This window comes from Battus philenor, unplaced genomic scaffold, assembly GCF_028537555.1.
Source record: "Battus philenor isolate CCGP_79_NKW_IND1 unplaced genomic scaffold, ilBatPhil1.0.hap1 SCAF_9, whole genome shotgun sequence".
Classification (NCBI taxonomy): Eukaryota; Metazoa; Arthropoda; class Insecta; order Lepidoptera; family Papilionidae; genus Battus; species Battus philenor.
Genome location: NW_027181759.1, coordinates 13,490,479 through 13,634,657, shown reverse-complemented (window position 1 = coordinate 13,634,657; position 144,179 = coordinate 13,490,479). Strand labels below are relative to the sequence as shown.

General features: G+C 33.5%; 7 protein-coding genes across 11 annotated transcripts in view; 3 read left to right on the top strand and 4 right to left on the bottom strand.

The window, feature by feature from the left end:
• The window catches only part of LOC137932154 (galactokinase-like), a 38,500-nt gene extending 20,301 nt beyond the window's left edge, over positions 1–18,199 (bottom strand). The window contains exons 1-2 of the mRNA XM_068775739.1: positions 18,127–18,199; positions 2,687–2,854 (exon numbers count right to left, since the gene is read on the bottom strand). Coding sequence (XP_068631840.1) covers positions 2,687–2,854 — 168 coding nt within the window. The 5' untranslated portion in view covers positions 18,127–18,199. The remainder of the gene's footprint in view (positions 1–2,686; positions 2,855–18,126) is intronic.
• Positions 18,200–33,361: 15,162 nt separating this feature from the next.
• RabGGTb (geranylgeranyl transferase type-2 subunit beta) lies at positions 33,362–38,600 on the top strand. The gene is made up of 6 exons (XM_068775840.1): positions 33,362–33,625; positions 34,616–34,733; positions 35,887–35,980; positions 36,960–37,130; positions 37,606–37,759; positions 38,291–38,600. The coding sequence occupies exons 1-6, from the start codon at positions 33,432–33,434 to the stop codon at positions 38,559–38,561; spliced, it is 1,002 nt and encodes a 333-aa protein (XP_068631941.1). The 5' UTR covers positions 33,362–33,431; the 3' UTR covers positions 38,562–38,600.
• Positions 38,601–39,120: 520 nt separating this feature from the next.
• LOC137932227 (glucose dehydrogenase [FAD, quinone]-like) lies at positions 39,121–43,160 on the top strand. The gene is made up of 3 exons (XM_068775829.1): positions 39,121–39,436; positions 40,923–41,125; positions 41,481–43,160. The coding sequence occupies exons 1-3, from the start codon at positions 39,292–39,294 to the stop codon at positions 42,915–42,917; spliced, it is 1,785 nt and encodes a 594-aa protein (XP_068631930.1). The 5' UTR covers positions 39,121–39,291; the 3' UTR covers positions 42,918–43,160.
• Positions 43,161–48,021: 4,861 nt separating this feature from the next.
• LOC137932460 (defective pharyngeal development protein 4-like) lies at positions 48,022–49,948 on the bottom strand. The gene is made up of 2 exons (XM_068776080.1): positions 49,301–49,948; positions 48,022–48,501 (listed from the first exon to the last, which is right to left on the bottom strand). The coding sequence occupies exons 1-2, from the start codon at positions 49,946–49,948 to the stop codon at positions 48,022–48,024; spliced, it is 1,128 nt and encodes a 375-aa protein (XP_068632181.1).
• Positions 49,949–59,665: 9,717 nt separating this feature from the next.
• Positions 59,666–80,146, bottom strand: LOC137932005 (acylamino-acid-releasing enzyme-like). Of its 5 annotated transcripts, none has more exons than XM_068775544.1 (15): positions 80,004–80,146; positions 79,542–79,613; positions 78,872–79,083; positions 77,741–77,907; positions 76,701–76,849; positions 75,467–75,604; positions 74,392–74,521; positions 73,221–73,354; positions 71,725–71,899; positions 70,206–70,321; positions 69,387–69,531; positions 68,486–68,620; positions 65,314–65,611; positions 60,604–60,813; positions 59,666–59,834 (listed from the first exon to the last, which is right to left on the bottom strand). In XM_068775544.1, exons 2-15 carry the CDS (start codon positions 79,560–79,562, stop codon positions 59,723–59,725), a joined length of 2,142 nt encoding a protein of 713 aa, XP_068631645.1. In that variant the 5' UTR covers positions 79,563–79,613; positions 80,004–80,146; the 3' UTR covers positions 59,666–59,722. The 5 variants fall into 5 exon arrangements, with proteins under 5 accessions (XP_068631645.1, XP_068631647.1, XP_068631643.1 ...); XM_068775546.1 differs by lacking the exons at positions 65,314–65,611; positions 80,004–80,146 and adding exons at positions 61,784–62,078; positions 79,895–79,989; XM_068775542.1 differs by lacking the exon at positions 80,004–80,146 and adding an exon at positions 79,895–79,988.
• A 3,538-nt stretch (positions 80,147–83,684) lies between these two features.
• On the top strand, positions 83,685–86,557 carry LOC137932415 (uncharacterized). Its single transcript, XM_068776026.1, has 4 exons — positions 83,685–83,895; positions 84,141–84,313; positions 84,944–85,082; positions 86,083–86,557. The coding sequence occupies exons 2-4, from the start codon at positions 84,181–84,183 to the stop codon at positions 86,474–86,476; spliced, it is 666 nt and encodes a 221-aa protein (XP_068632127.1). The 5' UTR covers positions 83,685–83,895; positions 84,141–84,180; the 3' UTR covers positions 86,477–86,557.
• Positions 86,558–97,061: 10,504 nt separating this feature from the next.
• On the bottom strand, positions 97,062–136,899 carry LOC137932344 (uncharacterized). The gene is made up of 3 exons (XM_068775947.1): positions 136,715–136,899; positions 108,018–109,779; positions 97,062–99,413 (listed from the first exon to the last, which is right to left on the bottom strand). The coding sequence occupies exons 2-3, from the start codon at positions 109,777–109,779 to the stop codon at positions 97,657–97,659; spliced, it is 3,519 nt and encodes a 1,172-aa protein (XP_068632048.1). The 5' UTR covers positions 136,715–136,899; the 3' UTR covers positions 97,062–97,656.
• Positions 136,900–144,179: the final 7,280 nt, after the last annotated feature.

Here is a 144,179-nt window from a genome sequence, read left to right as displayed (position 1 = left end):
CGCTTTTACACGGTTTTCCAAATAAGTTTTTTTTTTTTGTTTTTATCGCACTCTACTAAACGCTACTGTGATTGAACACGTGTGCTGTGTATACATTTCACGGGGAATCCCGAGCTTATGTGCTGACTTGCTGCACACGCGCACTGCGTCTGTATTTCTTCGCATAAAATTAAAGTTTTATCTACGAAAAATTGTATTTGAGTGAAAGTTTCACAGTTACAGAAATATTTAATTTTCCATATTCGTAAATTACAAGTAATAAATGATAATAAAACGCCTTCGGTTTTATTTTTTGTTCTTCTGTTTAATATGTATTTTAGTTAATTAAAAAAAAATAGTGTTTTCGTAATATATTAAATATTTTAACTTGTCAATGCATTTTATTTTTATTTCTGTGTACACCTAAAAATATTGAAAAAAAATCCCAAATGTTAAATAGCAAAATTATGCATTTTCTGCGAGCTTTTCGATTTACACGGTTTTGACTTGAAAATTTTTAATTTTCAATTTACGCGTTTTTCTCAGGTACGTTTCTACCGTGTAAATCGGGGGATAGGTGTACTACAATTGTTACGCTTAGCAGATGGATTAGCAATCGTAGTTTGGTATTATGGTACCTCTGCGTCGCTACTGCTGAACATCTGGAAGCTTGCTATGTGGGCAGTGTCAATTCTTTATAATTAATACACAAAGTATGAAAATAAAGTACAACATACGATCACAAGCAGCTAGACAACCACTGCTCAATCATATGTATATATACACAATACTTATAAAGATCTTAATTAATCTCCATTACTTTCATTTTGAATTAAAATATTTACAGACAAAATTTATTATAACCCAATTGTAATTAGCAGCGAAATGTAGACAAAGTAAAGTTCCTAAAAGAAAATCATTGTTTTCGTCTTTGTAATTAATCAAAAAGTTATTGTCAGATTCATAATTGTATCTAATTCGGTTTTGGTAAACAAATTGAAATATAATTACGATCGTAGATTTCAATTATCTATATCAATGAAATGGGAGGAAATTTTGGCGAAGAAATATTTATTATCTATGTTTCATTCTCTTTAATGTCCGGTAGATTCGGGCTACTAAATATGCCAACTAAAATTAATAATGTTACAAAGCACGAGTTACAGAATACTCTAAATAATAAACACGGAACCCTAGGATCAAAAAGTGCCATAAACACGCTTGACCTTAAAGTTATTTGCAGATTTTTGTGTACGGTTCTCGGAAATTCTAGCCCAATACTATCGCGAACTTACTAGAACCTTCTCCGTAGTATAAATAGGTGATCTTCCCATGCCGACAGTTCAGTGTTGTGTTTTGAGTTATAAGATTAAGATCTACGATCAGTGATACAAAGTGACTATTTAGTAAGTTATTTGGACAGTGATTTCTCGAGCGATTTGGAAGCGAAGTTTGACCTAAGCGAAAGTATGATCTATGTTAAAGTAAGGTGACCCTCTGAGTTGCGAATAAAGGACTCCTTGTGAACCGGAGGTGTTTCATTCCGAGTCAGAACCCACAGTACGTAACAATAATCTTCAATAAATGATTAAAACAAATTGAATTGATAGATGTAACTCCACAAATGTGGACGAATGTGTGAAAGAGTGTAAAAGATATGAACACTTTTCGAATTCGAATCCTGGGGTATAATAAAATGTGAGACTGGGGTATAATACTCTGTGAGAATTATATCAAATTGTCACTCACGATTATCACAGAAAAGGTCTACAATAAACTTAAGCGGTTTTTTTAGGTGATTACTCACAAACGATCAGCAGATGACCTTGTTTTAGTCATCAGTTGACGCTGGATGCAAGCAGCTAGCTATTGGCTTTATTGGGAATCTAGAGTGGAAGCCTTAGTCCAACAGTGGGAGTCGATGACGATGACGACTTTCACAAAAGACCATAAATATGTTAGAGGAATTCATTTGTGAGATGCATGTCTTTTTATTTACACATCACTGTTTAAAAGATTATAAAATTAAATTTTATACACAACATCGACTTCATAGATATACGCAAATATTACAAGATAATCAATCCTGCCAACCAAACGTACTGAAAAGCTCTGAAATTGTCCAGAAAATATAAATAAAATATTTCATATGTTTATAATTAGACAACGAGGTAGGAGAATTAAAAACATCCTGCACTTACTTACTTTTTTAAAACACTTCCTTACTGTATGTATCAGTTTGCAAAGTTCGCAGTTTATTTACCATTCGAAATAAGTTGTTTATTTAACATAAGATGGGTAACATCTCTAATTGACTACATTTTAACATTATAAATGCTTCAGACATGTGAAGAACAGACGAAAGAAACCCAGGGAGACTGAAGGTGAACAAATCATTCCTAAGTTTCGCTATCTTCTATGACATTATTTGCTTTGTAATAATACTTAACATACACACTTTTCACTTTTATTCGTTAACATTTTATTATAATCCATTAGTAGAGGCTTTCTGAATATTATTTACGAGCTTATTGTAGCTTTTACAATGTCTATAGAAAAGTTTTACAAACTCGATGAATTCGAGTCTTGGGTATACTAACTTTTTTCGCTTCTGGCAATTATTTTGCATTTCGCATCTCTCGAAAATTATTTTAGAGATCTCGGGTGTATCTTTTTGTACATGTTGTTAAACTTTAGTGATACCTACCACTGGGAGAACAAAGCCTTCACAGTAGTCAACGTGTTCGCCAATAAGGTTGACCCGACCAGGTGCGCTCGCTGCTGCTGAGGGTGCCCTCCCGAACCTCTCCACAAACGTCTCCCTCGCTTCACACAACAGCCTCTCCTCACCTTTCGGAGTAGCTTCCTTACTCATCTGCAAAAATAAAACACTCGAGCTGTATTTAACTTAAAAGAGATTTATATTTGCGCAGTCAACACGTATTTATTACTAGCTGCGTAGACTTTGTTCGCGACTTGGAATTCAAGAAATAAATGGTTAAGTGTTAAGTTTATTTTTCTATCGTTAAAGATATTTTCTGAAATAAAAATAGCCTAAGTTACACTTTATTACATCAGCTACTTGCCAGTACTCGTCCCATAAAGGTCCAGCCATTTCATAGCTCAGCCAAAACGAACAAAGAGACAGGTAAAGGTTATTTTAATATTACAAATATACACTACAAATTTATATATTTATAAAGATCTTTTTATGATACGGGACTATATTTTTAACAATAACTTTACCAGTGCTAAAAAGACCTTTGGTTTAAGAAAGTGTTTTTTTTATTTCAATTTCTTCGAAACATTTCGGCGCTTCCGAATTGTCGGCGGCCAATATGTACAAGGGTACGTATCAACCAAAGCTAACGATACGTTACATGGCGCATTTGGTAGCCCTTTTTACCAAATTGCTTTCTCATTCCTGACTATATTATAAGTAAGAAGGGGTCCCAGCCAGCACTGGTTGAGCTGCTTTATTTTATCCTTATTATAGTCTATATATAGAGTGATTGTTATTAGATATAAAAGCTTCAAAGAGGTAAATGTATAACATTTTTTGTGTACCCTATATAAAAATCAATGGTTTTAAAAGTAGTATATTAAAATCAATTATTGTTTAATATTTGCAGACTGTAACTTTCACCCTGTAAACTCTACACTTCCAGAAGTTAAAATATTGTAAGAAAATTTGTCATCTCATGATCTTATATATATTTCAAAAGCATTTTTACTCAAATAGAAAACATAGCGTTGCTATCATACTGTATTTGGGCCACATTTAATTTAATATACACATCTTTAAAACTAGATTCTATAAAGTTAACCATATTTATATTATTTGCTTCCATTTTAGACGTAGAAACGATTACTTCGGAATCATTTTTATATTGATTACACTAGAATAATGCTTTTACGTTGTTTCGATAGATAAAAAGATGAGCGACACGTCAACTATCAGTGGATTACACTAGACTTTCCGTTCAAGTCGCATCAACCATCGCTGGATGACTGAGTATGCAACGTGAGAACTATAAAATTAAGTAAGAAAAGGGCCAATATTTAGCCACTTCTGCACATGCAGTGGTAGACGTGCAATAAAATGCACCGCCCGCCAGCCCGCTGATAAATGCGTATGCGGCCAACAATGCGAATCACACAACCGCCACCGCCAAATTACTCAACACGTGTTTCACCCCTCCACGGGGCATCTTCAGGAGCTATGTTACACCGATTAGTGCCAAACACAGAGTCTGCCTGATTCCATTAACTATAAAATTTTCAGTATCTTATAGAAAATTTATTTAAGATTTAATTAATTTGGTATTGTTACAAGATTAATAGAATTAATTGAAACATAGCAAACATAAAAATGGTTCTCTTTGTTATTACAAAATATTACAACACGCTTGGTCTTTCTCCTTGTGCCATCACTCTACTATCTTTTCTTAAACTTCTATCATAACATAATTTACAGTACTTTCGAAATTCGAAGACTTTTTCCGATGCTGAAATATGTTCTTTTGAATTTTATTGTAATTATTCTCGGTGGAATATTAATCTTATCTAGAAGAAATATTTACCTTGCAGTACCAGAGGACTCGCAAAAAAATCAAAGTGGCGCACAACGTGTAAAGGATTCAAAAGTCCACTCTCCAGTTTTGTCTTTTTTTTCATTGCAACCACTCTCTACACAAGGTTTCTCTGCTCCTAAAAACTTTACTATAGTTCCATCTCAACAATAATATTTATTTGCAAATCTACATTTATCTGCAAATTGTTTGGTATACATCAATAACTACTAAAGGAATTTACGAAATATCCATGATATGTGATAATATTTTTTATATTTACAAACTTGATTGAATGAAGCTTATTTGAGATGAATGGATTGTTCGAAATGAATAGAGACGCCATTGCTATGAATAGATTCTGATTACGAGTGTAACATTGCGCGTGAAATTTGACTACCTTGCATCGTACATTCTTATACAAAAGAACGACAATCTGAAGAGGAAATCCTTATTTGTGCAGCCAATATGCTCAATAATGACAAATTTGAAGTAATATATATATTTTTTTATGAAATCGCAGTGAACTGGGTGACAATGGCAAAAAACGGAACCCAAAAAAAACATACAACTAATAACTTTCTTAAAAAAACTAAACATTACTAACCTTATTTGAATTACGATTCGAAAAATGACTTCAATCGTACATTTATTCAATATTTTGACATGGAATTCTAAATTTAAATTTATATCAAGTTCAAGTCAAAACTATTCTGTTTTTAAATTATTATTTTTTTACTTTTAATTCTGTTCTGCCATCGTTGTTTTTGCAACAAAAACAAAATTATAACGTTGCGTAATATCAGAATTTAGATTCCATCGTGGAAACAGCACTGCAGAATTTGTTTACAAAATTAATGACTGCGGAAGCTGCAAGAAAGATTAGTTTTTAACTGTTATGTTCCGCATATTAAGTTTACTTTATAGTTAAGTTACACTACAATTTATCTCTTGAGTGAAGTAAATACTGAATTAAATATGTCTTTACACTTTTGTTATATATACCAATTTAAACTTTCTATAGGATCTTGTTAAAATCGGTGATAGACGCCGGGTGGAGCATATATTTAGCAGGGTGGATCCTGTAGCTAGAGTGATGAAGATGCTGATGACAATGAAGATTTTAGTTTTTTTATATTATTTCTAGAAAAGCTGTAACACAGTTATCAGATTCAGTTTTAAAAAAAACATAAGCAAATAAAAAATTACTAGTCGTCAAATTAAGTCGTATTCAATAGTGGATTTTTACTTTTATTAGGGCGTTTTTACAGAAATAGGTTATGTATCTTTAATTATATTTATATAAAAGATGTAACATTCCACAAATGACAAATTAATACTTAACATTTATTTGTGATGGGATGATAACTTCGGATAGCACCCATAGATGGCGATAGTAGTTGACAAGCTTGCGTGATCATTTGACGCGGGTAGCCGTATAAATGGCAATTGAAATTATAAAGGAGGTTGGCATATATACCACAGTTGACGTTAATCCCCGATTATATCAAATAAAAGCGAGTTTCTTCCGTTAATTCTTCTCCCGCTGACGCTCTCCGAAGTGACAGTAATTTTTCGATCCGTGTATTCCGATTTGATCTGTGAAGCACCCGTCTAAGCGATGATAGGAATCAGCAACCATCTAATTTGGTATTAAAGTAGAATATATCTGTCCGAATCAAGGCTCGCGGGGAAATCCCCGAACTTCTCTATCTATACCGGAGATTTAAGTTAAGCGACCACCACACCCTGCAACCTTGTACCTGAGAAAACTGCAAATGCCACTCAGGCAGCAATAAAGTCCAGATAAAATAACAACGGCCTCACATTCAGTCACGTGGCATATTTTTCCGGTCGGCGCGATCTGAACATCGTAGAATGGTTTCACATACAAATGCACATTTACACAAAGGCAATTATTACTTTGAACTTATTCGGATACAGTTATAAAGGCGCTAATTAAAATTAACTGACCACTACGAATTCATTATTTACTTTTGCTTAATTAATTGTGATTGTAAATTAATTAAAAATTTTGTTTATTTTCTTTTATTGTTTTAACTATACCAATAATATATAATATAATAGTTCTAGTTATAGTGCTATTAAAATATTGTTTAGTGTAACATATAACACTTTATCGAATTATTGTTAAATAATTATTATTGAAATGGATATATGGCTTTTACATAATGTCAAAAATTATGAAATGGTATAAATTCTGTGGAGCTATGGACTTTCTCTCTCTCTCTCTCTCTCACTCACTCTTTCTTTCTTTCTTTGTTTCTTTCTTTCTCTCTCTTTCTTTCTTTCTTTATCTCTCTCTCTCTTTCTTTCTTTCTTTCTTTCTTTCTTTCGTAGCGAATTTTTTAGTCACATAGTCAAAAGTCGCAGCCCCATACTACAATAGTTAAAACAATGCTCACCTAACATAGTGATGTAATTTTGAAATAAGTAGGCTTTAATTAAGTAGGTTTTGATTTTACTTAAGTCCGTGTGAGAGTATATCGTGACGTAAGCTGAGATCTCTAAGATCGATGAGACTTTTTTTTTTTTTTTTTGTTTCGGTGGGGGAAATCTTCCGGTATTCAAGATGCCCTGCCTCTGGGGGAAGGACAGGGGTATGTGGGATTCCTACCCACTAAAACCCCCCCCCGGTGGTCGCCCTCTGCGCTAAACGGGGGACCGCGGTATCTCCCGGTCAGGGATCGCCACGCGGTCTTCCCTTGCGCCTTGCTATTTTTCGATAGCCCGTCCCGGGGTATGCGTGGATACACTACCCCCGAAACCCTCGTGGTACTATCACGATGGTTCGGGACCACGTCGAACCATCGTCCGCCTCAGAGTCGCCGAAGCTAATGGGAGTTTAGGGCCCCCACCCTAAACTCCCGCGACTCCGAAGGCCCCGTTCATGGTAGGGGAGCACCATTCCTCGGAGGGCCGTCGCGAGGCACGTCTCTGCGCTGACGGCGTCGTCTCCGAGCGGGATCTGTCCTCTGCCGATCCCGTTCGGCTGCCTCATTCTGGACCATGACGGTCTCACAAAAAGAGGCCACGGCCCTCCACGCCGATGACCCACTCAGCATCGCCGACACAATTGCTGGCAAGGAAAGGTCCTGTCCGATCTCGTCCGCCAGAATCCGCCGCTCCGACTGCCACGCCGGGCAGACCGCAAACGTGTGCGAGGCGGAATCCTGGGCGGCTCCTCCGCAGTGGAAGCAGTTCGCCGTCGCTTCGCGACCAATCCTACACAGGTAATCACCAAAGCATCCGTGCCCGGTGATCATCTGCGTAAGCCTGTAGGTGAGCCTTCCGTCTCGTCGCTGCATCCAGGCCTCGAAGACGGGCAGGATCGCTCCAACGACGCGTCTGCGCGCATAGCGCTCTTCCGAGAGCTTAGCGCGCCACGTCGCGAGCGCCCTGCGCCGTTCCTGCCGTCTGACCGCCTCGAGCACACGGTTCGGCTCGCCACCGCCGTCTCGGCGGAGGGTAAGATCGATGAGACTGTATCAACCTTACACTGCTACCAGTCAACTTGTTCAGAATAAAGAAGGTATGTCCTTAAGACACAGTTTAACCAGTGTTTTGAGGCGCGCTGTAATAGTATTAAAAAAGATATAGATAAAATACGTTTATTCAACATTGGAACTTTAAACTGAACTCTTATTCATCGTCAACTTATTATATTTATTTTTTATCTATTTTATTTCATACATTCTGCTTCACAAGGTGTTATAGTTGTGGAGAAGAAGAAAGAAGTAACTCCACACATCTTATAATAAAGTTTAACACAGATTTATACATATACACATTATAGCCTAAATGAAATCGAAATAATTAAGCGACATCACTGCCAAGGATTCTAGTCGTTTAAATATTCGTTTATTGAATAATAAGAATTCTCCGTCAATTTATTCATAGCCTTTTGAATTTTGTTAATGGTAGTCCAATATTTTTTTGCGTTTATAAAAAATGTGATTCACGAATAAGAGATTTTTGCAGTCGAAAATTTAGTACAGTCAGTTTTCCACAATGCCTTATAAATACACTATGGACACCCCCCATTTTCTCGTTTTTTTTTTTAAATTATTGTAAATTTTTACTACAAGAATATTAACCTCTTTTAATCGATTTATCGATTTAAGAAGACAGTAGATTGAATTTGTAAATATAATCTAAGAACTGAGACGACATATCCAATGTGTTATAACCATTCACCTTACAAAGTTTTTACTAAAACGAAGCAGCCTATATAATATATTATAGGACCATGCAAGTTATTAAAATACCAAAAATTAAATTAGGTCTCGGCTTATTAATTATTTACTGTTTTTCATAGTTTTTCCTTTGACAATCTAAACATCGCTGCATCGTGTAAAAGTACGCTTATTGTGAAAAAAGCTGTTATAAATCTCGTTAGCGGTCTTTTCCTCGGAGTTTTCAGAGCCAGCCACCATTTCTTTGGCATCTTGAAACCGCATGCCATAAACTTTACAAGAAAAAAGAAGAAAATTCTCACGTTTAAATCTACGAAACACAAACGTAGTTATTTAATTTCCACGAACTTGCGAGTAAATAACAATGATGTAATATACTTGAAAAGATCAGTGAAGAGTTCTTATTTTAGATTTAAAAAATATATTTATAATGTAATATGATAAATTATAACAGGCCATTTCTAAGATTTTATTGTCACCAACTTTCATGACGATCGGTAAAATTATTTTTAAGTTAAAAGATTTTATATACAAGATTATTGGTAAAAAAAAATGATATAAAGTGGTGAATGTATAAATTATTTTCTATCAATTAATGTATGATACGTCGGGCAGTGGTAGCACAGCGATAAAGGATTGGGATTTGCAATTATATGTCGCAAGTTCAATTCCCGAATTGCACGTCTATATAATTTTCACTTTGTGCATTGATTATATAGAATTGCCACTGCTCACTAACAAATAAGTTTTATAGGATAGGCAACAGTGTCCTCTGCGTACCATAATACCACACTCCGACCGCCAACCTGCCGGCCAAGCGTGGCAATTATGGCAAGATATATTATTATATATCCTGCCCATAGATATTTTTAGGGGAAGGTATGTGCCTGTATATTACAGTGGGCGTGTATGAGTTGAAACGATGAATGTGTGGTACATCCTATATTAAATTCAATATTTTTAGAAATAATAAATAACGCAATAATAACAAAGTAAGAAAAAGCGTTTTCAAAATTCGAATTACTGCATATTAAAATTAATTTTTGTTTACTATCTGTTCTTGCAGGTTTAGTTTTGCCAAGTTACTGGCCTGTTGCATTTGTAAATGCCAAGTTATTGTGGTAGTGTCTTCGGCATCGATTTTTTTTTTAAAAATACAGTCATTATTTGTATGACAATCCATCCAATTTTAAAAGACATACTTCTTCTTTTTCTTTTCAACCATGACCGCCTACTGCAAAGGTATAGGTCACGCCCAAGATCGCCTCGATGACCGATCTTTTGTTCCCTACTTCTAGCTACTTCCCGACGTTACCTATATCGTCAGTCAACCTAGTGTGGTGCCTATCTACGCCGCGTCTACCTGCTCGTGGTCGCCCCTCGAGAAGCTTTCGGCCCCAACGGCCATTGGTTGCATAAGCGTCATCATTGATCTTGATTCTTCTGCGGACCTTCTCCTTTCTAATTCGATCTCGCAGTAAAACTTCGAGCATGACGCCCCTTGTAAATGATCACGTCTAGGATTCATGTCACCGTCAAAGAACTTCATCTTTAAATATTGCGGTATTTTGGACGAGAAAGTAGCTTCCTGAACACTGCTCTCTCGAGTTGGATTCAATGAGTGATCTCTTTATTTAAGGTTGACTTACTAAACTTGACGGATATTTACCAAATAAATATAGTCATCTAAAAATTCGAACGTAGCCCTAAAAATAAAAAAAGTACATACTATTTTCTCCAATACAACATGTATATACAAAAGCACTACATTATCAGATACATCATACACATCAGAGTATATCATATAAAACGAGATCAACAACCCCGTCCCTTCACTTTAGGTACATTGAAACTAATCGGTACGTGTTACCAACATACAATTGTCAATGTTACAATTCTTTGTTTATATTCAATATTACTAGTAAACATTTTCTACATATATTTTCTATTATTGATAGAATTCTTATTTAAACACACTTGAACTGGTGTTTGCCGCGTATATCGTATATCACACTGACACAGTTATTTGATACGTACGTGACAACGAAATGAAAATCGTTCCGGAAAATATTATAGAAAAATATTGAAATAGGGAAAGAAAAGGACCAATATTTAGCCACTTCCGCACATGCAGTGGTAGTCGTGCAACGAATGCACTGCCCCCAGCCCGCTGATAAATGTGTATGAGGCAAACAATGCGAATCACACAACTCACAACTCCACGGGGCATCTTCAGGGGTTATGTTACACCGATTAGTACCAAACACAGAGTTAATCAGGGTATCAGGAAGTGTCTCGTCTGATGTTAAGTTAAGACGAGATTTACGATGCAACATGCTTGCTTAGAATAAACCTATGCACTTGTACTTGAATACTCCCAAGTTATATTTAGCTTGAAATAACGACGCCGTTACGTTGTTCCATACGTTGGCTGTGCGCACTATATAAGTTATAACGAAATGCTTAGTGCGGATGGAACAGATTTCAACCGCATATATAGATATCTTGAATCCGTGCATCTTGTTGTCCGATGGAAGGAAGGAGATTGGAGAATTAATGCACTTTACTCCAACGCATACTCTAAATTAAAAAAAAAAACTTTGATAACGTAAAAAAAAATTATGTACGATTTTTAATCTATGATGTCAAGGTACAGTACAAGGTAAAGTAAGGATTGTGGAGTAAACATACATATTTAAAATTAGATTCCAGCTGTGGACATCCTGCAACTGAAATAATCATATAATATAATACACAGCTTACTTTTCTATAATATATTTCTAACGAATTTCAAATCCTTTTAACATACGTATCAAATAGCGATGTCAATTCGACAATATACATATATTCACTATTCAGTTTGCCACATGGCAAACTCTAGTTAGAGCGTGTTTAAATAATAAATACAAAATCAATCTTTAATAGGAAATAAGCGGAATATTCTATAAAGGAAAATTAAAAGTTTAAATCACTCAATACGAGAGATATCTATAAACGAGCGACTTAAATATAAACAAATTGTAACAGTGATATATGTTGAAGAGTTAAAAAATATTTTGGCCGTCTTATCACATTACGATTGATAACAGACAAAATGGTCAAAGATGAGAATAACATAAAATAAATTTTAATTACCTAGTACATATATAGATACGTTATAAGATGAGCCAGATTGTCTACTTATTTATTTTCTTCTTATATATGTTAGTTAATAGTGGAATGATGGTTTCAATGTGCCTAGTTGTCAATTTAAAAATATAATTAATTCATTCATATAGTTATTTAATTATCTATTAGAGTATTTTTAAACTTATTATAAGCCATGCCCTACAGCCTTACTAAAATTCTTAAGTCCCCCTATATAACATATATATTTGTATGTTAAAGCGAAAGACTTAAACTCGAGTCGAGTCCACTTACCAATATCCCCCCTTAACAATCAAATTGCCTCGCTGTAGGGCGTAGGTCCCACGTTGGGAAACGCTGATCTATATATTAACGCTTACTATTATAAGTTACTATTTTTATTCGTAAATTTTCTGCTTATTAACAACTTTTGGGAAGACACAAGATAAATTAATGAAGTTAAAGAAACACATACCGAGATTCAGAAAAAATATATATTGCATCCACCAAATAACCAGACGATATTTATATACATATAGTATACACATACACTTAATTATGGAATAAATTACATAAGGATAAACAAATTAAAACATGCAAATACCTATTTTAATACGTACATTCTGTATACATACATACGGAATTCCTATATATAAAAAAATAATCCCCAGACCCGGCATAAGTCGAGACAAATTTCATTTAAATATTTTATAACTCTCATACTATATAGAAAGTTTGGGAAAGAATTTAAAAATTTCACAAGAGCTTGAAAAAAATCAGCAAATGTTATGGACCGTACTTTATATTTTTGATAGTTCGAATTGAACTTCGCGCGTTTGACAGTTCGCTTTGAATTTCACGCGTTTCACAAATCGCTTTAAAATTCGTGCTTTTCACTGTTCGCCTTGAACTTCGCGCGTTTGACAGTTCGCTTTGAATTTCACGCGTTTCACAAATCGCTTTAAAATTCGTGCTTTTCACTGTTCGCCTTGAAATTCGCGCGTTTGACAGTTCGCTTTCAATATCGAGGGTTTAAATGTTCCGTCTTCAAATTTCGCGCGTTTGATAGCTCCATTTGAATTTCCTGCGTTTTGCTATTAACGCGCTAAAATTTTATATTATTGATTAATAATATCCAATTAAGTAATTCAATTATTATCATGAATTTCATTGGTTAAATATTGCCCGAAATATTTAAAATCGATTTTGTCTTCGCCAAAATAAATATCTTGTTCATAATTACTAAACTAACAAAGTAATCCAGCCGAGTGTTTGTGTCAGTGTTTCAAAATTATTTCTCCGTCAAAATTAATAACTTTGTGATTACTTATACTATTAAGTTTACCAAGTTAACGGGTTTCGTTGTGGTTAAAATGACTATTAAAAACTAAACAAACAATCAATTAAAACAAAAATCGTATTAGTATGTAATCATACAAAATCAAAACGTACTATAGAGTTATTAAAAACATTATTACCAAGTCTTGCAGAGTAGAAGGAAGAAAACAGATTTGTAATTAGTCGCTATTCAACTGACAACTACCGGACATGTTGTGGTTAAGCCATGGGCTTACGTAAAATCTTATTTAACATCAACATAACTTAACCCTTAATAACCTAGAGTTTCAATTTTGATACCAATCTTTTAAACTGAATGTTTACATTACTATTAGTTTTTTTTATAGGTTGGCTGTACGTATTTTCCTGTTGTATAATATTCTTTCCAACGAAATTTAAAAAAAAATCTATTTTCCCTTCATCTAGACCATCAAGCAAACACAGTAATATTAAAAAAAAAACACTTTCGTAAATCAGGCTACTAAGGGTTAATGATGTTCCAACTAATGATACTTTAACTAATGAATATATAATTTATGATTAGATTCCCTCATTATCATCACCAAAAACACACTTAGATCAGGTTGAATGTACGAAATAATCTCGATACTATCGCGTCTTTGGATAATATCTTCGTTTCAGCACCTAGATGCCCACTGCAAGAGATGGACTTCCACCGCAGACATCTAGGAAAGGATATACCATAATCTCACCTAGTAGTATAATAGTACACAGAGGACGCTGCTGTTCCATTTAAAACTCATTTGTGAGCAGTGCCAATCCTGTATAATTAATGCACAAAGAGTGAATTATATAAGATTGTATCCTGGGAATTAAACCCGCGATCTACAAGCACAAGTCTCAGTCGCAGAGCTATCACTGCTCTGTGTATTTAAATACAACAGGCCAATAATCTTTAACAGTTCAAAGTTTGACATGTGAGCTTTTGCTTTTACTATAATGGCATTCATATTAACCCTGTATGACTTCTACCCAAGTTTCTTAGAAAATAATTCACAAAGCTAACTGCATTAGTGTATAACAAATCCGAGGAGGAAAGGATCACAAAATATTCATAACAAGGTAAGTAGGGGAGATAGGCCTCCCTCTTTCCGCCCTCAACGATCTAAATCGCGGACCAAAGATTATCTTGCGAAAGGTACTGTGTAGCATCATAGATACTAAGGTTAAAGCAACGAGTAAAAACCCTTCAGATAACAGATTATCTAGAGTTCAGAAGATGGGGTATCTTCCCTTATTATTAAAAAAGACATAAATTAAGATGATAGTGACGTAAATGTTTAAAATTATGTATAAAGGATATAAAATTTTAGGTTGGATATAAAGTTTAACCATTAACTTTATATATACATATGTCAAAGTGACAGTTGGCAGAAAAGATTGCGTAGGCATAGAAGCGCAGCAGTGTCTAGGATGTTCGCCCACAAGATTGACATACGCCCTTGTTAACGTTGAAAGACGCTAGATGCAAACCGCTTACAACCTATCTTATAAGAAATCTATTATATATCTACTTTCTATGGCATAAGGAATGGTAATGATGATGATTTACTACGGCTTTACCAAATTTATTAAATTATATTTTAATATTCAAATAGTCCAAATTCAATAACGGTCTACATAAAAGTCGTAGAAAGCATTGACAGATGCCAAAACTTTTGACACATGTCAAAATACTTTAATGAATACGTGTTTAATTCTTTTTAATTTTCATCATAATGTTGTTTTGTTTCTATTTATGATAATTTTTTAATGAGTCTCATATTTTTATTCTGTTTATGTTATTTAATCTAACCGTCAGTTTTCCGATATCTGTTAGTTTACTATCGCTCGAGGGCTTCCTGAGGAGCTTCATCTCCGTTATTTGGTTTATATTACCATATTAATATGATAGAGCAAACTTGCATAAGTTTCATATTAAGCTAGCTTTAACTTATTTGATATAGTAAATTGTCGTTCCCTGCATACAGCGTCTTCCCACGACCTTGACTATGTCATCAGTCCACCAGTGGGGGGCATACCTACGCCACATCTTCTGGCTCATGATCACCATTCGAGAATCTTCCAGCCCCAACGGTCGTAATAATAAGATTTCTTGACGTCGTTTATGTTATGCACTGATAATTTTAAAAACCTCATGTGGTATATACATCCTCCTTACAAATAACGAAAGGGATTACGGCCAATTACATCGTGTAACGTAACTGCTGAGGTACGCGCGGCAATTTTTTTTTGCTTACTCACATGCGGCAATTAGACGTTCCGGCAAAACCTTTCCGCGACACACCCGTGTTCGCTTAGGCCCATTCGCCACGTTTATACAACTTGAAGGCGTGCTTCTTAAATTCGTAATTAATCATTAATACTTGTTGCAGTCGTTAACATTTTAGTGTAACTAAAACCCCATTTGTGTCCAAAGTACAAGCTTGAAGACGTACTTCTTCGTGCCGCTTCGCACCACACGCTCAGTACCATCTTCAGGCTCTACGGCTCCGTGTACCACTTGCCCAGCATTGGACCACGAAAGTACAACGCCAGAGTAGAAATATACAGGCTACATTTCACCCACAACAAACAGAGTCGTCTTGCCCTCTCAATTAAATAACATTTTTGACAACTTTGACTCTCATTTAGACGTCCAACGTCATAATCATCTCCCTTTGACTTACTCGTCAAGGAAGAGTGAAACCTTTTATCTATCTTCATTTACATCGAATTCTCTTCACGTCATATTCTTTTAACCATCGTAACCACAGAGTAAATAAAAGTTTAATTCCATTCGTGTACAGTATTAAGCAACGAAAACAATAATCACATTATTGCTTAGTCTTGCAATATACGAAGTAGAAAACTTATTTTTGTAATTAATCAATGGTATCCCAGCGGTAGAGGACTGAAACTTGCGATCATGGGTTCGATACCCGGGAGACAATCTTATATAATTCACACTTTGTGCGAATTTCCAGAGGATGGGCAGCAGTATCCTCTGCGTACCATAATACCACACTGCGATCGCCAACTCGCTTGCCAAGCGTGGCGAATAAGGTATTTATCCCCATATCTGAGCAGGCCTATGGCTTGCAGAGCGCGTCTAGGGATTGAAACGCATTTGATTTGCATTTGATGTACTAGAAGTGATGCTGCTAGCTGATTTAGGCTATGTGCAGCTTCATAGAAATTGAGCCTATGGAAACAGAGGTCCACGGACTAAAAATATTACGCTGGGGATCGTATCCCAGATACGACGAAGACATCCACACGCGGAGAACTATATCCGTGTAGGTGTATAGTGTAGTGAGTAGGGTGTAGTGTATGTAGCACGAAGCGAGGACTACTCGGCGGTCGGGAGAGACACGGGCCTCTCCGGACCGCCCTCACTTGAACGCGAATTAGGCGGGCGCGGCCGCCGTGTCATGTGTAAATGAGTAGTGCATGACATGTGCATCGAGGCCGCCGTGGCTCGTAAGCGTGTATCCTGACGTTGAGACGGGGGACCGGATATTATTTGAATTCCGCTTTGAGAGCGGTCTGAAACTACTTTCATAAAGTCCTTTTATATATATTGAGAAGCCAATGACATTTGACAGTACGAAGTGTCAAAATAACCAGCATAGATTAAAAAAGAACGACCAGAAATAATGTAGATTAAAAAAATACTTTTACCGTCTTAAGAGAGATCATTATCGTCAACAATTTATCTATGCCCCAACAGATTTATTATAAGAATAGTAGCGGCCATTGCACACATTGCCATTTTAACTAGATTGATTTAATTTTTCTTGAAATAATCTTAGTGTTTTATTATATGACGCAACGCTAAAATAATTCAAACGCTCGCTATCTCACAAGTATATAACATAATAAAGAGATGTAATGAAATGTCGTTTTATAACAATAAAAATGAAGCAATAAAGTTTACAATGTCGATATAATTCGTTCACATTAGTTCTGACGACTCATTCTTTGTTTTATTCGTACCATAATCGTTTCTTATTTAACTTTCTTTATAAAGAATGAACAATGTATGTAATATAACTCATTCAACTTTATAAATAACTGGTTTATAAATCTGAACACATTACTTTTTTATTTTTGTTAAATAATTCTTTCAAGATATTTACCATTTATTTATAAATTACTTTCAATGATATATCGACAAGTAAATTGAGGAATATTGATCAAAATAATTGTAATAATAAAAATATTCACAGAAATTTATATGCATTTTTAAATTGTCAATTATTTTAATAGAATAATTAGTAAGCTACCACCAGATTGTTCATCTGCATGTTGAAATTTTTTAATGAAATTTAACAATGTTTGTTGTGTACATTATAATATCAATCATGTAAATGAGTCAACAAACCAATGTCCACACATTTCGATCAACTAAAAACTCTTGAATTCTATTATAAGATTTATTTAATAATATACTTTTAATTTAACCCTTAATAGCCTAATTTACGAAAGTGATTTTTTTTAATATTACTGTGTTTGCTTGAGGGTCTAGATGAAGGGAAAAATAGATTTATTTTTTATTTCGTTGGAAAGAATATTAAACAACAGTAAAATTCGTACAGCCAGTTTATAAAAAAAACTAATAGTAATGTGAACATTCGGTTTAAAAGATTGGTATTAAAATTGAAACTCTTGGCTATTAAGGATTAAGTTTATAACTATGAAAATGAAGGTATAAATATGTTGTAAAACATTACACTACGTACACTTAAACCCGTAAAGGATTTCTTGAATTAATAATGGACAAGATACATTGTTTTAATCAGCTATTATTTAAAAAAAATACATTGCGTGTTGCATATAGAGTTGTAGAAACGCGGTATAAACAATACCTCTGTTAACAAATATGCACTGACCTTATTACGCGAGCGGATGCGATGTAAAAACAATTGGCGTGGATTGCAGTATAGACGAGAGTTCGCGGCCACACTACCGCCACTGCGAGATGACGGGCAGCGCTCATGTAAATATTAAATGTAAGGATGTGTTCACAATCACCTTTTTTTCCATTCACATTGTACAACTTTTTTTTTATTTTCGTACTAAGTTTTTTTTATTACTTTTAGACGAGACTGGGGCATTATTTTTTAAAATATTTTTTTAATAACAAGCTTTTTTAATTCTTCTCTTTCATGCGTCAATATTTCGTTCATATTTTTTTCATTCTGTTCCTCCTTCCATACATCAACTCACTCTCTACACAATTTCTACAGTATCATAGTTTTACAATTTTTAGTTATTCTAATTTCAAATAATATATATGTATATAACTTTTTACATCACCTTTTTGACATTTTAATTTTTTTTTCCTTATCTTGTATTTCGTTTATTGAACTCATAGTTTTATTATTTAGATTTTTTTAGGTACTGCTGTTCCATAACTATTGATAGATTTTTATGGCGCCCGCTCTTGTACGCCTTTCATTCACTGTATTGTATTTAGGACAGGAATTTTATTTAGCAATATTTTTTATTGCTACTATATTAATTTAATTCTTCTATCTTGTCTGTCATGAGTTTTAATGCTACATTCTCTTCCATCTCTTCTCTTCTGTTGATAGATTAATGAAGAAGCTGAAGCTTCTGGAATGGAGACTACAAGCAAGCGCAGCGTAGAACTTCCGCCTAGAAGTTGAACGAAAACATAAGTAAAAGAGGAATGATAATTATAAAAATACTTTTAATGTACTTTAAAAAATATTATAGGAATATTTCCGTTAATATGATAAATCATAAAAGTAAAATAATACAAAATTAGAAAGTAAATTGTCTATAATAAACTTGTAGTGGGTTGTAAGAGTATAGTACCAGACATTTGATTTGGCACGTCGGTAACAAGACCGAAAGTTTCGGTTCTAGGTTCGGTTTGTATTTTTTTTTTGATTTCAGCAGGAACTTTTGTAGACGTTGAAGATACCATACACTATATATCACTAACTTCATTGGGATTTTTGCTAAAAATTTTACTCTTTTAGTCGATGTGCCAAATCAACCGCCGGGTAACATATTAAATTTATCACTACACTTTAGCAGAGACCAATATATTCCATAATTTGGTCAATAGTCAAGAGTAATTATATAAATGTAACATACACAATCGTATTAAAATATCCCTACATATTATATTACGACCTCCTATTTTAAATATTTCAATTCATTTAATTCTTTCCGCGAAAGAGCTATGAATCTAAGAGAAACATGCTTACATAATTCAGAATATAATTTTTAATTTTGAATATTTTGACCCTACCTGTCTGTTCGTGCCCTTATTGTATATTCAGACCTCATTCGGCACGGACAACGGTTAAACGAGATGTTAAATATGTCCAATCAAAAGCGACGATACGCCATTATTTATTTTAATTAATTAAATGAAAAAATGAGCAACATTTTCGATTATCGTTTTTAACATTCTTTGTACACTTCGATTGCTTTTAAGTCAACAATGTTAATAGTAATACATTTGGACGACTTATAAAATCATTTTAGTGACTATAATGTTTTAGAAACAAAATCCATGTTGTAATAATTTTCATAATAATTATTATTTCAACTATATGACGTCGACCATAACAAGTTTGTCTGTATTTAATGGAATCAGGCGTTACCTTGTGGAAGTCCATCCTAAGTACTTAGAAGTTGTATTAAGTTACTTCCTCCATGTCCATCCAAAGTAACTTAGTACTACTACTAAATACTTAGGATGGACTTCCACAAGGTAACGCCTGATTCCATTAAATATTTAAGATCAGCATTCTATAGATTTACAATACAACAAATTTGAATTAGTCTGCATTCAACGCCGCTCTGACTTATTTTAAGGACACTAATAGCTTTAAGAGTATACGCTATTAGCAGCCGGAAGTGATTTATCACTCAAGTACGTTGGAAAAGAAAATAATAGACAAGATTGATCGAGATGGCATATTCACATATTTACAAAGAGTATTTACAATTTACACGACCCTACCGCAATCGCATCGACCACAACATCACTGCCGGTGTCCGAATTCAAATTGGCGTTCGATTTCGAATTCGAACGCGACGGAATGATTTGACATAGAAGTATTCTGGCTGTAGTGGCCAGCAATATGGAGTGTGAACGCTAGGAGTAAAGATATATCATAAAGAATTAAAATACTGATGTACTAAGAAAACTAAATGGTTGTTCCAGACGGAATACTTATGTAAAGCGTAGAGGTAATTTGATGACTCTGACGGAACGTGAATTGCGGTTTTTTGACATGCCGATGACTCATCGGTTGACTTCATTGAGCTTGATGGGTTGTCGTTGTTTCACTTAGTTGAGTGTAGGTATGTAATTAGACTACGATATAGGTATTATAATTTAAAGGGTAGTAAATACAAACTTAATACGATTTTATTTTTATCGCTTAATCAATGTTTATCGTTTTATATTTAATATAAGTGGTGATAGCTTAGAAACTTGGTCACCTCAAAAGTGGATGAAGTGGTGATCGCAGCCTCATGCGTTCAAGTCCGAACCACGCGCAATTCTACATTAGCCGAAGTAATACACACCGCTGAAAACCGGCACAGATATCATATCACGCCACTAACATTACAAAAAAGTTTAAAGGAATCAGGCGTTACCTTGCGGAAGTCCATCCTAAGTAAGAAAAGGACCAATATTTAGCCACTTCCGCACATGCAGTGGTAGTCGTGATTGATTTAGCGGTGGTAGTTGTGTATTTCGCATTGTTTGCCGCATGCGCATATATCAGCGGGCTGGCGTGCGGTGCACTTTATTGCATGACTACCGTGCATAGTACGAAATAAAAAAGTAAAATATCGTGCATAGTACGAAATAAAAAAGTGGTCACTTTTTACTTTTTTATTAAACTATGATTGGCCAGTAACTTTGGACAATACGAAGTCTTACCATTATTCAAAATAGTATATTCTGGTTCGCGAAACGGCAATCGTAGAATCAAAATTATAAATGATCATAATACTATGACGGTAATTTTTTAATCTACAAAAAAAAATTATTAGTTTATGAACTCTATTGCAGTATGCGCAAACTGGCAAACGAAGCACAGGACGTCCGCAAAGTGAACAGATGAACTTATTCAGAAATTTGTTTCGGAGAAATTAGACGTCACTTGGACGCCCATCAGAAAAGATGATTTTAAAATATTCAGAACTGAATAAAGTTTTGAATATTTTAGAATAAACTCTATGAATTATAATGTAGAAGAAGACGTGAAATTCAAAGCTTTGAATAAAAATAAACTTATTTAACATATCTTAATATAATATATAGCATAAGCTCACAGAGTATATAGGATAATTGGAAATAGATGTAAAAGTTTAAAAGACTGAAATGTGAACCTCTTTGCTGTCGGTCATTGTATGGTACCATTCAAAAATCAATGCTTTCAGAAATTATAACTAAATTATTACATAGTAAGAAAAAGCGTCTTCAAAATTTTGATTACTACATATTAAAATTAATTATTGTTTATTATCTGTGCCCGCAGACTTTGTAGAAATAATCGGCCTGTCACATTCTAATAGAAAAATAAATCAACGCAGTATATATCAAATTGATCACTTTATATACGGTGATCGGAAATAGGAGTAAAATATTCGAAGCTGTTTGTTGACAAATGAGCTATATATTTATAGCTTTTATAGCTTCTTCTCCTATAACCAATCACCCTTTATATTCTCGTTATTTCACTTTTTGTCACTTTCACACACATCGTTGTAAGTACATACAATAATATTACTGTTTATTCAAAACTATCTATTACTAAACACTTTATATTGCGGGAACAATAACTAATGTACGTTTATTACTTATTCCTCTTCAATTTCCATAGAATGATCGTCTGGAAGAAATTTCCTCGTGTGATAAGACTGCTATTGTATTTTTACTTTACTATTATGACACTATGTATATGTATTCTAGCGTGTAGAATAAAACATACTAAATTAAATTATTGTGTTTTAAGAATAAATTTAAAAAATTATAAAAATAGATTTTTTTATCAGTGTGAACACTTCCTTACGGCGCGTTATCGACATTCAACTTCATTGTTTATAGGCCCTTGTTGATATGAGTTATCTGCCGTGAAACTACGGCGCATGTTCTAACTAAATTACATAGCGACTTATAACATATAAATTATGTAAAACTTTAAGTAGCAATCGATAGCACAGAATGTAAACTTGTTAAAATGTTATATTTCCTTTTATAAATATTGACAAATTCTTATACAATTACCCAGACTTTTTTATATCGAGATTCTTTAGAATCTTCAGTGTTAAAATTCCGTCGCCTGTATACGCCCATTGCAACACATAGATCTCCACCAAAGACATCAATGGGGAGATATACCATAATCACCTCACTTAGCAGATGGGTTGGCGATCGCAGTGTGGTATTATGGTAAACAGAGGATGCTGCTGCCCATCCTCTGGAAACTTATTTGTGATCAGCGGCATTCCTTTATATTTCATGAATAAAATGTGCATTATAACTAGATTTGTATCCCGCGAGCTGCGATCGCAAATCTCAATCCTCTACCGCTGGACTACTACTGCTTGTTTAGTTTAAATTTAAAAAAGGAATTTTAAAGCCTTTTTCAGGAGGGTTCTTCGAGTACCTTCCCTACTCGGTTTAAGCTCAAGGAGGAACCGGGCGTGGACTAGACCGTGGTCCACCTTGTAGCCCACTGTCCCGCATTCGAAGGACTTCGGGTCGTCTCTGAATGCCGGTTGGGCGTAAAAATAAATGAGGGAAACATCGCCTCTATGTTAGAAGATGCCTAAAGTAGGGAATCGTTTCTCAGTTTTTGTAAAGTAATAGTTAAACATGATACAACAATAAACAAGGAAAGAGTAAGCATAAAACTGTTAAGAAAAATGTGTGAGCAAAATTGTAAAATAGAGACATAAGAAGACGATGTATTAATGAGAATAAGAACGAAAGAGAAAGATAGAATAAATTGTGGAAAGAAAGAATGGAACGATAGATTATGTGAAGTATGATAGTAGAGAACAAAAATGAAAAGGACAGTGAAAAAAAAGATTATTAAAACAACAAACGACCTTGTCCTACCCAAAGATAGGGGAATGAGAATAAAAAAAATAAAAAAACTCTTTTTCCGGAAAAAATTATTCAAATTTCGAACAATTTGTTTTTTTTTTTTGGTTTTGGTTAATATTATAACTAGCTAACTCGGCTAACGTTTTGCTAAATAATACTTTGATGGATATTGGTGGTAGTTGAATACAAAATAACTAATTTAATGTGTGTACGGATGTCGTATATTAGTTATATGAAGAGATATATTTTAATGCCAAAACACAAATACAAAAGTTAAGTACAGATATTTATTTCTGTAGTAAACGCAATTGTAGCTCTACGTTACTTTTATCTCAAGTCTTTTAAGATTGGCTTGCGATCGTAGGTCGCGGAATAAAAATCTAGTTTAATACACATTTTATTCATGAATTATAAAGGAATATCGCTACTCACAAATAAGTTTATTGAGGATGGGCAGCAGCATCCTCTGCTTACCATAATACCACACTGCGATCGCCAACCCGTCTGCCAAGCGCGGCGATTATGGTATATCTCCCCATTGATGTCTTTGGTGGAGATCTATGTGTTGCAATGGGCGTCTACAGGCGACGGAATTTTAACACTGAAGATTCTAAATAATCTCGATATAGAAAAGTCTGGGTAATTGTATAAAAAATTGTCAATATTTATAAAAGGAAGTATTATATTTTGCTTTAATTATATAGGATTGCTACAAGTTTCCATAGTATGGGCAGAAGCGTACTCTGCGTACCAGAATACCACACTGCGATCGCCAATCTGCCTGCCAGGCATGGCGATTATCACCGCACAGATGTCTTTGGAAAAGGCGTATGCCGTACAGAGATATGGGCTGAAAAGATTTGTTCCTAAAAATAAAAAATGAGAATTCCATCCTTGTCACGTAAGTATAAAAAATATTCTCAGACAAAACGAATTTCAAGCAATTTCATAGAAATCGGCCAAACCGTTTCGAAGTATTAACACTTTTTTTTTATATAGTCTTAAGTATTAATTTTATTTACGGTCAACACGTTTTTGGCAAGAAATAATACGATTTAATAATAAGAATAAATAAATTCTCTTTTTTACATAATTTTTTTTTTTTGTAAAACGAATCTCTGCAATTGTTTTTTTAATTTTGACATTGTAAACTTTACAGTACTCACAGAAACCTATACAGCAATAATTGGGGCTTTAAGAAGTTTCTATATCCGATTTATCTTCAACATCTATTATTTATTTTAGTCCTTAATAAACGTGCGTGTCTTTTTTCAAGATAAATATTTATAAGGTTAATTTTAATTAGTATTTTTATATATTTCTTACTTAAGAATTAAATTTTGACTGCACACTAATTTCAATTTGTTTTTAATAAAAAATCAAATGTTTTCATTTTGTAAAAACATATATAAGTATATAAGACATCACATGGATTACATTATTACTTCTTTTGCTTTGAATATTGGTGTTTAACCTTTTTAAGTCTTACACGATTTTTTATATGATTGCCTCAGGAATTTAAATACCATGTAAAGACAGAGTTGGGTGCATATAAACCATAATTGTATTAAAAAGTGTGCACATAATTCTAATATTATTGTTAACATATATTATAATTCTATTTCTTCTTTCTTATTGATGTTTAATTGGCCTGTAAAAGATTGTTACGTTGCAATGAATACAGTACCTAATATTACACATCGACCTTTGAAAAGAGACAGACTTCGTAGAGCGTTTGTCACACGAAATACAAAGACCGACAAACCGTCACATAGGTAGTGTGGGACAGAGATAGTGCTCTACGAAGCCGAAGAAGAAATTATCCGATTGTCTCTTTCTAAATGTCGATGTGCAATATTTATCGCCGGGTACTTTAAATACCATTATAATTCACTTGTCATCAAAGATTTCAGTAAAACGACGAAAATGTCTAACATAAAACTAACAAAATAATAAAATTACTTAAATTAACAATTGAAATATTGAATAATAATAAATTAAAATAAAAAGAATGTTTAACACCAAGTAGAATAGTTATACGAAAAATAAAGATAATTGATGTTTTTATCAAAGCTATAAAGCATTTAGTGGTCTAATTTTATCTATGATTATTTGTTAACAGCTAATAAAAATAGCTTATAGCTATTTTAATTGTTGATAAATTTAAATGGAAGATAACTATTATGTCTCTTTGTAAAAGCCGACTAGATCAGGGTTGAGCAACCTTTTTATTAACGGGCCAATTTGAATTTAATTTTTTTTTTTGGCGGGACACACAAAGTAACACATGTTCATAATTTACAAAAGCTTACTTTTAATAAACATTAAAATTAAAAAATATAAAATCGAGATTTCCCGTAAAAATTTAAATGCATAATGTTAAAACAGATGTAAAAAGAACAGAAAAACAAAATAAGTTTTTATTTAAATTTGTAATGAGAAGTTTGGCGTTCTTTTTTCAAAACAAACTGATTAATATAAGTCTGTAAGATTTGGTAGCTACATGTACGCAGCTTTCTAGTCGTGCATCGCTCAGTCTTGATCGAATGTCATTTTTGATTAGTTATTTCGGTTTAATATGTACTACCATTTTATCATACTTTATTTTCTAAATATATATTGAAAAGAGATAATGAATAAAAAATTAGCCTTAGAAATGCTTGGTGGACTGCGAGTAGCCCGCGGACTGCATACTCATGCCTGGCCAAGATAGACAGGCTTCCCTCATAGATTTTCAATTCAAAAAGTCCTTGACAACTACATCTGTTCACGTTTTTGGTAGAACCTGTAATACACTTGTCAAAATAACAAAACCAAATAGGAAAACTTGAACCAAAATGAATAATATGCACATGTAAAAGAACTTATTAAATAATAATAGAATGTAAGACAAAACTATAATGTATTAAAAAGTCTAATCTAAACAAACCTGTGATATTAAAAGATAAGGATAGAAAATGTAAGAATAAAAATAAAGATTAGAAATAAAATTGTACCTAGCCACCTAAGAGTAAAAAAGATGAGGAAAGGAAGGCGACGAAAGCAAGAAGGAATGAAAGAACAAAAAAAATGCAACATATTGTGAAGAATAAAAGGAAAGAATAAAAGAAATTGAGAAGAATGAAAGTGAGTGTAGAATAAAGATAAAACCCTGAAAAAAATATTTGTAAATAAAGTCTCTGTCCCATACATATAATAGGGGCACGTAAATTAAAAAAATACACTTGTCAGTCTGTATTATCCACTTTAGAACGCACACTCCATATCTTGGCAACAGACACTACCACTTACCAATCCGTCGAGCTATATTGGTAACTTAAAATAAAGCTAGATGGGTTCCAAACATGTCCTGATTTGAGAAAATCTTAGATCGTTTAAATAATGCTACATGGTATGACCAGGTCCAAAGGTCACTCCAAAGGACCTATTTTTGGTTTGTCATAAATAATATCCATTTAGCATTCCGATTCAAAGGTGCTTATGAGGGCTGAACCTCAACGACGTAGTTGGTATTGCTTTGGCAATATTACTACTACTTAAAACGTTAACACTGGAAGAAAGTAACGGAAAATATTCGAGCAAAATCTAGAACCTTATCATCAGAAACTATGTTTAATCAGTCATGTAGTTAATAAGCTTTCGTATAATTTATCTTATTAATAAATGATGTATATAACATGAATAATAGATTATACAAATAATAACATTAGAGAATTGCCAGACCCCAAAAATTACTTGAAATATAATAACATCACGCGTCTCTTTAATTAAATGTTAACACCTAAAAAAATTCGCACGTAATAAAGAAAATTATACCAACAATTTTATTTCGTGAAATTCATTGTATTTCGTCGAGAGAAACATTTATTAAAATTAAAATATTAGCATAGGCGCGCAATAAAAACTCAAACTTCATGCTGCCACACTCGACTTTAAAAACACAAAACTTCACAAATGATGTACACGCGAATACGTGTATATTGAGACGTCTTTTAAAATGTACACAAAACTGTGATGACCTTTGATAATGTTCACAGCTGGGCTAAGCCGGAATGCAAATCGAATTAATCGAGTCCCACGTCTGTTAATTTTTAAAACACCGGGGAGGCCTTTGACTCTCAGTGGACGTCGTCGACATCATCTTACGACTATATTGATGATGACATATTTCTTAGTCGTTTATTGATGCCTCTGTCTCGCCAGATCTTAAGCGATGACGTCTACAATATTTAAAGAATAAGGCGTTACCTTGCGGAAGTCCATCCTAAGTAAGAAGAAGGTATGTTACACCGATTAGTGCCAAACACAGAGTCAACTCTGAGTTCCAGAATATCAGAGTGACTCTGTGTTTGGCACTAATCGGTGTAACATAACTCCTGAAAATGCCCCGTGGAAAGGTGAAACACGTGTTGAGTAATTTGGCGGTGGCGGTTGTGTGATTCGCATTGTTTGCCGCATACGCATTTATCAGCGGGCTGGTGGGCGGTGCACTTTGTTACACGACTACCACTGCATGTGCGGAAGTGGCTAAATATTGGTCCTTTTCTTACTTAGATCAACAATGGTAAATGCTTGCTCAGAAGAAACCTATTAACTCTCGTCTTGAAGACTCTTGAGTTATAGTTGTCAGGAAACAATGACGCCGTTAGGTTGTTCCACAACTTGGCTGTTCGCACTTTGAAAGTATTAGCAAAACTCCTAGTGCGGGTGGAAGGAATTTCAATCGTGCACAGATGTCATTAATCCGACCTTTTTGTTAGATGGAAGAAGAGAGATGATGGAATTTGATGTAATTCCGCTACAAACTCTTCAAAGCGCAATCTTCAGAATACCGATAAACTGGTAACTTTTCGACGATGGTTCAAGCTTTAAGGCTTTATGTTCACCAGAGCATCGTTACTAATCAGCCTCTTGGTTAGAATGTGTATGTATACAATACTTAACATTCTATTCCAATTTCAAAAAGATGACGAACCGTACTGGATTTATTTTAAAAATTGTACACGGCGTGATTTAAAATACATGTAAAATTTTTATATTAAGTTATTATTCTTTTGTCAGTATAAGCCTTTAAAGCTTTTACAACCATTTCGAATCAACCTGTATATAATGATCACTATGAAGTATTTCACATTGATTTATTTTTTTTATTGGAATGTAATAGTTCAAACACATACGACTGTACAAAGTCAAAAGGGCCGATTTTAAACAGTAATTAATAAAAATTCTTGAATGAAATGAAAAAAAAACATTGATTTTTAGATGAATTGTACGACTACTGCTACATAGCGGAAGTAGCTATATATTAGACATTTTCGTACCATCTTGAATTGACAAATAGATAATATCTATAAGGCATTAAGTCCTTCTTTTCTAATCTGACGAATAAATAAAAAAAATATATCTTGCTCATCGCTAAAACATACCTTGGTAAATACTGGCCAGTAATAACTTTTATGATTTAAAAAAAAACTGCTTGATGAAATATTGACGTGGAAATTAATGAGAGTATTAGTTTTTTCACAGAATTTTTCTACTTAACTATCAAATTCGTTTAATCGTTATGAAAGAAGGTCCGTGTTCTAACGGAAGGAACATTAAAAGATTAATAACCGGGAAGCTATAAGTACACTATAAAACTAACCATAAACTGTGATGTGAACTGAAGAAAAATCACGCCTTCAACGTACATAAGTGCTATGTCTATAAAAAAAAACATTTAATGGTATAGTGCTTCTTAATTTGAAATATTTTTGTACAGTTCAAATATAATAAAAGTTGTCTATGAATTACATGTTGTGCGACATAAAATTTTTGAAACATTTCTGGTACCAGATTTTGGATTTCAAATTCGAGCTGAATCAAATTGAGTCTACCGCTTGTTCGGGTGAATTATAATTGAAATTATTAGGAAGCACCAGCGAAAGAAATATAATTTAATAATAATTGAAATAGCCTGGAAGCAAATATATAAGTTACAAGGCTTATCTTCTATGAAGACATTTGCAAAGTAATGGCACACAAATATTAGTTGACATTTTTTTTAAATCTAACAATGGAAGCTTTCTAATCAATTTGTGTGATCCTGTTATAAATAGAAAGGCAATAGAAAGATATGCTAATTCGATGAATACGGCTTTTAGGTCTAAATAAATAGTTTTTTCTTATTATATTTATATTATGTACGTATTTCTGATAAAATTGGTAAAGTTTTTGTGAAAATACAATACATTTTTATGTACATATCTTATCATATATACATAAGCTACAATCTGTATTTGAATTTTGTTCACTTTTCATCACCACATCAATCTTTTTAAAAATGGGTGACCATATAGTGTAAAAGGTCTAAAATTTTTTGCTAAGCTTTTTTTGTTAAATGAGCTATATACATTCACCCTATTGATATACAGTAATACCCCGCTTTACGCGACCCCGTTATACGCGGTTTCACTATAACGCGAATTGTAAATTTCGTGCTCAAATGCCTCGAATTACGCGAAAGAGTGCGTATAAATATAATGTAGTCATCAACTTCTTTATGGTCGCGGGATCCCCGCTTCCTCTGAATATTCTCTTTGAAGAATCGGGAATTCCCAGTCAACAAGACAAGTGCTTGAAGACATTACTGCAATGATTGAGGGGTCTGGACTTGAAGATGTCGCGGTAAAAGATCTCGTAGAACTTGTAGCAACGCACGACGATCCTCTCAGCAATGAAGATCTGATCGAGTTACAGAGTAATCCTATCTACGATGAGGAAGAACAATTAGAAGAGAAAGTTTTATCTTCAGGGGGAATATAAATTGCACTTTCAAAAATTTATTCAGGTTTGGACATATTGCAGAGTAATGACAATAATGATGACCGTGTCTTGACCATCTGTCAAACAATTAAAAACAGTGTTGGGGTTTATGAACGTATTTTACAAGAACGTAAACAAAACGTTACCCAAAAGACAATGTATTGACAATTTTTCAAATTAAGACAATGTATTTTTCCGTAAAAAATAAGAGAATGTATTGCATAAAGTGTTCCTAGAAATAAAGTGATTGATTAAAATGATTTGTTTTTTTGTGTAATAATTTTGGACTATGTTTAATCATAAACCACGTTATACGCGAATTTCAATTAACGCAATTTTTTTTTGGAACGTATCTCTCGCGTAAAGCGGGGTATTACTGTATACATTCACTGCTTCAGAGAGTTTACACCTATTTCCACCTAATTATATATTGAAAAATATTTTATAGATTATAATTCCGTATAAAGAAGTACACTGGAAGTCAAATAATTATATTAAACCGTCAATCATGATGAATATTTTTATAAATATGTTTATAAAAATTAACATAGTATTTTGACAATGTAAACTACAATTCGAATAAGTTGCCATTTGATTTAGCGCGGATACTCCATGACAGTTACAATTAATTTGTGAGAATGTATTTTTAAAATATTATCTGTCATTCAATTTGTAAAAATATATTTACATTAAAACAAATTAATAAAATAAATGAAATAATTTTATTTAAAATAATATCGAGTATTTTTAAATAAACCATTTGTATTAATTATATTTAAAGTAAGAAAAATATTAATTGTTAAAATAATGTTTGAGTGAAATTAAGTTAATCAACACTATGCTCTATGGGCAAGTTGCTTACGTCTTTTTTTCATCATAATTATTTTAATCCCTGCCAATTACACAGCTTATCTGAATCTGTTATAACCGTTTGTGGACATTAATTACGACACGAACAAAATCCTGCGAACAATCATCATTTACATAAACTCCAGTTAAGCCAAATTTGATTAGAGCTTTGACAACGAATATTTAGATACATCAAAATCGATTTTCGGCTTTATGAAAATTATTTTTAGATATTCTTCAATCAAATTCTCTTTCAATATTTTTCTTACTGTACATAATAAATAAAATATATATTTAAGAAATTTTTACCAATGTACTCATTACGATATCTGTAATACTATATGGCTTAGAGTACTTACTACCATAGAGGCTTTGACAATAACTTTGATAATCTGCAAAAACATATTAATGATGGAAAAATATATAAAAACCTAGAGTTTCGTAGAAAATTTATTAAAAATATGCCCTTGAGGACTGCTTAGATATATAAGAGGAAGCAATAATGAAAAATACCGATTGTGACAACCATTGTGAAAATATTTAGGACAATTACTTTTCCTTATTGAAAGATGAAATTCTTTACAATTAGGATAAAGCATAAATTTTCACTCAAAAAATATTTATTGAATTATATAAGTGAATCATTTTAATATTAATTTGACACATGTTGTTCACATAAGGTATCCGTGAAAGTATTTTAAGTTACGACGTAAACTACACCATCATGGTTAAGCCGATTTCTTCATTTCATTGAAATTTGACTCATGAGCACGTTTCGATACACAAATACATTAAATCATGTTTGAAAATGGTCTCCTATGACAATTATTATGGGCTATGCTCGGGATTTCTCTACGGGATCGAATCAAACATGAAAAGGTATATACATATACGCGATTAGCGGGCGGATGTGAATTCCACCCGAGTAGGTTGTACTTTGGCGAGAAAGATGATAGCCAAAAGTAAACGAAGTTATATTCATATATGTACATAATATTCACAACTTACACTATCCTAACGCAACAGCAGCAACTACATCACAGAAGGCATCCGAATTCAAATTGGCGTTCGAATCGGAATTTGAATTTCGAACGACCAAGAATGATTTAACATAAAAGTATTGTATCCGTAGTGAATGAAACGTGAACGCTACATATACGTAGACGGACAAAAGTAACCGACGTGAGCCAACGGACTGGCAAGTTGAAATATCTGTGAGCAGACCACATAGCGCGCAGAATCCATGGTCGCACATGATTCATAGTTCTGGAGTGGAAATCAAGGTCCGTGGTAAGAACCGCTCGCAAGCACTGCATAGGATGTGCATCCACAATGTAAACAGACCACCATGTTAAGGTTATCTGGATGCATGCACTTCTAACCGGTCCTGTTGAAAATCTATGAAAGAGGCATAGGTCTCCAGCAGTGGAATTCCTACAGCTGTACATAATTAAGAAAATTATGTTAAATCATACGTCTCAAGTCGCTTTTAAAAAAACACCAAAAACAAGTCTTTTAGTTTCAGATAAATAACAGATAAGCGAATAATTAAGGAAAATATATCATTAATATTCCTATTTTTATGTCCCTGAACTGGATCTTACGTAAATCATTCACAATCATACCATTTATTAACAAAAGATGAAAACAAATGAGAAAAGGAAACAATCACATACCATGGATGAACTATACGTGAGAACATATTTTATGGAGATCTATGTTAAAATGAACGAACTCTCAAAAAGCAATATAGTATTCTAAATAGTAATGTATTATGTCACGTTTTATTCCATTTAATACAGAATTTTGAACTCATTTAAGGACGATTGACTGTATACCTAAATTTTTATATTCCATACTTTTAAAATCTTATAACATAATTATCAAGTAATTTCACCGAAATTAAATTACACTACAGATGATTATAATTGTTATTTAGATATTAAATAGTAGAAAACCTTGTTGATGGTGCTTGCTTATAGCTCTCCAATGTATACTGGCAACTTACTTTACTTTAAAACTTTACAGATTTTTTTATAAAATATAAATGTAGGAAAAGAAATATTTAAATCATTTAAATTTAAAGCAGACATATACAAAACTTTAATGCTAACAAAAAACAGTTCTGTCATAAATCATCCATTAAGTAAATTTAATGTTTAAGAAAGAATAAAAAATATGGAAACATATTTAGATTAAAATTATAGTATTTCCATCGAATGAAAGAATTTAAATTCAATTTATTTATTTTGTGTTGAAAATGCGTTTAGTGAAGATGTTACATCTTCCACAGCTATTTAAAAAAATATCTGTCAACTTCAACTAACAGTGACAGATTAGTTTCTAATAAGTAAGGTTTTCATAAAATTTTATGAAAAATTCAGGTTTTATAATATATTTAACTGAATATACCATATTAGGTATTTTAATATGTCGTTCGTTAAAAAAGATGTGACTCTTTCTGATGACCGACCAAAAACATTACTCTTGCAAAAACACTCCGACTACCTAGCTAGTTACGGTCTAAACAAAGATGATTATGAATATTGCATGACTGAATATCTCCGGATGTCTGGTATATATTGGAGCCTCACTGCTATGGAACTGATGAACCAGTCATCAAGGTACTGATATTTAGTTACCAAATAATATTAATACTTTCATACTTTTTGATATTTGTTATTATATGTTTTTTTATTTTAATCTCTGGTTGTGCACCCGGCGTCTTGCAACAACCTTAACCAGGTCATTTGTCTATCTTGTGGACAGGACATCTAATGTTGCACTAGCCATTTAATATTGTTGACTCTAGAACCATGCCAATCTTCATGGCTATTTCCATTGTTTATTAACTTAAGAAGAAATAAAATAAAGAAGTTAAAATAATTATGATACTTATTCTTTCTTAATTTTCAATAGAATTATTTAAATTTGTAAAACTTATTCATATGTCACTGGATCCACTTTATACAAATCAATTTCAATTGATCATTCTTATACAATTTTTTTGTATTATTAAGAATATACTTTAATTACAATAGATTTAGATAAATTAGTAATAACTTTATGCTCTCTTGTTTGAATGGATTAGTGTTATTCTAAATTATTGTATTTTAATTAATAAATATATTTATAAACATCAGTATGTGAAAGGAAACAATGTTTTTTGTTTTAAAAAATTCCAAGCTTCTCCAATAAAATACTAGCACTACTTTATGATTATTTAAGTCATTTGCAGACCTTAATAGATACATCCTTTTTAGAAATCTTAATTTCGGAAATAAAAAATATTGTAATGATAAAATAACAAGAAAAAGTATTTTCAAAATTCTGACTACTGCATATAAAAATTAATTATTGTTTACTTTAGGACCCTTATGCTGTACTGCTAGAAGTTATTAAAAATAGGATTAATTAAAGATAATAGGTCAATGCAGCATTTTGGCTGCAGTGATTATACAGGGTGATTGGAAATAAGTGTAAAAGCTTTAGTTTTTGAATGACATTTAAGTTATACTCCTTGAGAGCTTTTATACTACCTACCACCAATCACCCCACAATATAAGTCACAAATTCATTACTACTTATTAATTATTATATAATCATAATTTCAGGATGCCAAAAGAGGAGATAATTGAGTTCATTGCATCTTGTCAGGATAAGGAAAGTGGTGGGATATCTGCTAGTATTGGGCATGATCCACATATGTTGTACACTTTGAGCGCTATACAGGTAAACAACCATTTATGACTATAATAAAATTAAGAGCTTCATAGGAAACTATATGTGCATATGAAACTGTAATGGATAACATAAAAGTAATGAATATTAATAATATTGGAAAAAAAATTCTAATAGCCTAAGTTAAGGTCCTGTTTTGGGTACCCTTGGGATTAGTCACTGCATAAGCAGTGATGGCCTCTTAATCTAGTGAAACAATAGAATGCAGTGGCCAGAGTCATGGCTCCCCTAAGAGTCTGACCTTTACCGTTACCATAAAAGAGGCTTTAGTTAAGGAGTTCCTCTGTGTCGAAGTTCCATCCTTTTAAAATTCATATTCTTAAAGAACTGGAAAGTGAATTTGTTTACAATTATGTGTCTCTGACAAACAGCAACACTTGAAATATCAAAATGCTATGGGAAACATAGGGTAAAAGTTTGGTGAGCCTTATTTGTTCTTGGGATAATTGGACAGTTTTTTGTTTTCAAAAATACTTGAGGCTAGACAACAAATATCTATAATAAGAATTATTGACGCCTGATTACGGATTTTTTTTTTGCTGAATCTGTTATTTATCATCCTCTTACACACTGTTCCAATAGGATGGTGGTGCATACATAGCCAAGGCTTTGATGAATTTGCGTTAGGTTTCTTTTCCATTCAGTCACTTTGAGGATGTCCCACGACCACCAAGGTCCCGTTAACTTTACTCCAATAACCTTTTTAATGAGGGTACCTCAAAAAGACAATTTACAATAATATTCCCCAAAGAGTTCAGGTCAATTAAATCAAGCTTACTGCAGCATTTGGCACAGAACACAAAACTCCAATTTAAACAGTACATGCAACTCGAAACAGACAACATATGGATGATATAATTTTTAAAAAATGAAATTTGCATTCTATTATTTAGTGCTGTGTCAAAAATTACATTTCTATGTTTGTCAATACAAATTTGCTTTATATTAGCTTAAAACAAGACTCTTATTAAGAGATTAATAGCCACTCAATAGATATTTTAGGTACAGGGATTATTTTAAGTATGGATTTACCTAAGACCAACCTTTTCCAAATATATAAGTAGCTGATTTTTAATTTATTGAATTGCTTATTTTATAACTGATGCATTTATAATAATGACGAAAATAACAATACTATAAACAGGTACTAGCAATGTATGACAGACTGGACACAATAGATGTTGAAGCAGTGGTACAATATGTGGTCTCCTTGCAACAAGAAGATGGGAGCTTTTTTGGTAACTACTATTTTCTTCTCAGCATTCCATAGATTCACTATGGAAGTTCATAGCATTGAACATGGTGTTCTTCAGCCATAGGACATCCTCTTTTAGACGTAAACCTTCCTAGATATGTTTCCAATAAGACCAGTTAGAAGTAAACTGCATCCAGGGTCTTTCGACGACGGCAAGGTCATCTGCCCAACTACAACCATGCACTTTTTGTTTGAGATTTTTTCTATTGATACAAAATTAGTTTTATTTGTATTTTAAAAATTCCTGGTTAAGTGACTAAACTTGGCATCGTTTTCTCATAAATATTTTATAACAAATATCTAAAATAAAAAGTATATAAAACATTTATCATGATCAAACAGTGGTAAATGGACTGAGACTTGCGATCATAGGTAACCAGTTTGATTTTCGGGAAACAATCTTACATGATTTACACTTTGTGCATTATTTATACAGTGCCAACTGTTCACAAACAAGTTTCCAGAGGATGGGCAAGTGTGTCCTTTGCGTACCATAATACCAAACTGTGCTCGATTACTATATATTGCCCCATAGATATCTATGGGGAAGGTCTATGCAGTGAGTGCCTATGGACTGAAACCATCTATCATTGTTTCATTTACTCATTCCTATAACAAGTTGGTACAACTTCTCTCTCTTTATATAGTTTCTCAATTTAAAATAAGAACTTGTTTTAAATATGAATGGGTTAATTTCTTAGTCTGACCTTTAAAATCAATTTTCATTTACTTCGATCATGTGGTGTTGATATTGAACATTTAAGAAATCCCTGAAAGACCATCATCGTACTTAATGTAATTACATGAATAAAATAATAAATATATTATTAGAGAACAAAATTTTTATTAATTAATTTGTTGTGCTTTTATAAAAACGTAAATTTTCACGGACTAGGATAAAAAAGACTTGATATTTGAATCTCTTTAATGTTAGTTTTATTTGTGATTCTCTTTAACTTAAGGTGACAAGTGGGGTGAGGTGGACACAAGGTTCTCCTTCTGTGCAGTAATGTGCCTATCTTTATTACATCGCCTGGATGCAATAAATGTAAACAAGGCTGTAGACTTTGTGCTGAGTTGTATGAATTTTGATGGAGGGTTTGGATCTAAACCTGGTTCAGAGAGTCATGCAGGTAAAATTATAAAACACATATTGGTTAAATATTACTAATATATTATATTACCATTTTTTTATATGGGGCACTAGTTGCCTACCCAGGTTTGTACGTTTAAATGTGATTAATGTGTCCTATTGAAAATGTAATTAAATAAAATCAGAGATCACCTTATTTATTTATTAAAACTAAATATACTCAAAGACTAATAGTAATTTTATTATATTTTAAAGTAATGATTTAGTATATGTCTTTTTAAGATTATGATTTGATGTCAAATGTTTTAAAATACAGATTGGTTCACATAATTATCTATCCTCTCACATAGTTATCTATTATTTATAAAACAATGTTGATTCTACCATTTCTCTCGCAATTCTCTCTATAAAAACTCTTTGTGCAAGAAAATAAGTAATATATAAAAATTGTTGAGTTGTTCTTGAGTTTTGTGATTAGCAATAAATTAGAGATACTTTGAAATTTGTAATTCCAGGACTTATTTACTGCTGTGTGGGAACTTTGTCAATTTGCAAGAGAATGGACGCTTTGCACGCTGATGAGCTTGCCTGGTGGCTCTGTGAGAGACAACTGCCAAGCGGTGGACTTAATGGGAGACCAGAAAAACTGCCTGACCTATGTTACTCCTGGTATGAGAGTAAATTTTACCACAAAAACATCTTTAAACTATTGATTAATAATTGTTTATCATGATTATTTTGCCATTTTTCATTGATTTAAGTAAAAATAAAAAAAAATGTCAACATATTGAATATAGGGTCATGTGTATTTAAAAATGGATACACTTTTAAATAAAACTTTGTTTAGTTACATGTAAACATGCTAGGCAGTTGGCAACAATTTTGATTTAAAGAGTAAAACCACAAGTATACATAGCACTATAACACTTTGTTTATGATTGTTTTTTTTGTTTTCTTTTTATTTTACATAAATATTAATAGCATAGAAAATTTTATTCAGTACTTTTTAATATAAATAAATAAACTTTAGCCATATACCCAAGGCCTGTCAACGGTAAGCGTTACTGTGTTGCCATGTGTTTGCAACTTTCTTAATTGATGGGTAAAAGTATGATACTAAGTATTAAATTAAATACCGATAAGTCATAAATATCCTCTAACTTGTGAGGATGTATATAAATTTAAATCTGTATGTTTTAGGTGGGTGATGGCATCGTTATCAATGTTAAACAGGATACACTGGGTTGACAAAAAGAACTTAGAGCAGTTTATATTAGCATGCCAAGACGCAGAAACAGGAGGTTTCAGTGACAGACCTGGTGATATAACAGATCCTTTCCACACGCTATTTGGCTTAGCCGGTCTCTCACTGTTGGGGAATAGCAACATCAAGCCAGTAAACGCGACATATTGTATGCCGCAAGAAACCATAGATAGATTAAAATTGGAACCACAAATATTACAAATATAAATAAAACGTTTATTTTTACATGTCTAGTTATAAGTATAAATTATAAAGAATATATAATTATTTAAATAAAATATTATGACTACTTAAATGTTTATTTTACATATATAATATTTCCTACCTTTTATTGTGTGTACATCCCAAACGATACGGCGATGAAATGAATAATTGATAAGATATCATCAATTCGAGCGTAAATTTGACAAATAATAATATAGTCGTTTATTTTTCCTTGGTTCGGTTCTCTCATGTGCTGACAGCAATACATTGAGCTACGTCACTCTGTTCCATTTGTCCAGTTACATCACGGAGACCCTTGGCGACCGAAGTGGTTAGTAGAATTCTAATATGATAGATATCAAATCTTAGTAGGCTAAGTGCCTTCAGTGCTTTACCACCTCAATCTCATTGAAGCAGTAAATTCCGACAGTCACTAAAAGATTGCGCTTAAAATTAGTATTAGAAAAAAAAATTGTGGATATTATTGTATTTTAACTGGTAACCCCAGATTGTAAAACTTTGACAAGTAACTTATCAGCCGTTATAGTGATAAGAATGAAGTTTATCAATTATAATAATAATTACGTTTTTTCACGTACAAGTTTAAGAAGTGTGAAAATGTGGAAAAATCTGACGAGGCTTCAATTAAAAACACATGTATTTAGTCAGAACAACTTGTGTAATTTATGAAAGTGTTTTGTTTTGATGGTTTTAACCTAAAAATTTTGTCACTATGTGGTTACCATATTATATGCAGTTTCTCGTTTATTCGGTTGCAGTGAATGTGTTTCTATTTTTCACGATCGTTATTTACTATAAAGACCTGCTATTATCAAGATTCGATAACAAATTATTACCAGAGTATGATTTTATTATCGGTAGGTACTTTTCAAATTATTTTCAGCTTTTCTGAAGAAATACCCATATTTTTGTATACTTAATTGTTTATTTAGGTACACCAGCAGTACACATGGGTTTAAAATACCACACATTGCCGTACAAATAATATTATGTATTCCTTTATAACTGCCACAAATTTTAATATTTGTTTTATGTAACATTGTAAAAAAACATTAATTACGAAGAAAATATTTATTCAAGGTAAGAGAAAACATCTGGCTTATACCGGAAGAGATCTTAATGTTAGGTAAATTTTTCACCGCGCGTAAACTTCAATGCTTAAAAATATCAATATTATATTTATAAATTGTAGTCTGTTTTGGATACAGTCAGTTATTTAATATGGTTTCTGAAAGTAATAAACCAGTTTTTTTGTAAACAAAACCAATCTACCTCTAACATTTTTTTCAATATGGTTTTTAATTGTCATATTGACATAATTTTTATGTCATGACTATTCGCGCTCTTTACCCACAACAATCCAAGTTTTTTTTTTAATTTGAAACAAGGCACCGCAGTCACATAAGTCCAGTATGTTTTTTTCTTACAAGCATGTTTACTTGCCAGCCGTTTTTTTCTTTTCTTTAAAATTTATCATGATTTAACACAACTTGATAATTGACGTGATTAGTGTAAAATTATTAGAAAATGAGGAACAGTTTATTAGAAAAATCGACATATCGTTATAATTGTAGTAGATCGGTTGCTATAAATCAATATATATATATTATAAATAATAGCACATACCAAATAAAATTTGAGTAAACGTATTGAGTAAACATTAAGAATTGTATCAACATCCGATGTCCCCGAAGCTTATATCAAACAATAACCAGTCGTCACCATAAACAAAATACCGGATGTACCAGTTTAACGTAGACTTGTGGACCTCGCAAATAGAGTCCTAAAATCAACACACGATAGCAAACGACGAGAGCTCTCCAAACCAAACTCTTCAATTTTATTCAACATACTATGTATTACATCTTTTGTTGACGTCAAGGGAAGAACAGACAAAAGAAACTTAATGAGTCATCATCTTCATGTAACCCGATACACACCCACTGCAAAGTATAGACCTTCATTATGATTGGTCTTCCCGCGACTTGGACTATGTTGCCAGTCCACTTAATGGCCTGACGATATCGTGGTGGCCTACCAACGCCGCGTCTATCGTCTCATGGTCATCATTCAAAAACCTTTACACTTCAACGACCGCCTGTTGCACGAGCGATGTTCCCAACCTACTGTCACAAGCTAAATATGTTAAATTTAATCTTCTCTTTGTCATCATTACGAATCTTTTGTGCATGATATTAAATGCCTGTACGATGCGTGTTCCTATAACGCGGAACTAATTTTCCGTGTAATGCGAGGTGGGATATTATTACGTCACAGGCAGATTCAAGAGATTACATCTAGTTACAGGTTACAGGATGTTCCTTTTAGTCTCTTTATTTTTAGTCGGAGCCGGAACAGCTGGTTCACTCATCGCGCATAGGATCGCAAGCGAAACCAATTTCACGTTCGTGGTATTAGAAGCTGGTGGTAGAAGTAATCCATTTTACGAAGTACCTGTCTTTGGACCTCTGTTGCAAGGGTCAATGTACGACTGGATGTATGAGACTACGCCTCAAGAACACGCGTGCTTCGCTATGGTGGACAGGGTGAGTGATTAAATACCATCAATGTCATCTTTTTAGCGTTGGATGTATATAACTAGACATAAACATTTCCCATAGATTTCCAAAAGGACTTCGAAGAACTCTACCAAGGTTGTCAGTCCTCGAAAAAAGCTCTCTCTCAAAAAGCGTTACCGATGAAACGAAACATTAAACTTGTTTGACCTTCCATGTAATATAAGAACTTTGTTGTGAGAATTCCTCTCACGCAAAAAAACGCCTCGATAGACGCAATGTTTCATCATTAATACATCGTTGTAAAGATTCTACTGTTCAACTTTTTATTTGAAAAAATAAATCTTTCCAAGCCGACGTGAATAACTTAGTTTTATTTTCTCAGAAATGCAAACTTGCCCAAGGGAAGATAGTCGGCGGATCGTCTAAATTGAACAACATGATACACTTGAAAGGAAACACTTCGCAATACTCGGAATGGTTTCACGGCAAATACGGAATAGAATTTTTCGAAAAACATCTAAACTATATTGAAGAAGAGATTTTTTATGTAAACGAATTAAAGTACGAAAGTGAATTAGCTGATGCCGTGTTAGATGCGGCTAAAGCATTAGGTTACGAAATAATAGGGAACGATTTTAAAATAGGATTCCTTAAGAACATAATTACACAAAAGAACGGAAAAAGATGGACAACATCGGATAAATTAGACGTAAATAAACATGTTATAACAAATGCATTAGTTGAAAAAGTACTAGTGAACGATGGACAAACATACGGTGTAAATGTTTACATATCTAATTCAAGATATACAGTGTTTGCGAGGAAAGGTGTGATACTTGCAGCGGGAACTTTAAATACGCCAAAGATTCTCCAATTATCCGGCATCGGTCCTTCGAAACTTCTAGAATCGCTTGATATACCATTGATACAAGATTTGCCTGTAGGTCTTAATTTACAAGATCATATTGGTACAGGCTTAGATTTGATATTACTGAATAAATCTTTATCTATTTCTACGGAAAACGTTTTAAATCCTTTCAATTTATTTCACTACATTCAAGGTGAAGGACCTTGGACGTATCCGGGTAGTGAGGTATCAGGGTTTATATCAACAAAGAATTTGACGTCACCTGATATTCAGATCATGATCTTGCCTGTTGGGATCGCTTCTGACAAGGGTAGCTTGCTAAGAAAACGCTTGGGTATAACAGACGAAGCATGGAATGGTTATTTTACTAAAATTTTTGATAAACACGCTTCAACATTTTGCACTATAATATTACACCCTAAAAGTAGAGGCAGTGTGTATATTAAAAGTAGAGACGCTAAAATACCGCCATTAATCAATGCGGGCTATTTAAGTGAAAAGGAAGACGTAGACACATTAATATCAGGTTTAAAATTGGCTATAAAACTCTTAAAGACAGATTCTTTAAAATCAATCAAAGCTTATTTAAATACGAATCACTTTCCGGGTTGTGGTGATCATAAATTCTTCTCTGACAAGTACTTAGAATGTTATATCCGATCATTAACGCTATCAAGTTACCATCCTGTTGGTACATGTTCCATGGGGTTGCCAGAATTAAAAAACACAGTCGTCGACACGTCGTTCAGAGTTTTAAACGTCAAAAATCTATATGTCGCCGATGGATCAGTGCTGCCAACGTTGCCAGGTGTCAACATAAACGCGGCAATCGCGATGATGGCGAATATATTTTTTGAAACTAATATAAAAAATTTACCCACCAAAAATAAAGTTAAATACTGTGATAAATACGACAAAATTAATCAATATTTATTTAAAATATGTAATTAAATTTAAGGTAATGTTATACAGATTATAAAAATTTATATATAGGTTATGTAAATAAAGCTAGTTAGTTATAGATGTAAAAGCTTTAAAGGGTTCACCCCCTACATAGTTTATATGCAAAAAGTTTTTACACCTTTTTCAATCATACTGTATAAAGTGATACCTCTGAAATGTGTTACATTAATTTATTTCTTCTTTTATAAGGCAACCAGCTTATTACTGCAGAAAAGGCAAAGAGTGTTTTGTATGCTTTTGTTTTTAAAACGCATTTTATTATTATATTATCATTATTTTTTTTATTGATGGATAGTAGGCAAAGCTTTTTACATCTATAACCAATCACCTAGTTCTCATAAAAGTTAAATATAATTTATTTAAATATACAATATGTTGCAGTTTTACAGGGTAACCCTGGGCAAGTCAAATCTGCACATTTCATCCTGCGAGATTAATTCCTTTATAAACTTTGTTCATATAATTTTTAATTTATGATAATTAATAGTGAACATTTGTTTCAAGAGAATAATAGGAAATAGAACTCAATTTCATAGATAATAGAATAAAAATTAACTGTCACAATAATATTTTTTTTAACTTTAATAACGTATAAGTACTTTAAATTATAAAATTTTGCGTAGTACTGTATTAAGTAAAAAGGGTTGTAAATAAGTTGAACGAATAAAAAACACGAAGAACACTTTATTGTATTTATTTAAGATCACTTCTACAAATTAATATTGCGCACAGTATTATTTGAGCTTCGTTTTATAAACATCACTAGTTTATACTATAGATTTACTGAAATACATTTTGCATTGACTACAAATCGACCACCAGAATAATATATAAAATTAAAAACACGAAATATATACTTTTAAACATAGTACATATCAATTGTTACACTAAACAACTTTAGTGGTTATGTACAGTCACGTGCGTAATACATAAAATCGAATTTTTCATCAGAAATTTCAAAGCGCGCAATATGGTTTTGTTATTTGAAATAATTTTATTGCTAAATCGATTTTATATATGTATATTTTTTAATTACGATCTCATCTTATGAGATGCAAATTTTAAATCGAGTGAAATAAAAAAAAACATGTATTTACAATTTCACAGTGACATAAAAGATTTTGCAGTTGACTGTACTGAATTTTATTTATTGATATAGCAACATTGTTGAGTCATTCCGTGTTAATTTTAATGTAAATATAAACTAAAACATTTTAAACAGTATATTCGCTTTTTTTCATATCTATATCAGACATTTTTTTTAAATCATACATAACTATATTATTTAGATTAATATATAAGACGATATGACTAGAATACAAGACTACAAGTTTTCACCTAAGAACTATAAGTATCTAAATCTAACATAAACAAACATTCAAAACTTTAAAATCATTAGTGCTATCATTAAGAACCATCCACACAAAGCAATTTTATCATCGCAAAATATATAAAAATTTATAAGAAGTACCGATAATTTTTTACTTATATTTGCCGAATAGAAGGCAGGTGTAAAAACTTTAAATGGGTGAATGTAATGATCATTTATCAACAAAAACTTGTAAAGTTTGGAAATAGATATATAAAACATATAACCAATCATCAACATAACATAAAGTGTTACTCTGAAATATTTTACATTAGTTTATTTATCTATTGGAATGGCGACATGGTGTAACGTAGATCGACGACAAATGAGACGAATCATTCACCCTTTTTAAGTTCTCAAAACTAACCAATCGTACTGTATAGCGCTCATTTAATCACAATAGCTAGAAAATAAAAGAGACAGAATACAGTATAACCTTCATCAGTAAGAAAAGGATCAATATATAGCTACTTCTGCACATGCAGTAGTAGTCGTGCAATAAAGTGCACCGCCCGCTAGCCTGCTGATAAATGCGCATGCGGCAAACAATGCGAATTACACAACTACCACCGCTAAATCAATCAACACGTGTTTCACCCCTTCACGGGGCATCCTCAGGAGTAATGTTACACCGATTAGTGCCAAACACAGAGTGATGACTCTGTGTATAACCTTCATCAATTTTACTTAATTCTAAATATGAATTTGCATATGCTTATTTTATGATTTTTCCTCTAAGTAATCATACCGTCAACTCTGGCAACTACTTTCTATGGAATAATTTAAAACCATTTTTTGTTACACGAACTGTATTTTGTGCATTTTGGTAGATTATGGATTAAATTCTGGTAACCCAATAAGTTTTTTAGTCAGGTAACATCGCTATTAGTCCAAATATTGTCATTTTTCTTCGCATCGGTCTTTGCGCGCATCGCATTTGTGTTTGTGCAGCTCCCGAAAACTTTTGAAATTTTTGAGAAAAATCAAACTTAAGGTAAGAGCTTGGTGTTGAATAATAATAGTTATATTGTCATGTTACTGTGTATTTAACGTGTCAAGTTGCCCATAGAAGGTAAAGTTGCCACAGTTGACGGTACCTGTTGTTTTTTCATCGCCATATTGAAATTGAAATTTTGACACCATGTAAACGCATCCGTACATCGTTATGGCTAACCAATGGTATAATCTGTGCAGCTATGTATTAACTCACTCTCGCGAATACAGTGTAAAAGTTTATATTTTAATTTTTAACCAATTTTTTAAATTATATAACCCGTTTCGTTGACAATTAGTAATATTACGAACTTTTTCCTAAATGTCCAGCACATTAATTAGATGTGTACCTTACAGTTCGTTGTTTTTTTTAAGTATTTACTAAAAAGCATATGTAATGTTGTTTCAGGAAATAAACTACAACCTTTTTTGTGCTGTGGATAGAAACAGCATAAAATATCGAAAAAAAAACCTTACGAATATATAATAAAGAAATGTATTTCTAACACAATTAAAAAGTGTTTTGCATGTAGATACAATCTAGGAATAGCTTAAACGCATAATCATTAATGCTGCATAGTCTGACATTATGCAAACTTTGTGCTGAACTGAATCAAAATGGCTTTTCTTATTTAAAGATACTCGCATTCGTTAAGAGTTTTTTTTTCAAGAGTAAAAGAGATGAAGGTATTTTTATATCTTACATATGTCGATTGCTAAATACTGTATACAACATAAACACATTATGTTTCAATATGATTTAAATTTTTATATACCGCACAAAAGAGACCACGCCAAAAGAGGTTTCAGTTCAATTTACCTCGGAATTGGCAAGCTATGTTCCGAACACTATTATTCATATCTAGCAAACACCCATGAAATCAGTCACACATAACATTATTTTTAATACATTGACTACTGACCTAGTCGTTTAAAACGCCAAACGCAAGAATCCTAAGCCTAAAACATCTGACATATATAGTGTTGCACAGATGTAAAATATAAATGTTTCGATATAAAAGATTTTATTTCCGTCTTATTCATTCGTATGTCTTGTATACGATTTATTAGGGGGACCGGAAAGTAAGGCCGTTTCTGTCGATATATTTTACAGAAAAACCGATTGATTTCTACCGCAAATTTTTAATAGACGACTAGAGATTGTTGATAACGAATATGAATATATTGTTGATTAGAAATATAAAATCTTGTTAAAAATATTGTCGTGTGAATATAACACGCTTGCTGTGATACCAGGGTCTTTTTGGCCTGGTAGTCGCCTCTGTGCCTCAGTGCGAGAGCTGTAACTTCTGTTATTCTTGAGGTATAAAAGAGATAGTTTTATATATACACTTGATGACTATGATGGAATGAAGACAGAACTAAAAATGTCAACTTATATATATTTCATGATTTTATTTGATTTTAGTAGAAAAGCGGCACCAGGTCATAACTGCCTGGTTCGCACTAACGAAGTTTGATCTACCAGGTCGAGTCGACCTGGCTTAGCACGGTATGAAAGTGCGCAAAAATCAGTCTAGCAGCGACCGTGTTAACTTAAGAAAGCGACATTACTTTCCGGTCTCCCTAACATATATAAGACAATCACGGACGGAAGATACTAGTTGTGTTATATTAATACATAGTTATATTTTTACATGTCTACTACTACAGTTTTAATCACAACACTCCATTACTATTATTTGTGCGACACTACAGATTATAAATTGTCTTTGAAACCTTTTTTTTTATTGGAAAAAACTATGACAACAATTTGTTTTTAAATCTTAAATTTGAATTTAAATTTCGAATGATAATTTCAAACGGTATAATACTTTTGAACGAAGAATTATAATCTCTGACAGTTAATGAATATAAAAAAGATTAATACAGAATTTCTTTGAAACTCATTATGCAAGTATTCAAATTGTTATGATAAATATTACAATTTCCCTTATTATATAAATGTATACATAAATTTATTATTTCTTGTGCTGAGCAAATTTATTCACAACGCACCTTCTGCGAACAATACTGGACGGATTATCTTGTATTACGAAGGCCATTTATTATAAATATTTATAATTCTTCACAAATATAACTTTCCAAGTGTTTATAGGAATTATTAGTAATTTCTATAGATGTGAATATAATTATATATTTAAACAATTGTAACCTAAAAGTAATCGAATACTAAATTACAATTTTACATATTGTACTTCATAATACTGAGCGGTAAAGGTCATTTGTTATTTTACAACATCGACACACGTTATTTAATATTAAAAACAACATTTTAATTGTTCAAGAACTAAACTTTTTTTATTCTCAATTTTTTTAACATTGTATTCTAAATAAATTAATTGCAATTTTTTTATTTTTTTTCCGTGTTTTAATTTCATAATCATTCTTTTACTGTTGAAAAAGACTGAAATATAACATTTTGAGCTGTTTTTGAGCAATTCTGTGATTTTCCAATTTTAAAAGTTGTCAATTATCTTACGTGTTTCGCGTGCCTAATATAAAACATAACCGTAAAGATTTTTTGCAATAATAACAATTAATGATTATAAATCCTAAACTTGATATCATTACGAATTCACTTCGTAATCTTTCTAACGTAGAAAGTTAAACATTTTGTTAATAAATCTACTTATATCATAAATTTTCGATGAAACGACATTAGTATATTTTTTACAAGAAAAGAAAATTTTCAAAGAACAGATTGACTTACTTGAAACAACAATCAAGGTAGTTGTCGAGCATGTCGAGTTGAAGATCGTCCCAATCTGTTGGGTTCAGGAGTAGGGATGTCAGGTCGTCGGGATCTGGATCTGAAATGAGGGGTGGAGGCGCTACTGGTTCGACAATAACATTTGCACAGATGTTTGTGTCCACCTCCATAGCTGGTGTTGTTTGAAGGTCTAAACTGAATTCCGGCAGATGTAGTGTAACTGGGTGTCCTAAATCTCCTAGGTCTTCATTCACCAACTGAATCTGCGGTATATTAGCGACAGCAATTGTATCTTCGTCAGGCTTAGTGCTGGCAACAGCGAGTTTCTTTTTCTTGTGCGGTCTACTGGAAATCCTTTTTGTTCCTTCCAAATGTGCGAGATCCAATTTCCAAAATCCGCCTTTACCCGGCTCGTGTTTAGACCTGGCCACCTTCACGAAGACTTTGTTCAATGATAGATTATGACGTATTGAATTCTGAAAGGTATACATTAATTTAATTATGTATTTAAATTTTTTTCTTATACAAAAGAACTTAATGCGTAGAAGCATTTTCACTAGTCAACCCTGGGAGATTCAAAACACATGGTCATTTGTAATATAAATGTGGTATAAAATCTTTAACGATGTCAATACATAAACCATTGATCAGTAAAAAGCTTTATAGTTTACCTATTTTTAAAAAAGTTACCAAGTTAGTTTAAAAATTACCCGAATTTTAAAAAAAGGATTTTTTTTTGCTTTATTATCATTACGTTACTATTTATTTCAGGATATACTATATATTAATTGACAGTATATGAGCTATGCATTCACTCTTTTATAACTTTTACACCTATTGTCAATCACCCTGTACATTACTGTAATAAACTTTGATAAGATCTTGCTATTATGCCTGATATTAATGATTATAAATTTATATTCTACTTGAACTACAAATAAATAATGATCAATACTTTATTTTTGAAATATTATTTTTAAAGAAAGAAAAAATTAATAATTCAATGTTGGAATCAAATCGTCATGTAAAAAAAATTTCGCCAATGACTCACAGAATACGCATTTCAAACCAAATGCGCATTTCATACCATCCAGAATAAATATGTGCTATAAACGGGAGGGGACATTTAATTTGCGAATTGATATTGATAATCCTATCTACGAACGCGCTGATATGTTTCGTCGTTATTCAATTAGAAATTATCTAATCGGTATGCAGATTTACCGGTTATTAGAATCAGATCGAAATGGCTACTGCGTTTTAGATAAGCCTTACCTGCCACGTGGGATCAGCGTTCCTGTAATATTTGAAATTATCCTTAATCCATGCGTATATAGCTGATAGCGTCATTTTGTCGTTGTTATACCTCATGGCCATGCAAATCAGCGTGCTGTATGAGTACGGAGGCTTCTTCTCACTGTTCGTCTGATACTCCATCTTGTTCTCCATGAAGTCCTCCTGACACTTCGCTATTGTTTGGTTAAATTTGTTAAGTCTCGTGTTCTGGGGCTGCGGTTTAGTTTGCGGGTTCGGTGATATCGGTAGCATCGGGAATTGCGGAACAGACATAATGTTAGTTATGTTCTGAAGCCAGTTTAGGTTCGTCAAGTCTGTTTCTTGTTCGTTGTCCTCTATTGTCTTCTTGTCTGGTTTGTGTTTGATTGGTTTCTTCCTAGGCACATCCTCTTGTAGAGTAGGCATGGATGGTGTGTCATTGTTGTGGTGGATATTGTCTGCAGTCTGGTAGGATTCCGGTTGTTCGTAGACGTACTCGATCTCAACTGTGTGGGAGGATTCGGGTACTGCACTGTCAACGGTGAAGTAGGTGCCGCCGCATTGGTCGCCAGCGTCACCGTACAGGTTGAGGAGAGTCGTGTCGAGCATTTCGCCCGACGCTGGGGAAAGTCCCGATGTGATATGCATCCTGAACTACATCCCTAGTTAGAGATGAATCATCACACTCGTGGCGTGCGGAGCAAAGTGGTAGCGGACGCCGGACGGTGAGGCGATCGATCGTTGCGGACGGTGTGACGTCGCGACGGTCAGCTCCCCGCGCGGTGGGTGTGGGGGGTGGTAGTGGGAGTGGGGTTTGGCTGCGGCGTGCGCGCGTGCCGGCGTCGCGGCGTGTTGTGAGGGCAGGTGCGACGGCCCCACAGTGCCGAACAGGTGGTGCGGATCGATATCCCACCTCCAAAGAAACTGGCCCGCATCGCCGATAGCTATGGACAATTAGTCACGGTTATCGGACGCCGGGGACTTATCACCTTAGACGCTGCGGGCACTTCCTGACGAACTTCCCAACCAGCCGAGGCCGCTGTCAGAAGGTTATTGTATATACTTCTAAAATTACTTTGTAACATTTCAGTGGCCTATGTATTATATGTTGGACATTCAGGTGTCTTGAATCAAACATGTCACCCCTTCAGAATGATTTATTTAAATCCTATCAAATTCTCTCATTACATATGACATAATTAAAAGTTGCAATCGTTTCAAAATTCATACACGTGTATTTTAACTTATTGGTAAAGGAAATCCATGACATGTAATTATATTACATTGAAGTATAATTATTTATCTTAGTTTACAATACATATTTGTCTTGACATTTCGAAAGTGCTTACCATATTCGTAAGAATAAACATTTGTTACATTTGACATATTCATGTATTGATTTTTTTTCAGACTGCCATTGCTCTGTCAAGTTCAAATCGTTGATATTTAGAAAAATGAGTAAAATCAGATATTGCTATTGATCGTAACATACGTTATAATAGGCATATTAATGCTCTTTATCTTTCAAAGGTAATATTTTACGAGATTAATAATAAATACTTTAAATATATATTAAATTACAATTTCTTATTTATTAATTTTTTGTAGACCCGTTTGCCAGTCGGCAACGACCTCCTTCAACCGCTTCCATTCCATCCTGTCTTAAACCACTATTCTAGGTCTTACTCCCCCCCCCCCCGTGTTGCTGTCATCATCCCACCATTTTAATGGTCTGCCTTCCTTCTTTTTATCTTTCCTGGAGTATCATCAGGGAACTATTTTGCTTCGTTTATCGTTGCCTCCTCATTTTAATGTTTTGCCTCTGATGACAATACTGTTCAATTTGTGTGGTAATATACTTATATAAACCCAATAAAGTTGCTACGTATGTTTATGTAAGAGATATAAGTTAAGTTTGACTTAGGTTAAGTTTACACTGAGTTTATTTATTTAATTTCTTGCATACCATAAACAAAGAATAGACTATAAATGGACACTAAAGGAAGATAATTGAGTTAACTCTGTTGCTCTAACTCTTTAAACGCAAATATGGAAGATTAATGCGATGGTTAATGTTGTCTTTTGGTTTTCGGATTCAAAAATATTAATTGCTAACGTTGTTAATACGTAGTGTGGTTAAAGGTGGAAAAGGTTTATAGGGGTAAATAAATAGGTCATTTGCTGTCAACTAATGTGTGGTACACCCTGTTCAAAAATCAATATTTTCATAAATAATTAATAACGCAATGATAATATACAAAAAGAGTTTGCGAATTTTTAAATTGCTACATTTTAAATTCAATTTTTAACAACTATCTGTCAACACACACTTTGTACTGCCAGAAGTCATAAGTATATTGCGTTCCAATAGAAAAAAAAATGAATGTGACATATGTCATAGCGATCAGACAGATTAAAAAGGTGTAAAAGCTTTAAATCATTATACTGACAAGTTATAAATTCAAACCCTTTAAAGTTCTTACTACAATAACCAATCTATTAAACATGTATTTCTTCTACGAAAAATTATTTAAATACCGCAATAAAATAGAGTACTGTCGCGTGGGAGGCCAGTAAACCGTGAATATAATCGACCTTTCGATTACATTCTTAGAATTCTTGACATGTCTTTATAAATTAAACCATTATAAACATTTAAAGAAAGAGGGAGGAGATGAGTCAGCCATATTGTTTATAAACTAAAAAAAAAACTTTTAATATTTATATTAAGTAATATACACATTTAGTCTGTGACCACGTCTTCATCATTTTCATCATTAGAAAATACGTTGAGAAGTTTAACGAAAACTGGGCACAAAAAGAGCCAAACCTGACTGATCGATTTTGAGTTTTGCGCTTAAAAACACATTTAGAGATAAAGTTTTCATTTTATATTAATAAAAATATATAATATGCTAACAAAAATGCCGGAAATCTACGTAATAGTAATTTATGTGTAAATATAGCATTATAGCTGTTACTTCATGGCTTAATTATGACAGATGACAGTTGACACACTGACAGCTGTCAAAAGTTTTTTCTTTAAATACTGTCAATGAGAATTTTCAAGAAGGCCTTATATAAAAAAGTCGATAGGTATTAGATGCACTAAAGGGCTCGCAAACGATGTTCAAAATTATGTTTGTCCAGCAAACAGCAGCGGCGGTCGCCCCCTGCACAAACAGGCTCTCAATTAAGTCTAGTGCTTGCTTTATTCGAGTGTTTATCGTGCACATGTTATATCAAACAATATTTTGGACTTTAATAATATCACAGATATGAAACTTAATTCCTCTGTCATCAGATAACTATACTCTTTATTTTTTTTAATCTGTGTTATCTCTTTTCACGGAGGCTCTGAAATTAAACACTGTATTTCTATTCTGCGTTTAATTTCCCAATTAAAAAATGGCCAATGGCGCTATGAATTAGTTATAGAATAAGGAAAAATAACCAAGCAAATCTCTTGAAGACCTTTGTTTTCTCTATTTTTATTTCTGGGGCCGAAAAACGGAGTCTGAAATGTAATGACCGTAGACGCGTGGATGCAATCGTTCTCGTTAAAGAAGAATGTTGCAAACCCTGAAAGGCAAAATAAAAGAACTCCTTGAAAGGAACTCAAAGTGAAAACGAAGTTTTTATCTACTTGCATACATAGAGTCCTTGAGTATTTTGGTCATACTGCCGGTAAAGACGGAGTAAACCTCGTAAAACTTAGCGATGCAGACAATATCGAAGGTAACAGACCAAAGCGTTGAACAAAACGAATCCGCATCATTTTTGACCGGTAATTTTCAACCTTTTACCTTAGCCTTTCTCAAACTCTTACGCCTCCCTATGTAATATAAATATAAATCACAAGGGTTTAACTCGTGTCGAGTCCACTTTTGAATTGCCCCCCTTGTTGGGTGTGGGCACCATGTTGGGAAACACTACTTAAGGCAATCATTTTTACAATGCCATACATGTAGCTGATAATCGCAACCGATGGCGCAGAGGAAATGTCCGCTGGACCTTTCACTGATAGCATGATATTATTTGCCTTGTGATGAATTCAATGCATGAATATAAAACTCCTCTTAGAGATTGGAATTAGCGGAACATGCTAACTAACCCTTATTTATTAATATATTCAATTAAACAACCATTTATGCCAACTTTTCAGTCCATAAACGCCCACTACAGGGCATATCCTTTCCCCGAAGATATTTTAGAGATAATATACCATGATCGCCAAGCTTTACAGGCAGGTTGGCGATAACTGCGTGGTATTATGGTATGCAGAAGACGCAGCTGTACATCTTCTGGAAACTTATTTATGAGCAGTGGCAATCCTATATAATTAATGCACAGTGTGAATTATAAAAGATTGTATCACAGGTATCCAACTGACCTGTGGTCGCGAGTCTCGATCCCCTACAACTGAGCTACCACTGCTCATACATTAATAAACAATACTGTTTAAACATTTAAAACTTACATTAACGTTTATCTAAAATTCGTCCAAGAGCGGGAAAATACAAATGTAAAAAATTTATTTCAAGTAAGAAAGGGACTAATATATAGCTACTTCCGCTATGCAGCAGTAGTCGTGCAATGAAGTGCATCGCCCGCCAGCCCGTATATATTAATACCCCTCCACGGGGCATCCTCAGTAGATGTTAAACAGACTAGTGCCAAACACCAGTGTTTGGCACGGGTCGGTTTAGTACACGTGTAGAGTATATTAACGGTACGCCAGGCGGCCGGCGGGCGGTGCACTTTATTGCACGACTACTACTGCATAACGGAAGTAGCTATGTATTAGTCCCTTTCTTAGTTAAGATGGACTTCCGCGAGATAACCCCTGAATCTATTAGATATTTATTTCAAGACCTAAATAAACCATGATCATCAACAGATTTTGGTATCTCATTTTTATCATCATCATTTCAGCTGTAAAACGACAACTGCTGAACAAAGACGTGCTCTATAGGTTTTCAATAAGACTGAATGAAAGCAACATATATCTAGCGACATCCTTTGTAATTATGAAAGAAAGCGCATTGATGCGAACTGGAAATGTTGTACAAGAGAAGTACGTTGAGGATATTTTAAAATTGCCGACTCAACTGTAATGTGAACATTCTCAAAGAACAATTAACAAAAGACTGATTTTAGACTTAAGAATTAAGAAATTTCCGTATTAAAAGCAAATTTAATTTCAAATTTTGTCGGCATTCTTATCATTTGCATCAATGTACTCAATTTGTTTGCACAAATCGCCATTAAAAAAAAAATAGAAAGCAAAACTGTCATCGGAATTTTCCCGCCATTTCACCCCTCACGTACGGCCGCTTGCGGTGGTGACTGAAGCGGAACGCATCGGTGGTGCCAGTCACGAATCCCGTTTTCAAATATTATTAATCCCCTTTAGCAATTCAATCAAATTCTAACTGTGTCCCTCCGAATTTACGCCGAAGGGTTAAATTGCAATCTATTAAAATTTATCGATGATTATTTACCACGTAAACGACCATGGAAATTAAAGTCGAACAAGGTTCGTTGTTAGACACTACAGAATGTCCTAATTTGGCTGCTTTAGTAAATGATTGTTTATAGCTATAAAAGCTTTAAAGCAGTGAATGTAAAGCTCATTTTTCAGCAGAAAACTTCAAAAGTTTTACACCTATTTCCAATCACACTATATAAAATGATCACTAAATGCAAAAGACAGTCATTTTTTTGTTATTGGAATAAATTTTTACAGTCAACGATAATTGATATTTATATAGTGTATAGTTATCCGAATTTTGAAAACACTTTTTCTTACTGTATTATCTAAAACTATTTATTTTTCATTCACCCCTTAAAAGTTTTGCAGTTTAATCGTTGACATTAACAGCTTCACTGAGTTTACGTGCCAAAGATTATTCGCTTAAACTTATTTATAATAATTACGTATATATGTCAAAAAACAGTTACCGCCATTTTTTTTAATATGAAGTCAACAGCGTCTGACATAACAATCACATCTTTTTAAATCTTACGATTGTTTATTTTTTTTAAGTCAAAAATCAGTTTAACTCACGGCACCTACTTTTTGGTTAAATCGAAACCAGCTTAGGTTATATTATTAATATTTATAATGCGTTATAACTTAAATTAGAGTGTTCGATACTGCGGTCATTGTACGACCGACTTATTATTGAAAAGTAAGGTCGCAAGCAAAGGTTGTTGAGCTTATTACAACGACAAAAATAAAATAGGTGACATTCGAAATATAAATGCTACCAATCTACTATAACATTATTAGGGTTGCAGGAAGACGCTGGGCAGCGACAGTCATTTGGGGGAGGTTTATGCAATGCAGTGGGCGCCTATAGGCTGATATGTTGATGAAGATCGAAGTTAATACGTCTTGTCTTGTCTCTGTGATTTCCGCGATTTCATGTATTAGCATACAAATATTATATAACATTTTTGCTAAAAAAAATTAATACGTATTAAAATTTTACTGAAATATATTTTATTATTTAATACCAAAAAAAAAAACATTGAAAGACTAAAAGTAAAATTTTCTCATTGTAGGTTAAATATTTAGATAATAATTGATGTTTTTGATAACTAGGATGTTGAAAAATAGTATCCGAAGTATCGTCTCTTTCTGTCTTTGACGTAATAATGTGTAAGACGCAAGTTTACTTAAATATATTAAACTTCCATGTGATATCTTTAAATGATCACTTGAGAAGTACATTAAACAATAACTTGTTAAAAATCATGTTATAACTTGAAGGGTTTTTAAGCGCTAATAAAGTTTGGAAATGGTTTGCTCTACCACTGTATTAAATATAAAAGTGACCAAAAATAAAAATGAAATCCGTCTGGCTTTGTTATGGTATCTTCTCAAATCATAGCGTGTTTGAAATCCTCGATTCTTAAAGTGGAAAAATGCCATAATATGGGAGTTAAATCTGATTTAAAGAAGCGGTAGAGTACTGAGACTTACAATTGTAATTCGCGAATTCGATTATCGGAATACTATCTTATGTAATTCACAATTTGTAAATGAATTATATAGGCTTGCAATTGCTCACAAGGAAGTTTCCAGATGATGAGCAGCAGAGTCCTCTGCGTATCAGAATAGTACAAAGCGATCGCCAACCCGCCTGCCAAGTGTGGCGATTATGGTATATCCTTCATAGATATCTTACGCGGAAGCCTATGCCCTAAAAATGGGCATATATGGGCTGAAACGGCGACGAAATTTGATTTTAGTTTTTCTCAAAACAGGCTTTCCTTGAATTCTTCTCATGATGTACAGAAGTTGTCAGTTAAATGATCCTAAGTGTAATACGAATTAGTTAAATTACTTAGCATCAGAAAATTTTATATTGTATTAACCTTATATCACATAAACCTAAATTTTGAATCGATCTCGCAACGAAATTCCGAACCTTCTCTATTTCTCTCTGGGTGACCTTGCGCCTTTTCAGGAAGCTCCTCATAAAGGACCACGTCTCATATCTGTATGCCTGTGATGACCAGTGAAAAAGATTGGTCAAAGACCTTCGTCTTCAGACACTGCGATATTTTGATCTAGAAGGTACCCAAGTTTGATTCGGCGAGTGATCTATTTCTGCATGTCGGACTTACCTATCTTGACGATTTGTACAGGGTATATAATAGTCATACTAAAATAATAAATAACATTAAAAAAACTTGTTTTACTCCTTAAAACACCATGAACATATTATATACTATATTATATATATTATAAACTTTTGTTCACACTAAACATACCATAACGGGTCAAATGACACAATTTGAACTTTTGCATTGAAAATCCACGTATCATATTGCTTTAGCATATTTGACTTGTTTTGTTTTGTTTATTTTGAGCAATACTTTTCGTATTACCATTATGTCATATATCATAGACATTATTCAAGCAGGAAACATGAAGTAGTGTTGAAACTATGATCTATTTAAAATTTTACCCATGCTAAATTTAACAGTGGTAAGAGAACCAGATCAAATTTTGATCTTACCCCATTACTACATGAAAAAAAATCTTTAAAAATTTGTAAATAGTTATGGGCTATATATCTCTTTATTTATTGTTAATACAGTTAAATAAGTTTCGAGTGACATTGATGCAATAGATAGCGCAGGACCAACAAAGGATCGTATGATTTTACACGTAAACAATATCGACTGTCCCCTAGCGAATGGAACTAAGTGGTAATAAAACACTAGAATTTCACGGCTCAGCGCGTCAGGGGTGGCAGCTAGTGCAGGCGGGCAGGTGACGCGCCATGTGACCGTTATCGACGAACGGCCACCCCTAGTGACGTAATATTCTCGGTACTTAGTCATTATAAATAGACAATTTTAACTGTAATTTTCCCGCCAATAATGATGACGAATGGAAATTTATTGGAATAATCAGCTGTCATTTTTTTATTTCGTGATATATTGTTTACACTTTTTGACATTTAGATAGTTCATGAGCTTTTTGGAAAGTCACGGCTTGAGTCGTTTAATTAGTGTACCAACAACTGCAACTGCGACATTCTGTACAGGACAACAGGTTATATACAACAGAACCTAACGCTATTCACCACACCACAACACCCGTTCTTACGGTGCAGCCGCCCGCTCCCTAACCGCGAACAGCGTGGACAATCGAAGTTGGATCCCGATCCTTCCTTTGCTCTCCTGTGATTCACGCTGCAGCCCCAAGCATACGCCCTCAGGGAGGAGACAATACCCTCCCTGATAGGCGAAAAGGAAACAAGACATCAATTCCTCGCTTGTTGTAGGGAAATAGTCAAAAACGCCATACAAAAAAACAAAACCTAAACATGCAACAAGATACGTGATAAAATGTGGTAAAAAGAAAAAACTCAAATGTGATATATTGTATTATAGATAATAAGTAAATAATGTAAAATAAAAATGCAAAATAAAATAATGTAATAAGAAATGAGAAATAAAAGTAGAACAGAGCGATAGAGAAAGATAGAAGAAATGTAGTATGAAAGAGAGATAATAGACTGAAAGAGAATGTAGTATGAAAGAAGAGTAAGAAAATAAAAATCTCATGTGAAAAAATAAATTGTTAACCAAGTCCCTGTCCCACAATAAATAGGGGTACGAGAGGCCCCCAATATCAGGGTCATTAAAAAAAAAAAAAAGCATACGCCCAACATCAACACTACACAGCTCTACTCGGGTAGAGCGGTTTACTACTTGCGAACATCATCGTACAACTAGAATGCCTCTGTCAAGCTTCTGTTTTATTTTTAAGTTCACGGACCCTTCCGCATGAACTCAGCTCTGATGAGGCACTAAAAGCCCTCGGGCTAACAGCATCAACACCAACAGAGAATAATTAAATTGATATTTCAACAAGTCGATCTTAGAATGACCTAGCTCAAAGGTCCCGCGAGTGAGGAGACATCGCCTTGCAAAAAAATCATTCCCTTTTTTTAATAATAAAATTCTTGAGTTCTTTTGTAAATTATACAGGTTACATGTGTTTGTTAATTAAATCTAATTTATATCGCTATTGTTTTGTTTACAATATATTTTTTTTGTTTTTACTAAACGCAAACAGTTGGGAGAGGGTTGCCGCTATTCGATACAGATCTTTCTTCTCAAAGCTCGAACTGACAAAACGTCACATAGCTAGTGTGGGACAGAGATAGTGCTCTACGAAGCCGAAATTAGCCGATTGTCTCTTTCCAAAGTGCTATATTTATCCCCGGTACTGTAATAAGGACTTGATTATACTCTTACATTGATTATTCTTATTTACCTTACGAAGGACTTTGGATCCTCCGCACATGCAGTGGTAGTCGTGAAACAAAGTGCACCGCCCGCCAGCCCGCTGATAAATGCGTATGCGGCAAACAATGCGAATTGCACAATTACGGAAGTGGCTAAATATTGGTCTTTTTCATACTTAGGATGGACTTCCGCAAGGTAACGCCTGATACCATTAAATGTTCTTTAATTAATGTGATTAAAACATTGCAGTCTATAACAACGATTAAAAACAATCAGTTTTTACGGCCGAAGATTCTTCTGGATGTACCGACGACATGGTGAAGGTCGCGAGGAGGTCAGTTGCGGGCAGCGGTAGACCGGTGATCGTGGTGATCTTTCAGGAAGGCATATATCTTGTAGTGGGAGTCTATCGGTTAATATGATGATTAAAAGTGATAAAAAATTACGTATGTTATAAAAAAAGTATACATGTGTAAACGCATCCCATTTCTATACAATTTTCGACGATATTCTGTCTCCTTTACTTGCTTAGTGTGCGATCAAGAGGGCGATAAAATAACTAAAGAGTTGAAATTTCAACTTCAAACGGATATAAAATTTATTTCTTAATTTTACAAATATTACATGATATTAGAATGAATGCATTTAAACGGATTTATTGTCCAAATGTGTGAGGAACCAATCCGCGCTGTTTATGAGATTGTCCATCTCCACAGGAAGCGACGACAGCGAATGGTTGTCTTCGTACATATACACCCTGTAAATAAAATCATATTAATTCTACTAATCTATTATTATTTATTCTTTCGAATAAGTTTTCGCACCATCACCGAGCCCAACGGGCCCATAAAACGCACTTGACCGACAGTTTTTACAGTCCTGGAGTCTTTTTTTAACAGTCAGAACAGTCTTTTTCCAGTAAAGCCTCCAAGACATTACTTGATTGCCTTTCCGCATTAACCTTTTGTGTTTACCGAATACCAAGAAGTCGCAAAGCCAAATCAGGCGAATACGGTGGTTGCAGAACGGTATCGGTCGAGTCTAGAAAAAAAAGTCGCGAAGAACCTTTGAAGTATGACATCTACGAATCAAGACTTGAAGCATTTAAGACACAAAACATCGATTAAAATGGTTCGGACTGAGCCAAAAGATTTTCTAACTTTTGACAAACAGACACTTGGCAAATGTCAGTCCTACCAACCTAAGAAAAAAATTACCAGCCTTTCAAAGCCTGGGAGTTTTAAATAATAATTTCACCCTACTATTTAATCACAGCAGTAATTTTGTGCTAAAAAAATAAGGAAACCTGTTTAAACCAAATTTGATATTTTCTTACAAATGACACAGATTTTTAAAACAGGCTCCAACATTGTCTAAATGCAAGTCATATCTTCAAACTAAACTCTTCACAGTCCTAGATTGTAAGGGGAAAACAGAAATAAAAAAAAATTGCAAAATTGACTTGAAGATATCTTTTCTAAAGATAAAAGCCTAAATATACTCGTCAATAAAATTAGTTTCCAAACCTGGTGGGCACTCCATTTGCCTTCAACCGCCTGCTGTACTCCAGACCCTGGTAATGCGGCACTCTCTTATCCCCGGAGCCCAGCATCAATGCAGTTGGTGCCTTCACTTCATGCACATGTGCTAGAGGAGAGCACCTCCTCATGGCCAACAGTTCGTCTTCAGATATAGGACCCTTCTCAGTGAAAGGAAATCCAGCTTCCACTGCACACCTGGTTAAAAATAAAAAAAATGTTCATTTATTTAAAAACTTATTTCAGCTCTACGACGTTCTTTACTAGACATTAACCTCTCCTATAGATTTGCAATAAGACCGAGTAAAACAGATCTACATCTAGCGTATTCTAAGATCATCTGTCCATTTTTTGGATGGGCGGTATACGCGGTGGAAAGACAATTTCGTTAAGGCTATCGAAAGATGATGAAAGATACTTGATACAGGCTGTCAACCCATTCTTTGCCGAAGGTCTGTGTCAAGAGGTGGACCTCATTCTCATTTCACCAACTTCTATATTACAAATGCACTCGTGAAGCTATATCAATGCAAATGATAATCAATTATAAAGCAATAACCGATGAAGCTAAAGATAACATATTTTTACATTACACTATATAATAAAAGATATAACTCTGTAACTGGGTTTTTACCGACGAAGTCAAAGTTATGATATATATATGTATATATATATATATATATATATATATATATATATATATATATCATAACTTTGACAAACTACTATTAAATTAATAAAATTATATTTAAATGTATAACATAGTAAATAAATGTCGTTTCTGACGACATATTTTACAGAAAAACAAATTGATTCGTTACCGCTCCGGCATTGAAAATTTGTGTACTAGATAGCAAAAGTTTGTTGATAACGTAGGTGAATATATTGTTGATAAGAAATGAAAACTTTTTATAAATGTAGTCGTGTGAATTTCATTTAAGAAAGCGACATTACTTTCCCCAAAGATCGCCACGACCGGACTTTATCGTCGGACCACATAGTGGGGGAGGCCTATTCATGCCGCATCTACCTGGTAGTTGCAACTCAAAAAACCATTCAGCCCCAACTGCGCCGTCGATTGCACAAGGAATGCCATTTCAGACGAGCAATTTTTCTACCTACTTCGGTGACCTAGTATCTCTGCTAATCGAATGCCTCAATGACTCACCCATCGGAATTATCAGCGTAATGGCCTTTCGTGGCGAGGTCGATCAACGGGTTCCTTAACACCATCGCCTTGAACATCTCTGGGCGCTTTCCCGCTAAGTGTGACGTCACCAAACCACCGTAACTCCCGCCGTACAGCAGAAGAGCGTCCAGTCTCGCATCTCTCTCTTTCAGAGTTGTTAGAGCGAGAAGGCAGTCCGTGACGTCATAATCTCCGACATGGGAGATCAGACATCGCACGATATCGTCCCCTTGGCCGGTGGACCCACGAAAGTTTATACGGACTGACGCAAAACCTACGGGATACAATTTCATAGTTACATTTCGCTTAATATACTCGTATGTGATACTAGCTGACCCCGCAAACGTTGTTTTGCAAAAAAAATATTTTTAATTTTTAATTTAAAAATAAGGGTTGATCGTAGAGGGGTGAAAATTTAGGGTTGTATGTATTTTTGTATGTTGTATCATAAAAAAATAAAAACAAAAAATTTCGTCAAAAAAATAAAAAAAATTTTTAATGGTGAACAACCCTTATCACCTAGGGGTATGAAAAATAGATAGTAGCCGATTCTCAGACCTACTAAATACGCATATAAAATTTGGTAAAAATGTTTCCGTCAAGCCGTTTCAGAGGAGTTCAAGTTCGAACACCGTGACACGAGAATTTTATATATTAGATGACAGGTCTGAAGTGGCAGTAGGGGGGTGACATCGCCTGTGTAGCTGACGGCCGATGTGGTCGGAAGGTTGTCGACTGGCGACCACGAGCCTGCAAACTTACTCCTACTATGTGAACTGATGAAATAGTTAAGATCGCAAAAAGTCGCTGAATGTGGACAACGTAAGACCGGTCACTGTGATGATGTTTGAGGGAGGCTTCTGCCTTGTAATAGCCTTCTATCTGTCATGATGATGATTATTAAGCTTACTACCTTCAATTAATAGAGAGGGTATTGCAATATACTCTTATATATGTAGGCTTGCCCCAAAAATATTTATGGATAGATATATGATAATCGACACGTTTGGGGCTGACGATCGCAGTGTGATATTATGATACGCAAAGGAAGTTATTTGTGAGCAGTGGCAATCCTATATAATTAATGAAACTGTGAATCATATAAGAATGTATTCAAGGAATCGAAACCGATCGAATCGAACCTATCGCAAGTCTCAATCCACTACCGCAGCTTAATATTAAGTGTATAATATAAATAAATTCGAGGTTATGTTTTCCATTTTAAATAAATGGAATAGTTATGTTAAGAAACTAGTTTGTTTAATAATTATATTTTGTATTGTGTTACGTTTAATGTCGGTAAAGCAGTCGCTGTTTAACCCTGACACTTCATAGATGGCGCTGTTAATAATGGTGTCAAGACGATGTCTATTGCGGTCGCTGGTCGGTAAGGTAGTTGATATTTTGTAATGACAAAGTAATAAAAAAATAAGGGAGAATAAAGTTAAAAAAGAATCGACAATTTAAATAATAACTGTAAACGTTGTTTCTCTGTTTTCAGAACGAATAATTGTTTTTATTTTTAAGCATATACCTATATAATCGAGAGAAATTGTCTTATATATATATATATATATATATATATGTATATATATAAATGTATGTAGGTGTGTGTATATATTTACGTAAAAATGTGTGTGTGTATTATATATATAGCTTTATTTGACTTAATTGTCGCATCGTTCTATTAAATACTTTCAAAAGGTATCACATTCGTTCCAAATAGAAATGTAGTAACTAAAGAGCGTAATTAAAAACCTTCCCGAATTGTACGTATGTGAATTATTTTCAATATTACCTGTAATAGACACGTGCGAATTTTTTCATATGAAACATAATAACAAAATTATCCTTAATTGAAAATATAAATTGTTAAATGGTGACAAAAAATCATTTTTTTTCTTTCTAAAGGTGATTCAGGAAATTAACTGCGTTTTTTATTCTATCATTTTAATTAAGAATATTTAAAATACTTTCATATTCAAAATAAACTGTAGTACTCCTTCATTTGACTATTTTACAGAACATTCTTTTATGTATACTTATGTTTAATAGAAAGTTGAATAAATAAATGGGTGTTAGTTAATATTAAATAGGCAGATCGAAAATAACAAATAATCTATCTTTTAGTGTCAAACACACAGTTGTTAACCCTTTCTTTACCGCAGTCCGTTCCGCAAGTGACGCTACTGAACCGGGCACGTGCAGCGAAGTGTGCACATTGCATGGTGGTAATCTGATGTTTGAATCTTCTCATTTAAGTGTTACATATTTAAAGATTTTACTGGTATATTAATAAAAATTATAGTTAGGATAATTCTTATATTCTATTTAGCTGTAATAAATCTTAAAACATGGATCTACATATAAGCCAAAATTACAAGGTGGATGCCGGCTAATTCCAGCGCTGGTACACACGGGTCGTCCAGTTGACGCCGGATAACTCCGGCACTGATAACGAAAGGGTTAAAATACGTACAGTACCCGGCGATAAATATTGCAGATCGACTTTTGTAAAGATACCATCGGCTTATTTCGGCTTCGTAGAGCATTATCTCTGTCCCACACTACCTATGTAACGTTTTGGCAGTCGTGCGACAGAGATAACGCTCTACGAAGCCAAAATTAGCCGATTGTCCCTTTCCAAAGGTCGATGTGCAATATTTATCGCCAGGTATTACAGAACTAGGAAGAATGAAATAACCAAATATGAGTGAAGCTTCGTTAAAAGAAGCGTTGTCAAATTATTATTTTATCACTCTTTTGATGTCAGTTAATTCTCACATTGCCACGGTATGTATTTTGGATCCGATTTTGGTAACAAATTTTAGCTACATTTGCTACCAAATTAAAACTATATGAACAGGACACTGCCTGTATTTTAAAACCAAGGTTACCTTTTTCTTTTTACCGATCGCTCTCCTTTAAAACTAGTTTACCATTAGTACACAAAGTGGTCCAGGACGCCTAGTAGTCAATCGGAGACTAGACGGAAGTCTACATCGGCGTGACAATATAAAATGGAGGTTTACAATACCCTCATGAAGAATTTACTGTAAAATGATTCCTACGAAGTAGACTTAAAGTTCACAATCCGTGAGCTTGGGTCCAAGAAATTTCATCTGCTTTTAAAAGTGAAAAGAAATAGAATAATGGCTTGACTTCATCTATTAATACAAGAAATTTTTTTGAAAATCTCAGAAAATGTTACTTTTACATATTTTATATTAAATACAACATGTCGAGACTTCTAAAGTGCCACCGCCGTCCACGACGCTTGTTCGGGCATGCAGAAGAACGAAACCAATCTATTCCACCTCCTTTTAAACAAAAAGAAACTAAATTCACGTTCGGAACTCAGACGCAACATGAATTTCCATACTTAGATCTAATCTTCACATGTTTTTCTAGTTTTGGTAGTATGGTAGAAATGCAGCGGGTCCTCCGGAAGTAGATACTTCTTGAAAATAGAAGAAAAACTGTCCTGAAATCCTTTGAAATATACTAACCAATCAGCAATGTCCGTTGAGTTGAACATACTAGCGACATCTACCACCGGGTTGCGACTGACCACAACCTTGTAGAGATCCGGGTACTGTCCGCTGAGGTGCGTGACAAGGAACCCGCCGTGGGAGCCTCCGAATAGACATAGTTTCCCGGGCTCCACAGAATGTGATTTGAGGGCCTCGTCTGTCGCCATCTTGCAGTCCTTGACATCAGCATCCCCTGCGCGTTTCGGTAGAAAACGTACCGAAGCCTCACCAGCGCCAGTGGAGCCCCGGTAGTTAATTTGGAGGCTCGCGAACCCTGCGCAGTAACGTTAAAGAATATACCCATAGCTGGGAACAACAATCACAGCATTGACAAATGGCAACTTATGGCTTATATAGTTACTTTATCCTTGTTGGGACAAGATATACGTTTCTGTCATATTTCCTTTCACACTTTTGTAACTATGAGATTCTAATTAGTCATATCATCAATATATGTAGAATCAACCATCCCAAACCTGGCAGTATATGAAGAGAACTTGATTCAATAACAGCGTGTAAAAAATATTTCAAAGCATATTTAGTTTCAAAGGCGCTTAGTAAGGCCTATTCGAAAGAATAAAAAAAGTACACCGATACCTCGCTTTGCGTCATTCCGTTTTGCGTTTTTTTCGAAGTTGCGTCACTGCTTAATTAGTACTAACGCACATAATTGACGCACAGTGGTGCATCGTTAGATTTTCGAGGTTGCGTTGTTTTGGGTTCGAGTCTAATTTTTTTTGGAAACTTTCTAAGAGGTGACAACACTTTTGTTTTAAATTACGCCATGCCATCAAAACTTGGGGATTCCCTTTGTAACTAAAACAACGCAATTTGAATACAGTTTTATTTTCACTTTGTTTTGTTAATTTTAGAGTTTAGTTTCAATTACATAGTGTGTTGTGCTTTTTTTTTAAAAGAGAATAATAAATTCGTATATTTTTTTACGTATTGTTTCTCCAATTATAAAAGGTTGTCAAATATCTCCCTTCCGCCTTTTTGTCTTTTGAATTTCGCGGCTATGTACAAAGCGCTGCAGAGCTCGTATCTGGCAAAACTATATATATTTGGAAGAAAGAAAGGTCTTGACATAACCTACAAAACGACGCTATGCATGATTAGTTTGGATATTGCGTTCAACAGTTATAGACGTGTAAACATGGAGTTCACTAACGCCGAAATTCGCGCTATTTTAAAGTTTTCCTTCGTTAAAGGCAAATCCGATAGAGAAACGTTCCGTGAGATTAATGGTGTTTTGGGGGATGGTACTCTATCACTTCGAACCGCGGAGGAATGGTTTCGACGATTCAGAGCCGGCAAAAACGACACCATGGATAAGCCAGCCGGCGGAAGACCTGTGACGACAAATACCGATCAAATCATGGACTACATCGAGTTAGACCGGCATGTGGCATCTCGTGACATCGCCCAGGAGATGGGAGTTAGTCACCAAACCATTTTAAACCATCTGCAGAAGGCTGGATACAAAAAAAGCTTGATGTTTGGGTGCCGCATGATTTGACGCAAAAAAACCTTCTAGACCGAATCAACGCCTGCGATATGCTGCTGAAACGGAACGAACTCGACCCATTCTTGAAGCGGATGGTGACTGGCGACGAAAAATGGATCACATACGACAATATCAAGCGAAAACGGTCGTGGTCGAAGGCCAGTGAATCGTCCCAAACAGTGGCCAAGCCGGGATTGACGGCCAGGAAGGTTTTGCTGTGTGTTTGGTGGGATTGGAAGGGAATCATCCACTATGAGCTGCTCCCATATGGCCAGACGCTTAATTCTACCATCTACTGCGAACAACTGGACCGCTTGAAGCAGGCGATCGACCAGAAGCGTCCAGAATTGGCCAACAGGAAGGGTGTAGTGTTCCACCAGGACAACACCAGACCACACACTTCGTTGATGACTCGTCAGAAGCTACGGGAGCTCGGATGGGAGGTTTTATCACATCCACCATATAGCCCGGACATAGCGCCAAGTGATTACCACCTGTTCCTGTCCATGGCGAACGTCCTTGGTGGTGTAAAGTTGAACTCAAAAGAGGTTTGTGAAAAGTGGCTGTCCGAGTTCTTCGCAAATAAGGAGGGGGGCTTCTACGAGGGAGGTATTATGAAGTTGCCGTCTAGATGGAAACAGATTATCGAACATAACGGCGCATATTTGAACTAAATCCGATCACTGTAACACTTTTTATAAAGCATTGAATAAAGAGCAAAAAAGAGGAAGGGAGATATTTGACAACCTATTATTTGTCCAATTTATTTATTGGTAGAGTTATATTATTATTAATTTTTAAATTTTAAATTTTCTTTTTAAAAAGTAGTATTTTCGTAACCCTGGAATCTATCTTCGATCTTTACATGGTTTGCTATAGAAAATCTTAATTCACTTTGCGACTTTTCAATTAGCGTCGTGTTTTTTTGGAACGTAACCACGCCACACAGTGAGGTATTGGTGTATTTACTTATATTTAATAATTTTACATGACAAGACAATCAAGCATATTATTAAAAATATAAGAGAGAGAGAGAGAATGTCAAACCTTAATATTTAGATGCACGTCACTATTAGAGATCCATACCGCCGTACATATACAAATACTTAAATATATAAATCAGGTGAATAATATGATTATGTGATAATTCTCGCCTTGTGATTGGCCAACTGTTTTATTGGTTAAATATAGTTTTCACAGTTATCATCTGAACCGTGATTATCTACGGTACAGGCACATGGTCTCTGACTTCTGACTACATACAAGCTCGAGGTGACCAAGAGCCAGAAGGCTTTACTCAAGATTTCTCTACGAGATCCAGAGATCCAAAACGGATGACTGCTGGGGATATATATATATGTGTGTGTGTGTGTGTACGTGTGTATATTATTTTGTATAACAGTTAAAAATTAAATATTTCTGAATAAGCTATCAATTTGAACTATACTACAATCCTGTCTGGAGCAGTGGTAGCCCAGCCGTAAAGAACTAAGACTTGCTCGTAGATAGCGGGTTCGATTCCCGCGCTACAATATTATATAATTCACACTTTGTGCATCAATTACATGCGCTTGCCTAAGGTCTGAAACGACTTCATAAATTTAGGCACTTAATTTTAAAATAGATGAATGAAAAACTAACCAAGCATATTGAAGAGAGCTGCTTCCAAGGAATAGGCGTTGACGAAGCCCGAATGTGGTCCTCCGTGGGGCCAGACAACCAGAGGAAGCTTCTTACCCTCTGTCTTCGGAGCAAAGTACAGAGCTGTGAAGGATTCTGGAAACCAAAATTATCAACTGTTGATAGCAAATTCTTGCAGCGTTCTAGAGATGGCAGACAACGTGAAAAAAACAAAAAAAGACAGAAAATGTGAAGGACGAAAAAGAAGAACGGAAAACAAAAACTTTGCCTGTTATAAAATAAAATAGGTGGAATCAGATGGTCAAATAGCGGAGCCAAAACAATTCTATAACGGAGACCAGCTACAAGGTGAACAGAGTACCTTGTTAAGGTTGTGGCGATCCAAAAGGACGCACACACATAAATAGTTGTACCTTTAGTAACGCAAAGATCGCATCTACATTACGCGAGCGTTTATTGGCTGCGCCGGCGCATCGGTCAACTTCGGCTATCTCCGGCCGCCGTTCGCCATTATTCGCTATGTTCTGGCGCTAGACGCACGCTTCTAGCTGTCGCGATTTTTACCAACTTTGCAACGTCAAGCTTTGCATTATATTCTTTTGCTTTGCCATAAAACCTTATTTCTGATATTTAATGTTTTTATATTTAGCTATAAATAATTTCTAACTCTTCCTAAATTCTAAATCTCGTCCAACTAATAACTTAGTAGTTAGTACTAAGAGACATTAACTATAGGGTCATCATAAGATAAATGCAGCTCTATTCCAACTGGCTCTACTGAAGATCTATGGGAAGGTCCAAGTCCAGCTGTGAACATACTACGTCATGAATGATGACAGTGATGCAATAAATATTGATATATATTGTTACATATATCCATGTATAGTAATATATAACTTACTGACGTCATCATCCGTGTTGTGATGTAACTCCATGTACTGAACAGTTGAATTGGCTACGGAGTCGGGTACTTCATAAGGTTGTGATATCCTTGTCCATTCTATACTTGCTTCCGATCCTTTAGACGGCAGTGGCGCTACGTATAGCTAGAAAACATGTTAGATAAAAATACTTTATTAACATAAATATAATATAAATAAAGATAAAATTAATTTGTTCAACATTGAAATTTTTATTTTTAAATCTATTTTATTTTGGGCTCCGCTTCGCAAGGGACGGACCAGGAAGAAACTCCATAACACAGTTTAACAATAATGATTTGTTATTCACGGTCAGATATAACCTAAATGGAAACAAAATAATTCAATTCTTTCCTTCTTTTTATAGGAAACTTATAATTTCCCACGGGTTTAGGCGGAATCTTTTCGCCTTTATAGAAAATATAGTTTTTTCGATGCCCTGGCAAGAAACGGCAGCTCATTGCACCCGCGCCGGTAAGGATCAACCCAATCATGTAAAATTTGAACAAATGAGAATGTAGACAGCCTGCCAAGCATGGCGTTTATGATATATCCCCCCCCCCCCCCATAGATATCTTTGTGGGCGTCTATGGACTGATAAGAATAATGTTAACTTTTATTATGTCTTTCTGTAAGCCTTTCTATATATTATATTTATAGTCTTTCTATTTAAAATAAATAATAAAATTAAATACAAATTAAATTATATTAAAATCTCAGTAGCTTAGTACAAAGTAATTGTAAGAGAAAAAATACATCTAAAATTATGCCCAAAAGGGTAATATAAAAAAGAAGTTCACCTGTCCAGGTGTTGTCATACTGGAGCAAGCTGCCAATATCACGTCTGACCTGACGTCCAGCACTGAAGTTGATCCAGGTAGAGATTTATTCGATATATCCACGATTCTACCGCCATCTGTTGATAGAAATAAATACCTTTTTTATCTTTATTACTATCTGTGTTAAAACAATAAAAATTATTAACAAAGCCCATTAAATCCGCCATTGCATAATTTATTACCATTAATTCAGCTATAAAACGTCCCCTACTGGATATAGACCACCCCCATAGACTTACAATAAGACCGATTGGACATCCTTGTATATAAATAAGAAATAAAATTATAGATGATTTAGACAAGGAAGAAGCATCTGTACCATGTGACTTCACAAATGTAATATTTCCTTTACGTGCTAGCCTGCATTCGGTGGTAAATAGACTTCTTTTAATGGAATCAGGCGTTATTTTGCGGAAGTCCATCCTAAATAAAAAAGTTGGTCCTTTTTTACATTACATAGCCACTTCCGCACATGAAGCAGAGTCAATCAATCTCTTTGTTTGGCACTAATCGGTATAACATAACTTCTGAAGATGCCCCGTGGAGGGGTGAAACACGTGGTGAGTGATTTAGCGGTGGCAGTTGTGTAATTCGCATTGTTTACCGCATGCGCATTTATCAGCGGGCTTGCGGGCAGTGCACTTTATTGCACGATTACGACCGCATTTGCGGAAGTGGCTATATGTTGGTCCTTTTCTTAAATAGGCTTCTATTTCATGAACAAAAGACTATCGACAAGCTTATGATTAAAGGTATACAAGTTAAAAGACCATAGGGGAGAAGCGAAATGGACTGGAAATCAAGACTGTAGTTACAAGGCTATACACGTAGCAGACGATCACAGATGGCGCTTTCATCAATGAGAAAGTGATCCTTGGAGAGGATCATGGCCCTCAGCAACGAAAATTATGACGTGAAGCAATGGTCAACCCAATCTGGTAATATGAACAATATAGCGGTCCAAATAGGGCCTCTAATGTACCCCTTGTAATTAGTTGCTAAAGACAAGGTCATTCTTTATTAGTGTTTGTTCTTTTCAGCCAATGAACGCATCCGGCAATATCCCCCAATCCTAACTATGTCATCGGTTCAGCTAAAGGGAGTCGAAAGTCGCTTCTATCGGGTTGTGGTCACCACTCGAGAGCTTTTCCGCCCCAACGGCCATCGGTTGAACGAACAATGTGCCACGCCCACTGCCACTTTAGAAGAGCAATTCTTCGAGCAACATAGCTGATCTTGTTTCTTCTGCAGATCTCCTTACTTCTCTCTCTCGCTCTCTCCATTGCACTCTGTGTAACCTTGACCCATCTTATGAGTCCCGTTGTAACAAACATTGTTTTTGGCATTGGCAACACACATTGTGTTGAGTTTTAGCGTTTAGGATATCACATATTGACCATCATGTACAAGTGTAGTCTCTTTATATTATAAGACATGTAAATGCTCCGTATCTAAGGTAATAAAAAAAAAACTTTCTAACCTATATCAACAACATAGGTCCTGACTTCATTACGCTGAGGAGTACTGAACACCAATCGACCCTCACTCGCGAAGCATCTCGATGGCAGACCCTGGCTGTATATGCCGTGGAATTTCGCTCCGCCATCTATGTCCACTTCAGTCGGTACTATGTCGATTATTGTTGTAACTGCCACCTGGTGACGAGTTGAGGATTACACTATATTCTAAGCGGTGATTGGTTATAGGTGTAAAAGCTTTAAGCGAGTGAATGTATATTTTATTTGTTGTCTTTTATTTTACGGTATACCCTAACCAAAAATCAAAGGTTACATAAATAATGACAACATATTAAAAAAAGTGTTATCTAAATCTATCTGTCCCTGCTGACTTTGCCAAACTGGCTGCCAAGCGTGGCGATTATGATAAAATCTCCACAAAGATATCTTTGAGGAAGGCCTATGCTTAACAATCATGCCGAAAGAAAGTTCAGACAGATGCGTGAGTAAAGGCACACTACACTCGGTCGATCGTCAGTCCGGCACGGCCCGCATATCGGAAACGACACTTTTCTTAGATCACTTTTACAAACACCCTGAATATAATATCTAAAGCGATTTATTTCCAATCATGACATAGATTAGACTATACACATAAAAAACAGAGTCATTATTGTTTTTTTTACATTTTATCATTTTTTTATAAGAAATTTTCATTTTTTTGTAAGGAGCCTTTGTATGGAGTTACCTATTTTATGCAAACTAGAAAAAATCCACGTGATCCGCTCATCTAGCCGCTGGTCTGATCAAATCAAGAACGCGACTCATTTTTACTACTGCTCTGTCGAAAGCAAAAGATAGAATTTTTTTTTTATTTTTTAATCGCTTGCTAGTGCACCTTTGACCACCATCTTGACGCAGACTCAATAAGTACCTATTCACTCTGACCTTGAAGAGACTGGTTATATTTCTCACGAAATAAGGAAAGAAAGAAGCTGGTAGATTGTTCCATACTCGGGTTGGGCGGATCAGAAATATAGAATCGAAACGCTAATACTCTTCCAAAGGGAACTCCACCGTTTAAGGATGGTAGTGAGCCAACCTTCTATTCTTCCTACAGAGAAACGGTGATGGGGGAGTTAAGATCGAGGAGTTCCGCGGCGAATTTCCCAAAATAAATCCTGTAGAAAATTGACAGATTCCCTGCTCGCCAGCGGTGTTCAAGGCTGAGAAGTTTCTACTCTTCTTTTTCTTCTTTTTATTATCACTTATGAGTCAAGAGCTTCGAGCTATTATTAAGTCAAGCCACCACAAAGGCGGCAGTGTTTCACACATGACCGGAAGGATGGTAGGGGCAATAGTGTAACCGGAATGGTGGGGTAATATGAGAAAAGAACTAGTCGATTCCGTCAGGGCTTTTAAAGACAGACACAACCCTCAGAATGAAAAAGATAGCTGCCAAAAATTAAAACATGTCTGTTTTACGTCTGCTAAGCATACTGAATAGTGTATCACTCACGGCATCCTTTCTCTTGCAGACTAAAGCGTGGCAGGCGTGGTGAGGCCCATCTGCAGCCCTCTGCAACCAGAACAGATCCCCTGCCGGACTCAAACGTGGCGAGCGGACAGATAAACCTTCCGCTGAGAGTTTACCTGAAAATTATTACATCATTTGCTTGAAGAAAAATTATATATATATATATATATATATATATATATATATATATATATATATATATATATATATATATATATATTTAAATATGAATACCATAACTAATATATAATAAATTTTCCATTTTCTGAGATTTTTATTCCATAATAACCTTTTGTTTTTTAATATTTTATTAAAAAAGGAAAGAGTCATCACACGTGGCCGATCGTAAGTCGATCTTGGCCCGTGTACCGCAAACGATACATGTAAAAAAAATCATGAATAAATCTTCCAATCCCGTATGTGTTTTTTTAATCATTCAAATGGTTTTTAAGGCCCTAACGTTCCCCCTATCGCCTCCTTTTCTACTCCACTATCGTACGTGTGTATTATTAAAAACTCATTAAATTATATTAAAGGGACCGGAAAGTAATGTTGCTTCCTAAAGTTTAATTGTCACGACCACGACTATAACAAGTATTTATTTCTAATCAACAATATATGCACGTTTGTTATTAACAACCTTTTGCCATCTAGTATACAAATTTTCAATGCTGGAGCGGTAAAAATTAATCAATTTTTCAGTAAAATATGTTGACAGAAACGACATTACTTTTCGGTCTCCCTAATACATGAAATTCCGTAAGTTTTTGCCTTGTTGTTCTATTTATTTAATTGAATTGGGAAAGGAAATATCACACTATACTTGGCCGATCGTCAGTCCGGCCCGGCCCGCGTGCCGTGAACTACACGAATAAAAAGACCAGCATCGTCCTCCAATCTCATTTGTGTATATTTTTATAAAGTGCATCAAGTTATACGCGTAATGACGTAAATTGTCTTGTTTCATTTATTTAAATCGACCGATATATAAATAAAAGATTTTTGGAAAATTTTCTGCTTTATATCTATTGGAATATGTATTCTGTGAATAATAGTATAACTATTTTTAGTATAATTAATTTAATAAGTATAAAAATACTTATGTATATTAAAAAATATATATCGGTATTTAATTAAAAAATAAATATCTTACTCAGTTTTCCATCCAATGTGAGTTCGAAAATGAAGGATGGTCGGTTAGTGCAGAATATAAGCCCAAGTCTCCTTGGTTCAGTTTTCCAGGCCACGCCAACTACGCTTTGTCCATCTTGACTAAATCGAACCTGTATATAAATTACTTTATTATGAAAAATCCTTCTTGCAGGAGAAATGCTACTGTTTGCTACGGTCGTGAAAAAAAGGAAAGACAGTTTCTGTAAAAATTTCGAGGAATACTCTTTTATGATCCCAAAGAAGCGATGCCATCGTTAGGACATGGTCTAGAAAAAACACTCAAAGAATATCGCTTCATTGCTCATCATTGCTTCTCACAATGGTTTGACACATGATTCATAGATCGTCAAGGAGGCTATTTTGAAAAACAATAAATCATAAGTCACATATTTAAGTCGATTAATGTCACTCCTTATTAAACCATCAGTTGAAGTAATATAAAAGAATGAAACTAAATTTCTGCATGAAATAAACATAAAAAAGTCATTTACCTATTTACAATCTGTTATCAATCTATAAAATTTCGTGGTCTAGTAATGGTACTGTAGAAACTGTAAGGAAAAGGCAAGAATGGGAACATCGCTTATAGAAGAGGGCGTTAGTGTCGTAAAGGTATGGTTAAATTAATATTGTGAGGCGTCCAGTAGGAGGTCGCTGAAAGGGATCGTCAGAGGACAGATGCCTCTCGGAGATAATGCCGTAAGTGCAAGGACACCTCATGACGGCTCTCCTGAGAATACTGTTCCCCTACCACAAACGGGATCGTGAGGAATCGCCAGTGTTAGTCATAGCATCACAAAGTTTGAGGGGTTGCCTGAACAACGGTTACACCAGGCTATACAAAATAGCATAGCACGTGGGACTGTTCAGAAAGCGCGAGCCGACCACTGGGGGGGTTTTAGATGGTAGAAATACCACATAACCCTATGCTTCCCTCTCTGAAACAGGGGATATTGAACATCCGGAAGATTTCCCCCCTTCTAGTGTTATTCTATTAAGATATCTGGTTATTTTATGTGTGTTGAGTTCAATCAAATAAAATTTAGATACCTCACCTGTCCAGGACAACATGTTTCGGGAAGTCCATCTAACACCGTAAATGTTTCAGTTGCAAGTTTACATACAACCACTACTGATAGATGTTTCCCTACCAACTGCTCGCCCCAATCTTGTCTGTACAGGAACTCTTCACCCTGTCAATTAATTATGTTTCAAACATTTTTTATTTCATATAATGCTAGAATTATCAGCACATGCGCATATATAATTTATTTGGTTCAAAGATATACAGGTTGATTGGTTACAGGTGTAAAATCAATGTAGTTTTTTTATTTGTCTGCAAATCTTTTACACCTATTTTCAATCAATCTGTATAATGTGATCACTCGAAACTATTGAAAGCCAATAATTATGTACAAAATCTTCAAGGACAGATAGTAAACATTAATAAATTTTATTATTTATTAATTTTGACAACGCTTTTTTAACTATAACATTATTAAGTTGGTAATTATTTTTGAAAGCATTGATTTTTGGATGTTAATAATTAATAATATTATTGACAACATTAATTGACAGCAAATGAGTTGTACATTATTATGTACATTTCAAAATTAATTACCGTTTACTATTTGCCGCTGCATATTTTAATAATTTAAACAATAATTTAAACAAAAAAATAAATTAATGTACATAATATGTTACATTTTTTTATTTGAGCTCTTTATACAGTCTGATTGGGTATAGCTGGAAAAGTTTTAAAACTTTAGGCTGATGAACGAGCTTCACCATATATTCATTACTATAAACCTTTTCACCCTTTATATAAAAATTGATATGGTTGATTGGTAGTAACTGTAATTAAAATTACTGGAAAATGGCTAAGCCATTTTGGCTAATATTTTATACATAATTTCCTTAAAACACCTAAACATTTTTCTTTTTCTTTACCAACTATAGAGAAAAATAAACAAATTACCCTTTTACAACAGATAACCGCTACTGTTTCTACCAGAAACAATATACAATACCACATAGAAAAATAATAAAAAAAAGACCCACAGTAGAATCAAGGCCACCGACATAGCATGAAGAATTGCTTATCTGTAGTGGGCATATCGCTCACCCAAACGGCGGCCGTTAGAGCCGAAACATTTTCGTGTGGGGACCACGAGCCAGTGGACGCGGCTCTATCAGGCCCCCCACTGGGAGGACTGACGACATAGTCAAGGTCAAGAGCTATCATCATGGCAACTTTGGGCTAATATGATGATGATGAAGTGAAAATACCTTTTTAGGTGCCGACTCTCCACTGCCATCAGTTTTGGACTTATCTTCGGATTTCCTTTTTATATACGGCTCCGATTTCTTTAACTTCTTCTCCGCAATATACACCAAAGCACTCTCGTCTTGTGTCCAGTCTAAACTGCCGAATTCCGCTGAAATTTTAATTAATGCTTAATCTTTTAATCTTTTTATTGAAATTATCCAAATATTATTTAACAGAACTAATCATGTAAATTTTATTTCTCTATATATCTATGTTCATAGATCTTTGTCGTTTATCTTTTTTTATACAGAAGGTTTTTTAATAATATATGGTTAAGTTTAAATTTATTAATTTCTATCATTCACCTACAAACACCTAAAAGTTAATAATTTTTGTTTTGCGTTATTTAATAGAATCATTAACAAGGTATATTTATTAATAACAATGTCTTTAACTTCTTCAGAAGAAAAAAAATTTGATGGTTTTAGATATGATTTTAAGGTTAAGTAAATCGACAATTGTCAAAAATGAAATACTTGAACTTCAGACATTTGGAAACAAAGATTTAAGAGGACTAAGGCCTTATATTTCAAAGTCATTAAATTATTATTTAAATTGAAGAATTCTTTATTCAACATACAATTGTTTACGTCTTTAATGACATCAAAATGAGTCTAACAACTGTTGGGAAAATTAATTCCTCAGACCTAAGAACAGGCGAAACAATCAAAGCGTAACTACAATCTTTTAAAAAGAAAGTAAAAGTTGATTTATAATTTCCTTAGCGCACAAACATTAACATTAAACCAAGCAATAAAAGGTTTTTGAACGGGAAGTGAATTCCACTGTATGTTTCATCTGGATAGTATTTAGGTAATATTTATGTGGACATTATCACATATAAATTGAGAAGCAACATTTTTTTCCTTAATTATTTCTCTTAAAGACACTACATATTATTTATTGGTTTTTCGGTTCCTGTCTATTATCCTGTTATATAAGTACAAGCCTTATATCAAAATGTAAAAAATACTTTAATATTACTGCAAAATTGACGTACAGTCAGCATAAACATCTCCATGAATATCCAAAGCAGTAAGATCAACACAATGGGCCAAGTTGTGTTTGCACCAAACCTCTAGGTACTGTTTCTTTGCATCTTTGCCTTCCTTCTCTTCTCTTATCACCGCTTTGAACATCCCCTTCGGTGACACTGCTGATAGTAATCTGTAAATTAATAAAATATATTGTACAATGCAGAATGTTACTTCTTACAAAAAGTGCAGAATAACAGTGAAAAGAAACCAGCATATTCCAGGGCCTGAAAACACCATAGATGTAATTAATTTTGCACGGTAGAATCCTGAGTACACTGCACATGGTGAAAACATGTTATAATAAAGTTATGTAAGAAATCTTTCTCATGGATTTAACAGTAAATTGGACAATGAGCCTCCATCAGGAATTGGATCAAAAAAGCAAAGCACTGTGGAGCAAAAAAACTAGAGAAGATTTCTGCACTCTTAAGTTCATGTTATCAACACTAGAATAATGTGCCATTTAATAGATATGTGCAATATGAGCATCTAACATCCAAGACTTAGTTTACCGAAAGATAAGTTTTTTATAAGATAAAATAACAGCTATTGAATTTATTCATTTGGACAAAAATACACTTGTAACAATTATCTTTAACTATTTATTTAAAATAAATACAACTACTAGAATAAACAACACATATACAGTACTATAGATAATTACAATTAATAATAAATTGTTTAAGCAATAACAGAACATAATATAATTTAAATACAAATGTGAACAAGTTTCAATTCATGTTTAAAAAAAAAATGTCTACCCATGACAGTATATAACTGTGCCAAAAACAATAAAGTTATTGCAGTTTATGCTCTACTCCTTTGCTCTATACTTTAAGGATGATTTAAAAAAAATAGTTATGAACTTGGGGGAGTGATAAACCTTCATCAAGTGTTTCAAGGGATGTTAGAACTACATAATGTAGTTCTAGTACACAGTTATTGGAGGTCAAACATTATGTTTACAGTATTTCTATTTGCTTGCAGACTTTCTTTTCTTTTTTAAATTCCATCTGTTGCTACAAAAGATTTCCCCTGTAAATCAGCCTTTACTTTTATCAAGAGACTGTCATTACAAATTGAAAGATACTTACTCATTACTAACATCAACACCAAACTCGCTCTGCGACAATACATTTAAATTTTTGTCCAAGATATAATCATGAAGGTACTTTGTTGTCTTTCCTTTATCAAGGTTCCTGACTGACCACTTGCATGAGATTCTATTTCCATCATTATTCAATCTTCCTCCAACTATGGAGGGTACCTTGGACAGTGTTTTGTATGCATTTACTATAGTTTCTATCTGAAAAAGTTTCATTACAATACTTTTAATTTGAGAGAAAATGTGCCAATGTCATATTTTAATTAAAAAAAAAAAATGGTAACTAATGAATTATTGACTTTTTCACTCTGAATACATTTCAGTATTCTAGATTTTTTTATAAAAGAATGCATTCTGTAGCAGTTAACACTCAATTTTTAAAAAACCAACAATTCAATTAATTATTTGCAAATATCAATCAATATAGCAAGCACTTCTCTTTTCTCATTATGAGGTTTTAAACACATAAAAAAATTTAACCATGTCTATATGCTAAGACAATTGAAAATTGACATTTTCTTTTCCCTATACTTGAAGAATATTCTTAAACTATTAAATATTAGAGGATACTAAAGTGTTACATGTTTAAATAAATTGAAAAGAATTGTCAGTTTTTAGTCTTTCAAACTAATAAATTTAGATTTGCATGTTAAACTAACCTGTGATGACATCCTCAGCATTACTCAACACTAAATATATTTGAAATTACTCCTTAGCCTATAACAGAACACCTAAAAACACAAACGATGTTAATATTTTGTAAAAATGAAGGCAAAAATAGACGAAAGGACAAAATTGTGGTTTGTATAAAGTTAAATAGATATACCAAACCGCAAGTTACACCGAAACAGGTCACGATGATATACTACACCTTTTGTATAAAATTTATTTTAATTATTTGCACACGTATGTTATCACTTTCATGGCTTACCCATAACAATGGTCTTATCAGTAAAAGATAATGAAAAATACAAACGATCTATAAACAAACTATTCAACTTGTTGGCAGTACCTGTTTTATTAAACAGTTTTCTTATTTCAATTTTTCATTAACTAAGTATATTATTAACTTTCTGTTTTTATTTTGCTTGACTCAGCTAATTTTATTTTAACAAGCGTACCTTGTATTGCCAACTGTTATTTTTAATAAAATAACAATGTTAATTCTTTAACTTTTATGTTTCATATATTTTTTCAAGTTTATTGTATTGTTTTATATGGCTAAACAAAAATAATTAAAATATAAAGATACTTATTGACGATAGTTGCTACTGAGAAGCAAAACAGATATAATACATGTCAGTGTCTGACGTTGACATATAAATTATATGTATACACTATATAAAAAATATTGAAACCTCCGGATAAGATATTTAAAATTTTGAATTATATTCAATTTATTTAAATTAACCACACTGTTACTAAAAAGGAGATAAACTTGCACCGAGGAACATGTATAAATTGATATTTTGGTGTATATGTATTCAATTTGTAGGTAAAACCACGGAGCTGGTATCAGACTCACGCGATAAGGTTTATTGAATTTTGGTTTAGGTGTCACCCTAATACTACTTTGTTATTTGAAACTTTTATTGTTAATTTTTTGTTGTTAGACATACTACCTACCTTTAGGTGTTAAACGAAACTGCAGATTTTGTATAATATTCCCGTAACTCGGCATTATTATGAGCGTATTACTTACTTTCTTTACCCAATTTCGTACCTGACCGTTACTTTAAGATACAATAAATAAAGTCATTAATATCTATTGTATCTATTAAAATTTTAAGCTATTTTATACTGAAAGATTTACATTTCAACAATGAAACATTGAAAGGCTAGTAGGTTCGAAATTTGCTCTTTGGTATTAACGCCATCTTTTGACTGTATACAGATATAAATAAATACTCTTTTTAATGACACTTTTTCGTTTTTGTAAAGCATAATTACAAGTTGTTTAATTTTTAAAATAGATTTAAAAATTAATTCGTTTCATTTGGAGCCAATTTGAAGTGGCAGTAGGCAGGTCGCAAAAGAAATGGCTACTGGGGCCTTAACGTTCTGGAGTGGAGATTGTGGATCAGCAAGCGCAACGTAAGAGGTTTCACAAGATCATGGAGGAACCATATTATATATTATATAGCGTAACAACAACATGGATGGTGACTTTTTAAAGGTCCCATCCTATTGAAAATCTATGAGACGCATTTGTCTAGCTATGGATGTCGTACAGCTGAAATGATGATGGAAAGTTTTAAAAAATAATAAAAATATGTGTTATTCACTATTTATCGGTAGAGAAATATTCAAAAATATTAGTTTGACTTAAAACTTTTTTCATAAAATTTATTAATGTCATTTTATTACCACAAAATTAAAGCGCCATTTTTTTACTATACAATAATGAATTGAACAATTAGAAACAAAAAAGTCGTAACATAATTATGACGTGTTAGATAAGTTCTATAACAAATAAATAAATACAGACTCCTCAAGGAAATAGCGCACTTCTCTTAATAAGTAGCAGTTTTGTTGAAAAAGCTTCAGGGTCCATAAAACTAAACCCGCTCCTGTCTTGCATCAGGATTTATGCTATAGCTATAGGTATAAATGCTACAGCCATATAGCTTTTTTCTAAATATATACATGCCTTATCAATGTTATTTTAGTTTATAACAGGAACCGTAATTATAGCAATAGCGTACTGTTAATAATTATTTTGTGAATATTTCCTGAATATATTCTAATGAGCATAGCTGTATGGAAAAATCATAAGGTTCTCCACAAAATCTGTTTTATTTTAATTCAGATAAAATTAATTAAGAACGTCTCTACCAGTGATTCCCAAAGTAGTCTATATCGACCCGTAGGGGTCTATGTCAACCTGCAAGAGGTCTACGTCAGTGAAAAAAAAATTGGGGGTCCATGAAATGAAAATGGGGGTCCACGATAGTGGATCTCAACACATACACTGATAGTACTTATTTACTTACATCATACTATCTTATAATATCAGGAAATTTTTAATTTCCTTTCCATCGACATACCTAGTGGAAAGGGGGTTCAGCGCTGTTACCAATCTCCTAACGAAAAAAAGAAACAGACTGGAGACCATCAGCCGAGGAGATTTAAGATTAACCCTTACAAAATTGACGCCAAATGTTAATAATTTATTATTAAAGCATCAGGTTCATCCTCACTAAAAATATTGACTTATTGCTTATGTTATTTTATTCATAGTTTATTTTATTTTATATTTTACATAACGGATACAATATTTTATTTCGAGTAGTTTTAATTAAAATTCAATGAATAAATGTATTAACATGTGTTTTTACTTTAAGTTTTTAACACTAAACTTCACTACAGTTAGAAATTTACAGGAAATCAATATCAGGTAAATAGGGGGTCTACCCAACACGGAAAAACATGGCAAGATACAAAAAAGTTTGAGGAACTCTGGTCTATACTAATACCTTACTGCGCGATCTTAATGCGACAGGGGTAGACGCTGTTACCGCCAATTCTAGAGGTCATTAACCTCGACGTTATAATGAAATATAAGCTACCATCGAATTTAAGCATTTTAATAAAAAGCACATTTTTTCGTTCATATTTTTAAGAGAGACGTGTCGGAGACAAATGTTATATAATTTTAATGGTAAAATTAAACGGAGTTTGTTTGAAAGTTCCATTTATTTTTTAGTTTAAAAATATACTGCAACATCCATTTTGATGCATCTATAATAGTCATATAATATACTCGTATTTTGAGTAATGTGGTATAGAAACCAGTGTGTCATAGTTGCCTAGATTGTCATAAACATTTCATACATATTTTGAATCAAAATCGCAACATAAAAATAATATCTGTGGAATCATTAACAACGATATAGTTTAAAAAGAAATTTATATCTAATTTAAAATGACACCCTTATTAAAAAAACAGGTATCACTGTAATCAGTTCCTCGTCGTTACACGTTCGAGAAAAGTCTGTTGCCTGAAAATAAAGAAATATACCGTGCGACGCGCTTGTTGCTGAAAGCTATTTTTTATTAATTTATGTTATTGGCGGTGCGGGCGAAGTTTGTAACATTTAAGATATAGTAATAAGTACCTACAAAGTTACACATAATTCCACAAAAGATAACTGCAGTGTGAATGCACCTATATGTAAAAGAACTAACTTTTGGTGTTAACAGACTGTTATGCTACTTTAAACATATATCGTGGACTACGTTTAAAAAGTATTACACATATTTCAGTTTTTTTTTTTTTTTTTTAAATAGAACCGATATTTCAATTTGCATCCAATATTTCAAAAATTATACTTTCCCATATGGCAAATATTGAGTGCAGAAACTCAATATGTAAAGCAAATCAATATAAAATGTCATTATACATTTTTTAATTCTTATCACTTCAATAATAACGAATCTTCCTCACAGATCTTATAATACTATAATTATGAAATTATGATCAAGTATTATACATTCAATCACATTTGACAATAATAGAACTACCTTGATACAGTTTTAATTTACTTATCCATTACGCATTTCAAATATATTACATGTATCTTTAAAATAAAGCTTAGGGTCAGGTATTATACAAGATTAAATTAATGTTATTTATTAAAAATCAAACCCAGTCTTGGAGAATTTTATAATATGTTTTAGTACATGCACACACAGCAAAGAATCTACAATACAAATGTATGAGTGTGTAACATAACTTTGTATAGATTTGTACAGAGTATGTATAAGCGAGACGCGGCGCGTCGCGGTACGGCGCCGTTCGATACGCGCGGCGCGCGCGTACCGCGCGTCGACACCCAGTATCGGCCCCAGCTGTCTTCAAAACACACCCCCGGAACAATCGTAATTAAAAATAAAAATCATTTACCCTTCAAATTACAATTTAAACACCATTTATAAAATTACTGTGACTGTAAACATTTATTAATCAATTACAAATGTATTAACATGAACGCCTGATTTAAATTTCCTAAGGTAAGTTTGTTAATTATTTAATTTTACTTTTAATTCTAATTAGCTATCTTTGTTAGTGGTTAATACAGTTAAAATTTTATATATATAAAATAAATTACACACGTTTTTTATTTACTGTACATGTGATAATTATCAAAATAATATAATTAAATTAACAATAATCATATTAATTATTATTTGAATTCTATCACTTGATGCATTAGCAAGCACTTAGTATAATTAATATTAGCGCCATCTATTTACAGATTTAGATCCTACAATAATTACCGACGTTGACAATTCAAAATGAATGAAATAGATTTAATTAAAGAAGTTGAGAAACGTCCTATACTATACGACAAATCTGTGAGTGGATTTAATAAAACAAAACTAAGAGACGATGCCTGGAAGGAAGTTCAGGACGCACTGCACGTTTCGGGTATTTTTTTTTCTTTTCAACATTAAATACAAATTTAACTCAATAATAAATAAACCAAAGTAGGTTTATATACACTTAATACATTATTTTCCGTATAAAACATAAGTGGAAAGTAAAATCAATATGATTAATGACAATCTGCCTATAACAGCAATACCCTTGAAGCATTGAAAGTTGTAATTAAGTTGATAAAACAATCGATAGTATCGTATCGCAACAATGTATTAGAAAATACTGCAGTGACATCAGTCACAGATGATATATTTTTCTATATTTAAGTGAAGCTATATTTGACATTTAAATAAAGGAGTCTTCAATAAAAAATAAATTGTACGTTTGGCTTATGCTTAAATTTAGCTTTTCCCTAAAATTTAATCGCAATTAAGAATTAAAAAAAAATATGGTATCATGAAAGTGATCCAAAAAATGCCAACTTAGTTTATTATGGTCTTTTCATAGAGCAGGGCTTGATAACCTTCTTAGTATTTTAAATTGACGATATCCCTAAAGGAGATTAATTTTAACAAAGTTTTTTTTTTAAATATTCTGTCTGCTGATATAAATAATCGAAGTAAATAATAATATAATGCTATACAGCTGTCAACGATTAGTTTTTAATTTTTTTTATAGAATCGGAGTGCAAGAAACGTTGGAGATCCTTACGCGATTCATTCATTAAGCTGCAACGTACACACGGTGGCAGGACCCGGTGGCCTTACCACCACGCCATGCGTTTCCTACTGCCGCACGTCGAAGCCAAGCCCGAAATGTAAGTATTAAAACTAAGGTCGCCGCTTCTTTATCCTTGGTAGAAAAAAAATAGTGTTCCAATTTTAAAATTTAAATTGACCCGTTCGATTAAACGATGACCAGTATCAATTGCCATAAATATCGCTTGTCTTTGGTGACCTTAATAAATTTCTAGAAGGGTTGCCATGTATTTTCCCGAAGTACGTATGTTACATATGACATTAGACTAAACCCATTCCCTTTACTACTTCCTAATTACTGAGTTATAATAAAATATGAATAATTTTAGGTTTTGTTTTTAAGCCAGTATTTTCAGTATTGCCAGTTCTTTTCATAACGCAATGTTTGTATAAACACATAGTACTTTTTTTTTCTTTCTTTAACACGCAAGAATTAAAAAGTTTTGAAGTTGTAGCGGCCATGATTTTTTCTCAACAATTGTTTTTTTTCTGTCACCGAACAGCTAAGTTGGGCTATGTAAACTTTTTCGAAATAATTTTGTTTAAGTTTTTTATTCATGGTAATTGGATAACCGAGTATGATACATGTATACATATGTAAAAGCTTTAAAAATGCAGAAGAATAACTTCGTTTGCTGTCAATTGATATACGGTCAACCATATTCAAAAATCGATGGTTTTATTTATAATAAATAGCGTAATAACGATAAGAGTGTTTTTAAAATTTGTATTAGAACACGAAAAAATTAATTAATATTTACTATCTGGCCCTTAAGACTGTATTGCCAGAAGCCGTTGGCCTGTTGTATTTCAGTAGAAAGATCAATCAATATATTATATTTCCAACTTAATTTATACAGGACGTTTGGAAATAGGTATAGATTTTAAAGCTTTTTGCTTATGCATGAGCATTCACCTTTTTAACTTAGCTGTATCGAGAGCTTTTTAATTTCACTCGTGAAGATGAGATTCTCAAATTGAAAGCATTAAAGATGTAACGTATTAACATAGATAATACATCGTCATTTAAAATTGGATAATGTTTTTTTAACTCTCCAGGCCATCTGTCATTAAAAATACGACGGAAGATTCCGACGCCGAGGAAGAAGTCCGACCACGCGCATCGTCTACTCTTCCGGACATATCGTATCCTTCGACCGACTGCGTGGCTAAATACGACGATGACGACGACTCTCTACCTTCACCAAAGAAGCCCCGCCTCCAGTCAACGGACGAGGAGAGCTCCTGCCAATGTAACAGGACAGACCCCGACGAGCTATTCCTGTTAAGCTGTTCGTCCACTTTGAAGAGGCTTAACTCCAAGCAGAACGCAGTCGCTCGTCTTAAAATACAGCAGGTCCTGTACGAGGCAGAGTTTGGGACGCAAATGGAGTTACCATACGTCACACCTGCCAGCGACTGCGGCTATGATAATGGCGAAAGTGACCAATAGCAATAAATGTCCAACCATTTCATTCATTTGAATATTTGACGTTTTACGTGAATGTATTTTGTCCAATCGTGTTTGTAAATGTCGTCGAAATAAATTATTTTTTAAAATATATTCTATTGTCTGTTTATTTCACACCCCGCCCCACTCTTTATACAGGTGATTTATTGTATATGTGAAAGCCTTTGAGGGGTGATATGGCTTAGTAGCTGTCAATTAAAATATGGCACACTATTTTAAAATCAATAATTACATATATAAAAGATTTAATCAAAATTACAATTAATACATAATAAAATTAATTATTGTTTATTATCTGTCCACTTTGTTCAGACAGTAGTAATAACTAATTGGCCAAAATATTTAATGGAATCAGGCGTTACCTTTCGGAAGTCCATCCTAAGTAAGAAAAGGACCAATATTTAGCCACTTCCGCACATGTATTTATCATGCGCTGCCTGTGAAGCGAAATCTCTTGCCTTGTGGTCTTAAAGGTCAAATTCTACATTATGTAAATTGAAAACTAAATCGGTATGTAACACTTTCAGATGTAATTTTAGATTATCTCCAATTTTAAACCACCGACGAGATTCCGCCACTGACCAGACCTTCTGAGCCTTACGTATAGCCATATGTGCCGCATGGTTACCGTGTTGGAACGGATATTAATATAATTTGAAACTACATTCAACCGCTTGCATTGTTGGTTAAACTAAACGTTTTGAGCTGCCACTCGATGTAATTTGGTTAATTTGATGTATAAACGCGCCTGTTCAGCTTGGCATGCTGATCTTAAATATTCATTGGAATCAGGCGTTACCTTGCGGAAGTCCATCCTAAGTAAGAAATTAATTGGCAAAAAGGCCTGTTGCATTGTAATAGAAAAAAAATAATCTAAAGTATTTTAGGATGATCACTTTATACCCGGTGATTGGAAACATTTGTATTCACCTCTTTAAAATTTTTACACTTTCAACAATCATATATACCATTTGTGGAAAAAAAATCGTTCCCTTTTTAACATTCATAGGCGTTTGTACTTTATACTGCCCGTAGTTATTGTCCTTTTGCATTCAAAAAGAAAAAAAAATAACGTAACATATTTTAGAGTGATTACTTTATACTGGATAATTGGAATTAGGTGTGAAAGCTATAAAACTTTTTTTGACAATTGCGCTATACATTCAAACTCACGCAAAAATTCTTCGTGATAAATATGAAGAAATCTATCAAAATCGCTTTAATGATAGCAAATATCTTATACCTAAAAGCCCAAATGTGTAATATTTTGAATTTCAAAACGCTTTGTAACGGCGCCATGCTCAGCACTCGCGCATGCTCAGTTTTTGAAAATGGAATTATGAATGAATTTATATATTTATTTACTCCGTATAATACGTCAATAAATATAAAAATAAATCACATACTATAACAGAGACTAAAAAAAATATTCAGAAAATTATTGACTTTTTACGATCGATATATTTGCACAGATTAAAAAATGAGAGTTCAAAAGGAGTTCCTATCTGTATCTATGTATTATTTTAAATATATTAAACTTTCCACTAGACGTAATATTATGTATAGAAAGGCTTCAGATACCGTACTTTGGAATTCTAGAAACATCCAAATCGTACCTGGTAGTATGGAACTCGTTTGAAATTCTATTTGCTTTGAAATATTCAGTACGATGTTTCAAAGCAATGTAATGTGATCGAATACACGTCGACGCAATAATTGTTCACGGCTCAATCCATTAAGACTTTCTGTTACAATGTTACGGTTGGTATTTTTATTAGCGAATCGGCGATATCAATTTATATCATATTAAACATCATATAAAAATATAACAAATAAATATAATCGAATTTGTAATAGACTATTCTAAGATTTGGAATATTTTGTTTCATTACATCCTAACCTAACTTTTTTTTGTTTTATTTGGCGATAGGTTGGATAGGCTACTATATAACAATTGTTCTGGAAAACACGAAAACAGTAAGAGCAGAGTTGTTCACGAGCATTTCTTTTTAAAATTCCATAACTGTTCGTAAAGCATAGCCCTCCTTCACCTGGACAAGGCGTTAGCGCTCAGTCAAGCGAATCCTCCTTACAATCCCAACTTTATTCCATGCGACTTTCATGATTCTTTCAGCCACAGGACATCAACTGCTGGATAGGTTCTAGACCTTCCCTCTAGATTTCCAATGGCATCAGTAAGAAGCTGCTTGCATTCAGCGATAGTCTTTACAAGGACCCAAAAGGTGGGCGTGCGTTTTACCGAACGAAACGAAACGGACAGAAAAGTAATATTGTTTCTGTCGACATATTTTACAAAAAAAAACCGATTGATTTTGACCGCTCCGGCATTGAAAATTTATATACTAGATGGCAAAAGGTTGTTGATAATGAATGTTGTTTATTGGTTATTGTTGATTAGAAATAAAAACTTATTAAAAATGTAGTCGTGTGAATTTAACTTAAGAAAGCGACATTACTTTCCGGTTCCCTTAGAATAAATGTATCTAGTTATAAACAGAAGTATACATCTCTACTTAACATTGCAGCATACAAAACATAAATAATTTTTCTACATATCAACGTCTCAATTTAAAAACTCATTGATTATAACAGGCGCTAGCAATCTTTGACAAAGATGGCCTAGCGCCAATGTAATGATTATAAATAAATTATTTTATCAACATCTGGCAATGACCAAAACGCATATAGAATAAACTGCATGCTCGGGAAAACATTACCGATTACGTCATTGATTATTTGCCAAAATGCCGCGTGATATTTCGGTTAATAGTAACAAATATAACTAATTCTATATTTAAGTCACCATGCCTGATTTATGCATGCCAGACCTAAAAGCAGCCAGAAGCACACGAGCAAAATTAAGAAAAAAAAAATATCAAATGTCAAAAGGGTCTAGTGAGAAGTACATTAAAAAAAACAGAAAATACGGCATAAACAAATAAGGAGGAAAACCAATGCCACAAATGCGCTCAACCACACATTTAAAACTGAAATGAAGGTGGGTGGAACACATAGGAAGGCTGACAGACGAGAGATGGCCTAAAAGGTTGACACTATGGAAAGGCCTTTGGGGAAAACGTCAAAGGGGAACAAAGCGGCAGGTCCAAGCTGGAGACAAACAACACAAGACAGAGAAATCTAGGCTCTTTCGGAGGAGGCCTTCACCCGCGGAGAGGTTCTTGTAGATTAAAGAAACAATCCAGTAAAACAAGAAATTCATAAGTCTGTACCTTATATTTCTACAAGAAATTAAAGGCTTTGCTATTATTATAAATATATTTAAGTTACGTGTCTGTGTACATAATGCGTTAAATGTTGCCATAGCAAGGATATATATTAATAATGATTTTGTGGAATTCTCCCCAGGTCTTGAGGTAATAACATCACGAAGTCCGAAGGACATGTAATATTCATTATGTACTCTTCTGTTTCGAAGATGTTGCTATGTTGCCCTAAGAATTTTACAGCTTTATCTAAGACGAGTTCACGGAGCAGAAGGGTCCATGAACTATACTAAAAAGTAAAGCGTTCGTGTTTCAGAATCTAATTTTGACACTACGATGGAGTTTGAAGCAGCGAAGGCGAGGTTAACCTGGTCGTGTCAGTGTTGATGTTGGTGTAGTGGGTGTGGAGTGAGGATTTTTTTTTAAATTATTCCTCGCTATTGGGAAATTCTCGTACCCCTATCTATTGGTGGGACAGGGACGTTTTATTTATTTTTATGATTTTATTCACAACGTTTTTTTTTATTTTCGCGCTCTTCTTTGCTTTCCACATTTCCTCTCTTTCCCTTTCATTCCAATTTTTCATATTTTTCGATACCTTTCTTTTGTTACCTCGTTCCTTAGTTTTAACATTTTTTTATTTTTATTTTATTTTAAGTTTTCTAACATTTTTAGCTTTTATTTGTTTTTATTATGTATACTGTGATTTTACAGCATAAATTAAGGAAACTCTGGTCGCGTCTCATCTTCTTTATTTAGCGAGGCCATTGAGTCCTCGCCAATCTTTACGCGTGACCGGCATTCGGAGTCGACTTGAAGTCTTAGGGACAGTTTGATACCAGGAGGACCACGGTTCCACTGATCTGATCTGACCACTGATCCACGTCCGGTTCACAGAAACACGTGGGATCCTAAGCTTAAACCGGTAAAGGTACTCAGAGAACCCCCCGTGCTCCATGAAGTGCTGGAACAAGACCGCGTCCACCTCTATACTCAAAAAGTTGTGGAGTGAGGATTAGAAGGCAGCGTGAATCACTGGGCAATCTGAGGAAGGATACTGATCTTACCTCGGATTGCTCCCGCTGTTCGCGACGACGGGGTAGGGCGGCTGACCCCGTTTGCGTGGAGAGTTGTGCTTGGCTTTAGTACATCGCACGCGTTTTTTCGTGCGGTAAGCGGACGTCAGTGGAATTGCTAGAGCTGTGAGTCTATTTGCGCTTGCAGAGCTGATATTCATTCAAAATTCGCCCGTATTTATATCGTTGCAAGTAAATAATTATATTTCTGTGGAATTCCCCTTTTCGACGCGCCACTGACGATGACGTAATGTAGCTCTCACAATATGATTCATTTTTTATAGCTCTTAACAATTGTTAAAAAGGTTCTATAGTATAATAATGAGGTAAACATTTGTATTCAAAGTTTATTATAATCATTAAAATTGCAACGCGGTGTCACCAAAATTTTTGTGTGATGGCAACACTTTTTAATAGTATAAAATAAGATTATGTTATGAACTTAAATGTTACATAAGTGTATTTTGATCAAAGAAATAAGGTAACATTTTAACTATTTAAATTGTGTAAAGATAAAAATTATAATTCGTATGTTTGAACTTGCTTCTATTTTAACATAAAGTGTTTTTTTCTTGTGTATAATAATTTGATCACAAAATAAATACAATAATAAATCTACTTTTACTTTTGAATTTTGTAGAGAAAACCTACGTAGTACAGTTAATATTTATATAAATATAGTTGTTGAAAATACATTGCGTATCTAATGCGGAAATATACTTATATTGCGGGACTAAATTTATCAATTTATTTTAAACGGAAATTCGATATCTATAATGAAATTGAAATTTTCCGTTATGTTTAGATTTAAAAATGAACGTTATTCACAGATGAAATTAAAAAAAAGGAATGGTGTGTTAATAAAATTTAGACTATTTTTATAAACAATTACATTTTTCAGTTGGGTTTTTCAAGGTCCCGTGTCTTCCGTGATGGCATGCCAATGAGGACATCTAGTAGTCTGGATAGTCCACTGTTGGAAATAGGTCTATTCCCAACAGTGAACGATCTATGGCTATCTCTGTCCCGCACTACCTATATTACGTTTTGACAGTCGTATTTCATGCGACAGAGGTAACGTTCTATGAAGCCGAAATTAGCCGATTGTCTCTTTCCAAAGGTCGGTGTGCAATATTTATCGCCGGGTACTGTACTTAATATATATAATAGGCCCAAATAAAAGGCTTTATTATTATAATATACCTTGCAGGGGGCGTCTATGGCTGAAACGACGATGTTGAATAAAAAACGTATTTATTTAGACAACACAAAAAGATGTTCATGAATATAGATTACATATAGTAGTTCGTGTAGAATAGTTAAAAAAATAATTGACTAATAAAAACTAAACAAAAGAACATGTTCCAATAAAAATATGCGCCTTCTATATTACTAATATAGAATTATATCGATAATTATCTAGTGTCTTGCACTATGATATATGCCACGGACGTTACAAAGTCCAACTGCGAGGATTGTAAAAAAAAACACGTACTGTGTTCGTAAAAAAGTGAGAAATATAATTTTACGTATCATACAAAGTCTCAAGAACTATATTTTTATTTAATGATTTATCATATCATCATCATTGGCGAATATAAAGCTCAACGAATCCGCTGGCTTAGTCACTTGGAGCGAATGGGATCGGATAGGAGCGTGAAGGTAGCGTACCTGGAAAACCGAGGGGTCGAAGACCAGTGGGTAGACCCAGGTATCGCTGGATCGATCGCGTTGAGGCAGACTTGCGCTAATTGAATGTCAACCAATGGCAGACGATGGCGCAAGACAGAGGAAAGTGGAAGTCTCTCCCTTCGGAGGCCAAGACCCACTTTGGGTCACTGAGCCAGCGGAGTAAGTAAGTATATACAATATCATACAATCGATCGGTTGTAAATAAATAAAGGATATAAATGAATGAACTAATGAACGAATAACTGAATGAATTAATAAATAAAAAAGAATAATTGTTCAATAAATATATGTCAGTTAAATAGTGATTTAAATATGCAATAACAGCGCCATATGAGCCCGTGGATAAACAATTGCGTCTTGTTTGACTGACAGTATTTTAGTGTACATACAATCTTTTAAACCAGATTGGTTTGTAAAGGTTTGTTTAATTTTGTCTATATTAATTCACGCTTATTTAATTACTGAAAACCGTAGATTTAATTAATATAAGAATAAATCAACCTTCATCTTAATGTAACAATATTCGATTTATTGGCAGAATCAATACGAATTTTAAAAAAAAACTCATTTATTGAATGGCCGATGTCATCGTCTAGTCATTTCATGGAGCGTCCATCTAAGCGATCTAATGCTCTTCAGCGCTCTGCTAAGTGCCAACTACAACCTGGTGAAGTTATAAATCATCATCGTCTTTACAGCTTTAGACCTCTACGGGATATGTCTACCCCAGTTTCCAATAGGACCGGTTTGAAGTGACTTCCCATCAGCATTTCCAGCGACGTTATAAAGTTGACTTTTCACTTTATTTGTGAATGTCCTATGCTTGACTTCCATTCCGTAGGTTCTGCTCAAGAACCGCTAGGCCCTGTCGATATACTTAAGTCTATCTAGGAAACTCCTCATCAGCTAATCGACCTCGAAGAGAAATCCGGAGCACAGCCCTCACTATGTATTTGCAACAGGCAAAGAACAATATGGAAGAGATGGAACAAAATAAGGAACCTAAAATGCAGTATAACAGACATTTATGGTGGATAGACGCATTTCTTAAGGTCAGTGAAAGACCTGGAGGCAGGCAGCTTTCAAAGCAATTGCAAGCAAAGCATTAAGTGAAGCATTAAGTGAAGTTCCATGGGGAAGGCGTTAGTCCACCCGTGGACATGGTACGGCTAAAACGACGACGGTGATAATGAAACATTCGCTCGGCATAAAGCCAACGAACTTCACCTTGATCTATTGTTAGTAAACAAACATGATAATTTAAATAATTTCATATAAATTTACGCCGAAAAACAAAGTCGCGAATTGTGATACATTACGGAATCCATGTCCGGATGCAATTCATTTTATTTTTAATCAAAAATTTCATTCGGACGACATACAGTAGCGAAGTTACATTTCAACGTCGGACAACAGGACGAATGGTCTTTTATTATGATATATATAATTATGTAAGTTAGTTAAAATGTTTATTTACTCTCCCCAGTCTGCTTTGAGTGGCATGTACTGCCTTTTGTGGGTTTTAAGTCATAAAAATCATTCTTGATTTTCGTACATTCCTAAAAAATATTTTCGCCAAGTGTTATATAAGCCTAAACGAGTTTGAAAATATTTTTTTTTAAGAAAGGGGGAGGGGCCTACAGCAAGATCTCTCTTAGCTGACCTTTAATCGGCAAAAGGAATATTCCTGCCATATTTCGAGTCTCTAAGCTTTATGGTTCCAGAAATATCTTGATGAATCAGGAAATCTTTTAAATAACATGTAACTAAAGACTTTTCTTAATGGAGTACTAAATTAAAATCATAATTTGCATTAATATTAAATAAAAACCTGTCCGAAAACATAATGTAACTTTCACCTTTGCTTTATTAAAAAGTTTTTATTATTACGCGTTAGTGAAGGATATAATATATATATATATATATATACTTAGTCTGGCCATAAATACTGTTACTATTCAAAAAAAGAAAATATTACGTTTGAATTTGGAATCTGTCATTTTTATATGATTGCTTGATGTGTTTTCTTATTTTCGCGCCATTATATTGTTAAATATTTTGTTATATTAAAATGGAGTGGGGTGATAAAGAGAACCGAATCGCTGTGATTGCCTTACATAAAGTAGGTATGGAGAAAAGTGCAATTTTTAAAACCCTCCACCCGCTTGGTATTAGTCAAATGTTTGTTTACCGGGCTATTGATAGGTACAATGATACCTCCTCTGTTTGTGACAGAAAAAGATCTGGCCGTCCACGTACCGTTCGTGTGAAAAAGGTGATTAAAGCAGTTAGGGAAAGAATTCGAAGAAATCCTGTCCGTAAGCAAAAGATTTTATCTCGGGAGATGAAGATAGCTCCTAGAACCATGTCGCGTATATTAAAAGATGACTTAGGACTTGCAGCCTATAAGAGACGTACTGGTCACTTCTTAACTGATAATTTAAAGAAGAATAGGGTGGTAAAATCCAAACAACTACTTAAGCGGTACGCAAAGGGAGGTCACAAAAAAATTTTGTTTACGGATGAGAAAATTTTTACAATTGAGCAGTATTTTAATAAACAAAATGACCGTATTTATGCTGGAAGCTCTAAAGAAGCTTCGCAATTAGTAAACAGAGTACAACGTGGGCATTATCCCACTTCAGTGATGGTTTGGTGGGGTGTTAGCTATGAAGGGGTGACTGAGCCATATTTTTGTGAAAAAGGTATTAAAACGTCGGCACAAGTTTATCAAAATACCATTCTTGAGACGGTAGTTAAGCCTTTAACTAACACCATGTTCAATAACAAAGAATGGTGCTTTCAACAAGACTCGGCACCGGGTCATAGAGCTCGATCCACCCAATCTTGGTTGAAAACTAACGTTCCGGACTTTATCAGCACTGAAAACTGGCCGTCGTCAAGTCCTGACCTAAATCCATTGGATTATGATTTATGGTCAGTTTTAGAGAGTAAGGCTTGCTCTAAACGCCATGATAATTTGGAGTCCCTAAAACGATCCATTCGGTTGGCAGTGAAGAATTTTCCTCTAGAAAGAGTTCGTGCTGCTATTGATAACTGACCTCAACGTTTAAAAGACTGTATTGCAGCCAATGGAGACCACTTCGAATAAACATTGTATATTTTTAATAGTTATATATTGATGTATTAAACTAACTCACTATGAAAGGAATAAATGTTACGTATAAAAAAAAAATCGTGCTTTTCTTTATAACAATATTTATGGCAAGACTAAGTATATATATATATATATCACATAACATTATCGTAACCTTTGTAGTAGCCATAATAACTGTTACCAATAAAAATATAAATAAAAAGAACACTCATTTTAAATGTGACTTGAAATTGTAAACAATCATATTGTTATCATGGAATAAATATAACTGACCTTTTATATTTTTAAAACGCCCTAACCACTAGTAGTCAAAATAAAAATACACAAGTAAATAAACATAAGTTAAGAATGTTCTTCCAATAATAACTTAGTATTAATTCAGAAATTACAAGACCCGTGTAGTAATTAAAATAACCGACAGCAAAACACAGAACAGGTGTTTGGAGACTTGAGGTTCTGTAAAAAGAAACCCACGGACCTGCAAGCCTGGCGTCCGCCCATAAAGACCCTGTGAAGGTCGTCAGGAGACGCTAGATGCATGTCGCTGGTAAACTGTCCTATTGGAAGTCTCTGGAAAAAGCCAATGTCCATCATTGGACATCTTACGGCTGATGGTGATGATAATGTTAAAGAAAAAAATCTTGGAACCTGTAAGAATTAAGGATTCTTTTCCCACTTTATTTGATGCATTTTATATTTTTTAATCTGAATTTGACACAGGCTGATGACGCTAAAATTACACGTGTAATTTAGTGTTTTGGCAACATTTTTCATATTCGATTACTTTTTTTTTCCAATCAGTTATTGGCGTGGTCGTAAATTATAAATGTACTTTTAATAGCATAAAGAACAATGGATACAAGTTTTAACGTTTTAATGTTTACAAATTTTGGCGGGAAAAAAAAAGTGTCAAGTTACGTTTATTACCGACGCCAATAGAAAAGTCAAATGTTCAATTTAAAAAAAAAGATTTTATTTACAATTAATGCGAAAGTTTCCTTGATTTATCTTATAAAATTACTCTGAAGTTTGTTTTGTTACGCAGATAAATAAATAAATTGAAAAATTAGATTTAAAAAAAGGATAGGACGAAGGACGTTTTACTTAATTTATAGTATACGTGTTTAGGAACGCATCTTATCTAAAGCATTGGTATCTTAAAAGAGATGTTGAATTGTTTTGACAGCTACACTTTTTTTTAAATCTTGGCATAAATAGTTTGATCTATTATTAAAATTTATTAATTATTAAAAAAAAACACGTACGCTTCCTTCCTCACTCTTCTTCCAAGAGGTAAAATAATTTATTTTAATTTGAATATTTTCATAATTAAACGGAAACATTTTTACTTACCAACAATTTGCTGCATCAGGTCTCAGTAAACAGGAAGTTATTATCATTCACAGGAAATATTAATATAATGACTACAGCTTTAACAATTAAAACGTTTATTAAAATTTATCTAAGCCTTTTGCCACGCGGATTAATTGTCGAATATCACATTTGACTTATTATCTATATAACATTATTGATTTTATCACAATGTTTTAACATACAAAAAATGCACGCCACAAATGTTTCATTTAAAAAAATATTATTAATTCTAAATATAAAATAATTGGCATTTCAATTTCAAAAACTAGATCCATTTTTTCTCTTTGCAGCCATCTTGAATTGCACATTTGCGTTGGCATTTGTTTTAATTAGTTACAATGTAAATTAAAACTATAAATATTGTTGTAAATAATTATTCTAAGTATTCCACGACACTGTATAAGAACAAAAAACAATAATTTAAATGTTATTTTTCGTATAAGCACATATAAAAAAAAGGCATGGTTAGACCCTCCATTAGGTCCACAGGACCCACAACAGTCAAGGCCGCGGAAAGTCGCTGGATGAGGGCAATGCAAGACCTCGTGGTGATATCTAGGGTGATATCTCGTGGTGATATCTAGGGGGGGCCTGTGTCTTGCAGAGGACACCCATCGATGAACATAATGATGATGACTTATAAAACTAAGCGTATATTCACGATATCTGTCGCACATAAGGCAGAGATATTTGGAAATGATCCTTGATCGTTAGCTCTTTACCGTACCGGTCGAGTAGCTCCAAAAGTACACCGTTGGTCCAACCGAACCCATCCTGAACAATATACTCCCCACCGCTTCCATGGTGACCCGGTTGGACGGCGCTATACTTCTCAAACATTTTCTTCCATGTATTATAGCCTATGTAATTAGCAGAAATCCATAAAGTAGCCTGTTCCTTAGCTAGATTTTGAGCTTCCTCGTCTCCACTACGGTCCAATCCACCTATCAGTATACTCTGAGTTGGTGGCCAGGCGTTTGGGTAATCCCATTGCTCTCCAGAGTTCAGAATTGAAGCGGGAATACCCCCTGGGAAATCTAAAGCACCAGATGACAAGAGATATCTTACTAAATGTGACGCGTATTTAGGAGCATCGAAATCTTCGACGGCTTTTGTCCATAGAGGTGTGGCGCAGCTGGGGTAGAAATGTCTTCTCTTCGTGTTTGCCAAGGAGTCGTAGTCATACCACACCCCGTCACCGGAATCCCACATCACTTGCTGGATAGCCCTGCGCCAGTAGTTCGCAAGGCTCCACCACTTCTGGGCTTCGCGTCTGTCCTTCAATTTGCTGCGGAAATCACCCACGTGCTGTAGTGCTCCGGCAAATATGGCATTCAGATCAACAGGAATAATTCTGCTGGCATGAACATCTGTTATATTGCCCATTACATCATCTTCTGCGGTTACGAACCACCGCGACGAGAAATCCCACCCGCTCTCCGCGGCGCTCTTCATTTCGGCGTAGAAATCCTCACGTTTGTCTTCGTTGGGCAAAATTCGAGCGTTTGTGTAATCTTCGAAGTAGGACTCCGGCCGGGGTCCTTTGAAATTTGCGTCGGACAAATACCTCAAGAGGACATATTTCTTTTTATCCACCTCGACGGTCACTTTCTTATTATTCAACCAGTACTGCAGTTCTTTCTCCACAGTGCCAATGTGCTGCTCTAGCCAGCCCAAGTCGCCAGTGGCAGCGATGTAGCTAGCTACCATCGCTGCGAGTAGTGGCGGTTGACTCCTTCCAAGATAATAAATGCGATTGCCGTTGGGTATATACCCTAGCTTCTCGACGAGGTGGAAGAGATTCTCAATCATACCCCGAGCTGTTTCCGTCATATTGCTAAGTAGAAGACCGCGTATCACCCAATAGGAATCCCAGTAGTACAGTTCCTTAAACCTGCCTCCCGGTACTATGAAGCCGTTTGGCACGTAAATGAAACTGTACTGCCCCGGGTTTTGCACGACGTCTGGGTTAACTTTTCGGCCTAATTTCGCCCATTTTCCGATAACATTCTTCGCAAAAGACTTAAGTTTCGGGTCTATGATGCGTTTCAAAATTGGCGGGTCTGGATCGAAGTCCGGAGGCATCCAATATTCCAATTCGTTTCCTTCAAGAAAATGTTGTTTGACGAAATTATTTATCTGATCCCACGATGGATTGTGATCGGAGTCATGGATGAGCTTCGCGTAGTCCGCCAATGTTTCGTTTTCGGGATAAACTAGCTTTAAATCGACGAACGTTTTCGAGTCGGGGAAAATGCGTGCTAATTGAACTCTGTGGAGGAGGTCGCCGCTGCAGTAGATCGATGAATTGCAGATCGGAACGACGGTGAATGCATTGGCACACGCGCCGAGGAGTCCCAGCACTGGGTACAACCGGAGATTGAACATCCTGAGCGTAAGCATCTTCGGCGTATATCACCGACGTTTAAAATCGCGAAGTTCCGCGACGTACATAACACTTGTTGCGGCGACAACGGTCGGCGGACGAATGGCGGTTCGTCTGTCATACGACCGGTAATAAACATGTATCGTGCGCCATATCCGATCTGTGTCAGCATCCCGACGACCGCGGCATGCCCCTCGTGACGCAACTTTCACTAGACACACCCGCGGCCCGGGCCGCCGCCCCGCGCGAAATTTCCTGTTCAAATGCAACGCGTCGCGCGCCCGCCGCTCTAATCAAAAGTATAACAAACAAAACTTTAGCCATAGTGATGCCCATAAAATAGCATTATCGATAAACAATTATAATTATTATTAGCAGTCTTAAGATCCCTTCGCGTGACCTGTACTGACTTGTGCAGGAAAAGTTTCATAAAATGTATTAATTGTAATTTTTTATAATAGATGTAATTAAGTTATTATACATGTCAAAAAATATTTCAATCAAATTTTATAACTATAAGAGCAGTAATGTGAAATAATGTATATATAATGTATTTAGTGAACGCTTCTTAAACACACTCTCGGATTTTAATGTGTTACATGTGCGTACATGTATTAGAACATGATCAGCAGACTTAACAATCAAGAATTTCCGGAATTCTATCATTGAAAATAATAATCATATGAAAAAAAATTCTTAATTCTTTTTTCAACTTGAACAGAATGTATTTGATATGATCTTTAATGTTACTGTTTTTTTTTAACAGTAACGATTTAATGTAGTGCAACGTCCTCTGTATGTTCTGACATCATTAGCAAGCTTACAGCCGTTCAACGAGCCATCACGATGGCTATGCTCAGGATTTCTCTACGAGACCGATTTATGCATGAAGAGATCCGTAGACGAACGAAAGTGCATAGCCCTGCTGATTGGCAATTTGAAGTAATGGTATCTAGGACCTATACATCGCAGAACATAGCTGGAGCTTTCTGATTCTGGAGAGGAGACAACAACAAGGTGGTCAGGTGACCTTATTCAGGATATCAAAAGGCTTTGGATGCAGGCTTCTCTCAACCGGTTCTATTGGAAATATACGGTGGAGACCTAAGCTGTTGACGTTGTATAACTGAAATGATGATGATAGACAGATGATATATATATATATATATATACATATGTATATGTGTGTATATATATATATATATATATATATATATATATAAATATAATGCAGAATAAATATCGAATAATTAGAATATTATAATAATAATTACAAACATAATCTGGTTTACAAATTTGTAATATTTAACTATGTCGGAAATATCAAGTATATCAATAATACAATATTTATATAATTAATACAATATTTTTTAAAACAACTCTTAATAGACAAAAGTACGCTATATTAACGCTAATTAGCAATATAATTTTGATTTTTTTCGAAATAGCGCAAGAAAGTAACATGCTACCGGTTTCATTGATATTAAAAAAATAAAAATAGCACTAATATTAAACAGAGCTATATGCTAAGCTTAACACCAGCTATAACACCAGACAACCCTACAGTGACGTTTGTAAAACGCTAACCGTTCGCGGCCAATAAGCGGTTAGATCGACACATTTGCGTCATTAAACGAAGCGAGAAGTCGTGTTGAATCGTACTCGTTAATGATAAACGCGCTGCTATTTACGGAGTTTTTGCACCGTGATAAGATAAGCAAGAGGTATATTTATCTTTCTTATTACGCTATGATTGTAGTCGAGGCCAAGGTACGTTCGAACGAAGTCAAGATCGAAGCCAACGGAAACATTATAACAATAATAGAAGTTTTTGGTCATATCAGTTTTGATAAATATATAAATATTACCTTATTTTAATTATTAATTTGAAATTCGTAATTAAATACAGAAATTAATCTGTAGTTTTTCGAATAAATAGCATCGTTTATTGCTATACGTATACGAAACGGATTGATTTTCATAACATGGTAACACTACGATAATTGCTTAATAATTGAAAGCGTAGATATATTTTAAAAATCATTCTTATACCTGGTATCGACATCTTTGGTACAACTCAGCAAATTCCAAACGGGTAGTAAACAATAATAAATTTTAATATATGCATAGTGAATCCAAATTTTAAAATGATTTTTTATTACTTTTATTATTATGTTATTTATTATTTCTGGAACCGTTTATTTATTTATAGGGCGTACATTAATTTACAACAAATGGGCTATACATTCATTTCTTTTAAAGCGTTTACACATAAACAATCACATTGTACACCTATGAATTAAGACATTTGACTACGTTATGTTACTCATACGTTATTCATAAATAAATAAAAAATAATAATAAACAAACAGAATTTTACCATTCTCACAAATACAAAAACAGTTTGAAAAACGTGAAAATAATGTCGAGTATTCGAATCCAGCTGCAACCGTGATTATAAAAGATAATCCCATTATACCTGCAGTCAGCCTACTACGTAATTACTGCGGTACAAACAATATTATTATTTATATTATAATACATTTTCCGACAGCCATTATCTCGTTTTAATTATGAATAATCATTCGAAATTTTATTAATATAAAAAACGTTATGCTAAATATTGTTAGTTCTAATTTTTTTTTTAAATAATTTTGATGCTTTTTTAAGATGGTCACAGACGACATAGAAAATGCCATGTTAGAAAAAAAATTAAGTTTGACGTCACAATATTCAACAACTGTCCTAGGGATTTATTTATTGACATTGCAAATGCAAATCGCATTAATTTTTTTTTTCTTAAGAATCAACAACAATGTTTAGAAAACGTATATTAAACATGAAATCGGAAAACGCGTTTTTGGGGAACTCTCCTCTTACCACGTATGGGGCAAGGACTTTCAGGTTTTTTTATTTATATAGTCATTCATTCCTTCACAATATCTTATATGCTTTCCTTTTGTCCTTCTCAAGATAGAACATCTATTCTCAATTCCAAATCTTTCATACCTTTTCTTACCTCAACTATATTCCCTGATATAATTTTACGTTACATATGACAGATTTCGATTATTATTTTTATTTAAAATACTTTATTTCTAGTTTTACAATTACAATTAGAAACCTATTTTTAAATTATCAATATCTTACCGACCCTTAGTATCTATTGAATCTTATTTCTATAAATGATCTGCACCACTTTTTTACAATACTCAATGAATGTAGAGCGGAGGTAGTCGTCGCCTATCAGGTAGGCGATGCTTGCTCCCTCTATCTTTCTCCCCATCTCCACCTCTGAATCGGAGTGGAGTCCTACAAACACAGGACAGCCGGCATAGCGTTAGTTTTAGTTCATGGACGCCCACTGCAAGGTGGGGATATACAATAATCGCCACGCGTGGCAGGCGGGTTGGCGATCGCAGTGTGGTATTATGGTACGCAGAGGACGCTGCTTTCCATCTTCTGGAAAAAAATTGTGAGCAGTGACAATCCTGTATATTTATGGACAAAGTGTGAATTATATAAGATTGAATGCCGAGAACGGAAATAAGGTTATCACTGCCTAAGTTATGGTGGCACCAGGGGATATAAGGATTAGTTTTTATATATAATACTGGCCATGCTCTCGACTTTGTCTGCTTGGATAACAAATATTTAATATTTTTTTTTCTTAACCCTTTTCTTGATAATGTATCTATAGAGATACATCAGAATTAAAAAAAAATAGTGGCATCAATTTTGAACGCAGAGTAATCATTTATATGTGAATGTTTAGGTAATTTCTTAATTTTCGAACGCTTGTTCAGTTCATCCTTGGGTCTTAAAAGTCAAGTGGTATGAATATTACTGTAATATTAAAAAAAAATCTGCCAAGTTAACGGTTAAAAGTTTCCTTAAATAAAAATAGCCCTAGTTATTCCTTAAAACATCAGCTACCTGCCGGTATAAGTCTTGACAAAATCTGTCCATTTCAGAGATTAGCCGGAACAAACAGACAGACAGACAATAATTTAATTAAATTTAATTTTGGTATATGTACCGTATATATATATTCTTATGCATGTAGTAAAAAAACGGTTAATATTAATATTACAAACAGACACTCTTATTTTGTTTATTACATATTACGTATAGATATATATGTATAGGTTACACACGGTCGAATTACAAGTAAACATCTTTAATCCACACCTCAAACTAGTTTTATTTTACCTTATTTATAGAATAAATAATTGCACTTCTGGTTTTTATGTGGCTGTATGTTGTAACTATGGGAAAATAGAGACTAACAAATGTTTAAAGTAATTTTCATAGTTTTTATAACAATATTGTAAGATGAGATAAAAGATATAAGATAAAAATATCTATAAATTTTATTTTACATATTGAGGAAAATTATATCCTGATTACTTGATAATAAGCGATACAACAAGGGGTACATTACAAGTATCACGAGTATATTATATCTAATATATACTTTTTGGTACTTTATTCTTTTTATTTTAAAATTTAAAAGTCCGCCATATTGTTTTTTCATTGTAATAAAAGTTCTTAAAATATAATCACATATTTTACTTTAATATGTTAATTACACAACAATTCTAAATGTTTATAGTGTGTAAACTAGAATTCGACTTTTTTACTAGAATAAAAATAAACAAAAAATTCTTAATAATTTCTTACATTCTTGCTATGGTTACAAATTGAATCAATCATTACGCATATTAAAAACAATGTAATGAGAAATTGTTTAATTCAAACGATTTAAGTGTTAATAAAAAACAGCTTAAAAATTAATTAACCATACATAGTGTAATGAAAACATTTGAATGGTCTTTCAATAATTTGATTTAATTTTTGACCTTGCAAAACAATCAATTGGACGAGAATTTTAAAATGATTTAAAATAAAGTTTAGGCTGAGAAAACTTGTAAATATTCTAAGATCTCCTGGCTTTTATGTGACGGATTCTGGGAATTTCGTAATGTACATTAGGTATCGAGACAGAGATGTGAAATGCATAAGTGCACGCAGGCTTATATTTGAAAGCTTTCCCGGAGCGCTATCATATTACAATTATGGAGAAACATCGTGAAGATTTTAGTCACCATAACCGACATAATCCGTCTTTTCGAGAAAATCTTTGCTTTGCTCGCGTTTTTCACAAGTCACATATTAAAACTACCGCCATTTCTCATTTAAAAATTGCATCACAATATGCATTGAATTTCGTTGGTCGTTTTGTTGTTTTATTTATTAAATGAAGTCGTTAAAGTTGTTGTGGTATCAAAGAAGTTGAAGAACCAAGAACCAGTACAAAGCTCGCAGAGCAGATGGCCGCTGGGGCCTGAAGGTGCTGGAGGAAAGACCACAGACCGGCAAGCGCTGCATAGATTGTCCACAAAACAGTCCTATTGGAAATTTATGGTTGAAGCCTATGTTCAGAAGTGTACGTCCCATGGCTAAAATGATCGTGAGAGACTAGAAATTATAATTTATATTTTTGTATTATATTTAAAAAAAAATTCGATTCGGTTTTTATCACCTCGATCATGTTAAAATGCCGTCACCGTCTTTGCCTTTTGAGTATGGTTAAGCCAAGTCAAGCAATTACGGTGGTTGTGGAACGACAAGAGTCGATTGTCGCATTTCTTTCCAAAAAATTGTTTAAAAAAATAGAAACTTTCTACAAAAATACATGTAACTCGGAGATATTTAAACCTTTTGATAAACAGACGCTTGGCAAATGTTACAGACAGTCCTACCAATCTAGGAAATAAATTACTAGCTATCCTAATTGCACCTGAATTTTAAATGACAATTTCACCTTGGAAATAATGTGTTTGTCGTTCCAGACTATTTTTTTTAATAACCTAACATTAAATAATTTTAAAATAAATGCATTTAAAAAACTTTTAAGTTAAACGGTTTTTTGATACCCATATTTTGGTGGTTGTGGAAAAATATGTACCTAGTCCGCCATATTGGAACGGCGTCCATCTTGAATTTTAAATTTTGTCATAATCATCGTATTTTACTAGTGTAGCCCTTTCATTTGATACCCATATTGAGGGGGTTAAGGAAAAATATGTAATCCGCCATTTTGTATCGGCAGCCATCTTAGATTTATAATGTTATTGATTTCATTATATTGTATTGTCATCTAAATTAAACGTGTGTACCAAATTTCAGGTCAATCTGTCAACGGGAAGGTGCTTAAATTTCAATTTTTAATTTTGACCCAAATAAACAAATCCCGTACGAGTCGAACTAAATAAAACCGTTTAAATACACTATTAGCCAGCCCTACAAAATGAGCCATATGTCATCCGAACCAATAGTAGAGAGATTATTTGACGTTAATAAGACATATAATCCACCGTATATTAAATTATATTTTTTTAATTTATGAGTTCTTTTTATAATTAATGTAAATATTGTTTTTTTTTAAAAGGAAGACCTAAAATCAAACGTTGTCTCAATGCTCTGTGTCGAATTTTCTCTCACGAGAGAATTAAAGTGTCCTTAAAACATAATCTTCGAAAAACTGATTTTTAAAATAAATCTCAATTACAGAATTTGAAATTTGAAAAAATCTGAACGAGTGTGTAATGGCGGATAGTAACAAAAGTAATATTTCGATAAATGTTTATTTATATTCGATAAAAACACATTTTTTATTATATTAATCACAACCACAGTTTGCAAGTTTAATATATAACAGGGTACTTGTTATTAAATTACTTTCATTAATAATCACTACTATTATTATTGACATTAATTATTAAAATACATTTATATTAGGGGGACCGAAGAGTAGTGTCGTTTCTGTCGACATATTTTATAGAAAAACCGATTGATTTGTTAGCGCTCCGGCATTGCCGATTTGTTTACTAGATGGCAAAAGGTTGTTGATAACCAAGGTATTATTAATTAGAATTAAAATCTTTTTAAAAACGTTGTCGTGTGAATTTGACTTAAGAAAGCGACATTACTTAGCGATCCCACTAATACTATTAGTCGTAAAAACTTAAAAGTGAATTCCAATTATAATTATCGATAATTTCTATTTTTTTACTTTGTACTAATAGTGTAAACATGTTGTTTATTAAATTATTTTTAAAGGTAACTATAAGTATTGTACTATTATCTGGTATTAAGGGACAAAGAATACAATTGTTTAAACGTACAATAATCTAAGATATTAAATTCATGGAAGTAGAATACGATTATTATCAATAAATATTTCTAGGTTATGATTATACAATATATTTGCCGAATAAAGTTTAATAAGTGCTCTTTCAACTGCACATGCGTTGGTAAAGGAACAGATAATTATAGTAAACCCTTTGACGAATTGAACGAATCGTTCATAAATAAATTTCTCTTAAGCCAGGAAATGCGTCCGCGCCGTGCAAATGACAGGTGTAGAGTAACATTTTGACTTCGTGTAAACGCATCCTTAGTTCAATATTCGTACTAACCAATAACATGTGCATTTTCTGGTATTAACCCTATTCGGCAAATACAGTACAATTCACATTATTCTGAATACAGGAATATATTAATATAATTTAACTTTTATTATTTATTACATATTTATTGTTTTATCTATTATTAAAATCACATAATACAGATTGTACAAACTTATGACATTTGCAAAGATATGGCGGCAAAAGTAAGTCTTGGATACTAATGTATATAAAATTGTATACATATTATATCAGTGTTTCCCAACCTTTTTTGTGCCACGCCCCACCTTCATCTTTCAAAAATCCTTATTCGCCCCTTTGTTACATTTCATATACATTTTACATACGTTAAGTACATTAATAATTATTCAAGAATTTGCATTCAACGTTAAATTTGACACCAGATTTAAATCGCCCGAAGCGAACTCATGTCAAGTTCATTTTAGAATTGCCACCCTTAAAATAAAATTGCCTCCTGGTGAAACGTGTACACAATGGGAAACACTAGTTAATATAGTTACACTTCTATCTCTTAAACTAAGAATTACTTGTATATAAGTACAATGCCTTCCTATATTTTTATTTCACAAGATTATGTGCCAAATGCTAGAAATAATATAAAAAAAACACAATGTGAAGTATAACAGAAAACAAAACTAAAACATAACAATACAGAAGGTTACTACAGATTATACAGTTTTACAATTCCACAGATTATAAAGAGAGGTTAGGTTAAAATCTCGAAAAGAATTATTTTAAGATTGTAATGTATATAAAAAATTAGAATTATCACAAATATAATCAATTTCTACCCACCTTTTTTGTTTTTATAAAGTGGTTTGAAAATTTTATATGCTTTTTTTTAATTTATCAATACAATAAAGTTATTAATGATACTTAACCTCTTTATATAAATCCAATAAAATATGAATGAATAATGCTTCTATTCATGGCACATTATTACTTAAATAATATTAATTATAATAACACTTTAAAATTATCTACTCTGTCAATATATTTGTAAATGTTTGAATTTTTATTTTATCTAGCTATTAATTCGGTATGATAAGTGTTATTATATTATTAACAAATGCTTTAAAATATTATTTAGGTTGTTGTTAAAATGAAAACTATGTCTTTGGCTTTGTACAAATTTTAATTTTCGTCTAACTCGACTGGAATTTCGAGTACAGAATCGTCTAATATCATTGATTCGTCAACTGTGACATCGGCTTGTTTAGTGTTATTGGAATCTACCGCTGTCATTTTATTACCGTATGCCTTCAACATTTCAAGGACCACACCATTAGACCATCCGAATCCTGTCTGAACTATGTATTCACCACCACCGCCTATCCTCCCTGGTTGTTCGACGTCATATTTTTCGAACATCTGTTTATTATCAGTGAAGCCTTTCAAACAAGCTCGTACCCAAGTCTGAGCGACGTCGAAGGCCATCTGTTTTGATTCACTTGTGCCTAGTGCTTTCAAGGAGTTGACAACAATACTGACTAGGGGCGGCCATGCGTTAGGGTAATCCCACTGTTCGCCGCTTTTAATTAAGGACGTTGGTATACCACCGGGGAAGTCCAATGCTCCAGAATCACGTAAGTATTTTATAATTCGAGGAACGCGTTTCTTTAGTAAATTACGGTCTACCGCTTTCATCCACAATGGCGATACATTACTAGGGTAGAAATATTTTCGATATTCACCATTTTTCAAATTGTAATCGTACCATATACCGTCAACTTCGTCCCATAATACCTCATCCATTGTTCTACGCCATTGTTTAGCGAGGTAGCCCCAATGAGCTGCTCTTCGTACGTTCTTTAACAGTCCTTGGAAGTATGCAGCATTGTGTAATGCGTTGGCGAAAATCGCATTTAAATCCACTGGAATTATGTCTCTCGTGTGTATGGAGCTTAAATTTCCTGTGTTCTCTCCATTCGGCCCAATAAACCATCGTGAAGAGAAATCCCATCCACTTTCAGCAGCGCTTTTTAATTCGATATAGAATTCTCTTCGGCGATCCTCACTTTCGAATTGCTGTGCCATGGTATAGTCTTCATAGTACGATTCGGGACGAGGTCCATTACTCGCAGCATTGTATTGCAGCAATGTATACGATTTACCGCCCTTATCGAAAGTCACCAATTGAGTTTTCTGCCAATACTCTATCTCGTCTTCCAAAGCTTGCATGTTTGCTTTAAGGAAATCAATATCTTTCGTTTTTTGTACGTATAACCAAACCATAGCTGATAGAAGAGGTGGTTGACTGCGCTGTTCATAGTAACACCTACTTCCGTTAGGAATGTGACCGAGTTTCTTCAGTAACTGGATTAGATTCTCGATCATTCCACGCGCTGTCTGCTCCATTCCAGATATAAGCAGCCCCTCTATTATCCAGTACGCGTCCCAGTAGTAAATTTCACTGAATCTTCCACCGGGTATGATGAAACCGTTTGTTATAGGAATAAAGCTGTATAGATGCGGTTTTTCGAAGACAACAGGTTTTACCTTTCGACCGAGGGTTGGCCAGATGTTATATATATCTCGTCCGAAATTTCGCAGTGTTTCATCACGGATTTCATTTAGGAACGCAGGATTGTCGCTATAATCCGTCGGTTTCCATATCTCTAGTTCGTTGCCCGATTCGAAATTTTGATCGACGAAATTTTGTATCTGTTCTTTGCTAGGATTTCGATTAGTCTGTTCGAGGAGTTCGTTAAAGAGTTCCAGGGTTTTGTTCTCGTCGTTTCGCAGTTGTAAATCGACGAAAGTTTTAGAGTCTGGGAAGATTCTCGCTAACTGAACATGATGCAGCAGTTCACTGTCACAGTATACAGGTCTAACGCACGAAGCCGGCAAATCATCTGTTCGTACGACACTCGCTAGAGCAAGTATCGTTATCAGCAACATCTGTAATTAGAAAAAAGACACTCATTTAATACAATATTTTTAATAGATTCTGCTTACCTAACATCGTCTTATTCATAATTAATTTAAAGTAAATTATATATAGTTTGTTTTATAATAATTTAAAAAGTATTTTTATATATTTTTTAATTATTTACTGATGTCTATTTAGCATAATTATGGCCAGAGCTGTGTACGCTAAAATATTTAAATTTGTACAATGTTATATGAAATGAGTGCATTTTGCATTGCATGATAATCATCAATCTTTAAAATCAATCTGTAAAAAGAAAAATCATATAATGTATAAAACATTATGTAAGTCTTGTTATTGCGTATTATTTATTTACCCTTTATTAATTTACAATTTTTTTGCAATCCATCCAAAGGTTGTCTTGAAGATAGAACGGCGAAAAGAAATAAAACCGTCAACTGTATATGTGTATTGTAACAATAATTTCTGTATTATATGTCATAGACACCCACTGCATGGCATAGGCCTCCCTCAAAGATATCTAGTGGGAGACATACCATAATGGCTACGTTCGACAAGCTGGATAACGATCGTAGTGTGGTATTATGGCACACAGAGGACGCTGATGCTCATCCTCATGGTACTTGTTTGTGAGTAATGGCAACTATGTGTTAATTATATAAGATTGTATCCCGGGAATCAACACCGCGACCCTTAATCGCAAGTCTCTGTCCTCTATCGCATGGCTACCACTGGTCAAAATGTAAAATAATAAAGTCTAACATTCTTATTAATTTGAATGATACCAGAAGAATTTATGTGAGTTGTTACAAAAGGCCTTATGTTGAAGTCACTGATAAAAATAAAATTTATTTATTCAACATTGGAACTTTTAACAGAACTCTTGATCGACAACTTATTATAGCGGACAGTCCCACTACGTCGGACTGTCCTGTCCGCGGCGGCAACATGCGCGCCCTAGCGTATTAATTTTATCTATATTATTTTTGACTCTATTGTGCTTCTCACGGTTGTTGAATGAGCAGATAGAAATTCCACAACAATACATCTTTTAATAAAGTTTAACAAAACAGATTCGAATTTAAATTCAAAATATCTTTATTTAAGTAGGCATTTAAATGCGATTTTGAATTGTTTTTAACACTAGAAGTAGTAAGCTACCATCAGCTTAGAAAAAAAATCTATTGGTATAGATAAGAAAAGGACCAATATTTAGCCACTTCCGCACATGCAGTGGTAGTCATGCAATAACGTGCACCGCCCGCCAGCCCGCTGATAAATGCGTATGTGGCAAACAATGCTAAGTGTTTCACCCCTCCACGGGGCATCTTCAGGAGTTATGTTACACCAATTAGTGCCAAACACAGAGTCTCTGTTGTTGTTGTTGTCTGAGAGTTGGTCCTTTTCTTACTTAGGATGGACTTCCGCGAGGTAACGCCTGATTCCATTAAATATGTTGGTATAGAGCCGGCCAGAAACTCAACAGTTGCACTTTTAAATGTAATTTATTATATTTTTTTAATGCGTACATTACAATATCAACCATAAAAATGAGTAAACAAACCAAGTTCGTCACATTTCGATCAACTAAAAACCCCTTAAATGCTATAATCATTTTTATTTAATAATGTGATTTTAAATTTAGATTTAAAACTAAGAAACATAGGTCTAAGATATGTTTGCGTACACCAAATACACATGAAGAATTTGTTAACTTTTTAAAAAAGAAATTTAGCCGTTACGAGTTTATTTTATATATTAAATAATGACGCATGAATAAATTCAAAAAACGAAGCAATTTATTAATTTATTAGAATATCAAAAATTTAAATTAAGCTGTCAACCGATTCTTATACAACATCTTTCAAAATTATATAACTAAAAAATATAATCTTTTAAGTTTGATCAACCGGTCATTGGAGTCACGGAATATATTATTAAAAAAACTAGTTTTATAAAAAATTCAATTAGTTTTATTACAACAATTAATTTAAACCTGTAAGACTGGCCGCTATAAATAATAAAAGGATAATAAAAGTTTGTTTGTTATTGTTGAAATGTTCGATGCAATTAAAAAGAAATATATTTCGACCATATCATAAAGTATGATTCCTTTGTCCATTTCAATCAATGCTATTATAAATAATTTATTTAAAAATGATTAGGTTACTTCATATGTATTCTAATAAGATTATAGATTTCGCTTTAATCTCGGTAGACTTAGACTCCCCATAAATCTGATAAGACCGGTATAAGTTTAGCATCCAGCGCTTGCTAATCTGTGGGCTCTACTCTAGAACTTTGAGACCCCAGAGGACATCTGCTCTATGTAAATACTATGTGCTGGACTATATCGGCTACTTGTATTATGAATATAGTTTGAATTAAAAATATAAAGGAAAAAGTAACATAACAGCGTATATTTTTTTTAAATTGGAATTTAATGCTTTTTTTTTCGTCACTAAAAGACAAAAAGGTTCTTTATTTTTTAAAAAATTATTTATTAACAACTTGTGCTGCCATCTACAAACCTAACATGTGAATTTAAATTGACATTAATAAACATTTACGATACGAATACGGAAATTTTTATTAGTTTTAAATATAACGCAGTCTTATAAAATATAACCTCTATCCAATATTTGACAAGGAAAACCTTTTTGCGGTTATTAATTTAATTACACATTTTACGACATCAAAAAAACGTATTAAAAATGTTAAAGTGTTATTCGCGCGATATGCGCACAGATAAAAAATAAATACATGAAAAACAGATACTTTTAAATTGTGTATTAAAAATACATCAAATTAATTGATGTACATGTATTGCGGTCAAGATTGCAAATTAATATTCGCTAAAACTTTTACAAAACTAAATTGAAATGGCGGCGTTCATGGCCAAAAATATCTTTTTAATATAATGATAATTAAAAAAAACATTGTGCATGCTCAAATAGTATCATCATACATACTAAAAATTTCCATAACCTAAAAATTATTCTCACAGTCAATATTATCTGGTTTACTGACAATTTTTGTGTGTTTTTATATCAATAATAACATTTTCAATCATTTTGTCGATGATCCATTTGATTTCAAGATCCATAAAAGAATCATGTTTACAGACGTAGCTTTCTGTAGTGTTTTATTATCTTTTTTATATGGTCCCCGTTATTGCGGACCTCTCTTATTCCCTTTATTATAGGAGAGAGTTTGATATTCTGATTTCTTCACTGTATTTTCTTTTTATTTCTGTAGTGCTAGATTTTACCACAGCTCGGAGTGATAACTTTGACAGTCAAATATATCAGCAGTAAATTTTAATTCGAGGTCTATGGCTGGAGCTTCGCTGCCAGATCGAATAAGAAATGAGTTGGTTTGCAGAAGAACAATGGTCACCAACATGGGTCGGCGAGTCTGGAAGTGGTCGGTGGTCGTTGGTGCTGGAAGGTTCTCGAATAGCGAACCCGAGGTGGTAGACCAGACGTGAGTAGGCCCCTATTAGGTGAACCGACTTAATCAAGAGGTGGTGGGAAGTCGATCGATGCATGCAGCGTAAGACCAATCATCGTCAGCGATCACCAATATGATGTAGGCGTCAATCGGCTGATATGATGAAATTAACGATGAGTCCGTGTGACTATTGTTTTAGTTTTTAGTTCTAGATCTACAACATATTTGAATCACACCAAAGTCGAAAGGTAAACAAAAAAAACAACAATAGAGCAAGTGAACGCGTCCGCTCCGTGCAAACATCAAATATAAACTGACATTTAGGATTCGTGTAAACACAGCTTTATATAATTTATGCATTTCTCGGTATTCATTTCATCAAAAAGTACAAAGTATTTTTTTGAAGTCGTGTTTCGTAAGATTGGTCTAGGTGAGATAACTCCTAGAAATTTGCGACTCATTGTGAAACGGCTCTAACGACCGTGTCAAGAGCACAGAACTACGAAGAAGAATAGAATAGAAGAGTGCTGGTCGCCAAGGTAATTTTTTTGGTAAAAAAACATCGTCTTTTCTATTTTTTTTAATTTAGAGTGATATTATTACTAAAAATTAAATAAATATATCAAAAACGATTATTAAGATTAAATACGAAGCATATAAAACAAACGTACGTGAATATAATTAAAAGCAAGTTGTTTTTGTTAGAGAACACGCTAAAAAAATTCAGTTCAGTAAAAACACACGGAAACCAGTTTCTTAATTACAAGTCGATAAACAAATGATAACTTCGCCGAATAAACCTGATCATTGTATAATCATTAAGGTTAATGAGATCGTCTAAAAAATCATTATCCATTCTCATTTGATATTTATTTCGTCATTATTTATATGCCAAATGTTAAATTACTATCAATGAACTCTTATTATTAAAGCGAGTTCCAAAATCGACATTAGGTGATATTTCACGCCATTTTTTATATAAGTAAAAAAGGTAAAAGAATTATAGCCATACAGCCATATTATCAATTTTTTTTGTTTTAATTCATTTTTATAAATTTGCGAACTTTAAAGCCAGTCATTTTCTGCAAAATAAATATAGAATTAATATCGACGGCATAGCCCCATGTCAAAATGCTGTAAGGTAGAACGCTATGAAAATAACTAAAATATACGTCCCGGTGCTATTAAAATAATTAAAAAAAACTTGCAAGGACATTCTGGCATAAAATGTCGTGATGGCAGATTATAATTTCCTTAGATAGTAACTGGCATCTTCTAGTTGTAAGATTTTAAAGAAATTTTCAATTGTAACATTTATAAGCGTTTCTTTTCTTTTATTTTACAGCTAGTTTTTACATAAATGATAAAGGAAATATTCTTGTGGAGTTCAGCGTATTTTAAAAGTACAAATGCGAAAGATTTGTTACACCTACTAAAATTAACTGAGCCCTCGATTTTATGGCCATATTTTTATCTTTTTTAAAAATAAAAACAAATGGTTGTATAATAGGCGGAAAATCATTAAACGCGATGCAGGTCCCTTTCAACCGTTTTTATTGGAAATCCTTGAGCGAAGTATATGTTCTAGCAGTAAAGATTTTGCGGATGATTATAATAAAGCGTGAACATTTCAACTGTATCAGTTTAATATAGGTTTTTATCATATTTTCACTAATACAAGAAAAGTTCATATGGAGAAAAAATAAATAAAAATTAGATGGTAAATATTAGTAAATACTACACCTTTCCTTTCCTTTACAAATCAAAAAGTAACTCACCTATATATGAGCGTTAGATATTTGATTTAATTTAGAAAGAAAACTAATGCGCATTAGGATGCAATAAATGAAAAAATGTTGTGTACCATAAACTACAACAATGAAAAGTTTTGAAGTGTACGTAAAATGGAACTTATGTGAGTCTTAATCATTATCATGTCAGTTGAAAGACACCCATTGTAAGACATAGGCCTTACCCAAAGATCTCCAAGATCCTGCGATCATGACAATGTCATTAGTATATGTTATATCATTTTTGTTATTTATACATACGTTATTTTGTGAGTGGTCGTTGGTTGTTATTGCGACATTAAATTAATGAATAGATCATACGAAATACATATTAATTTTTAAAATTACGTTTCTTTAGGCGCGTTATGAAGATATGATTTAGTTAGAGTTTTACTTTCATACAAGTACGAATTACACACAGGGGCGGTTCTAGCTCGTGGAGCGCCCGTGTGCAATGAAATTCTGGCGCATCCTATCCTAACCCTCTCCCCCCCCGCGGCTATAACTATTAACTTTGCCGTCGTTTCTAAACTTTAAATACGTGAAATAAGGTTTATTTCGAGTTGAAACAAAATGTTCGAAAAAGAAGCAGATCACAGGGCGCTCGCGTTTGATAACTGCCGCCACCGCGCTGGCTGGCCGCTTCTGTCATATCATTGTTGTACCATGATGATCCAAGATGTTGCTCCTAGCTGTCTCAGGGAGCGCCGCGGCGCCTGAGCATTGAACACCCTGCACGATAGTTTAAGTAGCCCCTGATTACACACGTACTAATAAATAATATTCAGTAGTGATTTAAATTGAATATTTTGATTAGTATCATTTACTATTTATGAGTATTAGTAACAAAAAATTGTTCTTATATACTTTTTCAAGTGCTTCCAAATAATTGAAGTTAACTATTCATAGGTATATAAATTAAAATATTATTTAATGATCCCAAAGAAGTGTAAATTCTCACGCAAGTACATATACATTTTTTATTTTCTCCCGATCTATGACTGGCCAGTAACATTTGACAGCAAGAACTCCGTCGTGGCAGCTAGTTAAAGATAATATATATATTTTTAAATCGATTCATCATTTAAAGTACCGCCTCGCGATGACAAATACAATGGGTGCTTATGTTGTATTGTGCGACAAATGCGTTTGTTTTTATGCATTCGAATGATGGTCAAGTTATAATTTTCCGTACCGTACTTCGTGAATGATTATAGGCGTAATGACGTAGTATTAAATCATCAGGATATAAAACGTAGCGCGGTCATTAATCCCAAAGATAGAAGCCTGCATTTTTAATTTGAATTGATACGTCTACTGCTGGTACACATAGCAGCAACTAATATATAATTGAGTATTCCAAATTGTATTGTTAATATGTATAAATTTTAGCTGTATTTACCCATAAGAGAAAATTGTGTAAAAAAAATTGTAAAAAATTATAAAACGCTGTCGTGCCTCGCAGCTGGGAGAAGAAAGATCCGTATCAAATAGCGGCAACCCTCTCTCAACTGTCTGCGTTTAGTTTAAGCGAAATATAAATATTGTAAAAAAAAAAAACTAGCGATACAAATTAGAATTAATAAAAAAAAAGCTGGTACACTTGAAACATACTAAGTACTAACCCGCGAGTCCCGACAGCGTCGCTTTACACAGACAGAATAATCGTCTAGTTAGGCGGTGCACTTCGAATCACACCTAATGCAGTATTTCTAAGAAAGATAGAAATTGTATAATGTAAGAAGAAGAAAGGTACATCATACGAAGTATGACAGAAGAGTATGGAAATAAAAAAGAAAAGAAACTGAATCATTAAAAGATAAAAACGTCTCTGTCCCATAAATAAGACAGGGGAATAGCGGGCGCTATTAAAAGAAATATGCAGTATTTATCAATATTTCTGTTTTGTGTGCCATGCCTCATCTTAAACTTTTTTAAATTATATATAGTGTGCGGGGACGGAAACATAATGTCATTTCTGTCGACATATTTTACAGAAAAACCAATTTTTACCGCTCCGGCATTGAAAATTTCTATACCAGATGGCAAAAGGTTGTTGATAATGAAGTTGAATATGTTGTTGATTAGAAACAAAAACTTGTTGAAAATGTAGTCATGTGAATTTAACTTTAAGCGACATTACTTTCCAGTCCCCTTAATAAAAAAAGAAAAATAATCGTCTTACAACACACAGAATACAATATTATGCCTTAGTATGATATAAGTTGGATTATTTAAATTATTCAGGATTCAGATTATTCAGGAATTTGTATTTAAAAATAGAAGTAGAACAGTGTTAAATAAATCTCGTAAAAAAAAAAAGAAAAATGGTCGAAACATTATCCGAGAAAAATATTTCAAAGAGTTAAGTAAGTAGGTCATAGACAAAAGGATGATTTAATATTTAAATATTCATAACTTACAGTTAATAAAATCCGTGACTTATTCGTAAGACCGTCAAGTTAATTATAACACTGTCTAAGTTATTCGTAAAGGTATGTATACATAACTTTAAATATATTTAGAAAGAATTTTAAGTGTGAATTTTAAGCCGCTGCATTATAAACTTTTGTTTAATATTAAAATAAAATCTATATAATCTTTTTGCTATTCACTCATTTTGTTTTACGTTTGAATTTACGACAAATTATGGATAATTTGTTTATTTTTTGTTAGAAAACACTTTGTTCGTATTTCGGTGTTCAATTTAACAGAGATTTATACAAGCCAATCTTGCTAATACGTAATACATATAGGGGCTAACTCTTTTTTGATTGTTATTCATGTTTGTTTTTTAATTATCATATTGTTAGTAAATAATATATAATTATTATCATCATTGCCATGGAACGTCCACAACTGGACATCGGCCTCTCCAATAGAATTCCATTAGGACTGGTTGGAAGCGCCCTGCATCCACCGTATTCCAACGAACTTAACTAGATCATCTGTCCACCGCCATTTTTTTTTACAATTTGTGACGTTGATAAAATCATCTGTCTCTTTCACTCGCTTATAAAAGTGTGACAGAAAGAGCGCTATAGTAACTCGTTCAAAAATATTGTAAAGGTAATGATTTGGCTTAACCCTTAAATGCATAATGATGTAAAACTGTAACATACCACTTAAATGAAAATGAGTACTTCACTTAAGAGTAAATGCATAGTGTTGTATATCTGCAACATAAGTTTTTTTAAAAAAAAGTAAGTAAAAAAAAATATTATATAATTTTTTTTTATTTTCCCTGCATTTTAGTGTACTTATCTGCAAGACAAATATTTTTTTAAAAGTATAAATAAAAGTCATGCATTTAAGGGTTAAGGTGATAAATGCAGATTTAGTACACAAAATATTGCCTCTAGTGGTACCGATACCGCTGTACCGCGCCTTAGGAAAGCGCGGTGAGGCGCGGGCCGAGGCAGTATGAGCGCTACTGCAGTGAGCGTTGTCAACGGACTGCCTCAACAGAGTGATTCATTTTATTTGTGTTATTTATAATTTAGGGCCTCCAGAAACAAGCAATGGCCATGATAAGTTACTTTAGATATCTTTTTTTTTTCTTTTTTTTTGTAAGTTTTTTCTTTTTTTGCGTAAACTTGACATAAGTTTCTCTTCAAAATTAATAAAAAAAAACTTAACGAAATTTAGTAGATATCAAGTGTAAATATTACAGAAAATTAAAGTGTAGACATACCGTGACAAAGAAATTGTAAAAACGATCACAAAAAACCTATCAGAGTGGCGTCTTTTCGGATCAGGGCAAGTTTGAAAACTTCGTAGCTTTAAATTGAATGTTGCCATTAAATGCGAGTTCAATCTGATTCTAATTTGTGTAAAATTGGAAGCTTCTGGAATTTTTCTAATTATTAGACACTGTCTTCTAGAACACTGCTTCACATTTACCACAGAAAACAAGGAACTAAACAGACCTTGTAGTACAAAATATTTAGTGAAAATATCAACTATATATATATATCAATATAATGTAAAGAAAATGTAAATATGAATAATAAACACATGTAAATTTTCTCCTAAACTTCTAAACTCTTTGTGTATATGAATACCAAAGAATATTATCAACATACGAAAACGTAAATAAAATTTTCAATAATTGATTAACAGTTTATTTAAATTTCGAAACTCTGTCAACAGGAAATAATTGTATTTATTGCTTTATGTGTTTTTTTAAGCCGAGTAATCGTTAACAGCCAGTGTAATAAAACATTCAAGTATGTTATCAGGAATACTTTTTTAATTTACTTGTTTAGTTTCTACTAATGTGCATGAAAATATTTCTGTACATGCATTCTTGCTAATTGCAATAGTAAATCAGTGTTGCTTGCAATAATAACATTTCCTTTTTAGTTTTTTTTTATAATTCTAAAACACTAATAATAATGTGATGTTATGTGACTGATAATAATGTGTGGCGATTTGGCGATCACAGTGTGGGATTACAGTACGAAGAGGATGTTGCTGCCCACCCTCTTCGCATTTGTAGTGCTTCTATTGCAAAAAGTGTGAATTATATTAGAGGGTATACCAGGAATCGAATCCGCGACCTACGATTGCTGCTCAAATTACTGACTAGATCAATCTACTACCTATTTTTACTTCGAATGTATTTCAAAAATATAAAACGTTTAATAACAGGAAAATTAATTACGCTCTACCCGTAAAAATATACAACCAATCATTTTTAAATGCAACTAATCAGACGATTACTTCTAATTCTCATCTACCGCTGAACTACCACTGCTATTGTAATATCATTTACATTTATATTAGAAATTATTTAGTCTTTAGTCTATAGTCAACAATTTAGTTTGTGACCACTTTGTAATTGATTAAGAAATCCGTAGTAAAGAAACATATCCGAACACTTGAATTTAATGACAGAATTATATGGACATTTCCGGTTTGTTTTTCGTGTAATGTTATTGTTACAATATTAATTTTTATAATATAAAAGTGAATAAATAGAGTCAAAACGCTAGTGCTCTGCAAAAGGAAATTAATAAACGTGTGTCTAAAACACACGCTTAAATTCCTTTGATATCAGTGACTAAATATCAAGTATCGGATAAAGGCACAGATAACAAAAGATACATGGAACAATTGAAAGACAAAACAAATAAAACACTTGAATTCCATATGCAGTCTATGTCATTTGACCTGCTGAACGATTTGGTCTTGTCAAGAGTGAACTGATATTCGTTTTATATTTTACCAAAGAGGTTTATATTTATTTTGTGTCATAAAAAGGAATTGTTATTTCTTTACTAATATTAATAAGCATAATTAAAAGAGAAAATAATAATTAACTGAAACAAACGAGTATTTCGAAAAAGTCAGTCGAAATAAGCAGAGATAAATTTATACAAATAAATAAAATTGAAATGTTTGTTTATAATATTAAAATAAACGATTTTAAGATTTATAATGTACATATACCCAAATAACATTTTTATTAGAGTGACCTTAAAGTAATGTTGGTTTCTTAAGTTAAATTCACACGATTACATTTTTAACAAGTTTTTATTTTTTATCAACAATATATTCACCTTCGTTATCAACAACCTTTTATCATCTAGTATACAAATTTTGCAGGTAATGCCGCAGCGGTAAAAATCAAACGGTTTTTATGTAAAATATGTCGTCAGAAACGACATTACATTCCAGTCCCGCTAATATTAATTTTTGTGTATGTCTGTCTTTTTGTTCCAGGTAATCTCCGAAATGGTTGAACCGATTTTGATGTGACGTATACTGACAGGTAGCAGATGTAATAAGGTGTAATTTTGGCTTTAAGTTCTGGTTTTGTTTACGAAAAATTCTTAAACAAAAAAAAAACTTAATGTATTAAAAAAGGATATTAAATTCCGTGCGGACGAATTCACGGGTACAGCTAGTTTATAGGTAGCAAGAGGTATAATAGCGATATCTCTAATATTTAATGGAATCAGGCGTTACCTCGCGGAAGTCCATCTTAAGTAAGAAGAGGACCAATATTTAGCCACTTCCGCACATGCAGTGGTAGTCATGCAATAAAATGCACCGCCCGCCAACCTGCTGATAAATGCATATGCGGCAAACAATGCTAATCACACAACCAACACCGCCAAATTACTCAACACGTGTTTCACCCCTCCACGGGGCATCTTCAGGAGCCATGTTACACCGACCAGTGCCAAACACAGAGTGCCCACTGCATGTGCGGAAGTGGCTAAATATTGGTCCTTTTCTTACTTAGTGATATCTCTATCTGCTATTAGGCCCGTCATGGGCCAATACCCGCTCATTTATAGAATGGGCTTCTAAGATAGTCTATAAGATCATTTAAATATTGAAAGTAAACGCCAATGCGTTGGAAGGAGGCCTTCCTATATCTGCTACGCGTGTCGTCAGCCCCGAGCGCCGTAATTGACACCTCTCCGCTCTACAGATCTGACATCTGCACGTTGAATCCATGGATTACTAATGTTAGGCGATAGACCCCTAAGGCATAGGCCTCCGGCTGGTCTTATCCTGCCCGCATCCAGCGACTTTAATTATGTCGTTGTTCCCCCTGTTGGGGCCTTTTCCACACCGCGTCTATTGGCTCGTGGTGTACCTCCACAAAAAAATATTTGCGATTTTAATTCGTCGCACTCTGATATCAGGGTAAGTAATCCTTGATAACGATAGTAATATAACGTTCGATAAGAAATGCAAAACAGATCCTTCGGGTCTTCGGACGAGATCTATGTTCAGCAGTGGACGTTCTATGGCTCTAATGATCATAACGATGATGATTTATATAAATCACTGCACAGCTATTTATAATAATACAGATTGCTACTTGTTGGTACTATCAAAATAAAAGTATAGAAAATAAATAAGAAAAATTAAATACATAGAAATGTATTCAAACGCACTAAAGAGGCGTCAAAGCAATTAAAAACCTCATATTTTAATTGTGATTAATGTTATCGATCACTAATATTATATATTATACAGGGTAATTAGAAGTATGTTTGAAAGCATAAAAGGTGTATTAAATTAACAATTTTACCTTCTGCTACACAGATAGTAAACGATGATAATTTTAATATAATAATACGAATTTAAATTATGTTTTTTCTTATTATGTTATTATTAATAGCAAATAAGCTATACATTCACCCATGTGAAGACTTTAAAGCTATTTCCAAACACCCTTCACAGCCGATAGACATCCACAATAAGGCACAATCCTTTTCCTCCTCCTTCCCCCCCAAAGATCGCTAAGATGACCAGTTCAAAAACTTCACGCGGAAAGATCGCAACTTTAACCACATATAATCCAACATATTAGGGGGACTTTCTCCCAATTTACTTTACGTAATTGCATGCGCATTTATCAGCGGGCTGGCAGGCGGTGCACTTTATTGCACGACTACTGCTACATAGCGGAAGTAGCTATATATTAGTCCTTTTCTTACTTAGGATGGACTTCCGCAAAGTAACGCCTGAATCTATTAGGTAAATTGGAACATTTAAGACGAGTTATATTTCAACGATATAAAATTTTCCTGTCAAATAAAGGAATTTTCTTCACGTTGCAATGTATCGTTAGAGGAAATAAGGCGCTGCTAACAATTCACGTAGCCGAATGTTCACAGTGACTAAAGTGACCTCCCACGTCTGCTGAATCGAAGGCCGGACAAGCGTTTTTCCTCGTAACTCATCTGATCATATAACGACACTACAAATTTTTTAATTGAAATGAGTACATCAACACGAATTACTCTGATGACCAATCGGAAATAATTTAAAGACGGTTCAACCGCACAACACTGTTTAACTCCAAAAAAAAAACTTTTGGAACAACACATCTAATTTCAAATTATTCTGTTTGACGTAATAAAAAAAACAACTTTTTTAATTTAGTTAAGGAAATAAACATACATACATCAAAAATATACAAAATGATTGGTTATTGACGTAAGGTGCCTTAATATATGGTATCAAAAAATCTTTGCCTTCAGAAATAATAAATAAAGTAATCATAATATAGTAAGAAAAAGCGTTTTAATTTTTTTTTATCTGTCCCTGCCGAGAACACCCTGCACAGAACTTATTACTCTGTCGCATTCAAAAAGAAAAAAAAAATGTAACACTTATCAGAATGATCTTATCTCTCTCTATTATGTCATGAAAAAGATGTCAAAACAATTTCAGTCTTGTGTTAAGACGTGTCAACGTGTTATGTTGGTTCTTAATTTAAATTTTTTATCATCATCGTCCTTCATCTGTAAGACGTCCACGGCTGGATACACACACGCCTCTTCCATAAAATTCAGATGAATTTTATGAATCGTGTATATAAAAATAACATATGGCCCATACGTATACGAGGAAATAGTATTTTTTTAAGATAACGTACGATATCAGCTTTTTCAATATCACTAATATGATTTTGTTGAGTACAACATCTAAAATGTTTACAACGTATTTTTTACGAACCGCTTGTACTACCGTTTAAGAAACCGGCCGTTAAGAGAAAAGTTATTGTAACAAAATAATTAGAATTATTTTCAATAAATTAAGAAACAAAACATTACACAACACAATTTTAGTAATCACTAAGTCGCTGTACCGAAAGTCATTTGACTATCCATACACATCGCTGCGCCGACATACAAGTATATAACTTATAAAAAAATATGTTCAATAGGTACATAGTCGCAAAAAGATATCTTGTATTAAAATGTATTGTAATAATTTTTTACCTGTCTGGTTTTAATATTAGTTGACATTAACAATTTAGGGAAATTAAATGGGGATAAACTTTTCTCGCCATTTTTTCGACGTTTGTCCTGTCAAAATGAAGATAATTTTTTTATTGTATGATAAATCTCGAAGATTTATTACAAAGTCCCCGTGTTATAATTGAGTAGACAATGAAGTATTTAAATAAATGAATAACTCCCGCGTGACAGTTTTTCTCTGATTGCTATGGTTCATGAGCTGTAATTCGTTCGCCAATGGCTCTGTTGTCGTGTAGCGTCTAGTAATTGTTTAGTTACGAGCGCCGGCCTTGGTCGAATGTAGCGTTAGGTGAAGGCTGCTGTAGCCATGGAATAGGCTTAGTACTTTTACTTAATCTATCGTTATTACATTCGGCTGACTGTTATCTCAAAGGAGTTTCTAGTTTACTGTAAAAAAAGGTTTTATTATATACATAATAGTTTATCATCTACATATAGTCTAGGAGAATTTCACTAATGTACTGATCTCGATGTCTATTAGAGACTTGAATTTTTTTTTTAAATATTCCATACACTGAGTAGAGGTAAGTTAAGATAGATTTTATGATTTTCTACCCGATAGGGTTGTGGAAACTATACTTTAGAGTTATGAAACTACGCCAATATTTTTTTGAGACTTGTTAAAAATTAGTAAGAATAGATTTTATGAAAATACACACAGACAAAACTGTACGGGACAAGTGACAGTATCAAGCATGTCTAAGTCGAATTCATTGCGAGAAACTTTGAACAGTCTATACGCTCGTAAAAGGAAACTGTTTTGCCTCTATACAGTATTTACACTAGGAACATATAATAATGTGGGCTTGCACAAGTAACTGACTTATTACTTTTGCCACTTTAGAGTTAGTGGCAATTGTCTGTGCCAGTAATAATTTTTAACAGATAAGTCATATTCGCTTTCTTCAATTAATTATGTAGTTTTAAACTGTATAAATCGTAAAAAACGTTTCTGTATAACTTCGATTCAACACCCACACAACACACTGTACGAGTATATAAGAATCGTATAAAATGTTTCATCGGACGAAAGCGCAGTATCAAACTTTAAGGCACCAAATCTGAGCATATACCACCTTTTCCTTACATTTTAGGAAACATAAAGAGTGTGTATATCAGCCAATAGTTTTGTATTTGATCCCCGAGGTATTTTTATTCACAAGTAATAAATGAATATATAAAAACTTTTTTCTCGGCTAGTAATGTGTGGTACTATAGTCCATATAGATAGTTAGGAACACTTGACGCTGATCTTCTGAGATTCAGGACCTCTGCTGGGGAAAGGGATTTTCCTTCAAAAGCAAGACATCAACTTAAATTAGTTAGATTTTGTCTTTTCAGCCCATAGACACGCACTGCAAAACATAGGCCTCTGCCAAAGATATCTAAGGGGCGATATAATCGCCACTCTTGGCAGCCGGTTAGGCGATAGCAGTGAGGTATTATAGTACGCAGGGGATGCTGCTGTGCATCCTCTGCATACTTGTCTGTGGGCAGTGGCAATCCTATGTTTTATCCTGGGATTCGAAGCCGCGTCTTACGACCGTAAATCTCATTCCTCTGTCGCTGCTCAAATGGTTATATGTAATTATCATTAGCTATAAAATGTGGCAGTACCCGAGAGTTTTATACCGGAAAAGTGCACGGTGTATTAACACCTGATTTTGTACGGCTAAACTCGCTGATAAGAACTGGTAACCAGTAATTTCATAATAAACATGCAGTCTAGACGACGATAAGTTTACTTAAAAAAATATTCGAAAAATAAATTATACATTAATACTTTTGTACACTATAGACAATAAGAGAGAGAGAGAGAAGAGTAAAAAAGAAACTATTCATACGGTACGAGACTGTCTTATCGCTCGAGGCAATCGTTACCAAAAAACCTTTAGAGATGAGACACTTGTAGGAGAGGGCAATTTAGGGTGTACTTAAATACAAATACGTATATATACATATATATATATATATATTTATATATATATATATTAATATAAACCTTTTTAAAAATATTATTTAAAAATAAATATTATATTTATGTATTATTTAAAATATTTACGAGGGAGAGGTACTTCATGAATATGAATGATTAAAAGATGAATATCCTATTTTAGAGGCGAAGGAAGTGCTTTTTTATGATTGTTTTAAATGCTGTCAGCAATTTAGCGCATCTTTTGGTTCTGGTAGCTCTGGCATTCCATAAACATAGTTGAATGAGCAGGCATAGTCAATTTCAAGTTCTCTGATATTCTCAGCAATATATCGTCCAAGAAAAGAAATCTAGATTTAAGGTAAGAGAGAGTAAGCGAGTTAAATAAAATACTATAGAGAAGGGAAGAGATGTCAGCATTCCGGCGATATCGAAATATGATTTGATGCCAGAATAATAACTCGAAATGAAGTAAATAAATAAATAGATTTTGAACTCAATATAACTTTAATTACAGATATTATATCTATAGCAGCAATAGTTGAAATGATATCTATTTATCGTTATGGCAACGATTTAGTTCGATCGATTAAAAAGGGTGTTACCGTGTCATTAGTGTTGCTAGAAATAGAAATATTACTCATCTTTTATAATAGCTTCGGGAAATCAACACAATAACATACAACACTTCAAAGACAGAGATAAGATAACCATTAAAAATAAACTAATTATCTATAGACTTCAATATTTTACAATGTTTAGTTCTCAAATAAGTTTCACGGTTTTTTCATAAAACGCAATCGTTTATGTTTACAGGGAAATGAAGTGTAGTAAAGTATAATTTATATTTTATCTTCCACAGATAATAAAAACAATTTATGTTTTTTTAAATGTAAATGGCTATACAGTTGGCGAGAAAGAAATGAAAATGATGGTGGTGATTTTATTATAATTTAACAAAACTAGGTAACATTAAAATAATACGCAACAATAGCCTGACAGAACAAACGTAACAAAACAAAGCAAAACTTAAAAAAAGTTTAAAAGCAAATAAAAACATGAAGAAGTTTTTAATGACCCAGCCAGTCGCCAACATTCCGGGCCCCTAGTGGAACAATAAACCCTGGTAGCAACTTGCTAGGATTCAGCCACTAGCGGTGAGAGCTTACGCTTTTAGCTTTCTTTTACTAAAGGACTACTGTCACACGTTGGCATGTACTCGATGAACCACCTTTTCCAAAAGTGATCTGCCAGGCAGAGAATGTAGCTCTAATAACATCTACATAGTTGGTCTTGATCTGAGAGCTTAACTGGCCATATGTGGCCACTGAGCCGAGAATAAAATGAAAGGGTGTCAAAGCTTCTGGAGCGTCTGATGAATTTAAAACTTTTGGCTTCCAAAATACCCCATATAATATGCGTGGGTAGTTGCAGGATAATCCTTAAACTTCTTACCGATCACACCATTCATTCCCTCGCGCCTCACATAAAACGCGAGGCGGTCGATAGAAACCTCCATGATATCTAGCAAGTCGCAATGTAGTTGTGTCAAATTTAACTACGTATTCAAATGGTATAATATATATCGATTGTTTTTCGTATATAGATTTGGCAGTGCCGCTATGATTGAAATTTGTAACACATATATATGTTTAGAGATATGTTTATTAATGTATCAACTTGAAACAAATTATACAAATCACTTAAGTATGTCATGTTAAAAATACCAGAATAGGACGATTACTCCGGTTTTGATTGCAGACATGCAAAAAGCACAAGAAGACTTCTTAACGCAGAAAGTACAAGAAGAAGCTTTCTCGCTTTTCGTGGACTTTTTGTCTATTCTGGTCCTCATTTTAAACAATAACTTTGCAAAGTTATTCATTCTTATTTTAAATAAAACTTGTCATCCGTCACATAAATGTTTACGAAGTACCATCTATCTCATTGTCAACACAAGGAAAAACCTTCTCCTTCCGTCATATAACTCACTAATCAGGATATAAACCCTTTTAGGAAAGTTTCTTGAGCACCATGTTACGCCATCTCTCGGTCTTCGGCGGTATATTACATTTTACTAAGGGAAAAATATGATACTGAAAATATATGTCGTGGAGAATAAGTAACAAGATTATCACAGAGATACGAAATAAATCAGAAGCGAAATGAGGAAAGTTGAATTTAACTCGATTGTGTAACATACTGGTGTATAGAAATGTGAATAGCTTGATTTGACGGGACTTTTTTAACGTCAAATGTGACACATTGACTAACACATTAAACTTAGTATTGTGTAACCGCAGGCCACATGGTTCTGGACTGGTGACCAGAGACCAGAAAGCGCAGCGTAGGACATCCACCAACCCAGAGCTTCCTTGGCTATGCTCGTTCATTCGCTATTTCTGTACGAGATCCAATGAGGTACACGAAGATTCGTAGATGAACAAATGTAACCCACGTAGTCTTGCGGATCGGCAAGATGTAGTGAGTGTGCAGATCACACAACAGTCAGATGCCCGCAGGGGCCTTAAGGTTTTGGAATGGAGACCATGGACCAACAAGCGTAGCGTAAGACGTCCATCCAAGGCTGATAGAAAACCACATTAACGTCCTTGGAAGTCGATGGATGCAAGTCGCTTCTTACCGATCTTTTTGGAAATCTGATAGATAGCTATTTCCAGTACTACACGTCCTCCATAGGACTCTTCTCGTGATTTCTCTACGACACCTAATCAGGAATAAACAGAATCATAGATTTACAAATATAACTAACATTACCCAACAGGTTGGGAATTTGAAATAGCAATGGGAAGGCCAAATAGCAGGCAGAACAGATGACCGTCAGAACCTTAACATTCTGGGTTGGAAACCATGGACGCATGAGAAGTACGTCCACCCATAAGGTGGACAAACCTGGTTCGTTAGATGTAATCCGATTCCAGTCTAGTCGTAAGGACAAAATTATGCGGAGGCTTTCGTTGAAACGTGGAAGTTCTGTTGAAATGAATTGTGAATGGAATTTGAATACAACTTGCGTATATGGTGCTGTATTTTTGAAGACACTTGGTAAACAGGGACACGAAGAAAAAACTCCGTTCGTCCCAATCACTGTCATGTAATACAGTCGTAAATATTAAAAAATTTCTTAAGCTTTAAATTGCTGTCGATTATTTCAGATGTTACTAACTGTTCATATTATCTTTTGTCATGGTTGTTTGCGCTTCCAAGGTCGCAGTCATTTTAAAAGAAATACGTAAATTACATGTAGAAAACGTTTTCCTTACAACTTACATATAATGTTTATATATTGAAATATGAATAGGAAAATGAATTGTTTTAATTATATAACGGTTCTATTATTGAATAAAAGAAAAGAGCTCATGCCGTTTTCATTTTATATTTGCCTTCGCCACGCGGAAGCAATAGCGACATATTATAATATACAAACAGCGCTCCTGTCAACAAATGAATTTTTAATCTATGACCGTGAACACAGATAATGAAGTAAAAAAAAACATAACAGACCACTATGAAAGCCAAAAAATAAATTTTGATATACAGAATATTGTCTAATGGTTATATTCACAATTTATTTATTCTGAATAAAAAATTGTTCTATATAAATTTCACGTAGAATGTTAAACGCCTTATTAGATTTAAATTTTTCTTATTTTAAATCTGACACCAATGTCACTAAACTGCATGAATTTAATGTCCACACTATTTACTTTTTAAACATCTTGTGTGATACATACGTCCAAAAGTAGACACAAGACCGTTATGCTAACTTATAAAGAGGCTCTCACAAAAGTTAGATAAAATAAAAGCCTTAGAGTATTTAATCTGTAGGTCACAACCACTAGGAGAGTCGCGAAGCCTTAATTAGTCAATTATTAAACATAATAAAAAATACAAATAACTAAAGAGAAAAAAACAATTAATTAAATAATTAAAATAATCAAAGAACCTGTTAATTTTTTTAATAAATGTTAATTAAAAAATTGTTTATTTTTTTTTAAAGATTGTTTCTCTTTTTAAACTTAAGTCGTATTAAATGAGCGCGTCGATTTACAAAAAAAAAATACCTTCTGTAAGAAAAATCCGAGGCGTTGTTTATACCACCATATTGTTTTTTAATTAAATAAATTCGGATACGATTTTTACGGTTAAAACGATTTATCTAACATTTGTTTCTACTTATCTCGTTATTATAAATAAAACACGACGCTTAAAAAAATAAATAAAAAAGATCCATTTCATACATAACCTCTTAATTTAAAGTTTGTCATTCCGAGATTCTAAACCAGTGTTCTTTTTTTAAAGAAGGTATATTATATACACAGTACATGATTCACAATGTTAAAACGAAACATATCAATAGTCGCTACTACATATAGTAATCGATTTGTTTTTAATTTTAATTGATTGTTTATTGAAACAGGTGGCAATTGCGATTAATTTAAAAAGATCGGTTGACTGCCATTATTGAGTAGTGATAGCCTAGCAATAGAGGACCGAAACTTACGATCGTATACAATATTATATAATTCATACCTATACATTAATTACATAGCATTGTAACTGCTCACAAACAAATCTCTCTCATTGTCCTCTGCTTACCGCAATACACTACAATCGCTAACCTACCTGCCAACCTTGGCGATTATGGTAAATCCCCCAATAGTGGCGATGTTTGGGAGACGACTATGCTTTGCACCGGGCGTCTAGCGGCTGACATGGTGATAGTATAATGGCAGATGTTCGAAATTTCTTGAAATTTCTCTGATGATTATGAAAGCCATTTCGATAGTTTTTTGAAATCCTGACATAATGAAAAAGATTATGAGTCGCTGAACAGTGATAATACTATATTGATAAATAATATATCTCAATGATAAGTAATAATGGGCTAAGGGCGTGTTTACACGAGTGCAGAAATTTCTTGCTTGCTCTCTTGCTCTTATGGTAATTTTGGGAAGTTTTTTAACTGTCTTATGTATAAGCATTTCGATTGTATGTTTTTCATCACATCTAGTGGGGGGCGTACCTATGCCTAGGGCTCGTGATCACCACACGAAAGTAAGAAAAGGACCAATATTTAGCCACTTCTGCACATGCAGTAGTAGTCGTTCACTCCTCCACGGGGCATCTTCAGGAGTTATGTTACATCGATTAGTGCCAAAAACACGTGTTGAGTGATTTAGCGGTGGCAGATGTGTGATTCGCATTGTTTACCGCATACGCATTTATCAGCGGGCTGGCGAGCGGTGCACTTTATTGCACGACTACTACTGCATGTGCGGAAGTGGCTAAATATTGGTCATTTTCTTACTTAGGATGGACTTCCGCAAGGTAGCGCCTGATTCTATTAAACACCACACGAAAATCTGTCAGCCTCAACGTCCGTCGCCCATTGCCACTTCAAACAGGCAATCCTTTGTGCTACGATGACCTCAGATTTTCTACGAATCTCCTCATTTTTTTATTTCCGATGAATTATGCATAGTAATTTGGCAAAGAACTATGCAAGAATTATGATGTAACAATTATTGGCTCAGAAAAAATGACGTCTTATCAGGAAAAGTGCGTCTGTCCATCCTAACCAACACGCAGCGGTAACCCATCCTGATAAAATCGTTTCATTACATCACGTACAGATAATAAGATCATCTATAATATGGCAACACTATGAACGAAGTGATAAGGATTATACCAGTTTCTTTCGTTTCAAACGACCAGTGGAAAATTTTCAGAATTCGTTTGGATATAATTAAATATAAAGTGTGTCAGTAATTACATAATTAACATTCGAAAAATTCAAATTAAGATACGATAATACACATCATATAGACATGTAATATTAGCACAAGGCATCTTATTATTTCCGCATTGGTAGAAGTCTTAGGCTGTAGCGGTTTTTTTATATTTAAGATGAAAATATAACAAATCGATTCATAATAATACAGCTGTAAATACAACATTCATCGATGAGGCATATGTGTAAACTTTACAATAATACGCTTATATAAATACAGGGTGATTGGTTATAGGTGTAAAGTGATGAATGTATAGGTCATTTTCTACTAATTAATAAACAGTACATCTTATCTTAAAATCAACGGTTTAAGAAATAATAAAAAACGTTATTACAGTATTGTAAGAAAAAGCGTTTTCAAAATTCATGTTACTGTACATTATAATTAATTATTATTAACTATTTGATAGTTGCCAGTCGTATTCCAGTAGAAAAAAAAAACACTCTTTATACAGACCGATTGAAAATAAGTTTTGTTTTGAAAACTTGAAAATTTTTAGTGCCTATTAAGCTATACATTTATTACTTTAAATCTTTAACACCTATTACCCTGCATAATAAATGATATCTTAATTAGCAAGCAGGCACAAATATCCGAATTAGATAATTTTGCAGACTCCAGAAGTACTTTCAAGGGTTGGACTTATATACTTATAAATTATTTTTTATCTGTAATTTCACTGTACGTATAAAATGCTCTATCATTTAACCAAATCTCTTATATAGTTAATTTCGTATCGATTATTAGTAGCTTTTTATTGTTATTTATGAAGCTATTTCATTATTTTTAAGACTTTACCCAGAATAATAGTCGCTATAGGCTTTGTACGCCTACAATTAGGAAACAAATTTAAATTTGTGTGATTATATTTAAACTTGAAAATGTATATTATAGTTTAATGTATATTTTATAACTTATATACATTGTATGTTAAGTTTCTGTATGACTTGACGGTGAAATAATTTTATATTACTATTAAATAAACTAGAAATTGAAATGTAACACGGACGATCGCTTCCGTTTGTGATTTGAACAATATCAAAAATTTGCCAATTCATTACGTTCAAAACTAATTTAGGGATTATAAGGTACGTCAGTTAAGATTATTCGTATGTTTGACAGGTGAAAGGTTTTTTTGAACGCAACGTAATGCCCGAGTTGTTATGATTTGACTATCTTATATAACAGCTGTATTTAGAGCTTACATAGAAAAAAATGTCTTTCATTTATATATATATATATATATATATATATAAAAATTATCACTACATGTAATGTTAACTCCAAATATCGACATTGTTTTTTTAAATTTTCAGTTAAACAGAAAGAGTATTCTTATGAAACCAAAAAAAAAATTGCGAGAAAAAAAATTTTCTTCTTACGTACAAACCATTAAATAAATTTAAATTTATTTTCCAACGTGGCAAATATTTGACGTCAATCGAAACCAAAAAAAGTCGAGTTAGTATATTTAAACAAAAAATATCGTAAACTAATGCATTAAGTGTTACCAATATACAAGATGAATGGTTATAGATATATAACCTTTAAAGCTTTTTGCTGACACATTTGCCACTTATTTGTAAGGTTTTACAACCATAACCAAACACTCTGTGTAATCACTTTATTACTAAAGTCTTGCAATATAGAGGATTAGAAAGAAACTTATTACAAATAATAAATAACGTTCATGCAATACACGAACGCTAAAATTAGAAATTTAATTTAAAAAGAACTCCGGAGTATTTTTTTACTTTTTTTGACTGCGACGAGCCAGTAACTTAAAACAGCGCGAAGTTTTTGCAGTTGATTAGATTTACCGAAAAATGGGATTCAATCTCTGTCAAAAAACGAATTACTCAAACGTGTTATTAATAGAAACGTTTTTTTTTTTTTTTTAATATTATTTGGAATTTTATTCCACAGATATTAGCATGCATACCTTTATTTTTACATTTACGTTTAATAATTTCATTAATGTTTCCAAAAATTTTTTTTGCTCACTTTTTGCATGTTATTGTAGTCTAAGTCTCTTAATCTATTTATTGACTTAAATCGTAAACTATTTAAAACCAAGTTGAAGTTAATAATTTATAATATTTTTTTAAAACCATTTGTCTTAGTTTTTATCGACGCACTTACAATGTTCTGTTTTTAAAATAACGTAGTAAAAAAATAATACTGACAAGCATTTTACAATAGTATTTTATATTATCCTCAAAATTTGTAAAGATACTAATTCTGACATTTTTCTATAAAGCAATTATGAGAAAAAGATAATGATGACTAGTGTAATTTAATTTTGTTATTTAATTTGATTAATATAGATTTATATTAATTTAATTAATCATAATCACATGTTCAGGTTTAAGATTTTATCTAAGATTGTAATAATGATACTCAAGACGTAACCTTCGATCGAGGGAAAGGTTAAAAGAGCGAAGCGTATCGAGTTGAAGTCCACTAACAAGGATCCGAGCACGTCCAGATTAAAAATAAATTATATATTATTAGTATGTTCTTCTAAGTCTGTGCTAATTTATCATCGTTCTTTTTTCAAAAGTAATTTGTGCAAAAAAAAGCGACTGAATTTCCTATTTAGGTAGATTATTTTAGAATAAAACTACTAACATGTTATTATGTATTTTAATTATTATTTTGTAATTGTGATTTATTAATTTGGAACGTTCACTTTTTGATATGTTATATACTAGCATATAGCATATAGGAGATTGCTTATAGATGTAATAGCATTAAAGACAGATAGTAAACAATAATAAATTTTAACATGTATAATCCTAATTTTGAAAACGATGTTTTTTACTATATTATTTTTACGTTATTTATTACTTCTGAAACCATAGAAATTTGGATAGGGTCTGTAATATATTAATTAAAAGCAATTGTCGTCGATATATTTAGCCGAGCGGAGGTAGTCTAGCGGTAGAGGAATGAGACACGATCTTACGTCCCTGGTTAGATTCCTGGGATACAATCGTATTTAATTTACTTTGTGCATTAATTATATAGGATCGCCACTGCTCACAAACAAGTTTCCAGAGGTTAGACAGCAGTGAACTTTGCGTAACGTACGATTATGGTATAACACCCATAGATATATTTGAAGGAGGACCTTGCCTTACAGTGCGGATCTATAGGCTGAAACGACGGTATATATATACCATTTTAAAGAATTCACACTTTTTATCTGACATATATATTATACATAAATAGTAATGATACGAATTTGTAACATATTTTAGTAGATGAACATTTTTGTTACTTATATAATATATATTTACGATAAAATTCTTTAAGGATGTAAAAAAAAAAGTTACTGTTTATTTCAGGAGCATGATTTTTTTAGGTTACATTTCGTTTACTGTTAAGTAAAACCTACTTGCGTTATGTTGATAACAATAAAACTTAACGTGAATATATCACTTGACATACATTTGGTCAGCTGCCAATATATCTAGCAATAATCTGTGATATCAATACAACCTGTTTGCTTAGAACACGCCGGTTTGGCAACCTGTTTGCAAAAACTGGCAAATCGACAGCAAAAATTACCTAAAAGCTAACCCGCTTCGAAGATTCGCAATATACAAAGGCGCCATAACATTGCTTGCGAAATATTTCCCGCGCTTTCGTATATGTCAATGTCATTTTTATTATTTTAGACATTTGTTTTTTTTTTTATTTACCACATATATAATTAAATTAACATGAAATTTAAAGCTAATTTGCACTGATATTTATTACTCTCAATGCTATAGCCTTGTCGATTTTGATACATATAATGAACATATCTAAGCATCTCTACCATAAAATTTATATACTTTTTATATTTATTATCTACCTGATATAATGTATAGCTCACTTGCTAAATATTCTAAGCTAATTTGTAACCCTCTGTATAAAGTGAGCGCTTTGAAATATGCTACATTTATGATTTTTCTTTTATTTACATGAGTCAGCTCAAGATCTTTTGCAGTGCTATCTGCACAGATAGATAGCGATAATAATTAATTTTAATATGTAGCACTAAATTTTGAAAAAGTTTTTTATATCTATATTATTATTACGCTATTATTTCTAAAACCAGCGATTTTTGGCTAGAGTGTACCATACATTAATAGTCAGCAAATGGGCTATATTAGGCGTTTTCAAGCTTTTATACTTTTTTTGGTTTAATCTGTATATAAGAGGCAAAGGCAGATTTTAAATAGTGCCTATTTAATTATTACATATAAACCTTATTATTATATGAAAGAAAAGTTTGTTCCATTTTTAATCGAAAATGTTGAGAATATTAATGCTAACTGTATTAATTAAACAATTAGATCAAATAAAAATTAAGAAGTTAGCTTCGTTCATTCGTGAATTAAAAAAATTTATAATAAATTAAGTAAAAATGTATACAAATGTTTCAGTGAAATACAACATTTTAATATTGACAAGCAATTAGCGGTTTAATTTTATATTTTTAATATTAAACCTCTTTGCGTGAGCTTCAGTTTTTCGAACCATTCTGTGTAACTAATAACCTTTTTTTCGAACGTGACTTTGCAACGGTTCATGGTCGACTATTAAATTGATATTTACATAAGATGCGCGAAAACAATTCTACCTTGCATCGCGTAATAATGATACAGATTAAAAACAAATAAAACCGTTACAATGAAAATGTCGCAATAAACGGCTGCGTTTTTATAATTACAAGCTTTTACATTTTTAATTTTCCATGGGTTAAAGTTATCGTTATCAAAGTGGATAATCATTATAGATGCAATAATAATATTTAGGTATAACATGAATCCTTCAGATCTCTGTACTGTTTCGTAATTATATTATATATTATTAATAAAAAATATGTTAATCTATGAATTTCTTTCGCCTTTTCTCCTCAGTTCGGAGGCATTTCACCCAAACAGTTATTAGACTAAATTTGACGTAAACAAGAGATGTAAATCGAAATATATTGAACAAAGAATTCTTAAATTTGAATTGATACAACTGTCAATTTATTATTTAAAAAAAAGTCTGGATATTTAAATACAATGCTGATATTTCTCACCGTCATTATTCAGGTAATAATAAGTAATAACTCTGGCTGGTTATACAATAAATAAAATAAGCAAAAAAAATATACTCACTTTTAAAAAATAAATCGTACGCCGTTGTCAAAAGTTTTAAAACACAGACACTCAAATTAAATTAAATAAATAAAATTAATTCTAAAGTTATTATATAGTCGCGAGTCTAGTGAACATTGCTTTCGATACTTAAATACTTTTAGACGTACGTCGCCGCTGAAGGCTGCGCAGCGACTGATTCGTTTCGGCAGCTATCTACCAATTTGAGTTGCGCCTGCGCATGTAATGAGGTACTTTGATAAGCTGTTAAGGCAATGCGTGTCCGAGATTCTCGGGAAAATGATGACGTCGCTTATCCAAAGCTGGTCTCTATATAAAATATCTTAACAGAATTTAAATCGAGTTTATTTTGGCCTTTTCCTTTTTCCCCATTTTTATGCTTAGTACAATTTAGCAGCTCATTATATAAATATAATGAGTATCATCATCATGTAAGCCGAGATAAGTCCACTTCAAGGCATAGCTCTCCCTGAAACATCACCAGGATGACTAATTCTGGGCTGTCCGTATCCAGCGAGCAGTAGTGGTCGCCAATCGAGAACCTTTCGGCCCGAACAGCCATCGGTTGCAGAAGCGATGTGCTCCCCCTACTGCAACTTCAGATGAGCAACTCTTTGAGCTACGTCCAATTTATTACCATCTTTTAATAATTAAAAATCCCTCTTACTTTATTAAGATTTTTAACTAATTTTAATTTGATGTATTTATTATTGTAAGTTGAAAAATAATTACTTAATCTGTACTTTTGGGTTAAACCATGGTTGCACAGACCTATTAAGACTAGGGGCCACTCGGGCAAATCATGAACTGATGGCTGGCCGGTCGCCAAAAGTATAGGTAATTAAATTTTTTTGTTTTTTTTTTTCTGGAATAGAACTAATATTTTTCGAATGTACGAGAGTATTATTTTTGCTTAAGCGGGCCACCAGCATTCGACCGAGAGGCCGCGGTCTGTGCATCCATGGGTTAAACCATCAGGAGCGGCTCTAGCTCGTGTAGCGCCCGTGTGCAATGAAACCATGCTGCCCCCTAGACCTGACACCCTCTCCCGCGGCTATAACTATTAACTTTGCCGTCGTAACAAGAAAGTTTTTTCATATTCCAACAAGCTATTTTATAAGTAGGTATAGCTTACAGTGTGGTATTAGTTACGGCCTTAACTTTAAATACGTGAAATAAGTTTTATTTCGAGTTGAAACAAAATGTTCGAAAGAGAAGCCGAACAAAGGGCGCTTGCGTTTGATAACTGCCGCTATCGCGCTGGCTGGCCGCTTCTGTCATATCATTGTTGTACCATCATGATCCAAGACAATGCTCTTAGCTGTGTCTGACGGCAACGCCCGTGTGCATTGCACACCCTGCACTATAGGTTAAGCCGCCCCTGTAAACCATTGTTCGTAACCAGTATAGAGTAATCATATATCATAGTTAAAACTATAGATTGATAAGTTGACAACATATTTTCAAGTTTCAACATTAAACAAACTACCTGATATAACAATTGTACGAATCGGTAACTCATTGATAAAGACTAGAAGTGATCACACCACTTCATTAGACATATAGCGAACTGTACAGGGTGATTTTTTACAAATGTAAAAGCTATAAAGATGCAAAGTTATAGCTTATATGCTTTCAATAAGTGTATGGTACATAACATATCCAAAAAGCAATGGTTTCATTTCTGATTACTACGTATGTAAAATGTATTGTTTTTAATTATCTGTATTGCTTTATACTGCTAGAAGTTTTTGGCCTGTTGCATGCTAATAGAAAAAAAATCAATTAATATAACATAATTCATAGTGATAATTTTACACAGGGTGATTGGAAATAGATAAAAGCTTTAAAGTTTTTTTTTCTGACAAATGAATTGTACGCTCACTTCTTTAAAGCCTTTAAACCAATAACCGAACACCATGTATAGTTGTCGTAGAAATAACCACACTAATATAATTTCAATGATTACTACACACTTCCAATATAACATAGTTATATATCATATACAATATATATAAATATATATATATATATATATATACATATATATATATATATATATATATATATATATATATATATATATATATATATATATATATATATATATATTGCAAACAACAGCGTAAAGTTGGATATAATTGCATTTGTGTATGCCAGCACTCCTAATAATACTTAAGATGCCGGTTAATTGATTATGATCGGATTTCACTAATTTAATGGTGGAATAACAATAATAATTATTGGCTTCAGTAATTTGTTTCGATTTCCCCGGACCTGACATAGGTTATATAAATTTAAATATTGAAATAATTCGACAATCATTCGGTGCTGAAAATAAACCTTCAAAGAGCCGCATCTGGCTCACGAGCCGCAGTTTGTACACCCCTGGTATATAAGAAATTGTATTAATGATAATGTAATTGTATTTTAAATAACATTTATCGTATGGTGAGATTAAAAATTAACTCGTTTAATTGAGAGATATTTTCACTTCATCAACCTGTTATAAGGTCGATGACTTTAAATTAAAAGCCTTAATTCTTTTTGCGCCGGTTTACAAAGCTAATGCCTTTTACCTTTGTTTACGCTGATAAGACGTTTCATATTTATAATAAAAAGTTTTCAGTTTTTATTTATTACTTTTGGTAAAAGACAATCGGCATATTTCGGTTTCGTAGAGTACGAAGCCGAAATTAGCCGATTGTCTTTTTCCAAAGGTCGATGTAAAATATTTATCGCCAGGTACTGTATAATTAGTAAAGCTTTGTATTAAGTGTTGTATGCTACCAACTCTACTCTAACTAACTATCCAACTCTACTCTTTTCAATGAGTTTGGAAAAAGTACCTACAAGTTCTATTTGAAAATTCGAGACACTTTTTTACAAAATTTGTTTATGTACTATCTGTGCCCGCGACTGCATCCGCGTGAAATTTTAAAAAAAATTAGGTTGAGAATTTTTCTACAATAAAAGTAGCCAAAGTTATTCCTGATTACAAGAGCAATCTTCCAGTGTATCCCTCTGACATCGGTCCAGCCAAAAAGACAAAAAAATGTTATTGATATATGTACCAACTATATTCATACGCGTGTAATAAATAGCGGTTATTTTAATATTATAAACAGGCACTCCAATTTTATTTATTTGTATAGATAAGTATATTATATAGGTGCAGTTTTGTTTCATGACTTTTGCCTTCTTGTAAAAACTTAACTAATCATGTTTAAAAAAACGCGGTAAAAAATTTTGACAGTCCACTTTGAATAATTTGACATTGTCTAAATGATTCTCAAAAGACAGAAAGGTGATATGAAGGTGCGACGTCAAGGCTATATGGCGGAAACTTTATCATCTTCCAGTCAAATTTTCTAAAATATTGCCAAGTTGCTAAATAAGTGTCACTTATTACCTACCACTACTTGTCACCTTATCACTACGAAAGACCACACCCACACTCCTAATTTCTTTTTTTAATCTTATCATTTGTTAAAGTTTATATATTATTTGCGAAGACTTATTCACCGACCTGAGAATACACAGCCGTAGCATTCCAATTAAAAAAAAATGTAACATGTTTCAGAGCAAGCACGCGTGAACTGTCAAAAGCGCGAAGTTCAAAGCAAACTGTCAAACGCTCGAAGTTCATAGCTAACTGTCAAATGCGTAAATTGACATTAATTGTTATATTGTTAAATTTCTGTTGAAATGTATTCTTTTCAATAAAGACTTTGTACAAAATGTTAGGAATATTAAAAATAGATGATACAAATCGGTAAATACGTTCTCAAGTTATGGCGTAGAGAAATAAGGATTCATTGAAATAGAAATAGCATTTTTATTGTTGGCTATAGCAGTGCTTATAACCCAATAATAGCATCCTACGTCTAACGAATGGAGAGATAGAGGGATTCCCTTAATAAACTAAATAACCTAAATACCTGAGCAGAAATATTCGAAGATTCTCTCGGTATCGGTTCTTGTAAATAGATTTGAATTAAGCGCTTTCATTGCTCCTCCACCTCACACCCGGTAAAATTTTAAAAGTTCCTAGAAAACGGCTCATGTCTTTAACCAAATATTACTTGTATAATATGACTGCATATTCAATGTACATACAAGCGAACGCGGGGTATTCCCCTTACAATAAACAAAGCAGTAAAACACGTCATTAGGGATATAAATAAAAAAATATGTCAAAATTAAACATAGTTCGTTTTAATATACGGCGCATTGTTACATTTAAATCTTGACACGTAATATAATACTAGATGCTCTTGTGATGGAATCGCATAAACTTTTTTTTAATTTACTTATACCTAAAAAATATATCATATATTTTATTGCGTGCCATGATCTATTCGCTTATGAAAATTGTGATTCAACCTTATCCTCCTTCGTCCAATATAATTGCAAATTCATCTTCATGTGGGACAGTTAACACGATAGTTTCAACCGTAAGCCGTCCAATCCTGAACATTTTTTTATTGTTTATAGGTAAAGCATTTGACCTCTGTTTCTAATGTTAAGGGATCACGAGGTCTACAATAGTACAAGCTTGTCTAGAAGAAAACTCTTCACTCTTGTCTTGAATACTCCTAAGGCCTCCTCATAGGTTTTCAATAGAACTGGTTGGAGCTGACTACATTCTTCTGACAACTTCAGCCTCGTCTGTACACGTTGTTTATGGAAGTCTTTAAGAACCTAAAATGATGATGGTCTTTCCACTGCCAATTCAACTTACCAATCCGCTGAGCTATCTTCATGCTAAGAATCTCCTCATGATTCGATTTCGTAGGGAAATCGATAACATATCTCTTTTCATAATATAAGCGACTGTTAGCTGGCCAAAGAGAAGTCACTAGTGTTGAGAAAAGAATGAAAGACATTGAAAAGGACCAAAGACTCTTATGGAAATTAATAAAAATTTAATGAAAAATTATAATGTAAATAAATACTCCGTCCACCTATAGGGGTTGGACGAGAGGCCCCAAAAACGGCGCCAAAAAAAAAGAGTCACAGTTAACAAACATTGGGATTTTAGATATATTATGTGTAATTAATGATAAAACGACTTGTTTATTTGAAAATAATATTTTCTTTAATTTTCTTTAATTTATGACTGTCAATTAATTGTAGTGATTGCTTGTGTAAATCAAGATTAAAACACCAAGAGTATTCAAATTTGATACAAATTAGTATAGGCGCTTAGCGGGCGGTAAGTTACCGAGCGAGCAGGTCTCATATCTAATGTTCTTTCCATAAAATATACGTCAGTGGATATACGCCTTTATTCAGTGGGAGTGGTTTGCCGCATTCACATATGTCCAATAAGTATTTATAACTTACATGACCCTTTTTTATTCGTAGGGAAATCCTGCGATAATCCTTCGCTGCGGGGCCAACAAAAGGTTTATACCGGACTCTTACCGGCTAAAACCCCACGGTCTTCTTGAAAGCCTTTTGTTGAAACTACGGGAACGTTTTCGCATACTTCCGCAGTTTCAGCGTCGGGGGCCTAGTGCCTTGAATCCTTACTCGGCAGATCACCCCAACTCCGTAACCAAGACCATGCAAAGGGGGTCGGAGAGAAGCGCGGTATAACACCCTCCGACGTTCAGATCTCCGACTGCGGATAGGGAGCTCAGATATTCTTTCTCTCTTTCTCTGTTTCTCTCTCCCCAGCCTCCTTCTGCTACCAGCGCTCCATGACTGTTCATTCTGTATCTTCGCCTTAACAAAGCCTGGTAACGAGAGGTTATTCCCCACAGTGTCGGTGAAAACTTACATCACCCTAACACAATGACAGCGACCTCACTGACGGCTTTCAAATTTAAATCTGCGTTCGAATTTCTATTCAAACGCGCAAGAATGGTTTAACTTAACCCTTAGTAGCCTGATTAACAAAAGTCATTTTTTTATATTACTGTGTTTGCTTGAGGGTCTAGATGAAGGGAAAAATAGATATTATTTTTAATTTCGTTGGAAAGAATATTATACAACAGTAAAATATGTACAGCCAACCTATAAAAAAACTAATAGTAATGTGAACATTCGGTTTAAAAGATTGATATCAAAATTGAAACTCTAGGTTATTAAGGGTAAGCAATGTGATCGTACTGGCCAGTAGTACGGCGCAAAACCGCTACAATAGTATAAAAAAAGTATAATAATGTTCTTCAACTTAAAATAAAAATATAAGACTTCCAAATGTACTGATCTAAGAAGAACGCACAACAAAATCAAACAATTTTTTTGTAAATGCCTTACAATATAATATTTCCGTATCTTCTTCATTGATAATGATCATATAAACTTTAGGCATAGTTCAAATTAAAATATGCCTTTACGTAGACTTTTAAATCGTTAATTAAATTTAATATTTAAAACAATGTCATTTTAGTCAGTCCGTGAGTACCATTATCTCGGAATATTGATCTGTTGAGAAGAGCCGGCTAAAAACTCAACAGTTGCCTTTTTTAAATAAAATAAAAAAAAAGATGTATATGTAAAACAATAAGTCGAATAAAAAACGAAAACAAACGAAACAAATTCCACACATTTCGTCCAACTAAAAACTATTAATTAGGCTCTTAGGTTTTATTTAATAATATGCGAAATAGAAACGGAAGTTTAAAAACGTGTGATCGATTTATTATATATGCGAACACTTGAATCAATGAAGGATTTGTCAAGTCAACTTGAGAAGTTGACATTGAAATGGATTATTCAAATTTAGTAATTAACAAACAGATTATAGCTACAAAGCTATTTATTTAAAAAAAAAACATAACCGGATTTATTTTTAAAGTAACCAACTTTAAGGGCAAAGGCATCGAACGTATAAAGCCAATGTGTGGGTATAGCGAATGTATATAACCTTGAAATGTTCTTTCATTGACACCGATGCCTCATCAGTCATTAACAACACAGAGATGCCCTCATGGCGATGGTAAATGGAGCACGACGGTTGTTGTTATTGCATACTTAATGCACAAATCGGTGTCGCGTCGCCTGCTGGTATATTTGAAACGGTGATAATGAATTAAACGACTTTTAATGTGCCCTGCCTAGGATTCTTATATATTCCAACCATAGTGTTGAACGATTTTAAGTGATATAATAGTTTTTGAATATATTTCTCTAACTACTGTATGGATAAATCTGTTTTTGGGCGGTGAATAATGACTGCATAAAAGAAAGCGCATAAAAAACGCAAATATTTCACGGGTAGTTTCAAAAAATAGATGGCAACACAAATTAGAAGATTGCGAGTAAAATGGTATATTTCCTATATTAAACACAGAGTAACTTGATAGACTTGACTCCTTAGCTGTTAGATTTATCGTCAGAAAGAACTAGCACTTAAGTGGGTTTAATTCAAAACATTATATGTAACAAAACACTTTACATGTAATGCCTTTGAATTATAAAGAAATAAATTTAAAGCAGTAGTGGTATCCCA

Coding starts and splice junctions, on each gene's coding strand:
- LOC137932344 (XM_068775947.1), bottom strand. CDS start 109,779: ATGTTGCTGATAACGATACTTGCTCTAGCGAGTGTCGTACGAACAGAT. Junction 99,414..108,017: donor TCCAGTCGAGTTAGACGAAA/ATTAAAATTTGT, acceptor AACGTCGGTGAT/ATACGCCGAAGATGCTTACG.
- LOC137932460 (XM_068776080.1), bottom strand. CDS start 49,948: ATGCATATCACATCGGGACTTTCCCCAGCGTCGGGCGAAATGCTCGAC. Junction 48,502..49,300: donor ACGCTGATCCCACGTGGCAG/GTAAGGCTTATC, acceptor TATACCTTTCAG/AATTCAATACGTCATAATCT.
- LOC137932005 (XM_068775544.1), bottom strand. CDS start 79,562: ATGCTGAGGATGTCATCACAG. Junction 77,908..78,871: donor GGTGTTGATGTTAGTAATGA/GTAAGTATCTTT, acceptor ATTAATTTACAG/ATTACTATCAGCAGTGTCAC. Junction 65,612..68,485: donor AGCTCTCTTCAATATGCTTG/GTTAGTTTTTCA, acceptor GTTACTGCGCAG/GGTTCGCGAGCCTCCAAATT.
- LOC137932415 (XM_068776026.1), top strand. CDS start 84,181: ATGAATGAAATAGATTTAATTAAAGAAGTTGAGAAACGTCCTATACTA. Junction 84,314..84,943: donor GGACGCACTGCACGTTTCGG/GTATTTTTTTTT, acceptor TTTTTTTTATAG/AATCGGAGTGCAAGAAACGT. Junction 85,083..86,082: donor GTCGAAGCCAAGCCCGAAAT/GTAAGTATTAAA, acceptor TTAACTCTCCAG/GCCATCTGTCATTAAAAATA.
- RabGGTb (XM_068775840.1), top strand. CDS start 33,432: ATGTCGTTCGTTAAAAAAGATGTGACTCTTTCTGATGACCGACCAAAA. Junction 33,626..34,615: donor CTGATGAACCAGTCATCAAG/GTACTGATATTT, acceptor TCATAATTTCAG/GATGCCAAAAGAGGAGATAA. Junction 34,734..35,886: donor ACACTTTGAGCGCTATACAG/GTAAACAACCAT, acceptor TACTATAAACAG/GTACTAGCAATGTATGACAG.
- LOC137932227 (XM_068775829.1), top strand. CDS start 39,292: ATGTGGTTACCATATTATATGCAGTTTCTCGTTTATTCGGTTGCAGTG. Junction 39,437..40,922: donor AGAGTATGATTTTATTATCG/GTAGGTACTTTT, acceptor CTTTATTTTTAG/TCGGAGCCGGAACAGCTGGT. Junction 41,126..41,480: donor GCTTCGCTATGGTGGACAGG/GTGAGTGATTAA, acceptor TTATTTTCTCAG/AAATGCAAACTTGCCCAAGG.